At 43.4% G+C, this 130,731-nt stretch overlaps 3 protein-coding genes across 5 annotated transcripts; 1 reads left to right on the forward strand and 2 right to left on the reverse strand.

The window, feature by feature from the left end:
- Nucleotides 1-52,920: 52,920 nt before the first annotated feature.
- dhx15 (DEAH (Asp-Glu-Ala-His) box helicase 15) lies at nucleotides 52,921-77,733 on the reverse strand. Its single transcript, XM_061669194.1, has 15 exons — nucleotides 77,693-77,733; nucleotides 75,947-76,163; nucleotides 74,562-74,823; nucleotides 73,359-73,552; nucleotides 73,016-73,175; nucleotides 71,754-71,972; nucleotides 66,527-66,694; nucleotides 63,529-63,615; nucleotides 63,261-63,410; nucleotides 63,081-63,189; nucleotides 58,504-58,695; nucleotides 56,464-56,586; nucleotides 56,222-56,400; nucleotides 54,203-54,372; nucleotides 52,921-53,246 (listed from the first exon to the last, which is right to left on the reverse strand). The coding sequence occupies exons 2-15, from the start codon at nucleotides 76,069-76,071 to the stop codon at nucleotides 53,138-53,140; spliced, it is 2,247 nt and encodes a 748-aa protein (XP_061525178.1). The 5' UTR covers nucleotides 76,072-76,163; nucleotides 77,693-77,733; the 3' UTR covers nucleotides 52,921-53,137.
- Nucleotides 77,734-79,291: 1,558 nt separating this feature from the next.
- ccdc149a (coiled-coil domain containing 149a) lies at nucleotides 79,292-88,490 on the reverse strand. 3 transcript variants are annotated; one of them, XM_061668936.1, is made up of 13 exons: nucleotides 88,152-88,490; nucleotides 87,127-87,288; nucleotides 86,978-87,016; nucleotides 85,409-85,516; nucleotides 85,201-85,317; nucleotides 84,949-85,121; nucleotides 84,804-84,876; nucleotides 84,649-84,733; nucleotides 83,849-83,993; nucleotides 83,182-83,258; nucleotides 82,961-82,993; nucleotides 81,054-81,143; nucleotides 79,292-79,941 (listed from the first exon to the last, which is right to left on the reverse strand). In XM_061668936.1, the coding sequence occupies exons 1-13, from the start codon at nucleotides 88,206-88,208 to the stop codon at nucleotides 79,559-79,561; spliced, it is 1,542 nt and encodes a 513-aa protein (XP_061524920.1). In that variant the 5' UTR covers nucleotides 88,209-88,490; the 3' UTR covers nucleotides 79,292-79,558. The 3 variants fall into 3 exon arrangements, with proteins under 3 accessions (XP_061524920.1, XP_061524921.1, XP_061524922.1); XM_061668937.1 differs by lacking the exon at nucleotides 82,961-82,993; XM_061668938.1 differs by lacking the exons at nucleotides 81,054-81,143; nucleotides 82,961-82,993.
- A 235-nt stretch (nucleotides 88,491-88,725) lies between these two features.
- On the forward strand, nucleotides 88,726-110,241 carry adgra3 (adhesion G protein-coupled receptor A3). Its single transcript, XM_061668935.1, is given in 20 exon segments — nucleotides 88,726-89,535; nucleotides 91,212-91,283; nucleotides 93,905-93,976; nucleotides 96,839-96,910; nucleotides 96,996-97,067; nucleotides 97,150-97,310; nucleotides 100,605-100,818; nucleotides 101,696-101,860; nucleotides 102,099-102,300; nucleotides 102,380-102,529; nucleotides 102,742-102,900; nucleotides 103,757-103,924; nucleotides 104,152-104,362; nucleotides 104,614-104,822; nucleotides 105,590-105,714; nucleotides 105,791-105,914; nucleotides 105,991-106,136; nucleotides 106,201-106,296; nucleotides 107,901-108,089; nucleotides 108,091-110,241. Coding segments are annotated over 20 exon segments (3,942 nt in total). The 5' UTR covers nucleotides 88,726-89,320; the 3' UTR covers nucleotides 109,211-110,241.
- The last annotated feature ends 20,490 nt before the right edge of the window (nucleotides 110,242-130,731 follow it).

Consider the following 130,731-nt stretch of genomic DNA (forward strand, 5'->3'; position numbering starts at 1 on the left):
TGTAAAACTGTATCCTATAACAAGTAGAACACATTGGATAGCAAAGCCGCGACTGGTTGCTGAAGTCAGATCCCTTATCCATGTACGGCAATTGCAATCCTGAACTGGCAGCAGGTAGCAAAGTAAAAAAAAATAATAATAATTTTTTAAATCGGAATTTAAAAAAAAAAAAAAAAAAAAAACTTTAAAGCAAATACAAATATATAGACAAGATATTGTACAGTGTGATATGGTTACATATAAGGTTGGGCATCGTTTGAATTTGACCGATTATCGATTCAGATTCTTTTACTGGGCTGTTTCCAAAACGTTTGCATGGTTTACATAAAGGTTGTCCAAATTATGAACATTCATTTTCTTAGCAGCCCACACCATAGACTAAAATGAACATTCGACTCGACGTTCTTTATAACCAGTATCAATATTAAACCTATGAACTAAAAGGCAATCTGTGTGGAACTAACCCAAATGACTTAATATTCATTAATTCATGTTTCAGCTAAAAGTGAAATGTTGCATTTGTTAAAATAGTTATTTGAACCGTTTTAACTATTTTATTTTATTGTTCCACTCACCCAGTTGACTTCACTGACAGCATTGTTAAAGGTTAAAAAAAAATCCCAATGCTATATAGCTGCCCCTATATATATTCTGTTTCATCACGTCAAATGGTTTATACATGCACGTTTTAACTTGACTTCTTGTTTTAAGCTTGTAGCCTTTTATTTTAAAGGGTACGCACCGGAACTCAGCATTTTGGCACGAAAAGTAACTTCACACGGCATCGGTGAGTGTTTTTGATTTTTCTTTTTTTTTTTTTTTTTTTTTTTTTTTTAAATGGATGTAATTAAGTGCTATAAAACACTGATTTCTTTCCCTACCCACCGATGAGGCACAAGGTTAGTGTTTGTGATACTGTGAGACGTTTATGCGAATTTTGTCCCAATTCATTGTGATGTGAAGTTTTAGCCCAATGTTAAGCTTTTTTTTTTTTTTTTTTTTTTTTTTAAATTGTCATCACCGCTTACGTTGGTTTGAAGACTAAAATAAACGCTAAAAACCTTCAGTGCAAAAAGTGAAAGCACCCGTTTACCTTGTTAGCTGTCTCAATGTTGGCATAGACATATTTTATTATTTCACTCACCCGATTGACTGAGAGTTCGCTTCTTCGCAGCTTGAGGACGAGGCATCGAAACCGGGAACCGAAATGTTTTAATTTGAACGGTTCCGGGAGAATCCGAACGTTCGTCCCGGTTCCAATCGCTTCTTGATTCTCGATGCCCAACCCTAGTTACATAACCCGTTACGTCATAGCACATGGTGCAGGTTCTAAACAGCTGAAAAACAGGCGCAGCAATTAATCAGGTACAGAAACTTATTCAATTGTGTTTTTTGGAATGAATGAGGTGAGTTTTATTATTTGTCGTCGACTAAAAGTAGTGCAGACGTTGGAAATTAAGAGCTCAATAAAACTGCCGGAACGGCGACTGCGGGTGGTGGTATGCATGGTGAGCAGCAAATCCATTCTCAATTTCATGTTCGTATGGCATTAAAGGCTGAATATTACTTCAAGTATCAATGGGCAATATACCAAATTCCTGTTGTGGAAGCAAATGCTCAGAATTAAGTGTTACATATTAATTTTTTAAATTGCTATTTATGTGTCATTTTTGAATGAAAACAACAAACAAAAGTACATATTTAGACCGTCACTGGACAGCAGGCTATAAAAAAACAAAAACATAATATTTTCATTTCTCCTCCTGCTCTTTGGGACTTCCATCCTCACACTCTGCTGCCTCGTTACTCGGGCTCTTAATTAAAACCCCGACGCTTCTCCTTCAGGCGGTTACCAATACTTGATGCGCAGGATTAGCTGCATTGAAGTCGGACATAATTTGTTTTTAATAAAACATTGGAGGGATTAAGGCGATGGAGTTGACCGAGATTGGAGCTCCGAGGAGCTGCTTGTAAGGTGCAAACAAACCCACACATGTTTTGGCGTCTTCAATAGGCATTTAACTGCTCTTAATATGCAAGCAAATGATTGTAATACGAAGGATTTCTCACATACATGAAGAAAAGACGCACACTAATGAAGGACTTACCTGTATGTTTATATCCGTTCCCGCTAATTTAGGATGTTATGGCTGGGCACAATGTCATTTATGAATTTGCGGCCTTAATTAGGAGTTTTATGGTTTGCTACAGCAGAGAGTACATAAAACAACAGCATCATCGCTAACTCAACATGGCAGGTCTGTGGATCGCCATCTGCTGCCCGGGAAATCCGTTAATACAGTCACAGTTAGTTTTTCACAACGGTTTAATCGAGAATAAAATGTGTAAATTGAGTAGAGGGGGTAGAAAACTACAACACCAAAAGGCGAAGCGAGGCATTTAATTCAAGTACAGGCAAGCTAATGATAATTCCGGGTTTCATTGCTGACGATTGGAAGCAAACGCAGAGTTTCATTTGTTAATTGCGCTTCACATCCACTTACAAGCATCCGGTAATGAGGCGACACCGACAACACCAAAACAACGGCAGAAAAAGGCGGCCTGTAATTGCACAGCTGGCTATAAAAACCCGGCAGGGGGACACAATTCGCCCCGCAAGGTTGGAGCACCGAGCCTATACCCGATCGATACCGCCGCCCGTCTGCCACATTTGCGTGTCGTTTCTCATCAAGGACCTCGCCGCTTTGCCAGGCTTAAAAAGGTCAGAAGAGAGGCCTGATAATTTTGTTAATCCCCTTTTGCCTAAGACCTTGACGAGTTTAATTCGCTGCAATTGTTTGAACGATCAATACAGTCCATTTCAGCTCGGAGAACGCTTGTCCCTCATGGTGGGCTTGAAACTTGAAAACACAAAGTCCTTGCACATTTCAAAGCCGAACTTCAGAAACGCACATGCTAAATGCATTTGACCAGTGCAAGAGCATTTCATTGCTCTGCCTGTCATTATAGGTCAGTGGCATAGATAGATGAGCAAAGATATTGTTTTTGTAGTAGCTAAATGATCATTTTTGCACCCTAATGTGGTTGGGAATCATAACGTTTGTTGATTTATCAACAAGCAAACCAAGCAGATGTTGCCATCCATTCACGGTGAAGGTGCTATTTTAGGGTCACATTATCACATATAGTTGCTTTAAAACAATTCATGGAGGAAGCCAAATTTGTTTCTGGGGTGTTGCAGTCACACTTGGCATGATTTCCGATTAATAAGTCAATATTTAGCAAGCAAAATGTGCTTATTTCAAATTGTTTCCAGTGCTTGATTGTGTGTTCTTGGCCAAAAGGTTTATGTATTGATGTGAGAACAGTAGAGGCAATAAACCCAAGTCTCCTGTTTTGTGTTTTTAATGAAATGTGCCCGGCTGCCAATGCATAACCAAATTTGTAGCGAGCAAGTGCGCAAATTAAGCACGCCCGTCGCTCAGACGGCGCTACCGCCTAAGCGGTATTTGGGGAAATTACTTCATACGTTTCATTTATGGCCACGTTTTGTTCACAGAGCGGTAATTGACAGTGATGTAATGAAATTGCAAGTCCAAATACTGAATGTGTTATTAAAGTCAATAACACAAAATGGAATGCCCCACTGAGCACGAGTTAGGGAACACGATTAGGAGCAATTGGAATCCATAGGGCAGAGCGCCGTGTTCATGGAAGGGGCCAAAAAATAAAAAATAAATAAAAGTGTCTGCTAGCTGCTTTCACAACACCGTCTGATTTACAGACTTGGCTCGGGCAATGAAAAGGACTGATAGGGAATGCAGCTTGTTGCGTAAACACCAATCAAGTCAGGTTGAAAAAAATTGCATTCAATGCCTCCAGTTGACCATAGCAGCAATCTTTTTCAGCCTGTGTGAATGGACTTTTTCCCTTGCCAAAATCATGGCAAAGAGGCCGAGGTAGAGGAATTTATTACAACACTCAGATTGAAGTGCTTGTAGGAGAAAGTAGAAACCCGCTGAAAAATACTGGTTGGAACCAGTGACAGTTCTATGGGGGTCTGGTTTGCCAGGTTTGCCTTCCTAACAAAATCAACAAGGCACAACCAAATCTATAAATGAATCAACTGACAAACATCGCAAACACTCGACTGCAAATCAACGAATCACTGCCGCAGATAGCTGCATGCGCATCACAAATGTTGCACAAACTTGTTGAACAATGAGATTGCTTTCCCACACCCACTTTTGATGTAGTTTTTCACTTCTCAAAGATAGCCAACACGCACCATATTGGCGCCATATTGGCACCATATTGATCAGAACAGGACTACAAACCACAAGCCCCTAGCCCTAAACTTTAGATACAAGAAATATCCCCAATGGCAGAAGATAAGTGGATAAGCGGAGGAAAAGGGCTGGATGGATGGCAGAAGAACATATGGAAAAAGATGCTTGTGTTTGTAGCGTCCCGATGTTGAGCTGCAGGCATAATTTTCCATTTATCAGAATTTTAATCATTTCTCAAATGCGGCCCCAATCAAACGTCTCTTTGTAAAACCTCCCAAACGCAAAGTCCCCCGGTGTCGACAGTTAATTAGTGGGCCCGCAGACAGATGAGCTCACATCAAAAGCAAAAGAAGAGCGAGAAGAAGAGAAGGATCCGCTTGGGTCGTCTGTCAAATGGAATGCTAAAGACTCCAGGACACTTTCCGATGGCCTCTCAGCTGTCCTCTCCCTTCAGGATTCCTAAAGACCAGCTACCCCCTTAAGCCAGAGCAAGTCTCTCCTTAAATCCCAACTAGGGACTTTCTGTGTGGAATTTGGGATTTCTGGAGCGCTTCAAAAACCTCTCTTAGTTTGGGCCTGTTGTCTGTCTCTGTCGAACTGGTGATCTTTCCAGGGTCTACTCTGCCTCTTGCCCTTGGATCCAGGATAAGTGGGTAAAGACAATGGATGGCTGGAACACAATCCAAGGAGCATTGGACTTCGCTTGCAAATAAAACTTGAGCGCAGGATGTCATCACAGGTAAAAGTGAGCCTCTGCGGCAGGTTAAGCGCGATAAGCGAGAATGAGCATATGCCAGGGGGAGCAAGATAATGACCAAAAAATGACTTTCCGTCCCTCTGACACAAAAGTGAGACAGGTAGAGGGGGCACAGCTGCTGTGGAAGATTAATGGCGCTGCCAGATGTGGGGACTCTGGAGAGGGTGACCAGCCCTTGGTGCCGGGAAAGGACAAAGCAGGCATGCAGATTATTCGACGGTATGAGCGAAAATGGGCAAAGATGACAAGCGTCGGGTGTCGCAAAGGTGCTAATAACGATGTGGTTTGGCTGCAATGATACAGAAATCTCCTGCATATGCCTCATAATCCGGAAATAATGAAGCAGGTTGCATTGATGCAAAGAAGATTGGCCTTGACTTCATACCTCATTTTGCTGAAGCGTTCTGGTACCCAAAACAGACTTTGGAGAGAAAAAATAAAACCCAATAACAAGTCAAGATCAAAAAGGTTCCCCACCCTTGGCTTTAGAAGACAAGAGTTCGAAAGACCAAAAGAGGGTTCAGCAAAGAGTTGTGCCACCTACAGTTGGGAGTCACCTGACTCACCTTTAGGTCAGCAGCCATCACAACAAAGCATCAATACCGCAATTTGTTTCCCCATTCTGTCCCTTATCAAGGTTAAACGGAACAAATCAATCATCCGGTGGGACAAAGAGGCTTCTTGTCCGAGAATAAAAGGTTAGAAACCCTTTTTTTTTCTGGAAAAGTGAGAGCGAGCGAAACCTGAAACAAACACTGTCTGAAAGCCTTCCTGCCAAATCTGCACATTTGACTGGTTGTTCCCAGGAACAGATAGGGTTTCAATTACATGCAGTTTGCCCTTGGTTGGGCTATTTCAATATTTTATGTTGATGCATTACCACCGCAACATGCCGTCATTCATTTCCATTCAGGAGACGGCGCTTTGAGGAGAAAATAGCCTCTTTATCAGGCCCAGCTCGGTGTTCTATTATTCCGTTTGGATCGTGGCGAATGGCAAATACATAAATTAGAAATGCACAATTACTTTTCACACGGATTGCCCGCCAAGTGGCACGGAGATCGCTCACCGCACAGCTCGCGCCGTATCAACTACACATCTTGTGAATGCTGCCATGTAATTGGCTCAAAGCGGGCGTACACAGACGTGCATTCACTGCGTTGTTGTCGGCAATTTCGCAAAGACACGGGACGACTGACGGGAAGCCAGAGTGATCGTAAAGCAAATAGATAGCCCCAATTAGCCCAAATTTAGAATAGGGGATGTGGTGACCCACAAGAGGAAGACATTCACCAGGGGCGTGTATCTTCAAGGGAGGGCAAAAGGAGTTGTTGGCTTCAAAGGGAGTGGTTGGCTGTTTGATTTGAAAACACTCCGTTTGTATGCGGAGAGTAAACTGACATGACTGGTTCTCATCTACCAGTCTTGTTATTTCCCACATCTTCACAGGGTGCAATGCCAATTTGGGTCACAGTGAAAACACAAAAAGAAAATAGGCTACTCTACTTGGTAGAAACAGGACTTAAAGCGGTATGGAAAGAATCAATTGTGCCATCTGAGGCACAACTGTACCTACTGGTGGAAATGTCTTAAAAACAAAACATGTTATGTTTTATTTCCTTCATTTCATATTTTTTCTTTGGCCTATTGTTTAAGAGAGAACACAATCCACTGCTTCAACTGACTTAACGTTAGTAATATCCTTGCTCCGGGTTAAAAGGCCAGATGTGTGGGTCAATATGTGGCGCGCGCTTTGCATACAGGCAGTGGCGTCCAAGACCTGAAGCTCCTTTACAACGACATAACGCAGATTGATCGGCTGCTTTGTCACCGGCTCAGGTGCGCAAGTAGCAAGTTTTTTTTATATCAGATTTTATGGCGCAGATGCTTGTGCTGAGCTGCACACAAAACAACACTAAGATGAAGGCGCCCGTCGTCAGACTCTCCAGAAATGCAAATACTTTTTTTTTTTTTTTTTTTTAAAGTGGGGTGGGGGGGACTAAAAAAAACTCATGAAAAAAGCGTTAAAGACCAAGAAGTTACCCCGGAGGAAGTTTTAGGCGATCTAAACTTGACATGAACCCGCTGAAACTCTCAGAAGTTTGTGGCTCATTAAAGCTATTACCTCCTCCTAGCACCACCCTACGCCAACACCTTCCCCACCCAGTGCACACCCCCTCTGGAAACAGCTACACTGGAGTGGCACTCTAATCATTGTAATGCATCTCTGTTCTTTTAATTAAGGGATAATGTCCAATTTCATGACGTTTATGAGGTTGTAACATCCATTAGCCTGCAACAGATGCTGCGGCGGAATACCTAAGGAGCCTCGAGCTGAGCCGGGCCGGAAAAGCCGCATTTCCCGCCGGTTAATTGGTGAAAGACTCTCCCGACTTTTGGATACTCGTTTCCCATTCTCCTGTCTCCGCCCACAGCCCATTCTCTCTGTATTTTTTCCAATCACGATGCCTCGGAGCAGAATGAGATTTAAAGAGTATAAGCGACTGAACTTTAAAACAGCTTTCGGCCGAGGAACATAAAAGTGGCATTTAAAATTTGTGATTGCAATTAAACGAGAGTTATTCGCAAAAGGGAATGTCAAAAGCAGTTCTAATCATTTTTATTGGGCCGCTTAATTATTGCATTGCACTGGCTTGGGCACATGGATTCAACCCTTCGCTCCGCTTCTCACACGTTTGCCAACAGCCAGATGAGCAATGAGTACCTTGATTTAAGGGGAAATGAGAAGGCCGTGAACCTTTCCAACACTCCCAAGCCACCCCTCCATCTCATCCCCTGAAGGATGAGCGACCATAGTCAGAAAAAAGTATTGTCGGGTGTTTGTGATGACGGCAAGTTGAAAATCACAGCCGAGCATCCCTCACGGGCCAGATGGCATCCAGTTTCGTAACAAATTAGCTTCCCGAGCCCGCCCCTGCGCTGACTGTTGGAGGTGAACCGCCAGAACTCCCCCGAGGCGTCGCTGCCAAGCTCCGGTGATGGAGATGGACTGGAGCTGGCGTCGGCCGCGCCAAGTCTCGGGTCTCGGGTTTGGAGGGGAAGTGAGATAGACGCGGTCTCCGAGGGCAGGGTGAGGGTCTGCTGGGCAGCTGTCCTCTAATTAGTCACCCCCACTGGCATCTGTCGGAGCAGCCAGCGGTGAACGGAGCGCGTGGACCTGATCCAGCTCTCAGTCAAAGCCATTTGACTTTATTTAAAAGCACGCCCACCTGCAGTTAAACCAGCACCTGATCGACTCGTGTGACAGATGTGGCAGACACAAACAGATTATCTTTCTTCCTGTTCCAATTGAAATGACAGAGACATTTCTACCTGGTCTGGTGCACGTGTAAACTTTCACTTTTTACAACTGGTCGCGAGTAGCAAAAGAACACAGGAATAATGGAGTAAAAATGTTTAGAATTGCCCGTATTAATAGTATAAACCACAAACTCCAGTTCAAAAACACTTTATAATCATTTCAAACTTATCTTACAACAATTCCCCTAAAAAAATAAATGGCCCACACCAGGACAAAAACAGTCTTAGTCCCTCAGACAACATGTACCACTTGAACATACTTCCTTGACACCAATTACTTCTATTATCCAGGGATTTGGAGCCAATTTATGGCATCTTAGCACGTTACAGAAAGGGCACAACAAATGTGAATAGTTCAACACCCGAACAAGAAACCGTGAATAGGCCGCCCTAAACCAAGCATGAACTTTGTTTGGTTTACACTTTTATACGTATCCCACTGACAATGTGTTTATGCATTAAAGTCAAAACCAGTCTGTAAATATCCTCTAAACAAGGCAAAACAACTAATAACCCAGTGGTAAGAACGGCACGACTGCTCCCTGAAGAGATCCCCCTAGAATGGTCCTCAGCGCGTTCTTGAGCCGATCCCACTCCAAAGGTTACTCAGCAAATGTCAGTTTGTCTCCTTTGAAGAGACTTCTGGATGCAACACTGGTCCCTGGTATGCTCCACTGCAATTGTCTGCTATTTTTGTCTCCCGGCATTCCATGGCACACTTGACGGGAGACCCTAAGTGTCCTTGGGCAAAGGGGTTTCCAGAGGAGCTAATGGTTAGCGCGCTATGACTAATGGGGGGGAAGCGTGACAAAATAAGACGAATGGTTCGGACCAACTTCATTACCTAAGTGACAGCTTGAAGGCGCAGCTGTATCATAACTTATTTTTCATGTGTGAGGCGTTGGACAAAGGAAAATGACATTTGGTTCTGATGACAACAGAGCACTTCCGAAAACAGCAGGGGTTGTGGTGAAGGTTGGGATTTTAAAAAAGCCGCTTTGAAAGAGAACCACAGAATATGCGAAATTTGAGATGCATTATTTGGAAGCACTGGAGGTGTGTGGGCTTGTCAACATCAAACTAAACCGGCAGATTGCCACAGACTGTCAAAATGTTTACTCGCAAACCTCCCTTTTCTTGTATTATACATCTGTGGAGGAATGGAAGTTCGCAGGCGAGACAGAGAGCACAATGGCACACTTTTAGAATGCATCAGTGCGCGACAAAACAAGGTGAAAGCTGCAGTTAAAGCAGCAATATTTAATAAAGCTGCAGCTACAAACAGGCCAGAAAGTTTGCAACTGAAAATTCCCGCAATATTGTTGTTAGCACTCTTATCATTGTTACCAATTACATGAGTTGTTTATTATCTTGCTGTATTTTGCATCTGAACACGTCTAGCTTGCAACCAACCAGATGTTCAAAAGGACACTTCACACCTGTCGGGGTTGCCCGGGACCAACAACCCAACACAAATTGCTCCTCTTCCCGCTTTAGCTGAGCCCACCAAACAAATCCAGTGCTGAATCAATAACAACTCTATTGTCCCATCCATTTTGGTGGGGAAAAAAAACCATGCAAGTGGACGGCAAATATTCCTCAGATGTCGTTGAAGGTTTGTGCTAAATAAAGGCTCATCTGCTCAATATCAGGCTGGTTAATTTTTCATGAAAGGAAAGGTCATGTGGTCCACTGTAATCTCAAGTCTCAGTCCCTGTGTATCAGTGGTCGCCTAGCTCATGCTGTAGCATACATTATTCAACAAATACGCCAGACTTCATCGCGGTAGAGGGCAGCGGTTCGCCTTGTCGGTCTCGCCGCCAGATATTGCAAAGTTGTCCAAAATTATTTGATGTTTTATACAGCAATCAATTCAGCATCTTGTTACTTCCCTTGCAGTATGTTTCAACCAAATTCTGCTACTCTATTGCAACACGCCAGCGGGATGTCTCATTCAAATTTGCTCAATATTTCAGCCATGGATTTTGTGCTACATATGTTGAATTACATCAATCTTCAACTCTCCTTAAATTGTGGTTCCGCAGAAAAAAAAATAAAAAAATGTTTTTTTTAATTTTTTTTTTTTTTTTAAAGTGGATAGCTGAAACGCTTTTGTTTTGGTGTGGTACTATGGAACTTTTAAAAAAATTTTTCTGCCATACTCCATTTTATTTGCTTACATCTCAAAGCAATTTATTTTGATTTATTGTATTGAAATGTCTTTTTATTTGAATTATTTTATGTATTTATTAACGAAACCTAAAACAAAATTTAGAAAAATAAAAAGATTGGTGGAGCCATGAAATTCTTAATATATTTTTTCATGGGGGCAGTGAAAAACATGCAGAGAAAAAGGCAGAATCTTACAAGAAAAATGAAGGATTTATTACTCAAGGATGTAACTTTTAGAGAACAATCGAAAAAAATTTGCCGTATTATGAGAACAATCATTAACGCATTGACTGTAATGTTTGTTAACACTTGAGCGTCTTCAGCGCGTAAGTGCACCAACTTGAGTAAATGTACTTGTTAATTTCCTCCACTGCATATAAGGATTACCCCCGGAGTAAATTGCATTTCATGATTAAGGGCAAGTGTTTAATGGCGGGAAGTGAGACGAACCAGCGTCAATAATTAAAACGCCAAAGACAAAAGAGTCGAGCAGTAAGATGGCGTTATCAAGAAGCAGCTTGATATATAAATAGACTGCTGTTTTCTTGTTGTTGCTACAGAAAGGAAAATCTAATCTGGTCTTTCGGAGTCACTGCGCTGAAGTGCTTTTTAATCGCTATCCCCTCGGTGAAGTGGCCGGCCTTTTCCTACGTTCCGTCTGGGTGGAACACCGTATTCATAATTTCCGATCCAACGTTACTGTACATAGCTTAAATGTAGCTTGACACACAAAACAACACATTTCAAACCGTGGGAATACAAATTAACCTGCGATGCCATCAGCAATTAAGTCTAATTTCAATAACGCTTCATATTCATGCGTGCTTCCCCATTAGCGTAATCAAGCGACGACAAATGTTTCCCCGCGTGATAATGGCAAGCTGCCTCCTCTGTGTTTGGAGAAATTAAGAAAAACACACTCCGGTTCGATTCAATTTGGCCCGACAGGAGGAAGTAGTCGGGGCGCCCTCAAAGACGGCGACTCCCTCGACAAAATGCCTGTACACATTCCGCTCACCGCGGCGAAGCCCACTACCCATCGCTATTGTTGATGATGTTATCGTGCTGATCAAGTGACGTCGCTCAGAGTCGCGCGGCATTAATATTCAGCAGCGTATGGCTTGGGTGATTAAAACTACGCATGAATATTGAGGAGTATTAGCAATGTGGCATCCTCACGCTCTATCAAATCCCAGCCCATCACTTCCTTTTGTTTTCTATGAACTGAAGACAACATTGGTCAACATCCTCAACGCGACAGACAAAAATAGCCTCCACCGAGAACCATCAACCGCGAGGACTAATGGGGTCCAATGTGTGACAAAATAAATAAGGGTCTTCAAGAGGGGGAAAACGGTCAATGACATTCTATTACATTCAGCGTGGGCTGCATTTGTTGTTGCATTAGCAATGTCTTTTTCATGTCGCAGTGTTGCTCAATGAGGGGGGCGATGCGTTCGGAATGACTGTCATTCCGCAGCGAAAACATCTGCTTATGAGGTCACCTATCCAGTTTTGCTAAATGTGCACACAAATGAGATACTGTATGTTCCACACTGCACTGCAGACAGGAGTAGCTGGGTGAAGAAGAGGGCACAGGCAGGATGGAGCGGGTGGAGGAATAGTGTCAGGACTGATCTGTGACAGAAGAGCAGCAGTACAAGTGACAGGAAAAGTTTATAGGACGGGAGTGAGACCAGCCTTGTTGTAATCTTTGGAGTGGGTAGCAATGACCAGAAGAAAAAGCAGGAGGTGGCAGAGTTCACGATGCTGAGATTCATTTGGGGACTGACGAGGATGGACAGGATCAGGAATTAACCAATAATAGGGACGGGATAGACTGGAAGGTTTGGAGACAAAGCAAGAGAAGCCAGATTAAGATGGTTTGGATATATTGGTAGAAGTGGGAACTGTGACGTAGGAGGCAAAAGAGGAACACCAAAGAGGAGATTTCAAGATTTGTTTTAGGAAGACTTGCAGATAGGGTTAGGGTTGGGGATCTAGACAGGAAAAACAAGTGACTCTCTCTGAAAGCCGTAACTCTGCTGGAACTCGGATGGGTCCACGGATATGAAGAGCTGACTCAAGTTGTCGAGACGGGGGGGGGGGGGCAACCTCACTGAGGTCGAAAAAAAGGGGAGAGGACAGAAATGACTACAATGGCATAGTGGTGAGGGAGGTGGAGGAAATGAGGTGAAGGGGGCAGGCGGAGATCACTTCCCGGGGTCCTCGGACCAGACACTACATTTTAAAAAACACATGCCAGTCTTCCAAATCTATTGCCACAACCCAGGAAAATCAGCCAATATGGGTTTTGAGAAGCCAGTGTGAAAAGAGTCTAACAATAAGGCTGAGGCCAACAATACAGGAGAAAATGGTGTTGCCTTAACCGAGATGCATAGCAATCTGCATAATTTCTTTTTTTTTTTTTTTTTTTTTTTTTTTATGGCTCTGCTGCACAGACCCCCTGCTTGCTCACATGCCGCATTTCAAAATATTTGTGAAGGCTGGGACGCGGTGAAGCGTCCTGCACGCACGGGGGTTCCGTGCCTGTCCGTATGCACCTCAGTCAAGGGAGAAGAGAGAGGAAAGGAGGGGAGGGAAAAAAAATAAAATAAAAAATAACTTACTGTACGGTGTCTCATGAATATCACATTTCCCCGCCAGGTGAACCGCGATAAGACGGCGGCCTCGGGAAGGAGGCGACTGCGGACACGACAGGGCTCGGCGACACACACAATAATCACACACTTAACATGCGCACACTGATGCAGAGAGACCGTTGCAGCAAAACGATACAACCTACCGAGTCGTCAATAATAAACAATGATTAAACATCGTAACCCTGTGTAGTCATTTGGCCCTGAAATAACACCGTCAAAATTAGTGTGAGGTTACCTTGTTCGGCAACACTCGATCCCCTTTCTAGAGCATCAATGCTAATTATGCATTTGTTAGTGAGAGTTAAAATGACTTGCATAATACCTGGATAGGCTTAAAAATGATTATTTTTTTTGCTCGAAGGAACAGCAGCCATACACCAAAAGCAGCTTAACACAGTGGCTGTTCAAAGGCTGTCTGACTTCATCACTCTCTGATTTTATCAAACAAGAACTATTCCACAACCACAAACAGACAGTTATGAAAACAATGATTAGAGCACCTTTGTTTCTTCAGATTCTTGTTCATTTTTTTTATGCCTGGTACCACTCAAGGTACATTTGTTTGGACAAAAATAGCTCAAAAATAGTAATAGTATTTTACTGGAAGAGATGATCTCTTTCCATTTGCCATGGTTTTCTTCATAGTAACCACAAGCACGGGGAAAACAATTGGGCTCAAGCATGTCAGATTGGACAAAGTATTATGGAATTAGCTGCAATTTTGTCAATGTTCATTATATTCTTCAGGCAACATGTTTAGTGGTACCAGGCACCAATTGTAGACGCAAGGATGATCGACTCATTTTTTTCAGGGACTGTATTCCACAGTTTAATCAGTCCTTAATAACAATTAGGACAGTTTTATAAATATGTGAGAGACGATTACTAGTAATAAAAACGTCTTGAAATCAAGCTATGATCACACACACTTTGCATGTGTTTGGCGCCTGACTTGTTTCACAAACGACCGAGCCAAATGTCCTCTTTCAATCTAGTTGCTAACGATCGAAGGCTTTCCGCAGCTCCATGCTAGTTAAAAATTGAATGTCGTGTTGACACATTATTATAAATCCCATACGAGTCCTAGGCAGGACACGCCTCAATCTAGTATGATTGTTTGCTACATCCAGGTTGGTCATACTCACCTGCGTCAAGGTGGGAGTGGCCGTAACTAACTTCAGTGTGGCGGCATTATTATGAATCCCACTGAGTCCTAACCCTCACCCTAAACCCTAGCCCTTAACTCTAACAAACTTGAATGTTTTCATTTTGTACAAACGTAATACATATTTCGAATGGTCACCTCGTTTCATTTGCAAAGCATGCCCTTCCCGCCTGGATGCAGCAGCCAATCATATTGCAGGGAGGCATGTCCTGCCTAGAACACGAGTGGGATTCATAATAACGCCGTGTTGACGGCCCATCAGCAACAGACAAATGCTTGAGTAGGATCCCGCAGTGACTAATCCAGGTTTGCTGAATGCGTAATATTTCTAGTACTATTACGCCGCACGCATTACAACATTTCCACGACGGGAACGTCTTGCGGATTGCTTGATTATCATAAAAGCAGAGTGAGGCGTCGAGAGACTTCAGAGGGAAGTTTACATTTCAAAAGCATGGAGCGCTGCGAGCTACCTGTCGTGGCAGCGAGGAAGGCAGAGCAGCGGGTGTCGTGCGTGTATACAGCCACACTTTCGCTCTTATCAGCGGCAAACACATCTGTTTAAAAATGGCGGCGTGTGAAAACAGACCATTCGGAGAATTCAATCAGAGATGCTTGGCTTCCTGCGCTAGCTACAAACGGAGTCCTTTCTTCCGTGCGGCGGACGCCAGCTGCGATTTTTTTCCACAGCGAGCCCGATGCTTTGTGGCGCTAACAATTATCGGCGGCCATGTGTGACAGTAGGATGTTTGTTGAGAGCGGTGACAAGTGTGTTTGGTAATAAGCTGGCATGAAGGGGACAGAAAACAACACTGGAATACTAACCTCATAACACCATGTCGCTAACCGTAAAGTGGCATTGGACAGTGAACCCCTGCTATATCGCGGTTCATTGTTCGCGCCCCTCTATGTGGCAGAAGCAGTCGTTTTAAGCAAATGTTTTTTATGGGTCTTTACAGTGCACAGGCAAGTCGGGATTTAGAGCTGTTCGCCTTCAGTAGAGTCGAGAAAAGAAAGACATCTACTAATTACCAATCATAGTCGTTCCCACAGAGCAGAGACAATAAATACCTGGGAATTTTGTTGTGTAGTCTGTATGTGTTAAAGAAGCAGTTGTTTGAGGGTTTAAAACTACCGGGACAGCTATACGAATTCACGTTAGCCCATCTATGGCTGTTCACATTATAGGTTAGCTTTAAGCGAGCTGACATTTCTTCGATTAAATCACATGGTTTGGCTGAACGTATTGGTGTTTAGTCCCCGTTTTGTTTCGCTTCATGTGTCAGTTTTAGACTAAACCTCAACTAGTAGTAGCATTATAACGGTATGCAAGCACACGTTGCCTCGTATTTTGAGAACTGTGGGAGCCAGGGTCTTATTTCCCCCCCCCGTCAAACTGATATGTACGCCGCATTTCTTGATGGCGAGAAAGTAAGAACAGGTGCTCGGGAATACTTAAAAAAGTGGTGTTTCAATCATTTAAATGTGTTTGAAGCATGTGGGAGGAGGACGTGTTTTTTTTATATGGTCTCTCTATATGGCAGATTTTTATCTATCGCAGGTGGTTCTTGAATGTATCTCCCGTGCTACATATGGCTTCACACATTCAGATCTCGTGAGTCTCATGTAAAATCTTCACACTCTGCTGCCAGTTTGTGTTACGCCTCTGATACTATGTCGGAAGCCAACAAATTCAGGGGGAAATAATATAAAGCGATGTGGATGAAAACTTAATCAAAGTGAAGTTGCGCTACCTTGTGGTGAAGTTGGTGAATTACATTTCTGTCTTTCAACCATTTGTAAAAAAAAAAAAAATAATAATAATAATAATAATAATAATAAAATAAATAAATAAATCTTGAGTCTGTTAATCTGAAATTAACAGAGATACACAAAATGTGCGCGGAAAAGCAAATGAAAAAGTTGACTTTATCTATTAATGGCGGTGATATTCGGCGATAATGTCGCACCAGGGTCGCTGAACACAAATTTCACGCTGTGTTAATGCCCACCAATTACGTGCCACTTTCAATTAAGCTCATTTTCAGAATCTTACGATTGAGATATTGGGACAGGTTTTCGCAGCTAACCGCGCAGCCGCTTGCATTTTCCAACGGGCCCCTGCTGCTGACAGGAGAGGTTAGTGCGCACGCCGCACCTCAACGCCACGGCCATTTAAATCAAATTGGCTTGACGTGCTGACACTCGCAGATGTTTAGCGTTCAATCAATATTTAGCGGCGTGGCACAATACTGCTTTGAAAATGCAATTAGTTTGGCGGCAGCGGGTATGTAAATAGACACGATTCAGGTTGTCCAGTACAATTACGCACCGGTGGGGAAAGCCGCATGCAGAGTGGCAATTTGGCCGCGCCTTTGCCCACTGTACCATTATGATTACCTTTTGTAGTCCCCATTGATTTCTTGATGACATTACGACTTGTAATTTTGTAAACAATCTCCGAGCGGCTGAGGAAGTTTACGGTCCTGCTTGCTGTTTCGCCGCGCTCTCCCCCCGCCCCACGCGCACAAACAGATGGGCATTACGAAGAAATTAAAATCCCTTTTTTTTTGGGCTCCAGTTCAATCTCGCACACACATGCATACAAGCTTCTGGCACAGAAATGGGCCATTCGTGACAGCAAAGATGAGTGAGTACACGAGTGCAAACGTTTACCCGTGGCAATTTCCTCTAACAAGATGAGGGTTTTTCTTTTTCTCCCCCTCCCCCCGCCTCATGTTTGATGTGTTACAGGTAATGATGTTGCCGCTCAAAGCCCAGACAAGTGCGTCATAATATCCCTCCTGACTAAATACTCTTAGTATTTCCATCTCATTGGAAAAAAAAAAATAAACGTAGACGCGTTACTTCATGGTCCTGATCGAATTGCAGTTCTCCACGTCCAGAAGAAGGGGTTGGGTGAATACCTCCATCTTCTACCCGCGCTTCCCTTCTAATCAGACGCTGTCACCGTTGCAGTGTGATTTGCCTCTCGATAGACCACCATCCCTCTGGCAATTACGATTTTGACAGCTCCACTAAGACATGGCTCCTTTCTATAATTACCCGTGGCGTATTTACCAAGGATGGGTATGAAAAGTGTGTGCGTTGGACCCTCCTGGACTTGTAGTAGTGATCACTGCAAAGAGTGTTTGCACCAAGTAGAAAGTAAGCTCCCCTTTATGTTCCTTTGATTTGGGACAGCGGCGCAGCAAATGTTCCTTTGATGACTAAAATGCCCATGAAAGAGAACGCTGATTGTCGACGCTTTTCCGAGACTGCGCTGATGAGGGTCAAGCATTCGCCTTCGCCGCCGCCGCACGGGAAATAAAACTCCGCCAAAAGTTGCCCGCGGTGATTGAAATAGACGACGAGGTAAAGACGATTTCCTCTCGTTTGCGACCTCGCTTGATGAGATCCTGATTCCCATCAAGGAGATGCGTGATCGGTGAAAAGTCATTGAAGTTTTTTTTTTTTTGTTACCCAACCTTTACTGAGCCGAGGCGCATATTTTACATGAGAAAATCCTCATGCCGCACCACCGCCAACAGAATGTGTCATTCTGCTGTGTGAATGGCAACAGGTGGCTTAACACAGGTTAAATGGACCTTCTGTCAACAAGTGGAAAAGCATTTTAACTGTTCTTCCTGTCACTACACGTCACTAGCATAGATAGATGAACAAAGATACAGTAATTCCAGTAAAATGGTCATTTTTGGATGAATTAAATGAAATTCGATCATTTTCCACAGCACACATGATGATTAAAGCCGAACAAACAATCATGTAACACAATTTCTCCAGGTCTTTCTATTTCATACTCTTAAATAGTAGGCAACCCACATAACATAAATTCAGATATGAGCTGCACTGTCATATGACCGTTCAGGTATGGACTTGCTGCAAAGCGGTGGCAATTCGTATTGTTTGTTTTACGGTTGATTTAGTAAATTTTTTTTTTGTTTTTTTTTTTTTCAACCAAGTTATTGTGGGTCCATTTATTGAGGCAGGCCATCTATTCGAGTGAAGGACATGCAGTGATTATGGTTCAAATGATTTTTCCATGTTTGAGCACCGTGAACAGTGAATCTTGAATTGAAACTCGTGCTAAAAAACACTTAAGTGTTCTGGCTGGCCCACCAATGTATTGCCAAGTCCTTATTGCTGCTTTCAATTCTTGTCTTTACTGGGTTTTTGTGGCTTATAGTCTAGTTAATATGATACTTGCACTGAATTGCTTCCTTCTTACCAATGAAAATTGTACATTTAAGACAGGAGTAATACTTGCCTGATGCCATTTCATTGCAAGATTCTGCATCATTCTGAAGTGCATACACTAAAAAAGCCATACAGTTTAATTATGACAGCTGTTGCCTGTACATTAAGCTCTACAATGCAAAGGCGCCGCGGCCATTTCCCGGGGGAATTTTATCAAAAATTCGATTACTCCGGAGATCCATAATATGATTCATCCGTACAGCGCGTCAGTTTGTCACTTTGCGGCGGAATGCCTCCTGGCTTCCTTTCCCCTCGCTTCGCGGCTACGCTAATTTCGCCACATTTATAAACATGGCGGCGATAGGCTCGTTACCATCACTGGCAGCCATAAGCGCGGCATTGACAGAAAGCTGACAACTTGTATTACGGAAGGCGAGAAATAGAAGGGATTTTAACTAAGCAGTTAGCCGGAAAAGTTGCCCGCGTCGGAATGAATAATGGCAATGGAGTTTTTGGGGTTCACTTGCTGTCACGGTGGTTCTGAACACGCCGTCAGCTCCAGCCTCGTCTCATTAAAACTGGACTGAAAAGCATCCAATCGCAGCTAGCAAGTGACCTCCAATCAAATCAGTACTCTTGGTGTTTTCTAGCAGAGGGGCGCAAAAATATATATCTCTAATCCCTGCAATTTTCGTCTCTGAGCTCAAAGCAACCGAATGTCTTTAACGCAGCATTTCAGACACAATTACATTTAATAGACAGATTTAGACAGCTATTCGGTGTATGTGTTGAGCTGGGATGGAACGGCGGGAGGGACTCCACTGAGGTGTGTTAAGCAGCGTCAAAAATCCCTCCTCACCTTGTAGCGAGGTCGGGGGATAAAAATGTCTCGCATCCATACGACCTTCCTGTGTTGGTGACATTTGAAGCGAATTATGCGGCCAGCCCTTTTACACCAAAGAATGGAAAATGGTTTCTACCAAAAATGTTGTTGTTTTTTCTTTTTTTTTTGGGGGGGGGGGGGGGGGGGGGGGGGGGGGGGCGGGGGACTAACACCAAAAACAGTGGCACTTTATCCCTGTTTATTCAAGAATTTTGGGGGGGTGTGAGGGTGGTGGTATGCATGGTGAGGAGATTGCCAAGATTGGGCTCTTGCCAATGAGTGTTTTATTGATCATTGAATTTGTCTGCGCGCACGAAGAGAGCGTCACTTACTGTACACCTGAGAAAGGAAAACAGTTTCGCCCAACCCGAAACGTTGCACGGCAATCCCAGTTGAGACAAGTGCGGGTTTTGTTTCACTGTTGTTTTCTGCTATTCTAGCGAAGATAAATGATCCGTGCCCTGGTTGGTGAGAATGCATTTTAACATGCAGATGATAGTCCAGATTTGTGGCGGATCGCTAAAAGTCAACGGGACGACCACTGAAGGACATTACACCACAAATCCGCTGTGATCAAAGCGATGAATGGACAGCATCGCCATCCCGGGAGTACTCTGATACTTACATAGCCCCCATGTGATCGGATAAGCAGCTAACAAGACGCCGCTGCTGACGGAATGTGAAAGGGGAGGGATGGGTAGGGGGGACATGACGTTTTCGGCAGCGTGTGATCAAAGCGTGGCAACATTTTCAACATCAAATGGAAAATCTTAGAAGGCCCGGGTAATGAATTTTACGGTGGACGTTTTCATTAGGTAGCGTGGCGAGAGACGTGCGGGGTGAGCAAGTCGTGGATGGGAACGACACGGCGAATACGACTCACTCTCCATCTTTGCTGCTTCGCCACGAGACACAAAGAGGAGAGTTAAAACATTGAAAATGACTACCGGGGGGGGGGGGGTGGATTAATCTGTTTCACTCTTTATCCTTTCCAGTTCAAGTAATTAAAACATCACTCCGTGCGTGTGTGTTTTTCCTCCTTGCCTGCATGTGCACAAGGTCTCCAAAGCATCAGCACATTACAAACCAATTTCCCTATATCAGCTTATATTCACATTTGATTCTGTCGCGGCGCTGATGGGAGTTGGAATGCGGGAATCTAAAATAACATTATGAAGCTGGCGCAGACTTCATTTAAAATCCTATGCCTTGGCTGAATCCCATTATGAGTTTCTCCTTTTCCCTTATTTGTGTGAAATAAGGGAAAGTAAAGAATCATTTTATTTAAAAAGTCATCAATATAGAGACGTTGGCTTGAGCCTGATTTTAAGGATCCAGCATGAACAAACACAAACAACACAACACAAACACAAAACAAAGCTGCTTGGCTGTTTCTATGTTACTGACAGGTGTCCCCAACAAACACCTTGGAACATCTGGCAGATCCTTCAGCATGCAGCTGGTGACCGGACCGGGGGAGGGAAAAAAAGAAGGCGTGGCATTGTTGTTGTTTTTTTTTCTTCTAATCACTTATCAAAGCAGCCTTCGACGTCAATGCGCTAAATCCGTTTCATAAATGTGTGAGAAACAATTTGGGATTTTTCCCCAAGGGGAGGAAAATCAATTGCAATCTAAAAGTCCTCCAGCTCTTCCATATCCATTTCCCAGTGGAGCGCACTGTACATTATAAGGCGGCGTGACAATGGGATGAAATTTGATTGTATTGTGAACTAATGAGAGACCATGAGAGATGGGGGGGCTTAATTCATATATGGGAGAAGGCGTCAGATTGCTATAATCCGGACAATGGCAAATCCAGTTAAACATACATAGAGAGTGTGGATGTGTTTATTTCTGTCTCGGTGCCACGGGGGCATGACTCCTTTCATCACCGTTCTGGAGCTTGGCAGGACAAATCCCGACAAATTAGCCGGAATTGCGACGGGGGGGCCTTAAGCATCGGCGGAGGCCGCCGTCTCCAGGCTAATCTGTTTATCGCGCTCGGCATTAAAGATGAGGGCCGACGCATCTGAGCATTTGTCGATATTGAATCAGAAAAGTATTTTTTCAACTCCCCACCCCCTTCTCCCTGGTGCTAGAAAGTCAGGCATGTTTATACATGAAATGCCCACAGAATATTTGCTCTGAAGGGCTTCCTCTGTGAATCACAATAGCCTTCTTAAGGAGTAGAGGAGGAGGGAGGGAGGCAAGGATGGACAAATCTGCTTACTTTGGAGCTTATTGAGCAGAATGAGTCATGCACGGAGATGAAACGTGACTGCAAAGCAAAAGGTAAGGGATGCCTGGTGAGAGATGGGAGGCTACCGAGAGGTGAGACAGTCAGGAGGTACCTGAATATGGATGGGCAGCGTGCTAGAGAGGGAGGTAGGGGAGACTCAAAGTCCCCCATCCACTGGGGGCGCTGCATGCCACCATCGATATCACTGACCGGATCGTCCGAGGTGTCACTATTGACAGTAACACAATGCACTCAATGTACTGTAAACTGTAAAGTCAAGCAGTGGGGTTTGGCGAGAGAGGTGGAGGCTTCGAGTATAGCGCCAGCAGAGAATAATCCTGCCTTGTCAATGTCATGAGCTAACCTCAAGCGTGGATTGGATTTCCTCCCATTCAGGAACAACGAGGTTTCCAGTATATTTGAGCCTTTGAGCTTCCGTAGTCAAAACTGTACATATAACTTGATACTCAAAGGCAATCGGGTTGGATTTTTCTCCATTGTCCATAGCAGTTGTATTTTCCCTGTAATTCAATTCAACTCAAGAATCGTACAACAACTCAGGATGGAGACTTATAAATGAAGAGGTAAAATTTGTGTGTGTTTTTAAAGTACAGTTGGCAAGGATGCCGATGTCTTTGATGTCACAATGGGGAGGAAAGTGGATTTTGGTTTAAATCTAATAGAAGTTTGCTCACTCTCTTTGTTTTTCCATCTCTTATCCCCCAATAAACCTTTGCATTTTATCCTAGCCTTAAGCACAGCTCCCATTGTAGCCTTTTAAGCATGTCCAAGAGCGTTATCCCCATGACTGAACAAAAGCGGTACAGGTAGCACATGGGAACGGCCGCCACTCATGTTCCGAAGGAGATCAATCATGGGCGACATTAAGGAACATGTCACAGATGCCGCATATCAGGTTTTAGGAGGGCTAGTGTTATCATGTAAAGGGGTGTGATCACGCAAAGCGTTAATAGAAATTGGAAGGGAGGCGAGTTTCAAAGCCAGCAGTTAAGCTTGTTGACACATTTTAATCTAAGAACGCCAGACGTGTGCCTCCCAACCCATTGCTTTGTAGGGAGATGTAAAGGCTTGAAAGTGACTGAAATAGATGTCAGACACCGCCCCCGTTCCCTGCCTCCCCTTACGTCCCTTTGAGTGTGTTACGAATGCCATCAACATCACGGACCCCCATTCAACATGGCATTACTGTATCGGAATCGCCGCTCAACGTGCTGTTGAGGCTCTATCTTAAAACGTGCACCTGGCGTCGTGTGGAGAACAAGTTCGGGAGCCGTTGGAAGTTGACTCGGAACCCTGCTGGGGCTTTTCTAACTTACCTTGATGGCTAAAAGGATTTTTGGAAACAAAGCCTCTTGGGGAAAACTTGGGAGAACGCAATTGATCTTTTATTTGCATAATCCATGTGCGTCAAAGCTGCTAATTTTCACCTTGGTTTGAAATGAGAATTCAACCAAACTTTGACATGACCTATGAAGCTTATTAATTGATCTCAGAGAATCTATTCCAGGAGGCTAGTTGACCTAGGATTCGGAATACATTTTTGCAAAGAAAAATCAAGGTTTATTTTGTACGACCTCAGGGGCGTGGGACTCTCAAAGTTGTACTGTTAGACTCTGTGTCTCATCAAAGACAAAGACTGTATGCAAAAGTACGGCTAGAATAAGCGAGAGGGCGTGGGACTCTCAAAGTTGTACTGTTAGACTCTGTGTCTCATCAAAGACAAAGACTGTATGCAAAAGTGCGGCTAGAATAAGCGAGACAGAAGGGGAGTCGCCATCAAACCCTGGCATCTCTGTTGTCTTTGAATTATATGTAGTGACAAATCCCTCAAGTGAGCGCGGTGAGCCAGCCACAAATCGACAGCAACACAAGCATCCCGCCAATTAACAGGAAAGTGATCAAAGTTGATTTGAATAAAAGAAACAGGCGGACAGTTTCCGACTAATTGGTCGCTGCAGTGGCATTGACTGATCCTCAATATAAAAACAAACAGGATGGAGAAACCACTTCAGTGCGCGACGTTGTGTTTGCTAGCAGACAAAAGGTGAAGATCACCTTTGTGTAAAGACCGGTTCAGGGTCAGTCAGCACCATAATCGCTTCATAAATTGAACTGTCACACAGGAACCTCCACAAGCGCTTAAGTTCTACATAAACATTTGCTGCTATGGAACCAGATAAGCCATACAGGCATGCCAGGGGGAGATAGCTGAGGTGCCAGCCCCCCCCATGTCCATTTTCATTCTACTTCTCTAACCCCTGCTGGCCTTTATTGCTAATTATAAGATTTAGCTGTAATCCTGCAAAAATCCGAAATATCAACACGTCGGCAAATGGGACATCCCTCTCGTATACTTGGCAAATGTAGTGCCCCCCCCCCCCAATGGCGTTTGTGGCTCCTGGCTTGGAATCACAAGCGTAGCGGGAGGAAGGGCAGGGAATCACGTGTTAAACTCCCAGCAGGATGGGTTAATAGAATAATACAACGTGAAGGTCAATGATCTGTTTTGGCTTGACATACATTGCGTGGCTATGGCCTTTTGGCAACCCCACGCAAAGTAGCTTAGCCTCCCATTGATCCAGCCTGATGTTGATTACTTCAAAAATGGTTCCTCACAGGAAGTTGAAGACAATTCATCACCTTCTATTGTCTTCCAAGCAAAGGCAGGGGACCACAGCGCGGTCGCTGGCAGCCAAGGTCCTCCAGCTAATGACATACACTTGAAGGTGACAAGAGAAGAGGGTCCTGACCCCCATAAACCTTGTCGGCGGAGAGCTGTCAATCAACGCCGAGGTGCCGTCGCCTGGCAGTTATTGGTACGACAGGCCAAACGAGGGCCGGGCCCTCGCAATGAGACAGATATTGACCTGCGTACTTATCTCCGATCAAGCATCTGCTGCTGGTGCAGGCGCGATGAGCGGTCACTTGGACACTTTACTTTTGGCTCGAAGATCCGATTCCAGTCCCAGTACAGTTCGAAGTGTCTTATATTTCCATACATTTCCAGAGGAGGCAAAAGTACTCAGACTCTGTAATTCACTAGAGGTATAGATAAGTGTCTCCAAAAGACTGATCAAAGTTTTTCAACACCAGAAGCTCGTGTTTAGTTTTGCACAAGATAAAACGCATTCGCCACTAATCACTCTTGTAGCTGACAACATCAAACATATCTCTTAAATACGGCCATCAATGGGAAATATCTCGCTCCCTGGTTCACGTTCCTCCATGTCGTTGCTGTCCTCACTTTTTCCACCTTTTAAGTTCCCACCATCTCAATTAAGTCAATCAATTAAGATCTCAACCGCAGAGGATGAAAAAAGTAACAAGCCTATTTTGAGACAGTAAGGAGTAGAAAGTACAGATATCTGAAAAAACAATTTGAGTACAGTAACAAAGTGTTTGTACTTCATTTCAGGTGAATTGTCAGCGAGTGAAATGATCAAGACGCAAGAAACATCACCCTGATACAAGGCTTTTTCCGGAATAGTCTGTAGAAAAGATTTTGAAGAATGACTACTTCAAGGGAAGAACATTTCCTTGCCACGATATTCAAGACGGCCCCCAAAAAGTACCATTTCATGTGATGCCAGGTTGAGGCTACCCTGGAGAAACCATACTGCAGTAAACTGTCTCAGAAGCCAGCGCAGCGCCAGTAAAGCAAAGCCCACCCGCCCACTGACCTGCATTTCCTGCCTCCCTGTGCACCTGGAATTTGGCAAACAACTGCTCCTCAAGTTTGTTTGCTTCTGGACACTTACATGTGCAAACTCATTTAAAACAGAAGTAAGAGATGTTCATTGAATTTGGCTTAAAATCTTCCCCGATGGGTGTGTGAAGTCCTTAAGTGGTTTGGGTATGGTGGTGATCAGCATTTGGTCAGCAATTTGGACAACTGTTTGAAAACTACAACCGACACAAGACAAACTGATGTTTTCACATTATGTGAACTGAATCTGAATGAGCGACACAATAACTGTGGTAGCCCAGATGAAAAATGTAGCTTCATTCAATGCATGAAGCTTGGTACCATTCATATTTAAATACAGAACAGCGAGTCAACATAAGGACGGATGCTCTCCAAGGTTTCCTGCGCCACGTATTTTATTGTATTTTTTTTCCCTTTTTTTTTTTTTTTTGGCAGCGGATCAGAGCGCCCGTCATCCCACCTGGGCGCCACGGTGACGTTCGGCTTGGGCAATTTCCTTTCCAACGTGTAGCGTCCCGGGGAGAAGCCAAACAAGGTGCTGTCACGACAGCACAAACTATGCCGCTTTCTCCAGCAATCTGCGGCTGTGTTGAGATGCCTCGACAGTGCTATGACAACCTGTTAGTCATCAGGTAGTGTGAGGAAAGACTGACTGAGACAAAGTTGCTCGAACTGCTGTCATTTTGTAAGGGCGCTGCCAACTTTTTTTTGTTTTTTGTTTTGTCTTTAACTCCTAATCACCCTCCAGTCCTTCCTGCTCACCTCGCCTTGTCCCAAAGCTCAGCACAATACATCAACGGCTGTCCACGCCACCGCTCTGTAATAACACGCCCATCTCCAGAGACGGATGCCGTCGGAATGCATGAGATTACAGTTTCCCACCCCCCCCCCCCCCCCCCCTCTAATCAATTGAGCGACGGTAGGACAGAAACACGTCAACGCAGAATGAAGACACAAAAAGCAAAAAACAGCTAACGCACCACTGAAAACGCGAAAAATAAATGCCATCATGACATCATTAGGCACCAAGCAGTTTAAAGGACCTGTTGTAATCCCAGTTTATTGTGAATTGCCTTTTTGGGGGACTGCAGAGTGAAAACTCACCAATAGTTGTAGAATTAAACCCCCCAAGTCACTCAGTAGTTCCATCTGGAAAATAAAATAAAATTGCCTTACTCCAGTTTCACTCATCAACACAAAATTGGTGGGACATGTCAATCATAATACGATGCACGTCTCAAAAAACAAATTTATCCAAATGACTCCCAACTGAAAGCAGGTATGTGATACAGATGGGCAATGCTAAAAGGTTTTTTTTTTGGGGGGGGGGGGGGGGGGCTACGCTATGTAATGTGGACAAAGCATGGCATCAAAGTTTGACGATCACTTCGACAATTCGCCATAAAAATGGTCCTTGCAGCTTTCAGTCTAATTGTGTTCATTTTCATCACTTTCAATTATACAAAAAAAAAAAGTAGTCTTTAAAGCTGGAGCTTAAAGAACGACTTTCATTTAGCTTTACAGTTGGCTAGCCTTTATGTCCCTCTGAAAACTACCCTCAGAGCCACAGAATAGCGAGGAAAGAAGGGGACATGGGGGTGGGAGTAAAGATGGATGTGATGAGGGAAGACATCACTCCACAAGCACAATGGCTATAATTAATCATCAACTATGCTATTTCTTATCAGGAGATTATTTAGGAGTGAACCGGGACAGGGTGGGGGTATCTTAGGTTTGTTGCACTGCAAGCCTTAGACGCAGCCAGAGAGTGGTGCGTTGGATTTATTCCAGTTAAGTTGAGTTGCGTAAGAGGGAACTGACCATTCTTTGTAGACCAACAGACACAGGGGAACTGTACTATACTAGTGCGACCAGTAGCCCAGCGAGAGCAGATATTTATGGAACACTTTTAAAATGGAAATGCTGAAAAACACTGAACGGGACTCCACCGTTTGGGAGAAACGGGCCATAAACGTCCACTATATTTACTACAATGTCTTCAGAATTGGCTGGTCTTCGGTTAAACCCTCTCTTAAGAAAGGTGGATTTTTCCTCAGCAGAGAAAAAAAAATAAATCAATTCAAAGCATATCTACGAGGAGCAGAGGCACTGATGATGAGTGTCTGTCACCTTTAGCTGACCTTTCGGAAGCCTTAATTTGTTTGTGTCTATCATGAGGAGGATTTGAAACAGGATGACATGCATCAAAACAGCTAAGCGGAAGTAATGATCATGGCAGTATAATCCTGCGGCCGATCCGGCGTAAGAATTTTGCTCAAAGTGAAGGTACAGTATATAAGGAAGGCAGACTTCCTTTCACTTCCAATTGCTTAGCTTGTACAACCTTAACACAATGAACCTCAGAATCTTAAGGCTAGGTGGCGCTTGAATTTTCCCATCCATACGGAATCAAGAATCCTGGCTCGTGACTCTGAATATCAATGCTCTGCACTTGGAGACTCCAAAATGTCAACCTTTTATGGAAAAAGGCTAATACGTCAGCACGCTATAGTCCGTATACAGAAGACGCAGTTCGCAGGTGGCCTTCGTGACTCAAACCCGACAGATTGTCGTTGCGGGACAAAAAAAGGGAGGACATCCAGTACTGAAAGGAGGCCCCTCCCGCTTCTCCCAGAAATAGGAAAACTCAAATGATATAATGGCCTTGCAATAACAACAGGGTTCTGGCACTGGCTTGAGGAGCCATTTATGACCCGTGCAACGTGGCAAAGCAAAAAGCGGCAGTACACTTTCAGCGTGACCTTTTTTTTCCCCTCCCGAATCTAATAAACCTTTACCAAGGTGTTAAATATCATAGTTGGCTGCAAAGGCGACCAGACACGCTTTCTTCCTTGACAGCGCTCTTTGTTCCTCATCACACTCTATAACCCAACTGACGGCCATTTGTCACTCATCTCCCCGGCACAAAGGCTGTCCTTGCCTCGGTGCCCCCCTGGACTGACTTGCTCTAAATCTTTCAGCAACGATGGGAACGGCGTTGCAGCTTTCCTTATTCGGACAGAGTTGGACTGAGGTAGATAACCCTGCAGCGCTTTTTTGAACCAGCGGGTGTGCCTGCTCAACCCTCCACCACCCTTTACTGGTTTTGTGCAAATGGCAGCACATTAAAAAACAAATAAATAGAGGGGTGGGGGGGGGGGGGGGGGACGCTGAGGCGCAGAGAACAGCGCTGTTTATCAGCTGTGAGATCTGCAGATGAGCTGACCAACCAAACGCAAGCGAGGCTCAGGGCAAAATGAGATTCCTAATCCCAAACAACAGCCGAACATACGAGCGTAAGAACACAAGAGCGGCCTTTCTTTACACAAGCCACAATCGCAAACACAAAGAGACAGCCAGGACAAATGTCAGCCTTGTTTGGCTTCTTCACAATGCAGATTTATACAGGCAGGGCCCAACATGATCTAACTTTGAAAGAACAGATGTAGCACCAATCAATTGTTGTTCACTGGTTGCTAAAATAAACCAAATACCCACTCTCTTTAAAAACCAAACACCAAGTCCGAAACCTTAGTGTTCTGATAGATTCCGACCTGACTTTCAACAGTCACATCAACTCAATTACTAAAACTGCCTTTTACCATTTGAAGAACATATCCAGAGTGAAGACTTGCATGTGTCAAGCAGACCAGGAGAAGCTCATCCATGCTTTTTATCTCAAGTAGACTTGACTATTGGAATGGTCTTCTGACTAGACTCCTTAAAAAGAGCATTAAACAGCTGCAGCTCATTCAGAATGCTGCAGCTCGGGTTCTGACTAGAACAAAGATGTCAGAGCATATTACTCCAACTCTAAAGTCTTTACACTGGCTTCCAGTCAGCTTTAGAATAGATTTTAAAGTTCTGCTACTGTTCTATAAATCACTAAACTGTTTAAGTCCTGAATAGGTGCATGAAATGCTAATGGAATATAAACCCAGTAGGGCTCTGATATCGACAGACAGAATGATATTTCTTGCACTTTATGCTGTTTTAATTGTATTTTTATATTTATTTATTTTCCCTCTTTGTTTTAAATATTTGAGTGCTTTTAATCATGTAAAGCACATTGAGTTACTTTGTGTATTAAATGCGCTATATAAATAAATCTGCTTTGCTTTGCTAATAATTGAAACATGTGGAAACCATGCCTACAAAATGCCAAGGCATTTTCTATGTAACTAAATACTGCATCTGAAAATGGTAGAATAGGCTAGAAAACCAACAGATCCAAAACAAATCTTCAGGTGGACTGATGTGTACGCTGGACTGACTTCCAACCAATCCAGGGTGGATAGAAATGGATGATAAAAAATTTAACTGGTCCAATGTACTATTCGGAGCAAACTAATACTTTAACTGTCCATCTGGTTCTCAAGGAAACAGATTTCCAAGTTCCGATTCAGCTGACTCAACCTTAGTTGCCGGCTTTTCAATTACATGGCGGGGCGTCAGCTGGCACATTTTCTCCACGACAAGATCTTGGCAATGGGGCAATCGCACTCTCACTGGAACTGGCATCGGTCCTGCCCGCCACCTCAATTCCAACCCCCACACATAAACCTACAGAAACAGCCAGCCGTGACGCAAGGCCGCAAGGTATTTTGGGAACTAGCGTGTGGGTTTCCAGAGTGCGATCAGGGATAATTTTAAGCGCCCGATTCCACTGTATTCCAGCATTCCAGCAGAGAAGCTATTTATGGGTTTACGAGGCACAGCAGACAGAAATACCACACGGTTGGAGGAAGCAGGAGCATGACACATCTGACACTGGAAGGGGTAGGTGTTAAAATGCTTGTGTGCACTGCAAACGGCGAGCCAAGCTTATTTTGGCTAATTTGGAGTGTGCCATCAGGTCCGATCTTGGTAAAAACAAGCCATAAAAAGAACAGCAGTGTCATTTGAGGTGTTCACTATGGCAAACTGGGCCATGTTTACCATTTACACCGCATTAACCTCCAAACATAAAATGCATGTGGGTTTATTAAAACGTGTTTGGCTCCCGGCTTTGTGGAGCCAAGCAAATGCAAGGATTGTAAGGACAAATATGGGCCCGCTATTTATAATAGGAATATACAGGACAGAGAAAACAATATTAGATTTATTAATAAAAAACGGAGGTGTTGAAGAGTAAAGCATGACAGACCCCTGTCGTTTAATAGTCTGTCTGATGAGGAATGTTTGGGCGGGAGGTAAAAACGCTTGGTTAACAGAGCTTTTTTGTGTTAAGTGTGAAAGCGACGCGTGTTTGCAAGACCCGGCGCGTGGCAACTCGTTCCCCTAATCGTGCGGAAACTGTGACTACTTACAGAAGCAATGAGGGAGGTAATGAGAAAGTCATTTTTACTCATTTCAGCCAGCCCCGCTTCCTGTCTGCGGCCATCGTCCGGATCATTACCGGCAGCATCTGCAACGCCAACAAGTAGGGGCGGGCTTTGATGTGGCACCAAGACCACCATGCTCATAGCGCCTCCTGTTGTCCGGGATCCAAACTGGTCGTCAGACGACTCCCAGATTTGTATTTGACACGCAACATGCTAAGCAGCATCCTTTAATCTGCTCCCATCATTATCCTTGGAGCCAGAAGGGAATGGGGTGACGCAGAAGAGTAAACAAACTGGATTTGGGTCTTTTTATCTGTCAATGCTATGACATTTGTGTCATCTCATTTGAATTAAAGTAGGGTTGGTGGTTCATATTTGCTCAATCTGTGAGACAAAAACAGCTTTTGTTGGCGTCGACCGCATCACGTCCCCCCTCAAGATTATCTCATCGTCGACGTCCAAAGATGTTTGCTTCGTTGTCAAACTGAAACAGCCGCCTCCGTGTGTTCTCCAACCAGCAGAATGCTCATGTGAAGAAAGAATTGCGAGTCACGGCAGCCACATGAAAATTTGACGCCTCCGCCCAGGGGCACATGAAGGAACAGGTGCCCGTGAAATTAAAGTCAGGGGAGGTTTGAAGGGGGAAAATGCAGGAAGGCCACAGTGCTGCAGACAGCAGATTACCTCTATATGGCACCAGGGCCTCTGAGGAGCTGATGAAGCATCCACGGGGAATACGCGACCACAAAATTGGCAATGACATCTGGACATTTTGTTCTGGACTGTTGGGTGATCCCAAGGCTTCGTGATATTTGCTTTTTCTATCCAAAGATGTGACTTGTTGCCATTACTGTGCCCCTGCGCTTATTATAGATTCCATTAAGATGGCAGTTAAATTGGACGTCGCACCATCCCGCCCCCTCCTCATCCCCATCAGCTCCGGCGTATGCTGTTTGTTTTAAGACGCCGGTATGCTGAGTCACAGAAGTACTAAAGTCTTCCAGGAGATAACAGATAAATTAAAATGTCAAAGCCACCAAGAGGTGGCTGTTCTGTCCCAGGGAAATACAAACAATAGAAATCCAAGATAAATCTGTCTTATTGGAAAGGTTTGGTGCTTAGTTTGGGGAATAACTCATGATAACAAGCCAGGAGGGGTTGACTTAACACGGGCAGGTCTTGAGTTTGAGATGTTTCGGGGGACATTGCGACACAAAGCCTGTCTAGCACACAATACTGTGGTGAGTTCAAAGCTAGGTTCTGGTTATTCATTCTTCTTCTTTACTTGCTCTCAAACTAGATTGCCTTGGAAGTGTTGACGAGAGCCATGTTCATTTTGGTTGTAGACAAGCACTTTTCTCTGGCTATTGTTGACCTATGTCGTCAGAAATACAGTTCATATTAGTCACTCAAGATAAAATCTGTAAAGATTTACCCAACAGAGATAGTTAATGAACTCCAAGGTATGTTTCCTCGGCTGTAACTTTAAGGGTACAGCCCTTGTCCTTCATTGTGCCTCTGCAGGTCGAAACATCAAACAAACCAAGGTACCAGATCTGAAGTATGGCACACCTAACAAATATCATTGTGAAACTTCCAACCTAGAGTCCTGCCAAAGTGTCTCAGGTGGCAAAGATATGTTGAGTCCGTCTTTAATTCTTTCACACAACGCCAAACTGCAACTCCAAACAAACTTCACCAAACATTCCATCCGACAGCAAATTTGATCTTCCCACGGCAGCCACTTTTCTTTGCATGACTGAGGAAAGAGCCCACAGTAAATGAAAGATGAGGGAGATTGCGTTACATTACTGTGAGGTTTCCCTCTCAGCTTGGGCTGATTTGTGAGCACATTCCGCAATGTTTCCAGCGCACGTCTTTCATAATGGATGCACTGGGCCTTGAATTGTTCTGCAGTAGAGGCAGTTCAATTAATAGAGCGGTGCAATAAAACGACGATCGGAGTGACAAATGAGGGAATGAATAAGCATTTGTTGGAGGGAGGGAAATTTATGCTGCTAAATTGCCCGCTTTTAGGGATGCCAAGTGGTGTCACACACGTGGCCTTCTATCTCACACATCATCAACTGACACATTTGAATATTTAGAGCTGCATTTAGGCTAGGGAGGATTATCTCTGATCGTTACAGGCCATAGCCCTACCGTGTAGTCGGGGTAGGAGTAGCAGGGCTAACTCAAACATGCAGAAATGAGAGGGAAGGCCTCAAGGTGCCGGATGCTCTGTGTGCAGGGATAGACAACGCCCTCTCGCCGTCAATATGCATCTTCAGAAGACACCGACAAAGCTGCGGGGATAAATATGCATGAAGGATGAAGAGGGTGGTGAGCGAGAGTAAGAGCTGCTGGTTTTAGAGCCCACAGTGCTCACTGCATGCTGATTAAACACTCGAGTGCATGATGACTAAGTCAGGGAGTTTTTTTAATTTACACTTCGCCACATCCAGTAGGTCCCCCAGTCTTAGCAGAGGCTGCAGTTTTTAACTTCGGTGCAGTTGAGACACACCATTTGAAATCCAGTTATAGAAGAAGCCTCTAAGTCCACCGTCCCTGAGGTGAAGGCGGAACTTGGGAATTTTCAGGGATGAAAACACCTGCAAAGTCACGCAGAACGTCAGAGTTCAAACTACTGAAGACTTGCAAGACAATGAGCTGTGTCCAGAGTGCAGTTCACTCTAGTTTCAATTATAAGCCACGAAATGAATTAAGAGGTTTAAAGACATTGCAGTTCCAGTGGCGGCATTAACCCGGTGCTTCTCATTAGCCACCCCTGGCTGATAAAGAGGGGGAGGGAAGCAGCAGTGCACACTGACTCCTCTCCCTCTCCGACAACGGGTGACAGAGTAGATGACACCGCCTCATGAATAGTAATGGCCGCCAACACGTCCCGTGTGAGGAGTGACGGATTCCTGTGTCAACAGGGCCCGTGGCTAGGGAAAGGGGACTGTGACAAGTGACGGAGACATTCTGCAGGGTGGAAGAATGGGAAGGAGACAGAGGAAAGGGCGACGGGGTGTGGGGAGGGGACGCGGGTCTGGTGAGGGATCCAGCCCTGACATGAAGGCTGCATCATAAGATTGTTTGTCAGCGCTGCCTTCTTTGCCTCCCAGAGAGTGAATAAATAAACATTGTTTGCGGGGAAAGAAGGAGCGTTTGTTTTGTTCTGTTTTTAAATCAGTGGCCACTCTTAATGCACTGGCCTAAACTATCAGGAGAGAGACCAGATGATGAGTAATGTCACGCACCGGCCTCTTAGCGGATCACGGGAGGGCAGGATGACCAGGGAGGTGCACAGTCTGGAGGCCACGTCCACATGGAAATGGAGCCGATCGATTTCTTGTTCATTTTAAAAAAAGCTTCCCATAAACATGGAATCCTTTCAAGATGCTGAAACACTGGGGTATATTTGCCAGGCCCTGTCACGCTGCCACAGGAAGTCACCAGAAATAGAGAAGCAGCAGCCTGTGCAACGTAAAGACTCACAACCTATGCTCACAACGATGGCAGGAAATTTGAAGCGAACAAGAAATGTATGTGGCCTGACAATGGAGTAGAACTTCTGCTTCGGAACGATAGCCCAGATCGCCGACAAGGTAAAGAGCATCCGACACGGGTTCCACCGTTATTGTTGTTATTGCTATTGGCAGTGTTAGCGAACTGGGACTACCAAATCATCATCTCGGGAAATATGTGCATCTGTTTTTCACACATAAACGCAAGGGCCGCGTTTTCAAATGTATTAACTCTGGAAATTGGTTTTAAAAAAATTAATACATTTTTAAAAATGTGTTTTTGGGCTCCCAAAAATGCAGTTTTGGGTTCATTTCGTGTCGCATCCGAGAAAAAACAAATTTCGTTTGGACTGGGTCTGACGTGAAGACAACTGTCAGTCTGGTCATTGTCATTCACAATATGTTGATCGAACAACAACCTTGTAAAAATGGGACAGTGAAAGAAATCCCTAGTCGCATGGACTTGCAGAATACTGTTAACCTGCACTATTCGTGCGGCATATGGACCGAACCAAGTAATTGACACCCCTCCGAACAATATTCATAACTGCTTATAGAAATAGTTCAAACTCAAAATATACCAAATAAAGATATACCATAACTATGATCCCAAAACATCATACACTAGGCTAAACTTGGCTCCTCCAGGATATACAAAGACGTTGGTCTCTCAGTCACAATGTACAGTTTCAACATACTTCCTTAACACCGACTACGAGTTTCCTATTGCCCAGGGCTTTGGCACCATCTTGTGGCAGCTTAGAGCAGTCTAGAAAGCGCACAAAAATATGCTAATTGGTGAGTTTTGAATAGCTAAGGTTACATTACACAGAAAAAATGGCGGAAATAAGCGACTTAGTAAATAGCGAACCCCCAATAGGCAGCGGTTCACTGTGGCCAAGAATCAAATTCTTTGCAAGATGCAAATTAGAGCCAAGTTATGCGTCAAGCTTTTGGTTTTTCTTTTCCACTGGAGGAACCTTGGAAGCCAGGGAAGTTCACGTCCTTAAATAAATAAATAAAGAAATAATTGTGAACCTCTCTCTCCCACTTTGCAACTGCAACTGCCAAGGATGTCTCAGCCAAAGAGAACTTTTTTTTGTACAAAGCGAGCACTCGAGTTGCTAATGTTGGATCTCCCTCCCTCTAGATTTGTCTTATCACACGCACAGAATGTGCAGCGAGGATGACACGTCGCGTCACCGTTTGTCAGGCAGTCCTCGGAATGTTTGGGGTCTCCCGCACCCCCCCCCCCCCCCATCTTTCTCCCTGATGCCAAACACTTGCGCTGATCAAACTGAAATGAACTATATTTTCTCCGCCTATGCCAAACACTTGCGCTGATCAAACTGAAATGAACTATATTTTCTCCGCCTGTGTGTTGTCACAAATCTTGCAATACGCGCCTTGTACCAGCTGTCAAGGTTTATTGGCGAGCGACTGTTTTCCCACCGTTAATTAATGGTGAAACACGTCACTGCGGTCCAGTAAAATGATAAGTTCAGAGCTGTATACGTTGCATACACCGGATCCCAGAGTAGCAGATGAAACGAAAAGGTCCAGGGTAAATGTTGAGAAACAATCAAGTTGTCCTGTTTTACTCTAATTTAAAATTGTTTTTTGACCAGATTTTCTATAAATGATATCACAAAAACGTGCCCAAAAAAGGGAATTTTTTTTTGCCCCTTGCAAAAAGCTAAATTTCTCCAGAACCCATCATTCGATTTTCTAAATCCTTGGTGTGTTGTACTCAGGTTGAATTGGCACATTCCAATCAGACACAGAACTTTCAGTCTGTTATTTTGGGGAAATCTTGTCACGCTGCTATCTCTAGTGATTAGGGAGTAGGGAATGGTGAATGATTGCGAACGCAGTCACTGCGTTTGCAATCATTCAACATTCCTTACGTCCTATTCACTGCAAAGGGATGTTTAGTAGACATTTTAGGAAACTAGATGGTGACCGAAAGCCGGGCCGCTGCATTCACGCTGTGGCATTCCGGCTACGTCCAACCGGGAAAAGGCCTCGGGGGGGCAGATATGTAAATTAAATATGTTTTGTTAGATTGGCCTTTTAATAAGGAAGAATAGGGGCTCTGTGGTTGCCACGGTAACGACCGATCAGCACCCATAACAATTCACAACTGTGGGGAAGAATTTAAGACAACAGCCAAACCATTGATAACAGTGTTCCAATTAAATCCCATTTAATCAATCATTCTTGCAACCACTGTTCTTCTTGTTGTTTGTCACCCTTTTTTTTCATAGTGGGGGTGCACCGACAGGCAGCAACGGTATCATTTATTGTCTTGTTTACGGCAAACACGGGAGGTTAATGTTTTGTTTTTTGTTTTTTTTATTTCCGGCTGGCTTGTGCTTAAGGAATCAATTTGACTGGACAGCCTTACAAATTGCATAAAGAGACAAAGTTGTCCTTGAAGTGCGTTGCGATTGATTGATGGCTCGACGGACTCACGCCGTAAATCCCCGCGAGGTGCCAGGGAGACAAATCAGTCGCACTATTTGCTTATACCGCTCTTATCTGCGCCGCTTGCACACTGAACGACGTGCCAGTCCAATCCATTGCAAAACAAAAGCAAACCCTCAACCTTTTTTGCATTGGTGCACACAAACAAATGTGAATATCGGACACTTTAAATGTAAATTTGACGGGAGATTTGAATGGCAGTGCTTTATAGAATCAAAAAGCTGTGTGGCACTGGAGTAAACTTTCCCCCTTTTCTTTACAGCTCTGCCACTATTCCCCTCGTCAGGAGGTAGGGCGCTAAATGCTAGGAAAAGGCCAATCTTCCCTGGGGGAGGCCACTCCGCTGTTTGTTCCAGGAAATGAAAAAGCACTAGCAGTGTACTTTTCTTTAGGGGAGAGTGAGGTGAGATGAGCCAGGGAGAAAGTTGACTCACCCCATGTTGCGAAACAACTTTATCAAAATGATGCGCATGTGACTAAAAGGTTAGACTAAAGGTATCAAACTCAAGGCCATGTAATCATGTACGTCGACTTCATGTTTCTTGGTAAAATACCACAATTGATTGAGGACCACAAGCAATTTTTTTGCTACCAGTCCCCTTTCCTAAAATAAATTGAATAATAGTTGAACAGTTTTCATGAGAATCATCATTAGAAAACGAGTTATCAATCAATTTGTTGTGTACTTTATTTGCCTCAGTCCATTTCATGTCATCTGTGAAAGTAAAAGCCACATGGCACAAGTGGTTTGTAGTGTCTGCAGTGAACCTGGAAAACAACAAGTGGCTCAACTTACCCCACTTTCGCCTATTTTTGTAAGTTAGCTGTACCAACACATTCACCAGCACATAGTTTTTATGGTCCTAAACCCATCTCTGTATTGTTTATTCCTTTATTATCTTCCCAAATAGATGCATCACTAACATGAAGCTTAGTTCATGTTTGACCATCTATCGGTGAAGTAAATTGTAAAGTTAACATAGCCTATTTCTCTCTGTGGGTTTTGATAGTAAGTTAGTCAAAGTTGACAACAGACAACTCGAGTCCCCCCACCACCCACTTCTAGCGTTTCCACAAGCGTAACACAAATGCTAAGTTATAGCTATAGCATGAAAGGAACCCATATTCTAACAACAAACAGTGGGTTAGCCAGCGCATCCGGAAAAGGAAGCGAATGAAAGTCAGGCCGTCCTGGCTGACGATGCAACACCGCCCGTCGTTAACAAGGGAGCTATTCCCCCCCCCCCTAACAATTAAAGAGCAGGAAGAGGGAGGGCGCTTATTGATTTCCAATGGCCTTCTCTCAAGTGAGTCCTGGGGTAAGGTGACCATGTCTGCGCGCCACGTGATTATAAAAACCTTGCGAGTCATCAGGTAGGGAGGACGCCGTGACCCCCACCAGACTCGCATCCAATGACGTGGCTGGGAGAGGAAAGGCCCTTATTGATTGTGATTGGCTCCCTTCCGATCTTCATGATAGCGTCCACCAGAAAATGACAACGCAAAATGGACTCAGATCGCCACCTGAGTCCATTTTAGCCGATGAGAAGCCTCAGCAAAGACATATGCGGAACACTGCATGTGTTTTTACTAACAAATCCAAATGAATGAGGCTGTCCCTGTTTCAGCTTCGCGATACAGAAAAGCAATGGCCTACGCTGAATTTGATGAAGAGCAAATGCCAAATTGCACGCGTGTTAAGCAGCCCCTTGCCTGATGGTGATATTCAGCCAGTTTTGAGACGGGGAGGGGGTGTAGTGCATTTTTTAATTATTCTCAAGCAAGAGCGCAGCCCTTTGGCTTGTTTACCACAAACAGCTTATGATTGCTTTGTAATCATCTCGCACAAAATGTGGAATTTCCCAGCAAGCCCCACGACCGTTCTCTGCTCGTTCCTTTTTCTGTCCCTTAAAAAGAGGCCACGCATTTATCCCAGAGCCCCCGTGTTTGGCTTCTATTTCAGGGAGGTGGACATAGCGCTAATAGATGATGGGTTAATGAAGCACAAGCACAAATAGGCCTTGTTGCGGCACCGCGATCATCAGTCGAGCTTTTGGGAGTGTAACCTTCACCCAAAGAGCACACGGTTTCCCCTCTGTGAGGCTTAATGAGACATTAGCCATACTAACAAATGGCGAACCAGGACGTGAAAGTGACTTTCCAGGTAAAGGCCCTTAGCCACGCTGTAATCAGTCCCCGAGTGCAGCTAAAAGACAGAAAATGGCACAGAGTCTCCCTCTCAGCAGCTTGCCGGCGGATTTTATGGCGGTCCGCGCCGGGCCTATCCTGCGGCATGTTTCATCTTAATATGCCTCAAATAGAACACATAATCTGCTTTTGTCGTCAGCTAGTGGGCCGTGATACAGACAATAAAGCCCGTTTTAGCTTTTGCATGGAGCGCGGCGATACCAACGCTACTCCGCCCGAGCGTGACGCTTTGGATTTTACACTAGGAAAGCTGGAATAATTGGGTTTCAGGGCTCCCCCTACAGCCATAAAGTGGAATTGGTTTAGGTTTCGAATTACGTACTGTTTATCAGTGGTTTTCAAACTTTTTACACCAATTACCACCAATACAAATATTTGGCTAACATTAAAATACAGTGGAACCTCGATTTCACAGACTCATAGGAGGTAGGGGTCGTCCGTTAAATCAGATTGTCCGTTAAATTGAAGCACTTTTTTTGTGGCCTAAAAACATCACTACAGTACAAAATCATTGGTTTGCACTTTTTTTCATGGGCTAAAAGCACCCAGTACTGCATACAATTGTTGTAAATAAATATATTTAAAAAAAAAAAAAAAAAAAAGGTTTGAAAAGTTTTAAAGTTTATCCAAACTTACCTCACTGGTGCATGAAAAGGGAGGTTTTGAGTTCCAACTGGACACCATTTTCTGTCAGTAAGGTACTGGAATTAAAAGTGTACAAGCATCTTTCTCATATGTTTGATTGCATTCAATGTTGTAAATGAGAAATGAGAGGCCACGTACCACTCGTGGCACTCACTCACCTATATCATATGTTTCAAACTCACGGCACGAATAACGGAGAATCGATTCAAAAAGATATACCCAAATTCACTTACTGCATTTGCGGATGTTAGCAAACCACAAATGCGCAGGGGAACGCCGTATTATCGAAGGCTAAAATGCTGCGTCGTTCTATTGAGGAACAATTTAAGAGCAATAAAGACGTTCCAGACACAGTAGAGGCTGCATAGAAAGGATGTGACGAGCGAGGGTCTTCAGGAGCCCCCGCCGGGCCTCCCAGCTCAATTAGCTCAAGTCTTTGCCATTGTTGTTTTGTTTGCTTTTTTTTTGCTGATGGGGAGAATCATCAACACCGCACTGGCCGCGCTGTTGGCGAGCCGACGGATGAGTCAGTGCGCTCATCGCACGCTGATTTGCGCTTGACGTGGGTGGGCCGTCTATATGAGAGGAGCCCCGTGGCGGTCTTTGCGGCACCTGAACCAATTAAGCATCCTAAACTTTACTTTGGCTGGAGTCAGGAAAGAAAAGACTGCAGAGGAGAATAACATTTCAACCAGATCAGTTCGACTGACGGCACTATGAGGTTTGTTTTGGGCGGTCCTGATGGAGAACGAGCAAATACAAAATGGAAAAATCTGTGATTTTTTTTAATTATTATTATTTTACTTTAAATTTTGGAGAAAAAAAAACAGTAGATCAGAAAAGATATTTTGCTTTATTTTAATTCTATATATTATATATATAGAATTAATTAATTAATTAATTACAATTAATTAATTGTATTATACAATATTATATTAGCTCTTTTGAGGGCACTCATTGCAATAACTGTCCATTAAATAATTAAAAACGTTTTTCTTTTCATGTATAATTGCATGTAGAATTCTTATGACAGTGTCATCTATTGCAGATTATTTTCATATTAACATCACGCATATTTCAGCGTATTGCGGGACTTTGAGTGTATGATGTTTTTGGGGGGGTAGTAAAATAAACACTTCCCAGTCTAAAACATTAATACTGTAAAAAAATATATAAAAAATAAAAATCTTCAACACATACCATTTTACGAGGAAAAAAATTTGCATAGTCCACAGTCCTACAGTGCATCACTGTATGTTTAAGAATTTTAAAAGTGTTTATAAGAGTCTGGGGAGGTACATACAGCTTTAAAATATGTATTAATCAAAAAGCATGTAAACAAGAGTCAACTTAATAATCTATTTTAAACGCATATTAAAACAATAGTATTAAATAATGAGATAAAAGACTGATTGGCAAAATACAGTAGGTTACAAGAACAGAGAAGACAAATGTTCTGTCAAAAATACGGGGGGCAGAAAACAAGATTATTCGTTCTACTCGTCTTTTGAATTTTGTTTTATACGAAAAAACAATTTTTATCTAACATGTAATGAAATGGTCTTTAAAAAAAATAAAAAATAAAATAAAGTGGTTGCCACTTCGCAGATTTCACCTATTGCGGGGGTGGTCCAGAACCTAACCCCTGCGATAAACGACGGATTAGTTTATCTTTAATAATCATCTTTTCATTATGACCAGTATCGTTTTTGCTGATTGACTGGAAGAAGTCATATGGTTCTTAAATTGAGGCATGTGGCATCAATTTTGACAAAGTGACTAAATATGGTTCCTCACGCCCGAGCGTGATTTCATGCACCGTCTCCCCAGACAAATAGCTCTTTTGAAAGAAAACAAATTCCGAGCACTCTAACAGGCTTTATCCAAAATGTATGCACTTCTCAAACCTTCCAAACGGCAGTTTCGAGCATTTTAAAGAATTTTCCGACACCCGTGGGAACTTTGAGTCGAAGCCACCTTAGTGGCAAGTCAAGAGCGTTTGAGCCCAAACGGCGGCTGTAGGTGGGCCGCTCGCAAAATGGAGAGCATAAATCATTGAAACGCGTCCCCACCCCCCAGAACATGCTTTCAGGATGTCCTAAAGGAGGAAAGAGGAGGCAGAGGGGGAAGAGATGGGATGCACACGTGCCTCAAAGGCAAATGGGGGGGGGGGGGGGGGTGGAAGAGCACTCAATGAAGGCAGGGAATAGAGTGAAATTGCTTCAGCAGCAACAACTCAAGGCCAAAATATATTTAATCAAGGAATAAGGACAGCTGAGGGGAAGAAAAAAAGGGCCGCATCATAATCGCCCCCCACCCTCACGTCACCTCCATTTGTGACTTATAGACACCTCCCAGTTAACAACCAGGAAATATTTCACTAGTTAATACTATGCTGTTTACATAGTGTTATTTCATTGTATTTTCATCTCATATTTTCTTCCATTTTTCCCCTCACATTTCTGGATTTTTAAGTCAATATTTCACGTAATTTAAATATTTTTGTATTATTTTGTGATAGCTCATATTATTGTGCTGTTTTTTTCATCTAGTATTTTCTGAGTTTTTCAGCCAGTAATTAGTATAATTTTAATATTTGTTACTTTCTGATATCTTTGTATTATATATATTTTATATATTTGTTTAAACGCTTAGGCAGTCATGTGCATTACGCAGTTTGCATAGCAACATCCTTTTAATCATATTTTTATCTTATATCTTTTCAATTGTTTTTCTCTTTAGATTTTTTAGCCAATATTTTAAATATTTTTGATAATTTTCTATCATGTTATTGTAACATTTTTCATAATATTTTGTAGTATTTTCTCTCCCCAAACATTTTTTCATTTTCCATTTAATAGCATTATCTATTATTTCCTAACATTTGTGTTATTGTGAGAATATTTTTCATCAACTAGTTTTGCATTTTTTTTTGTCTCCAATATTTGTACGCTTCGTCAAATTCCTGCTCATTTTTCATGTCACTAGGTGGAATTCCTTCAGCCCCTTTGCCGTTCCCATGGCAACAATAAGGGAAAACTACTCCAATGTTTTGACGATTTAGGCATGCTACTGTTTCCTGTTCAACACATTACCAAAACGACAAGGATTCGAAAACAACACTCGAAGGAACTGAATCGCTGCTCTGTATTAGCTACGAAACGAGTATGGCGAAGCGAAACCTCTCCACCTGCTGGTCATTTTATCCCCCCTGAAGCAAAGCTGACTTCCCAAAGAAAAGCTCGTTAATGGTGCCAATGGTGATGATGGAGGCAAAATGAAGGGATGGAGGTCAGTAATGGGAGGTTTTTTTTTTTTTTTTTTTTTCTCCATGCTGGCAGGGGTCCATTTAGGTGCAGCCAGCAGGCGTCAACTGGGTGGGGGTTAAGAAAAGCAATTAATCTGCGGCAGAGGTAATCAAAAGGAAAACCGTGGCAGGGGGTGGGGCGGGAGGCGGGCGGAGGGATGCAATAGTTTCAAAAAGGGACGCCGCTGATAACACTTCATTGTGGCATTCAAAGTTTTGCCAGAGTACATTTTACCTCCCGGTGAGAAAGCGAGGATGCTTCACGGTCTGAGCGCCGCCGCCGCCGCCTTTCATCTCAAGATTCCGCCAGGGATCAACAGATTGTCGACTGCCAAGGAAGAAGGCGGCTTTTTTTTTTTTTTTTTTTTCCCCTCCCCACACATATACACAGCCAAACGGGGAGCGGATACTAGAAAGCTTTGGCATTATATTATAAAGCCCGCTTAGCTCAGTGCTAACAAACAAGACAAAACACCATTGACATGCTAATGGTTAGCAGTGATAGCTAAGGTTTCAGAAGCAATGGCTAGTTGAACAAATGGCATAGCAACACACATAGATAATATAACAAAACTCACAGGTATATATTCTTTATCCTCCACAAAGTTTGACTCTTACTACTGCAGCTTACTGAGGAGTTTTGACCATCTCCCTGTATATCCATACGTTGTATTATTCTGCCCCCAAATGGCCAAGGTGCACAGCCCAGAAGGAGCAGCACAATGTCCACTGAATTGAAGTAAACAATGTGGCATAAACTGTTTAATTTCTTAACAGTGTATTTAATTATGTCATTACTGAATGTTTTTATGAAGTAAAACATTTTAGTTTTTTTTTTTCATATTTAAAAACACAAACATTTCTGGGGTGTTTGGAGGGAGGGGCTGGAACGGATTAATGCCATTTCCAGTCATTTCAATAGAGAAATATGATTTGAGAGTATCTCAAGGCATGGCTGTGGTTGTTACTGGTGGTAGATTGTTCAAAATCAATAGGATTCTTGAGTTTCCATTGACAATTGGAACATGATTGAACCTATCCAACCTCGGCATACCAAGGGGGACTGCTCGAGCGCCATCAAGAAAACATTCATTTCTCTTTGACTATTGTTTAAGAATATATATCGTACAATTATTTTCAGACGACGGAAAATATCTTGCAGACAGACGCTGAGCAGGTCAGCGGTGACTAGGTGTTGGCACATTCACAAAGCCTTGATTAGATAATTATCCATCCATATCTTGGCAATATGGCGCTCATTAAAGCGTGTCGTGGTGTTCAGCAGGCACGCACTTGTTGATGAGGGAAAAAAGTAAGAGGGAAGAAAAATACATTCTCCTCCTTGGGGGAGGGGGGGGGGGGGGGGTGCGGGCTGGACTGAAGCCATGTCAAAGTTTGGAGATGGAGCAGTAGATAACACGGCCTTTAAACTGGACTTTCAACTGCAGTTCTTATCTGCGCTGCCAGGCGTCTTTAAGGGAGTCGACGCTGACAGACGCAGCAACTCAAAAATCAATGGTCGCTTGACTGGCTGCCAATGTGGGCCAATCAAACCACTCGGAAGGATGCAGAAAAGCGGGCCGAGCAAAACTGGGATACACTTTGCAACTTACAGTTTACCCGATAAATGGTGAAAACATTTCAGATGGTTAGTTTTACCCTTTGAATTATTGTTACTACCAAATTTAACATCTCTGAGCATATTTTGTAATATTTTGTACTATTTTTGTTTTATGGGTTAGTGTGGAAATATTTTTGCATTTTCCATCTATTACTTTTGTTTTTATATACTTCAATATTTTTTCTGCCAATATTTTTTCTGCCTAATATTTTTGAAATTATTTTAATATTTTGTTCTACTTTTTTGTATGATATTTTGCAAGTTCTAAATATTGTTGCATTTTTTAATGTAACATTTGCGGGTGGGGATAAAATCAAATTTTGCATATTTTTTAAATCTGGTATTAAGGTATTTTACAAGGACTGTTTCTATATTTTTGTCTATTATTTTTGGACTTGCCCTAATATATTAGTATTGTTTCTTCTTTTTCAGTGTATATTTTGGTTGGGATATTTTTGTGAATGTTTTTAGCATTGCTCCGGCAATGCGTACTTAAACATGTGCTACTCCGATCAGCGACATTGGGATAATATTAATAACCGTGACCACTTTGCTTACGACGACTGCAAATTTTCATACCGTTCAATGTGTAGCGTCGCCCTACATTGACGAGATCCGATAGGTAGCCCTATTTTTTGGGTGTTTGTGTAGTCATCTAAAAGCGTGAGCTATTTAGTTGTGTAACATGGTGGTGGGGGGGGGGGGGGGGGGAGAAAGTGTGGCATGAAACTTTCAGCACCATGGACAGCCGCCTTCTAGAACAAAAGTGAGACGCCCATGCTAATTAGGCATCATGCAGCTCCGCTATGCCCATAAAGTGAAGGCGTGTGCCCCAAAAAGTGCTCACAGGCCAGGCCCAGACACACACACACACACACACACACACACACACACACACACACAGTCGATCTCCGCGTCTGAGGCTGAATGCAGCAGCGCATTTTTAGCCGGCGCTCAAGCATGAGCGGCTAATGTGGCCACAAGGACACGCTCGGGCTTTACTTGCTTCCGATTTATTTATTTACCAACGATGGATTTGGGAACGGGTGAATAACACGGCAGCCCGGAATGAGATGACCTGCTTTTACAAAGAAAGCACACATTGCAGCACAGTACTTCAATTCAATTATACATTCTCCCCTCCAAATACATTTTGTTTTTTTCCATTGTAATTTAATAATACTGTAATTATGTATCGTATAAATATTAGAATTTTTTCCTATAGTTTTGTATTTTTCTCAAATATTGGTAAAGATTTTTGTGTCGTGTTTTATTTTTGGTGGGCGACTGGTTAGAGCATCTGCCTCACAGTTCTGAGGACCGGGGTTCAATCCCGCCTTTGTGGAGTTTGCGTGTTCTCCCTGTGCCTGCGTGGGTTTTCTCCAGGCACTCCGGTTTCCTCCCACATCCCAAAAACATGCATGGTAGGTTAATTGAGGACTCTAAATTGCCCGTAGGTGTGAATGTGATTGCGAATCGTTCTTTGTTTCTATGTGCCCTGCGATTGGCTGGCAACCAGTTCAGGGTGTACCCCGCCTCCTGCCCGATGATAGCTGGGATAGGCTCCGGCACTCCCGTGACCCTTGTGTGGATAAAGCGGTACAGAAAATGGATGAATGTTTTATTTTTTTAATAAATCTAATATTTAGACATTTTTGTCATTTTTTTAATTTGTTCTAATCATGTATTTACATCTAATATTTGTGTCCTAATATTTGTGGTAATTTTCTAATATTTTGGAGAGTTACTTATATTTAATTTTTTTTCTCTTTCCAATTTTCTCCCCTCTATCTTTTTTATATTGTTGTCTAATTTCTAACACTTTTGTGTATGTTAATCGAATATGTGAATGTTTCAAAGTTTTGTGCTTTTTTGCCTAATATGTTGGTATTTGTTGTAATGTTTGTGTGTTTTCATCTAATATTTAATATTTTTGCCCTTATATTTGTATATTTCCCATCTATTTGTGTATTGTTTCTGTATTTTTGTACTTTTGGCCTAATATTTGTTTCTTCATATATTTTTCTATTTCTCTAACGTGTGTAATTTTCCTAAAACTTGTGTATTTTTTTTTTTTTTAGATCATATTGTTGTATTGTTCTGTAAAAAAAAAGTATTTTTTTTCCCCCTCACATTTGCATATTTTTGTAGTTTAATTTTGGATTTTTCATATTTCTCTCATCTCTTTTATTCCAAGGTATCTCCATTTTTTTAACATATTTGCATCTAATAATATTATTTTCTTTTTAAATACCAGGTGTGTTGTCGCCATGGTAACCAACTATACGATACGAGTGGACAGGTTGATATGCCTCTTGTGTTGCATTAGCACAAATGCTAATGTAATTGTTTAGACTACTACAATACACCAAAAGACAAGTTCGGTTATTAATTACCGCAGTGGATTTCCTACTTTTTAAAGTCATTTGACGAGTATAATTTAAGCATTTTGGGGGCGATAAAATGGTATATTTGAAATAAAATAAAGAAAGATTGTGTTACACATTATACAGAACATGCTTGAAGCTGAAGAAGGAGTCCTATCAGGCCTTTCTGGACTGTGGGATTCCTGAGGCAGCTGATTGGTACCGGGTGACCAAGCGGCATGCGGCTTTGGTGGTCGCTGAGGCAAAAATCTGGGCGTGGGAGGAGTTCGCTAAGGCCATGGAGAACGACTTCCGGACGGCTTTGAGGAAATTCTGGTCCAGCATCCGGCTTCTCAGGAGGGGGACCAGTGTACCATCAACACTGTGTATAGTGGGGATGGGACGCTGCTGACCTGGACTCAAGACGTTGTGAGTCGGTGGGGAGAATACTTCGAAGACCTCCTCAATTCCACCGACACGCCTTCCCACGAGGAAGCAGAGTTTGGGGTATCTGAGGCAGGGTCCTCGAGGGTGCATGGGAGTTCGCCCAACCAGTCTACATGTGTTTTGTGGACTTGGAGAAGGCATTCGACCGTGTCCCTCCTGGAGTAGGGTGGAGGGTGCTTCGGGAGTATGGGGTACCGAACCCCCTGATACGGGCTGTTGGGTTCCTATACGACCGGTGTCAGAGTTTGGTCTGCATTGCCAGCAGTCGGACTCGTTTCCAGTGAGGGTTGGACTCCGCCAAGGCTGCCCTTTGTCACCGATTCTGGTCATAACGTTTATGGACAGCCGAGACATAGAGGTGGTCCGGTTTGGTAGCCTCAGTATTGCATCTCTGCTTTTTACAGATGATGTGTTCTGTTGGCTTCATCGAGCCGTGATCTCCAACTCTCACTGGAGCGGTTCGCAGCTGAGTGGGAAGCAGCTGGGATGAGAATCAGCACCTCTAAATCTGAGACCATGGTCCTTAGTCGGAAAAGAGTGGCGTGCCCTCTGCAGATCGGGGATGAGATCCTTCCCCAAGTGGAGGAGTTCAAATATCTTGGGGTCTTGTTCACGAGTGAGGGAAGAATGGAACGGGAGATCGACAGGCGGATCGGTGCAGCGTCTGCAGTGATGCGGACTTTGTATCGGTCTGTTGTGGTGAAGAAGGAGCTAAGCCAAAAGGCGAAGCTCTCAATTTTACCGGTCGATCTACGTTCCTACCCTCACCTATGGTCACGAGCTGTGGGTCGTGACCGAAAGAATGAGATCCCGGACACGAGCGGCCGAAATGAGTTCCCTCTGCAGGCTGTCGGTCATCCGGGAGGATCTCAGAGTAGAGTCGCTGCTCCTCCACATCGAGAGGAGCCAGATGAGTTGGCTCGGGCATCTGTTTAGGATGCCTCCCTGGTAAGGTGTTCCAGGCACGTCCCACCGGGAGGAGACCCCGGGGACGACCCAGAATACGCTGGAGAGACTCCGTCTCTCGGCTTGCCTGGGAATGCCTCGGGATCCCCTCGAAAGACGGAAGAGCTCGCGGAAGTGGCTGGGGAGAGGGAATTCTGGGAATTCCCTGCTGAGGCTGGTGCCCCCGCGACCAGACCTCAGATAAGCGGAAGAAAATGGATGGATGGATGGATAGATGCTTGAAGCTGCTTTCTGCAGACAACAACACCCCACAGCAGCAGTTCAATTAAAACAAAAAAGAAAAAGAAAAAATTCTTTGAGCGTAACAAGTAGTTCACAATTGCCCCACATTTGCATGCGTGCTTTTGTTTGCTAAATAGCTGCCACATTCAGACAGCCACTAACTGCCTCTTTAATCCGCTTTAATGTTGGGATTCACACAAAAAAAATATGTTGAAAGGATGTGGGCAAGCCTGAGGGACAAACACCACCATTGAAGTAGATGATGCTAAAACATATATAGAGAGATTTAAAGGAACATATTACAACAGCATGAGTCGTGTTTAGCACAAAGGAGAATAGTTCAATCAAAATGTGGGTTGAAAGTGAAACCTGGCGACCAACAAGTAGCACTCAGCTAACATGGCGAACGTTTACGTTGCTCAGGTTCCAGTTTTGTCCTCTTGACCAGTGAAATATTGATTAAATTGTTCGAGTGAACATTATATTTGATGTGTGTGCCTTTATACAAAAATAATAATCATTTTTTAAAAAGTAGTTGTTGGACCGGGAGAAAGTTTGGAGAGGGGAAAAAAAGGAGCATACCTGGTGTTAATTAAGAAGCTAATTAGCTCAGTTGTGTCTCACAACATGAAAACAGCATTGGCTAAAAAAATAATAATAATAATAATGAAAAAAAATACAAGCTTTTATAGTCACAATTCCATCCCAAAATGTAGCAAAAGAAGAGGAGAATTGTACCTGCTCGCTGCGGCTCTCCGAGCAGGTGGAGCTGGAGAGGCGAGCCGGGCACACCGGCTCGGCGTCGCTCCGGCAGCGGCCGTCCATGACTTGTTCAGCCGCCCCAGGGTGCGCGGTCCTCGGGCTCGAATTCCAGCCTTCACCGCTGCGAGGCGACCGATTCTCTTCCGGCGTGTCTGGCTTCTTTCCCCACGAGCGGCACCGCGCATGGAAGCGAGGATCTCCGGCTTCCTCTGTCACATGCTGTGTGTGCCCCCCCCCCCCCCAAAAAAAAAAAAAAAAAAAAAAAAACAGAAAGAAATAACTCATGATGGATAAAGATGTTTTAAAAACGTTTTTTTTGTGTTTGTTTTTTATCGTAATAGTTTTTAATTTATCTTATTTCTATGCTTAACATGTGCTTAGCTACAAAAAAAAAGTCAATTTAAATACAACTCTATTGTTACCTGCGCCTTAAAATGACGTCACAGTGTGGCCTCTCGATGCCATTTACTTTTTTTTTTAATTACTATTTTGGATTTTACTTTTATTTCGAACATGTACAAAAAAAAAAATCACAATACAGTGTTCCCTCGATGTATTGCAGTTCACCTTTTGCGAATTCAGTACATTGTTGATTGTTTTTTCATATTCATATTGCATATAATTCACCATATCACGCGCTATTTTGAGTGTATGCTGTAATATTTTTGTGGTAAATTCAACGCTTCCCCCGCCCATATTACACATAGAATGTACATAGTGTACAGTACTGTACTGTGCATTTACTGTATGTTTAAGAGTTTAAAAGGTGTTGAAGAGTATGACAAAGTGTTTATATGAGTATGTTAGAGGTTAATATGAGTGTGGTGGAAATTTATAAGTCTGGGGAGGTTCATACAGCTTTAAAATATGTATGAATAATGAAAAATATGTGATGATTTTTATCTGAGTTCCTTCATTTTGGGTTCTTTTACAAATGATGCTGCCTCCTTATGTTGTTATGTTGTTGTTATGTACACCAGAGGGATCTGTGAGCTGAAGTGCCAGGATGAGGCAACCATTTTGCATTCACACAGACAGCAAAATAAATGTCATTTGTGCGATATGGATGAATATTGTATGAATTATTGAAAGTGTCTGAACTATTCCTGAGTAGTTAGGATCAATGTATGCACTTTTTTCCCGCAGAGTTTGAAGGGCAACACATGTAAATTGAGCAAATAAATGTATTTATTTATTTTTTTGCAAGTGTCTGTAGCGTTATTGATGAAATTATGATGAGCTATGAATTCGTTCTGTGACCAAGCTCGTAACGCAATATACCAAGTTGCGGTATCACTGTATTATCATGGTTTACCATGATGGTCCTGTCGAGGCAGCAGGAAGAAAAGTAGGCATCACCTCATCTTCCGTGGTGAACCGTTATCTTTCCCTTGGCCGTATAGATTAATTTCAAGATAGCAGAGTCGGTGTCAGCCGCTATCGCACAGCGCCGGGGGAGGGCCGAGACGGCGAGTCGACGACACGGCTCGGCTCATTTGATACATGCGTCTTCTGTTTCCTCTCTCGGAGCCGTCTCGTTTTCTGCCCGGCGACGCGTGAAAGCTTCTCAGTGAATCAAATCAACAGCCGGAGACGCTTTGGTGACAATACGCAGTTGTGTTAGCGTCAGCTCAGGCTATGAGGATGCTTGTGTCATGAGGTAAACGGGGTGAAAGTTCGTTTGCGGGCTGTGTTGGGAAGAAATGAGGGCGACGAATCAATCGGGCCTCGAGGTTTGGCATTTGTGCACAGGTGTTCATCGGTGCCCGCCGCCTCGCCATCTATCAAGGCTAAGGCAAGACTTCATGCGCTCCCACGTCGTTTGGCGAGGCGGAGACGCGACTGTCATAGATGGTGTGATGGAATTGTTCCCTCGCACCCTCACCACAGGGGCTATTACTTCAAATTAGCATACAAATTCAAACCGCGACAGATGGGTTTGACACATTGCCGGCGCCGTCGTCCCCAAAAGATTGGCCGTGCGGTGCACGGCAAGATGGGAAGATAAGAAGACACAAGGAGGGATAGTGGGTGGGTGGGTGGGTGGTTGGATGGACTTCCCGGAACGCTGAGGTGTGCTGCAATAAAAGTTTCCTCCCCGCAGTCATCAAATGATGATGATGAGGTGCCGGCCAGTATTGCGGGGGTTGGCGGCAGATGGGGGCCACTGTTTCACAGTGTTCGGAAACACCGCGAAAAAAACACCGCCCGCTCGCTAGTGTGTTTGTGGAGACTTAAGAGTCACGGTGGTCACACAAACCTTAGCTACAACCGCACCTCGACAAAAAAAAAAAAAAAAAACGCCTGTCAGTCACAACAACTGTTGTGTGCCTTTAAGGGGTGGGGTCTAGTGAGTGACGTCAGGTTCTGGCCGCAGGTTGCCCGGTTAGTCTGGGTGTGAGTCGTGGCCTGCAGCAGCTCCTTGCGAGTGCATTCAGTTCGCATTTGTGTTTGACTGTTTGTCCTATTCAATAAACGGCTAAAAGGGGCATAACTCAAGCTGCGGTGTATCGCAAGCTCATTCTGCAATTCATCTCTTGCCACTAGATGGCGCAAATTGGCTTTTAATTTGGTGCGCATTCAAAAGGGTTTGGGGCATACGCTGATGAGGATTTCCTGTGTGTTGGTTGTCATCAGTTGGGGACAGGTGTACCTAATGAAGTGGCTGGTCAAGGAGTTGAAGCCGCAAACATCAACGCCAAATCTCTTTCCAATACAAGGAGAGGAAATCGGTTCTGTATGCATGTGTGTGTGTGTGTGTGTGTGTGTGTGTGTGTGTGTGAGACTCAGTTTAAAACACAACTTGGCTCCGTAACGATTTTCATTTATAATTATAGCAGCCGGAATCAATGGGAAGTATCGAGCCTGAAAAAGTGTTCTTACCTCAGGATCAATTCCATATAATTTCCAGATCAGCGCCGACTAATGGCCTTTCTATTGGCTTCACTTTGGAGAGGGATGACTCTGCCCGGCAGCCTTTTTCACTTTGTTTCCAGCAAAGCGCCACCCAATTTTTTTTTTTTACAAAAAAAAATAACATGCCAACCTCCTCGGTTACCATGCCGAAAGGCTCCTTAACATCCTTACACAGGTACCCACCGAACAACTGCACATAATAATTCATAGATTACAGTGGCTGTCAACATTTTGACACAAAGTACCACCTAACAAAAAAAAAAAAAAACTATTGAATTTTAAAGTTAAATACAACTGAACTTTGCTTGGGCTATCATTTTGGCGAGCCCACGTACACCACTATCAGAATCACGGATTATACAGTCATCCCTGCTATATTGCGGTTAGCAATATCGACAGGAACAAATGTAAGTAAAGAGCCACTCTTAGTTTGATTTTCTACAACTACAGTACTGCAGTTTAAAATATCACCGCAATGAATTCTGGGTACCAATCATGTTTTGTGCGGACTAAATTGCCAGGACCATGGGTGTGACGAGTGTTGCGATTATGGTTTACCCTGGAACTCGGCTTGTTGTTCCCGCCAATCAAGCAGGACATGAAATCAGGTGTCTTCTTCCTGTTGTTGCCACTAGCAGGCATGCTTACCTCAAGTGACATCTTCCGAGTTAAAAGGCCCGTGTTTGATTGAAATACCGACACTTGGGGCGCTTTCATGTTCAAAATTCACTTTTATTACATGTAGCAGGAGTACATTCGACAACAGCCCCGCTCTTAAAAGAACACGAAAGTCGGATGCATGACAGTCCAAACTCCCGTACGTGGGAACTATCACGGATAAAAGGAATTTGACTGGATGATCACACAAAGACGAACAATATATTGTGGCGCTTTTGAAATGGTCCAGATTCGCCTCCAAACAAACAGAGCCGCATTTCTGTTCAGAACTGCTCGGACGAGAGCTTGCCGTTGACGCGCTGCAACTGTCTCTTGGCTTCGCACTGGGGGAAGTTGCTCATCTCGTAGTAGCGCGGGGCGATTTCCAGCAGCCTTGAAAAGAGCGTCACCATTAGTCCCCAAACTTTTTGATAAGCGAGGAAGCTACTCGGTCATGACCAAATACCCTAAAACAGTGTTTCCGAACCTTTACTGAGCCAAGACGTGTAGTTAACATTAGAACAATCGCACGGTTAGTTGAATTCTGTTGTATGAATGACAACAGGTGGATACACTTTGGGTTGCAAATTCCACGGATTTTTAAAGTTGGAATGGGAATCAAGGGGAATGCGTGGGAATTAACAAGAATGAACCAGGAATTGAAGGACGACTCTTTATAGGGAACCTAAATACAGTTGAGGAAAAATATAATTCAACATAATCCTTAACCCTGAAAGGGTTTAGCAAAAATGCAGATGCTAGAAGGAAAATGCAGTTTTATTTGCATTTAGAACGGAACTTTGATTATATTTTTGGATGTGGGGGTGTAATTTTATGAAATATTCACTGGGTTTGGTCGTGCGGACGAGTAATATTTAACTTAAAATTCAGGTTTTACTTCAATGAAAGAACTGATTCTTCAACAGTACTACCAACAAATAACTCTACTGAAATGACAAGCTTTTTCATTTTGCAAGGATGTCTTATGACAAAACATGTTTACGTCATGACATGCATATTATTTCCCAAATTCAACAGCTTAACTTTCCCTGGAATATTTCCCCAAGACGTTCCACCCCTCAATCAGAATCATCTTTATTTTCAAAGTATGTCCAAAAAAACACACAAGGAATTTGTCTGTCTGTTGGTAATTGGAGCCGCTCTAGCCTATAAAGCTCGATAAACAGTTTAATAGTAAATTCTGTCACTAAACAACGCTGGCATTGATAGATGAGCAAATATATATTATTTGTAGTAAAAAAATAATAATGGTTGGACCAATTGAGGGAAATTTGATCATCTCCACAAAGGTTGGGAATCACTGCCTGAAACTCTATGCAAATACTCACCACTCAGGGTGGATGTGGGTGCACGTGCGGATGTAGTTCTTGGCGGTGAGCACATACTCGCTGTAGAGGACCCACTCGGGCTTGCGGCCCAGCGAGGTGGACGGGTGCAGCTGGACCACCTGCTTGTCCTTCACTGTCAAATAGTGGCCGCTGCGCTCCAGGTGAGCAACCTGCCCAAATTGAGACCAGAGCGACATTGGAGGAACGTCAACTGGGGAATTCCTTGCCATTATTCACCGACAATGGACAGCTGACTCACAGAACTTCATGCTGAACAGCAACTCAGCAGTTAGATGTTACTGTAAATAACATACAAACCCCAATTTCAATGAAGTTGGGATGTTGTCTAAAATGTAAATAAAAAGAGAACGCTATGATTTGCAAATCCTTTTCAACCTATGTTCAACTGAAGACACAACAAACACAAGCTATATAATGTTCAACTTGATGAACGTCAGTTCTTCTTTTCCAAATAGTCTCTCAATTAGAATTTGATGCCTGCAACATGTTCCAACAAAAACTGGGAAAGTACAGACTGCTCAAAAAACAGAGGTGGGGTCAGAGGTGAACAGGTTACCGTAATTTCTCGTGTATAATGTACATTTCTTTCCCCCCAAAATTGTCAAAAGTCAATAGTTCGCATTATACATAGGTATAGGGGGAAATGGAAAAACACTTTCACATTTTATAAATGTATGCCACCATCTAGAGGTTATGAAAAAGGTGTACACTTTCATTCCAAAATACCACCACCACCTAGTGGTTATGAGAAAGGTGTAAACTTTCATTCTAATATGGCACCGCCAACGAGAGGTTGTGGAAAAGGTGTAGCCTACACTTCCATTCCAATATGACAGGAGTACATATGACTGCATATATGTAAAGTTGTGCTCATAAGTTTACATACCATGGCAGAATTTGTGAAATATTGTTTTTGTAAATATGACTGACTGAACAACAACCATCATTAATTTCTTTATGGTGATGTTTTGTTTAATGACAATGCTTTTTCTGAAATGCTTGACCGTTTAATTTGAATCCCATTAAAATAAAATTAAATGTGTTTAGCATGGCCCTTCAAGTTTTCTTTAAAGTATTGTACCCATCTTACAAATTCTGCCTGGGTAATCAAACATATGAGCACATCTGTGTATTTTGTAATTTACTAAATAAAAGTATGGTTGTGAATTTCAAAATAAGAGCAAGTAAATAAAAAAGGATTACGTGTTCAAATAAAGTGCTTAACTTCAGAATAATTCTTTTGGGGGGGGGGGAAACGAACAAAATACAGATAATACTTCATGTTTTGATCATATGGGTGGAAGCAAAATCATGCATTGTAAAAATGCATTATACATAGGGAGAACGGTTTTCCAGAATTTTCAGGTCAACTTTCGGGGTGCAGATTATACATGGCACCCATGTATAATCTATAATCATTACACACGAGAAATTACGGTAATTGGAAACAGGTGAGCATGACGATTGGGTATAAAAGGAGCATCCCCGAAAGAATTAGTTGTTCACAAGCAAGGAATGGGTTTACCACTTTGTAAACAACTGCATGAGCAAAAAAGAAAAACAGTAACGTTCATCAGTTTGAACATTAACTATCTTGTCTTTGTAGTGTATTTAATAGTATGTAGGTTGAAAAGGTCAAAATCATTGTATTGTTTTTATTAACATTTTCCACAACGTCCCAACTGTAATTGGGCTTTGCACCCGAAAAAAAAAAACAGGTCAGCAGCACGAGATGGTCGGTTTGTGCCCGATAGTGCGCCCCAAATTACTGAAAATTGAAACCTCCCTCTTTAAGTACATTTCAGTCTGTACTCTTTTTTGTTTTGTTGTATTTTTTTTACTTTGAATCACGTAAAGGAGGAAAACGAGTACTTCTACTTTTCCCAGAGAATATTCTTTGCACAGGTATTTGTACTTCTACTGAAGTGTAGGGTGTGAGTACTTTTGCTACCTCTGCATGTGAAGCTGAAAGTGTTGTGTGGTGGCAAGGAGCCCGACCTGCATGAAGAAACCGGTGAGCAGCATCCGGCAGACGTCTGCATCGTCCCCTTCGCAACTCCGCCGGGGCAAACCGACGCGCTCCATGATCCGGCACAGCTGCCAGCGCACGCCGTCCGCCGCCATCAGTGAGGAGTAGCTGACGAAGTTGTCGTAGCACCACCGTGAGGACCGCTGGTCTGTGCGGGAAGGCGGACAGTTAGAAATGGGGATGAGGCGACGTCGCACGTGCGCTTGCTTACTTTGTTTGAAGGCGACGTAGACGTTGAGAAGAGTCAGGTGGTCTCCGTCCCGGTGGGCCAGGCGCATCTTGGCGTTGTCGGCCGCCATTTTGGCCTCACGGGGTCGGATGAAGCACTGCGGGACTAAACAAGGTTGGTATGGGCCCCCAAGGGAGATGTTAACACAGGGCTAGGCAAAGTATGGCCCGAGGGCCACGTACAGCCCATTGCGTTCTGAATACGGCCCACCGGGTATTTACGGTACATTAGCAGGAGTCCTGTCATAATAGTTGCAATCATATACCATTTGAGTTTGTTCCTAAAATTGGTTAATTAAATTGTATTTATTCATTATGCATTCATTTATCTCAACAAATACTTCATTGCAAATATTTAAATACCAAAGTAAAATAAACAATTTCACATATACTGTGCACTACTTTTAAAATGTATTTTATGAAAGAAAGTGCGACAATTAATCGATTAATCGACTCAACTATTTTGATAATAATTCATCATTTAGAGCCATTGTTTAACTTGAAAGTGCCGGAATTTCAGCCTCTCAAAAGTAAATATTCTCTTATTTCTGTAGTCCTCCATGAAAGCAGAATGATTATCTTTGTGTCGAATCAAAATAAGACATTTGAAAAAAAGCTGCTTTTACTTTGGAAAACAATGAACAACGATCACCATTTTTGATAATTTTCTGACGGATGTTACGGAACAAACCAGGAACTGAATCTTAATCAATTTGTTTGTGAAATTTCTGTATCGTCAATTGGAAATAATGGGCTGTTTTTAAAAAGTGTTTCGTCTGATTCATCGATTAATCGAAAAAAAATTGACATTATTAAAATCATCAATAGCTGCAGCCCTAATATTATTTCATGGGGACATGGTGAACGAGCGGTTAGCACATCCGCCTTACAGTTCTGAAGTTGGGGGCTCAAAATTATTGGTGTGTTTTGCATGTTAGGTGGGTTTTCTCTAGGTACTCTGGCTTCCTCCCACATACCAAAAACTCAACTTTATCTCCAGTATATAGCGCTTTCACAACAGCCGGAGCGCTGCACACCAAATATGAAATAATAACACTAATAAGTAAATAAATAAATAACCAAACTAAATCATCTTCTCTAACCAAAATATACAATAGCTTCCTTCACATTGGCCCTTGTTATGCAGGAGGTGCAGGTTTATCCCCTGTTGTTGCTGAAGCCGTGAGTAGATGAGAGAGGAGCAAGACTGAAGTCGCCTTTGAGCAGGATGAGGCTGCCAGCATGCATGATGTCACTCGCGTTTGCTACAAGCTGAGTTTGAAAGCAAACAACCTCGCGTTTGCTACAAGCTAAGTTTGAAAGTAAACAAGCAACAGCCGAAGGGTCGTACGTTGACGAGTAACACATAAATAAACATGAAATCACAGATAAAAACGAACATAAGGTTCACTGAAATTGTCCGTAGGTGTGAATGTGAGTGTGAATGGTTCTTTGTCGATATGTGCCTTGTGATTGGCTGGCGACCAATTCCTGACCCGGCCCATCGGCTCCTGATCACAAATTTTAGGAGTGTCAAAGGAACATGGGAAGCACTCTTACACATCCTTGACGGAACAAGCAAAACGCGGCGTTTATGTCGAGCACCAGCCAACTCAGCAGAAAGTGGCCATTCGGAAACAGCTGCGGCGCACACGCCACATCCAACGTTTCAATCCGTTCTGCTTCTCTCTCACACTTGCTTCAAAGGCATAAAATTCATTTGAACGAGCAGCATTCTGCTTTGGCAAGCCCAAAGTGCAATTACAGTTGGACCACACCAGCGCCGTTGCAGCGACTCCACTTTTTGGGGGGGGGGAAAAAAAAGCTCACTTTGGCTTTTACCTGTGCACATACCCAACTCACAAAAGGTTTGGGATATCAGGCTTTCGGGTGCAATTTCAGGATTCAACTTTTTATTTCCTAGGACATCCACGTGTATGCATTTCAGTGACTCTTCCAGTCACAGAGTAGTCTAACTCTTATTCAAAGCAGGCTTGAAAACACAAAGTTAGAAAGGTCCTACCTGACAACATGGCGGTGATGGAGAGCGCCTCGTCCGAGCAACCCAAATCGCAGCTAGCGACGACCATCTTGGCTAGCTGGGGATCCAGCGGGAACTCTGCCATCACTGTGCCCAAATCCGTCAGGTCGCCGTCGTCGTCCAGCGCCCCAAGGTGGTTAAGCAGTTCCAGGGCTCGCATCAGGGTCTCGGGGACTGCCGATAAATCAGCAGCGTTTTGAATCATCAAAGTGTGGCGTGCGGGATCCCTCTATTGGTAGGTGAAAGAAACCCTGCCCAAGTACAGTTCAGCTGTACAAACCCCAATTCCAATGAAGTTGGGATGTTGCGTAAAATAAGTAAATAAAAACAGAATACAATGATTTGTAAATCATTTTCAACCTGCATTCAATTGAACACACTACAAAAACAAGATTTTCAATGTTCAAACTGATGAACATTATTGCGTTTGGGCAAATATTCTTTCATTTTGCATTTGATGCCTGTAACACGTTCCAAAAAAGCTGGGACAGGGACAACAAAAGACTGGGAAAGATGAGGAATTCTCCAAAAAAAAAAAAAAAAAACACTTGTTTGGAACATTCCAGAGGGGAACACGTTAATAGGAAACAGTCATGATTGGGTATAAAAGGAGCATCCCCGAAAGGCTCAGTTGTTCACAAGCAAGGATAGGGCGAGGTTCACAACTTCGTGAATAACTGCGTGAGCAAATAGTCCAACAGTTTAAGAACGTTTCTCAAAGTACAAACATTTTGGGATTTTATCATTTTAAACCAGTGTCAGTTAAAACAGTTCATCAACACATCCACGAATGAAAGTTAAAACTCTACCATGAAAAAAAAGTCGACTTCCTGGATCAATTTGAGTTCTGTACTTCAAAACAACATCCCTATGACTTTTTATTCTTTGTCATTCGTGTCAGCTGTGGAATTTTCTCACTGTGAAACAAGTAGAGAGATTTTGTGTGTATGTACGCTCACTTGCCATAACATTAGCACTCAAAATGCCAGGAAGTTGGAACGCTTTCAAGATTTAATCCTAATTTAACGGTTACTGTAGGGATGTAGAATATATATTCAGGTCAACACTCGTGGCCTCGAATTTGCGTAAAATGGCTGCTTTAAATCAAAATGCTCAAAGGAGCATTTATCCTTAAGAGTTTTTTCAGGAGTCTTGTAATGATAGACATGCCCACCAAATTCCACGTTGATCGGTCAAACTGGTAACGTTTTCTCACTTGACGGAATGAGTTTTTTTTTAGTTTTTTTTTATGAGGACCCTTAAACTACATTCAGAGTACATATGAACTGCTAGAATGGTGAGTTTTCAGGCAACTTGAGGCCCCTAAGTAGGTGATTTGCATCAATTTGAATTTCCTCTAGATACAAGTATTGAGACTCCTCTCAGTTTCCTCTCACTAAATTGCTATTTCAAAAACAGCGGTGGGGTTTTGTATAAATGGTGAAAAAATATAATAATAATATAAAATATAATACAAACATAAATAAGAACATAATACAATGATTTACAAATCATGTTCAACCTATATTTAATTGAATACACTACAAAGACAAGATATTTAATGTTCAAACTGATCAACTTTATTGTTTTTAGCAAATAATCATTAACTTAGAATTTTATGGCTGCAACACGTTCCAAAAAAGCTGGGACAGGTGGCAAAAAAGAATGAGAAAGTTGAGGAATGCTCATCAAACACCTGTTTGGAACATCCCACAGGTGAACAGGCTAATTGGGAACAGTTGGGTGCCATGAATGTGGAAAGGATATCACCACATGGGCTCAGCAACACTTCAGAAAACCAATGTCAGTAAACACCCAGAAACGCCACCGGCTTCTCTGGGCCCGAGCTCATCTAAGATGGACCGATGCAAAGTGGAAAAGTGTTCTGTGGTCTGACGAGTCCACATTTAAAATTGTTTTGGAAATTGTGGACATAGTGTCCTCCGGGCCAAAGAGGAAAAGAACCATCCCGACTGTTATGGACGCAAAGCCAGCATCTGTGATGGTATGGGGCTGTGTTAGTGCCAATGGCATGGGTAACTTACACATCTGTGAAGGCACGATTAATGCTGAAAGCTACATACAGGTTTTGGAGAAACATATGCTGCCATCCAAGCAATGTATTTTTCATGGACACCCCATCTTATTTCTGCAAGACAATGCCAAACCACATTCTGCACGTGTTACAACAGCGTGGCTTTGTAGTGAAAGCGTGTGGGTACGAGACTGGCCTGCCTGCAGTCCAGACCTGTCTCCCATTGAAAATGTGTGGCGCATTATGAAGCGTAAAATACGACAACAGAGACCTCGGACTGTTGAACAGCTGAAGCTGCACATCAAGCAAGAATGGGAAAGAATTCCACCTACAAAGCTTCAACAAACGTTTATTGAATGTTGTTAAAAGAAAAGGTGATGTAACACAGTGGTAAACATGACCCTGTCCCAGCTTTCTTGGAACGTGTTGCAGCCATAAAATTCTAAGTTAATGATTATTTGCTAAAAACAATAAAGTTGATCAGTTTGAACATTAAATATCTTGTCTTTGTAGTGTATTAAATTAAATATAGGTTGAACATGATTTGCAAATCACTGTATTCTGTTTTTATTTATGTTTAACACAACACCCCAACTTCATTGGAATTGGGGTTGTAGTAAGAGTAGTGCGCACTTGTACACGCAGGAATCCACTATACCCACCGAGGGCCAAAGCCATAGTCTGAAAGGCTACGGGTACATTAAACCCTGTTGCGGCTGAAAGGAACTTCTTTTGAAAACGTCACGAGGCAAATGAAACCATCGCCCGATAAGCCATTGGCATTTGGGGCTAATTAGCGGGACACCACCAGCGAGTACCCCCCCCCCCCCCCAAAAAATAAAATTTAAAATAAAACAAAACAGTGGCAGGAACAGACAAACAAAACACGCTGTTAAGTCTTCATATCATAGCACTCTGCCTCTGGAGACACATGCCTGGTCATCCCATTTACTAGGAGGCAGGCGCATAAAAATCGATCGGAAGCGTCTAGATATTATAAAGAGTGTGTCCAGGACTCAAAGCGTGCGAGGGCTTCCAGGAGCTTGTTAGGTTGCAGCGTCAATGCCACCAGTGGATCAAAGGAATAAAAAGTGATCCTTCTTCCCCACTTCACCTGCTCCCGCTCTGCAGATCCGATATGTTGACGCTTCCATTTTGTGAGGAATGTGGGGGTGATGGTGGAGGTCAGTCAGCGGAGGAATATAAAGGAGGAGGCAACAGCCGAGGTGATAGCGCCGCTATTGATGTAACCAATTTCGTTCGTAAAATGGCGCTTGCCACGCTGGACGGGGGGAGAGATGGGTTTAATCTCAGCGGTGAGATGAAAACTATATTATGGTGAGGAGGTGGGGGGTGGGGGGGGGGTGCCCTCGGGAAGATGTAGTAACACACACACTCGCGGGGAATCTGTTTGGCCTAATTCCAGCGTGATTCACAGCAACCGCCACGTGCTCGCTAGTCAAACTGCTCATCAAAACTGCAACCGCTCAGAAAATCGCCAAATATGCAGCGTTTGTTATCTGCCGGGATCATTTGATCTTGCCGTCTTTCGCCGGGTCCCTAGCGGCACGGCGGACACCGATTTAACAACGCGCATCAAACGGCCGCAACGTTTCAGAGCGCCGTGCAACTGCGTTTGTATCGATTAAGACAACACTGATTCCAATCAACATGGGAGCGTTGTCTGATATTAAATCAAAACATGAGAGGACCGTGACCCCTCGATATGTCGCGGTTCAATTTTCGCACCCCGCTATTTTGCAGATCATTTCTTTCATGGGTTTTTACTGTACAGTATACAGGAAAGTCCAAATTTAGACTTTTCAGTGCAGCACCACGTTGTGCTGCAACATGTTGGGCAGCACTGAACTCGACTGCATGTAAATGCAGCATAATTATGAGAGCAGAAGAAGTAATTTGCTACTTACTATATGGATTGAAACATTTTGGTGTTTAAATATGAAAGGTTTCATTCTGTTTTGTTGTACGTGATGCTGCTCCGTGTGTGTTAAAAGTAGCAGTCGTTTGAAGGTTTAGAATTCAGGTAACATCGATGCTTATGTCTGTTCGCCTGTCTATGATGTTTCGCATTATATGTTAGCATTAAGCGAGCAGACTTGGTTTGGGTGAAGAATTTGCTGTTCAAATGTAAATGTTTAACTCCAGTTTGTTTTATGTGTCAGTTTTACAGTAAACTACAACTGGGAGTCTAAAATGGCCTCTTATCTGGAGAACTGTGTGAGTAAGAGTCTGAGGACTGAGCAATACTCCAAAAAGTATTCCTCATATCATATTATTACTAATACTACTAAGGAATACTTTAAAAGGTGCACAGTATTTTAATGAGTTTTAACATGTTAAAAGTGTGTAGAAAAGGTAAAATTATATTTTGTTTTAATATGGTCTCTCAAGAAAGCTGTTTTTCAATTATTGCGAATAGATCTGGAACTTATATACTGAGATCCACATGGGTCCACTCTGGTCGATTTGACTTGGGAAGCATGAGGAATACTGTCACGATTACCTGGTGGATCCATGAAGTCAAAATGCACCAAGTCGTCAATTCCCAACTTCTTGAGCTGCAGCACCGTGGAGCCCAGATTGGACCGGAGGATCTCTGGATAGGTGTTGTCCTGTGCGAGTTGAGGTCAGACACAATAAGCGAGCTTCGAGATGGCTTTTTCTCAGATTTACCGCTTCCCACCTGCATCTCTGTCCTGTAAGTCTTTTTCGTGTACAGGCGGAAACATTTCCCGGGACGTGTCCGTCCGGCTCGGCCCATCCTCTGCTGTGCCGACGATTTGCTGATGGCTGACACCAGAAGCGACTCCACTTTTATGCGAGGATTGTACACCTGTCAAGGCAGGAAATCATCACTACTACTGCATTGCCTACACTTCATCGCCAATGTCCTGTCTAGGCAGGTAAAACGTCTAAGGAATATAATGTAGAGTATAGTGAGCTCTGCCAACCTTTTGCTTGGCAAATCCAGGATCGATTACAAACACGACGCCGTCGATGGTGAGAGACGTCTCCGCGATGTTTGTTGACACGACGACCTGTGGGGAAATGAGACCAGTGGGTTGAAAGACGATCTGACAACACGGTCACAGCTCCTGGAATTAATGGAGAGATGCGAAGACCGAAAGTCAAATTCCTTGCGATTTAGAGTCATGCATCTGTTTAGTGTACCGGGTTCAAATTTGGTACTACTTGGACAAAATCTCAAAAGTTTCAGTGTCTTTTCAGTCATGGCTTTTCTTGAGACTTTTTGGTGGTTCTACTCATGCTTAGACTTGCATAACAAATGTTGTGTTGCTCTGTGAAACTAGCGACTGGGGCTGAACTTTCTGTCAATTTTGAGGGAGGCACTCGCAGTTTTTGAGAATGAATAGTGATTTTGTTGACCTTATACACAACAAACACATACAGGAATACAGTGGAACGCTTATAAAACTCAAATTTTGGCTCAGAACACGAAACAAAACCAAAAAATATATATATAAAAATCGACCAAGCGACTGCTCGTAACTTGAGAAACTTGGAACTCTTGTAAGTCAGGGTACCACTTTTATACCACTGTGACGAAATGAAAAGTAACATTTGCAAATAGAAGGGGAGACAGAAGCTACATCACGTTCCGGTCCCAGATCTGTTTTCATTACAATTATCCCCATAGCAAGGCTGCCTATGAGAAATGACAGTCAAATGAGTCATAGCGCCCGATGGGTCTCTCGCTGTCAGCATCCACACAAACAGAGCATCACGCGAACGCCCGCCGCTGGGTTGAGTTCTCCTTATATAACGGTGGCCCTTTTAGATTCATCACAGCACTCGGGACTGTGACGGCTGACTAATGGCCCACTCCAACTGGCAACTGCCTCTCCAGTGTCATAACTTAATGTGCGGGTGGGCGGCGGGCGAACGAAAAAGAATGCTTCTTTCTGTGTGCGTAAAGAACCCGTGTTTACTTACCGCCGCCAAGATGAGGCAACTATGAATCTAGTCATAAGTGGAGGAACCTTTGAAAAGTATTCGACTGGATACAGTATATGGGTACAAAATCGGTCTGCTTTCATGGAGGATTACAGAGACTGCGAGTTTAGTGTTTTATGGAGAGTCTTCAAACTTCGCCACCATGCTGCAGCCACACCAAATGGCGAAAACGCAAACCTTTCACAATTTTACATTGCCTGCCCAGCTGCCTAGTATGTTTAGTTCTAATTTGGTAGCAATCCTGAAAAATAATCTCGAGAACAACTGGGTGGTTGAAGGCGGAAGCGGCTAAAATGACCAGAAATGGCCGCTTCAAACCCAAATGACTTCCCAAGTCTTGGCTTCTTGAGACTTTTTTTGCATTTACTCAAGATTGACTTGCCGACCGAATTTCATGTTGCTAACTGAAACTCAATTGATTGGAGCCAGCAAACATGGAATGACTCTAAAATAGCCACTTAAAACCAAAATTGCAGGCTTCCTGTGTCTTTTCAGGCATGTGTAGCTACTCACGACAGACGCGCCTACCAAATTTCATGTTGCTACCTGAAACTGACTTTAAGGCTTCAATTTGCAAACTCAATTCACTCGCTTTGTTTTTCTCAGCAGCTTTTACTGTCCGGTGTGCTTACTGTTTTTTTGGTTTTTTTTGTCCCCTGTTCTTCCCTGTTAACTGAGGTCTTAGTTTGTGTTTGTCCAGTTCATTTCATTCTCAGGGCATTGAATCGATCACAACTGGACTTTTCCGGTTGTCTTAAAACAAAGTTGGAAACCCTACAGATGCACGCACCAAATTTCATGTTGCTAAGTGAAACTTGAATTTGGGGTCTCAATTAACGTACGCTCAACGTATTAAAGTATAGAAGACTCTCACTAGTAGTCTTTTGGTGTGGAACCAAGAGCACAAGATGGCCAAGCGCTTCACCGAGTGAAATTAAAAAGCGCCGATAGCCGTGGTTGTCTGTGGGACGGAAGCAGCTGCCGCGCATGACACCCTCTCCCATTTCACCATCATATAGTCAGCTTCATTGACTGCATTGATTCTGAAGGATTATCTCGGCCAGGGCCATTACGCCTGACGCATGCTGGCTCCTTCCAGTCTGTTGGCGCCGTGTTGGATAATCCGGGCCTTGCTTCATCAGTAATATCATTAAAGCGTCATTTCTGCGTGTTATTTCTGGTTTATTACCTGCGGAGGGGGCGAGTAGGCCAGCTAAAGCGGGCCATCGCTCACAGTTTTGCGCTCGGGACCCGTGCTTTGTTGACAAATAAAGCCCCGATGTTTAGAAGCATTGAGAAAGGGAAGGCATTTGACCGAACACTCCAGATAAACTCATTGTAGCACATTTGTCCAAGTGAGATTACAGTTTAAAAAAAAAAAAAAAAAAAAAGCAAGCCAATCAGCGGCTCTCTTGGACAAATGGCGAATAAATGACGAGCGAGTGCTTTATGTTAATTGAGGGCTGGGTAATGCAGTCGTTAGCATGCACAGCAGCGAGCGTGACAAGCCTTAATTCTTTTTCACGACTTTCTCTCGGGGAGGCTCCGATGACATCTCTGCATTTTTCACGCGACGTGAGGCCGCCCATGAGGAGCACGTGTTCCCTCCTCGTTCAATTCGTGGCCAGGATTGCTGGATCATCGAGTCGTTCCTTACTTGAGTTCCCCTTTTCATGACGATACGACGAGAAAACTGCAGGGTCAAACAGTGGGTACGATGCGCGATTTCATCCCATGTTTAGTTCAGTTTGTTGGTTTATTTTACCGGGACCAAGTGAAGAAAACATTCAGATCAATGGTAGTGATGCTCTGTACCAGATTTATTAGTAAGAAAGAAAATTAGGGAGTGGAAAAAGTGCATTCAAAGACACTTTGAGCGCCACATAAATTTACACATTTATCACACCTAACAAAGTGCAAAAATCACTTGATTTGGATTTTTGACAGCTGGGGCGGTCAAAGGTCGGCGTGTACCTTCCTTCCGATGGCGCCGTTGGGTTTGTTGGCAGGGGGCGGCTCGAAGATCCTCTGCTGCTGCAGAGGGGGCAGCGTGGAGTACAGCGGGATGACTTTAACGTCGCCGGCGTCAGGCCCCAGGTCGCTGACCTCGGCCTTGATGCGCTTGCAGGCTTCCTCAATTTCCTGTAAAAAGACATGGCAAGCGGCAATCAAACACAGCTTGAAGGGCGAGATTGCAGTTTACAAACTGCGAGGAAGATTTGAATGTAGCCTCCCTCCTCTCTCACACTCGCCCCTCTTAAAGGTACTCGTGTGTCGGGCTCGCCTGGCCACCTCACTCAGCCGCGAGCGTGCAACGTTACACAAAACGTTACCGGTTGGATGATGTTTTTTTTGGGACGTACACTCGAATGAATATATAAGAAAGGTGATCAACTGACCCACCGACCCAGTGAGAACAGTGACGTGGCGCACTGGTGGTTTTCAAAGCTCATACACCCATGTAGCTGTCCGCAAATAGGACACCACCATTATACTGTATATGTTTAGCCTTGAGTTGTCTCGAGAGCTGCCCAATTCCATCTTTTTAACTTTTGTTGCTAACCGGAGTTAAATAATCTGGCCAAGAAACTATAATTGTCACCTTTTGCGAGAAGCTGCAGTGTGTCCCTACTCTGCTGCGTGTGCAGCTGTGCGTGTGAGCACGTCAACGATTGACACACTATTCGGTCACGCCTCCTGTCTCGACAGTCTCCGATTGACAAAAAGTGTTTTTTTTTTTGTGAGTTCGCCGTGGCTCTGTCGTCAAACGCGGTAATCATGGAAACCGTGGCGTGCTAGCGAGACACAAACACGCTTCATGATTCCGCAGCGCGGCATTGTTAAGCGGAATACGGGATGATGCATGACCGGCGGCGGCACATCAGTTGAGTCAGGCTCAAGGTTCTGGAGCCAGACTGAAGGGGGGTTGCTGAGTGGCGGCAGGGGGAAGAGAACATGACAGTGGGAGCGCAACGCAACACATGCACTTATTGTCTACAGGCTGATTTCACTCACATCCACATACAAACATTGACAACTGCACATATTTTTACTTCTCTCAACGACAACTTTTAGGCCTGGTCACTTCAAGGGACTACAAGCCTTGACTGTAGCACCACCTGCAGGCCATAGAGACATACACAAAGGCCAGCCAGCCTACTAATAAGAAAAAAAAGTCAAATATAAGTGCAATGCATGGCCAGCAAAAAAAAATAATAATAATAAATAAATCTTAAAAGATAAATACTCAAACAAAACTAAAAACTAAGACCAATGCATAGTCAGAAAAAAAATATTTCATAGAAAATCAAAAATAGATGAAAATACAAGACAGACAGATAGATAGATAGATTAGATAGATAGATAGATAGACAGACAGACAGCCGCTCAGGGTGGTGAAATAAAATGCACCTTAAATTGAATAAAATGTAATTAAATTCGAATGTAACTGACTCAAATAAAATCACTGCTGTCTTATGTGCATGCTGTCTTTTTGTTTCCATTTTGTCTTTTTCCTTTTTCCCTTCATCTTTTTTCTTTTCGTCTTTTTTTTTTTTTTTTTTTAAATTATTTTGTTTCTTTTTTGTCTTTTTCTTTGTTTCCTTTCCTGTGTCCACTATTGCTACTGAAACGATGCCAAATTCCCTCATTGTGAGACTAATAAAGGTTGTTTTATCTCATCCAACCTCATCTCATCTCATCCAATCTCATGTTGCAAAATTGCGTCGCAAAACACTCCACAAATCTATCCACTGGCCACTTCGTGACGCACGCCTGCAAAATCCAGTGAAATCCATTCGACGCAGCAGGAGCAAAAAGTAATGCATTAAAAGCTGAAAGCCGCCGTACGAGGTATTCGTTTAAAGTGAAAGAGCGTGCCTCTTCCTCAACGCGGTGACAAGTGGGGAAACAGCAAATCGGAATGGATCGGTCGAATTAGCCGGCGTATTAATAGCCTATCAAGCCTTGGGACGCGCCAGCTGCCGTGAAGAGAAACCCACCCACACCCACCACCTCCCAAAAAAAAAAAAAAAAAAAAAAAAAAACAAACAAAAAAAAAAAAACACAGTTCTCTGCCAAAGCGCTGGAAGCAAGCTGGGCTGCCGGTCCCGCAGGAATATGGGCCGCGTGTTGTGTTGTGTTGTGTCCACCGGCTCTTCCGAGCCAAGCCAAGAAGACCCACACTTCCCTTGACTAGGCCACCCTCTCTGTATTCTCACCACAACCGCATGTTTTGCCGCTCGCAGCTGAGGGGGAAGCGTCAATATTAGGACTTATCTTTGCTCGACAGCTGTGATGCGAGCAGGTTCAAACTCAAAAGAGGAGGGGGAAAAAAAAATGAAATTAAAATTTTAACAACAAATTTCAAAAACACGGACACGGATTGCCTCCCGATCATTAGTCCACATCAAAGTTGGTGCCAGGTCGAAGAGGTGAAGGAGACGATACGCTGGGAGGGGGCTGGAGTGGCACCCTTTGAACATTACACTCCTTCAACCCAATTAGGAGACACACACAACCAAATTGGAGAGAGCATGACCCACAAATATCCCAGATGGTTGGCGCATGTGCAATACAAAAGACTTTTGAGATATACATATATATATGTGCTTTTAAAAAAAAGCATACCTTCTAAACAGGTTGTAAACATTTTACTTACACAAGGGCCCGACTGATTAATCGGCCGGCTGATGTAACAGGCTAATAATAGCCCTTTTTAAATCAGTAAAAATCTGCTTTTTTTTTTTTTTTTTTTAAACATTAACACATTACAACATTAGACAAATATAATTATGTTAAAAAAAAAAAAATCTGAAATATCGGGCAATTTCTGGCAATTTCCGATGTTTTTTTTTTTTTTTTTTAAACTAACATATTACAACATGAAACGAAGATAATGACATTCAAGCAAACAACAATACCAAGTTTTTGGTAAATTTCAGCATTTGCGCGACTGTGGACGAACATTTCTTGACGGGAACCTTCGTTTATGAGAAATGTAAACATCTTTCAAATGGAACTCTGTCATTTAGATTTTCGAAGCAACACCCAAGTGCTTGTTTATCAGGCTTCAGCTCGCAATCAAGAGACATTTGTTGAGCTTTTCTGTGCAAGTTTGTGTGTGCGTGTGTAACCAAATTCATCATTGCGAGAGTGCACCCTGCCCTCCATTACACATCAATGGACAACAGCGTGCAGAGGAAAGAAATGACTTCATTTGAGGGCACGACTGGTAGGACACTCCTCGTCTCCTTGGTTTGGTGGGCGTCATCATGGCAATGCACATCACCCTAAAAACACCATCCCAACAGTGAAGTTTGGAAGGTGGGAACATGATGGTGTGGGGCTGCTTTTCACCAAATGGTACTGGTAAACTTCACATTATTGAAGGAAGGACGAATGGGCAAACGTCCCGAGACGTTCTTGACAAAATTTTGCTGCCATCTACGAGGATGATGAAAATGAAATGAGGGTGGACATTTCAGCAGGATAATGACCCAAAACATACCGCCAAGGAAACTCTCAACTGGTTGCAAAGGGGAAAAAAAATAAAGCTGTTAGAATGGAATCACCTGACTTGTATCCAATGGAAAATCTATTGACAGAACTGAAACTCAAGGTCCATAAAAGAAGCCAACGGAACCTTCAAGATTTGAAGACTGCTTGTGTGGAGAAACGGGCCAAAATTACACCAGAGCAATGCATGTGACTAGTTTCTCCATACAGGAGGTGTCTTGAAGCTGTCATTGCAAACAAAGGCTTTTGTACAAAGTATTAAATAAATACCAGTTGGCGCGTTCAATACGTTTCCCCTTTGTCATTTCACATTTTACACACAATTTATTTTCTGATCTTATTTGTTGGACTTTCTTTGTCTGTATGGATTACTTGAGTTGTTCCCAACATCTGGTGAAATTTTCATGTCAATATCACCTTTGGAAATACATTTAATGAGGAAAATGGTGATGTGTTAAATACTTAATTCAGCCGCTGAATATGATGGGAGAAAGGTTTGATCCTGATAGTTAACTGAAAACAATTGAGGGATACAGAAATCCCGGTTCTTAAAATCACAACATTTTTCTAATATCCAATGATTTTTTTTTTTAATATTACAACTTTTCGTAATTTCTATTATTATTATTATTTATTATTTCCTTTTCCTTTCCTTTTGATGTATTTCTGGTAATATTAGGAGTTTCCTTTCTTGTAAAATAAAAGTTTTTCCACACTTGAAATAACATTTTCTTCTTAAAATATCGCAACTTTCCTCTCATAATATTCTTATAATGGAATATTGTGATATTATAGATAGAAAATTACAACTTTTTAAAACGATTAGAGTAGTCTCATAAAATTAGCTTTTTCTGAGGATATTGCAATTTTATTCTCACCTGTTCGAGTTTGTTTTCTGTGGAACTTATTCCAGCTGTTTGCTGGAAAAACTCACCAATTTGCAGTTTGCCACAAGATGGCGCTAAATCCATGTCTAAACAGGAATGCATTACATCGCAATAATTGTTAAAAGGAAGTATATCGAAGTTATACTTCTCGACTCGTAGACAGGCATTCTACGTTGGGCGGGGTTGTCAACAGAGAGTCATTGCCACATGCGCATGTACACGCACACTTCCGGCGCATTTTTTTTTAAACTCAAATAATCTGTAAGCCATTTTGATTCTAACGTTAATGTTGTAAAATGACTTACATATGATATTAACCCGGCGGCCGACTGGTTAGAGCATCAGCCTCACAGTTCTGAGGACCCGGGTTCCATCCCCGGTCCCACCTGTGTGGAGTTTGCATGTTCTCCCCGTGCCTGCGTGGGTTTTCTCCGGGCATTCCGGTTTCCTCCCACATCCCAAAAACAGGCATTAATTGGAGACTCTAAATTGCCCGTAGGCGTGACTGTGAGTGCGAATGGTTGTTTGTTTGTATGTGCCCTGCGATTGGCTGGCAACCAGTTCAGGGTGTACCCCGCCTCCTGCCCGATGACGGCTGGGATAGGCTCCAGCACGCCCGCGACCCTAGTGAGGAGAAGCGGCTCAGAAAATGGATGGATGGATGGATGATATTAACCCGTTTTGGGATTATTGTTTGTGGTATATTTACAGTTTAAACTATTAATATAAGCAATTATAAACATTTGTGGGGGTGGGGGGTAAATTACTCGTATTTTTTCCATTTAGTATCGTCCTACCTCTTGCCCGGTGAGGAAGAGCAAAATATCCCCTTGGTCCTCTTCACACATGTGGATCTGGAGCACGGTGCGGATGGCCGCCTCCAGGTAGTCCCGCTCGGGTTGGGCCGTGTAGAAGACCTCCACGGGGTGCGTGCGGCCGGGGATGGACAGCAGGGGGCAGCCGTCAAAGTACGCCAGGAACTTCCCGGCGTCCAGCGTGGCGCTCATGACCACAACCTGGAAGCGAGAGAAGATTGAGGGCAGGCTTGAGGACGGTGGCGCGTGGGTGACCTACACGGGGACGCCGCAGTCCTTGTTCCCCTGTGTTAGATACACATTGTTCCCTCTCGAGCAATTAAATGGAGCACATTAGGATTCTGATGGGAAGCACGTCACCCCCTTTTCAATCTCCAATATTTTCCAGGGCCAGCGTCTCCGCATTTTGGCTTTATGCTCCGCGGGGCATCGTAATTGCTCTTAATCAAGGCAAATTAAATGTCCCGGATTCGGCAGCCGACGGGGATGGAGGAGATCGGGAGGGCGTGTGGGAGGGAGGGGGATCATTCCCAATAACCTCCGATTGCACAATGACAAACAACTAAGGCGTTATCCATCTGCTATATGAGCATTATCTTTAATGCCTGAGTTAGGTTAGGCCTCTTTGTATGGAACAACAAGGACATCTCTGTTGAATGTAGGTTGGAAGTGGAACCAAATAAACTAGACCAGTGTTTCTCCACCTTTATGGACCAAAGCACATATTTTCCTGAAATATGATCTGGCGTCCCGGAGGAGATACAGAGAGGAACGAGAGACAACAAGAAAATTTGAACCAATCGTTCTTCCAATCTTCACCCACAGATTCCCCCTATTTGCTAATTTTTTTTTCCTCCCCAATGTTTTTATTTATTTTTTTTTATTTATTTATTTTTTTTGGGAGGGAACCAACCTTTAAAACACATATTAGCTTGTTGTTGTATCACTGCTTATTCAGTCATTTTTGGCTTTCAAATTCGTTTTAAACTTTCAATGCAATTATAATCGGCGTAAAAGCTTTTATTGTGTTGCATGAATGGCAACAGATTCATTGCGCATTTAATTTCTCTGCCTGTCAATATACGTAGCTAGCATAGATAGATGAGCAAAGAAACCATTTTTTTGGAGTAAGTAAATAATGATTTTCAGATTTTCAGGGGGCTACTCGCTGCAGGCTCGGTCCCTGAAAAGATTCACCATCACCCCTGATTACTGTACAGTGTGAGAAGGGGAACTGCATGTACCTTGAGGTCCGGTCTTTGGCGGAGCACCCGCTTGAGGACGCCCATGAGGATGTCCGTGGCGAGCGTGCGTTCGTGGGCCTCGTCCAGCACGACCACGGTGTAGCGCTCCAGCAGCGGGTCGGTCATGGCCTCCCGCAGCAACATGCCATCTGTCAAGTACCTGTGCGGGTAAAAATAGGTTTGTGTTACGTTTATATGGTTTACATCAATACATTTATATTCTCTACTGCAATACCATAAAATCTGTCCAAAACTGTGCAGTTTTATATAAAACTACTGTAAATCCCCCAAAACCGTACTACAGTGGAGGAGGTCTGGGTTAGGTTTTGCTGGCTGTTCTTACTTGAGCAGCGTCTTGGCAGAGGTGCAGTCCTCGAAGCGGATGGAGTAGCCCACCTCTTGGCCCAGCGTGACATCCAGCTCGTCGGCAACCCTCCGGGCGACGCTCATGGCCGCCACCCGCCTGGGCTGGGTGCAGGCCACCGCCCTATTGGGACCCGCCGTGGATCGAACCGTTTCGACGCACCACTGGGGGATCTGATCGACAAATAAAGTGAAATGAAAGGCTAAATGCTGGGTGGGTTATTCCAGAATTGGTGGACAATTTAGACTCGAACATTCTTTAAAATCCCCATTTATTCTATGATTCTTCATGTTTGTAAGAAAAACAGGTAATAAATCATAATAGAATTTGCGTCATCTAGCTCAAGCATCAATTGTACACTTTTTGGGAGATATTTTGTTTTCACATCATATTTTGACTGTCATTGCTGAAACCCTGTTAAACAGAGGTACCTGGAAAAAAATAATAACATTTCAAAAATGTTGCTGAATAAATCATTGACAATTAAATAAAGTTATTTTTTATTTAAATACTAATATGATTTTACTCGTATTTTTTTTGTTTTTGCTGTGTTTTTTAGTTTTTGCTGTGTCGAGCCGTGGTAGCTGCTATGCTAACTGGCAAGAACAAACTTTGCTAAATCGAAAAACAGAAATAATGTTATATTATGTATTTGTCTGATAATACGGCGAACAGGCTTGTGTTTGTTTGAGTGACACACTGACGGGAAAAAAAGTAAAAAAATAGAAGAGAGGACTCGCTTAAGTCTACCTGAGGTCGGAGCAATTAGCTTGATGATGTCATTTCTGTTAAGAAAGACAACTTCAGAGCATAGTTATTACAATCTAAAATATGTCTGCGATAAAACAAAATGTTTTTGGACACAGCAACAAAATCATACCAAAAAAAAAATAATAATAATAAATGTTATTGATGATATGCAAGTTGGTCATCAAGAGGGAGGGACAAGAGAGAAAAAAATAAAAACATTTTTCGGGATGCACGAGAGCAAGTTGGTATTTTGTATAATATTTAGGGATCACTGTTGCAACAAATACAATTATACTTTGTAACAGGATGACTATAATTTACACAATAAGTACATATTTCTGCATTTTTGTGCATGAAATTATTTGACATTTCATAGGTGAGGGACAGAAAAATCCTCCAATTTCGGAACGAGCCACACGCTTCTCTCTGTACCTGTGTGGTCTTTCCAGAGCCGGTCTCTCCTACAATGACAAAAGACTGGTGACGTGTCAGCATTTCTGTGACGTTCTCTCGGTATTCCCACACGGGGAGCTGCCGGCGCTTCTTAAGGTTCTGGTAGTAGCGCGGCGTGTGGGGCAGCTCTGTGAACGGGTTGATTTGATCCCGCCGCGGCGTTCGCCCCGGGTCGCTCTCCGTTTCTCGACAGCCAGCCCTTGACTGCTCATTACGATCTCCGCCCTTCTCCCAGTCACACCTGGAGGAGATACAGACATAAAACATGAAGCCTTTACAATTATTTAGCTAATTCTAAAATTCATTTTCAGACAGGCAGTTATAGCATAAAACAATTGGTAAATTTATGTTGTTTTTTTTTTTTTGTACTGCTTGTTTGAAATAAACGTTCAATCACTCAAAAAGAAAGTGGCTAATATAGTATCACAAATGTAATAACACATTTTCACGACAGATTGCCATTAATAATAGTAGATATATTAAATATATATCTATCTAAATATTTTATTTATTATTGGTTAGCTGCAGTATATCAATGTTATTAAAAAGAATAAATTCTGGGACGTATTATATTCTAAATTTGTTGGTCTTGGTTAAAAACGCACGCTTTTAGTTGTATTCAGTGTTAAAAAAAATATTACATGGCTCTCACAGAAATACATTTTAAAATATATGGCTTTCAAGGCTCTCTTAGCCAAAAATACATACATTGGTTTGGTATCCTAAAAATAAAAGCAGTAAACATTTTTAATCATCATTTTAACAATTACATATGTTGTTTTTCAAAAGATATTACTGTGCGTGTGTCATTGACTGAATTAGATGCATTAACTTTGGGCACTTTGGAGAACGTTGAATTTCTGATTGAGCTGCCCCATCCAATATGGCGGACGCACTGTCGTATTGCAACTAAGGGCCCACGCGCTCAGTGAGGAGTCCACGTATGTCTGGCTACGGCTCACTAACATACTGTCATTATATCGAACATCATTTCTTGAGAGCTGTAAATTATGAGTGTAGCATTTTATAACAGTTAATTAAAACACAACGAAATTGTTGTTTATGGCGGAACATCCGGAGTGAAAGTCACGTGACACCTGTCAGCCTATTCTATTCATGCTGAGAATAGCTAGCTGTCAACATCTGCCACACGGCGGTGTATCTTTCAGTTACTCATTTTGGAAGAACATTACGTGTTATAACATCCAAAAATAAATTGAGCGATGCTGACCTTGTGTCAAAAAAATATGCCCAGTTGACAGCAAAACCGCTGTTTGCTTGCTGGCTAACCTCACGGGCTGCCGTATGCTAGGCTAACGCTACATTCCCAATAGCAAAACGACGACTGCCGGGTTCGTGTTTACCTCAACATGTTTCTCCTTGCACACCCGTCGTGAACTTGGCACGTCGCATGTTTTGAAAGGTGTGGGTCGCTCAAGCTTGAGGAGGAAGACGAGAGCGATGCTGATGCGGTGACCGCCCCCTTCATAGCTGCATCGCCACTCCTGCAGCACAACACGGACACTGACAGGATAATGGAATATTCACTCTGGGGGGAAGAAGGGGGCGGGCACCTATAACCTGGTGAAAATCAGTTGAGAAACAATATGTAGGTCATTCAAGTATTGGAAGACATTTTCTCATCTCATCCTTGAAATTTCATTTAATCCATGTACACGATACAAAAACATAGACTTGTTAAATAATAGTCACCGTGAGACAAACTAACTGGAGTAAAAGTGATTTGTATATCGTATATAAAATACTCAATAGCTCTTGATGACCACATAAACTTCATTTTAACACCTTCACTGCCATTGACGGCTTTAGAAGTCAAATATCCATTAACTGGGAAGGCTGGCTGTGAATGAATTAATGATTCTGTGGATGTGTCTTCCTTGTATTGTCAAAACATTCTTTTATCATAGAAATATGTGAGGATAAGCGGTGCAGAAAATGGATGGATGGATATTTTAAATAGTTGGGATTATGCTCTAAAGTTGTGTCTCAAGTTCTCAATGCACACGCGCCTGTTACTAACGAGAACCTAGTAGTTAGCCATTTAGAGGAAGAGAAAAAAAGTGAACTACATGACTCAGCAGAAATGTTTATAGGACAAATGGTCCTCAAAAGTGCACACTTAGGACAACTGGTCCTCAGGTAGGATTAAAAAAAACATTGTCATTTACCTCATTAATTCATTTCATATTTTAAATTGAAATTTAGTATTTTGAAGTTAGTAGTAATGAGTAATCAGTTTTATTCTGTTTTCATTTTCAGTTATGCTACTTATTTAGCAGGAGAGTTTACCAGGCTTTTTGTTCACCTTCTGTTGCGAATGTATATAAAAAAAAATTAAAAAGATGAGTGACAAGCTCTGCCTGTTTCACTCGCTCAGGCGCCACTGCCCTATTATGGCAGGTAATAACAAGGCCTGTCAGCAGCAGAGCAGAAAGTTGCACTTGTCAAGTCTGCGCCCCAAAAGCTGCGGGGGCCTCCAGGCATCTCCCGAGACACCGGAACACTGGGGTGAGGAGCCATCACAAAAGAAGAAAAAGAATCAGCCGCTCGCTGGAGTCATTAACCCTAGCTGGGAAAACGCGGCCTCCGAAAAGCTCATCGCTCATCTTTTCAACCTTTGACCAGATGATGACGATGACGGCGGTCACACTTATCCCAGCCCGTGTGCATCGCCGTGACCCGCCGGCTGGTCTCGTCGGTGTCATGAAATTGTGAGAAAAAAACGAAGGGGGGGGAAAAAAAAAAAAAAAAAAAAAACGTGCGAGCCTAGCAGTAAAAAAATAAAACGATGGGAAACATTCGGACTGAATCATTTAAAAAATGAACTAATGAAATGAACTTCTATATACATTTAAAAAAATATTTGGACTTGGATCATATTGCTTGCATTTTTATCCACAATTGAGGTACAGTCAACATCTTCAGTTTCACAGGCGGGATCCTGGATAGTATCATCTAGGTTGCCTTCATAAAAACGAAATAAACTGGGATTAGAGAAAGCAACCGTGCTCCAAGTTCAAAGATGCATCAAATTTATCAGTATTTCATGAAAGATGATAAATGACACAAGCTAAAAAAAAACTACTTACTTTCTGAGTCCTCCACCAATCTCCGAACTTCCCTTTCTGCGATGTTTCAAAGCAAATCTTGCAAATGGGAGTTGGCCCAGTGTTGCACAATCAGCAAAGGTGCTGACGAAGTGGAATAAAGAATTTCCCTCGATATGTCAAAATCGGAACTTAACCTTGATTTAGACCAGTATTCATCTGAAAGATGCATTTTCTCTATTAATTTCTGCACAAAAAGGAGTTAGCCCATTCTAGTTTTCAGTGGTTCTAATCTCCCATTGCTAAAAATAAAAAAACATCAAAATAATTGTAATTGGCTGCATGTTAAGATATTTGGTCACAATATTTTTCAATAACATAGATGCACACGCTCAATTAATAATATAATAAAATGTAACAAATGAAATTAGTTGCATTTAAAATATACATTTGGCTACAATATTTTCAGATCAACAAGATGAAATAGTTGCACCTCCTTGATTAATATAACCAAAAAATAAAATGAGTTGCACTTAAATATGTGGTCAGTGTTTTGAAGAAATAAAATAGGATAAATAATAAATGAAATATATAAAGAAATTACTTGCATTGAAAAAATATTTATATTTTCTGACAATATTTTATATTGTATAAAAATAAATCGTTGCACCTGCTTAATTCAATAAAAAAATATAAACAATTTAGTTTGTTACATTTATCAAAACTATTTGGTCACGGTATTTTAAAAAAATGAAATGGCTTCACCAGTTTAATGAAATATATAATACAATTAGTTGCATTAAAAATATATATTTGGTCACAATAAAATGAATGAATAAATACATAGAAAACTGTGCTACTCGTTCTGAGACATTTGTTTTGGTCCATTTATTGCAACTTTTTTTTTTTTTTTTTAAGTATATTTCCCCACAACTTTTCCATTCAATTCATACTGCGAGCTCGAATGTTGTTGTCAGACATCTTAGCAGGAAACAGTGACTTGATGTATGTCACACAAGCCCACAAGAGCTCCTTACAGGATCTTGCCAAAATGCTGTTTTTTTTTTTTGTAAATCTCATTCGCTGTCTTCAAGGCATGCAAAAATTCCTGATGAGGAATCCAAAAGCGAGCTGATATCGTCTTACAACTTCATTAGTTCACCCTCCATCTGGTTTAGGAACTTGCACTCCTCGGGGAGGAAAGAGATTCTTAGCGGCGTGCCAAATCAGCTGGCTGGCGCCGGGTTCACACCGCCGCTCCAATTTATTTCGTGGCGTGGGGATTAAAAATAGGAAGTTGCGCCGCGTAAGCACTTCATGGATTCTGGTGTTTTGCGTGGAGAGGCCAGCTGTCACCTGCGTGCGGGGGACTGGAGGGTGTTGTAGGGGGGAGGGGGAGGGGACGAGGGCCTCGCCGCCGGCTCACTGTGCGAGGTGGGCGTCGGCTCGGAGACGGAACAGGTGGGATTTGGGTACGGCGCGTCTTGGTGGAAGTCAACATTAAGGCACACTGAAATGGCTCGTGAATAGACATGGACGGAAAAGATTCATTTGCGTCCCTCAAGAAGAAGATGAAAGCATTTGACAATTCACAAAGTCACCTATTTGTGTTTTTTTTTTGGGGGGGGGGGGGGGGGGGGGGGGGACTTTACTCTGTCATTTGCTGAAAAACTCTCCCATTCGGGCATTTTTTTTGTCACCTTTCTAGAACGACCTAAAATCCCACAAGATGGCGCCAAGGCACTGGATAATAACAAAGTGTCAAGACATTGAAGTGACACATCCATATTTAACATCTTTCTATGTTGGGGAGGAGCTAAGCTTAGCCCGGGTTGTTAGCGGACGTTACGCAGAGTCGTCACTGCTATTTATTTTCACAGCTAATCTCGGAGGATCTGAACTACGACATCACGCCACGTGATGACAAAATCGGATGTCCCCTTGGCACATGTTCGGCAAGTCCAATTCAAAGCGGTATCCCAGTGCATCCTTTGAGTTGCGGTCCTGCCAGGAAAGTCGCGACCGGCCGGGCGAGGCGTCCAGCGCTACTGCCGCCTCCTCGCCCTCTTCCACGGTCGCCGCCGGGTCTTCCTCTTCGGCCTCCCGTCCCGCCTCCTCCACGGGACTCTGTCCATGTTCCTCCGCCGAGGTCGCCGGGTCTCCTCCTCTGCCGTCAATCCCGTTCGTCTGCACCGCCGCCGCCGGCTGTGGCGCGCCATCTGTGCCAAGGTCGCTACTAGCCGTGTGGCACTCCCACAGTGATTCACGGAAACTTGTGTCGTGTGATAACACTGGGAGGGAGAAGAAGCAACCACTGGTCATTTTAAAACAAAATGTATCCTTTTTCAAGTTACAAGCCACCAGTCACTTGGTTCCATTTTGTGTTGCGAGCAAACTTAACTCACTTCCCATTAAGGAGAAGTTTCGCAGAAAGTTAACAATTCATCAAAAAAAGAGGCTTCGAGCTGTTCAATGCCACTCCCAGTTGAGGTTTACGCTAAAATTAAACATAAAACAAAGAGAATTACACATTGAGTGTTTAAAAACCGTAAAAGTCTTAGCCTTACGAATGCCCCGCTAGCTTCATGCTAACAAATAATGGAAAATGCCATCAACGGGCTTTTGATTAGCATTGATCATCGCAGTGTTATGAGCCTTTGCAAAACGGATATTTCAACACAAACGGGCAACACATGTAGACAGGCAACATAACAATACTGAGAGGGATATATTCTTTATCCTCTGCGAAAACGACCAATGTTATTGCAACTTCGATTAGTGGCGGACTGTGTATTACACTGCCCCCGGTGGCCAAGGCGAGAACACCAGAAGGAGCAGCACGATGAATTGAATTGCTGCATCGGCTGGTTCTGAGGGGCCACCAACCCCCTTGCCCCGAATACAAAGTGAACGCTCGCTCTTTGATAAATATAGAGCATGTTATATCGATTGTGACCGGAGCGCTTCCATGGCAACAGTCTAAATATAGCCGCAGTGACAGTGACAAGGGGACGTGTGACAGCAACAGCTTAGTTCTGCCTCTTCGCCAAAATGTGGCCGCACTTTGGGGGATTACTGACCCATATTTGTGGACACGCACGGAAAAAAAAAAAGGTTAAAGACTCTCAAAGGCCCCGCAGACACCGTTACTTTCCATCCTGTATCCATATTTATGCCCCCTCCCTCCACCTTCTGCACACATTTCACACTCGGTCGTCTTTCAAGAGAAGTTTCTGAATGTCAGCGGGCGAGAATTTGCCTCCCATTTTCAAAATGCCATGGCATTTGGGCAACTCGCGCCAATGAGGAGACAAGGCGGCAGAGGCGATGGCCGCGTGGGCTAATGGCGCTCTTGATGCCATCTCGTCAGCGGGCCGGCTTTACGGGCGATTACTCGCTTTACCTGCGGGGAGACGGGGCTGCCGAGACTCCGCCTGCATCGGATAAAGCCCCGGCGGGTGGCCCTCGTTGGATGTCGCCTCGTCCCGAGTTCCTGCGAGTACAACACGTTATTCAAACGGGGTACACGCAGTGGTGAGCCGTCTTTTCACCTTCTCTCCTGACCTACATTTACAACACCAATTTGTTCCATGCAATTGTATTTATTTATTCCCAAAATTCTGTTCCGTTCATTTGGCGGCGTGTCTCTTGGCTACACTGCTTCCTTTTAATTTTTTCTTTTTGTCCAATCAGATTTCAGCCTCTGTGTGTTGCCACGTCAAACGTTGTGATGTCAAAACGAGCGACAATTAGGAAGTGACGTGAAGGTCTGCCACAATGGAGGAAAGTTTGTAACCACAATGTTGTTACCGGGTAAGTTTCCCGTTACTTTGTCTTCTTCTCGTACTACTCTGTCTTCTTTTTTGCATTTGCCGTCAGTCTCTGATGCCCCGTGGCACCACGTTGCCTCTCACAGGTCAGTCTTAGTACTACGACAGATATGGTTAGGTGTGTCATACGCTGTTTTGGTCATCTGAAGCAGTATTTTTTTTCCCTACCATGATTGAGCCAAGTTACATATTTCACATTAGAAACATCCAAACCAAACAAGTGATCTGGCACAGTTGCTAGAGCGGGTCATCCACTGACCGAAAGGGTGGACGGTTTGAATCCCGACTTCGACTGTCCACTGTCGAGGTGTCCCAAATTACCTTGCAATGTAAATGAGAAACTGTTCTCAATTGCCTAACTGGTTAAAAAAAAGGAAATTATTATTATTATTAAAAATGTCAACAGGTACAGTATATATATATTTAGCATGAATGGCAACAGGTGGCTATACTAGTTAAGCGTACCTTCAGCCATCGAGAGGAACTGTATTTGTTCTGTGTATCACTATACGTCCCTGACATAGATCGATGAACAAAAGCAACATTATTTGTAGCGATTAAATAAATTTCGGCCAAATTAACTCATTCACTGGCAGCCTTCCCAGTTAACATGGATATTTGACTTTTAAAGCCGTCAATGGCAGTGAATGTGTTAAGTGAAATTGGATAATTTCCTGCGGCAAATCTGATGATAGCGCAATTCACACTGGTTGGGAATCACTTATATAGAGTACATTACGCACTACAAAAACACATGTGGCAATCTTTTGTCATTGGAAAAATCTTTTCTTTTTTAAGGTGTTAAAAATCTGTAAGCGCGCACCCCGGCATGAGCGTCACGACCATAAAAGTGCGGCTGCGCCCTCGTCAAAAGTGGCCTCAACTTCCCCGTCATCTGTCTTCATTAGTGATGGCTGCACGCCTCTTGGCCTGACACCATATGCTGCTTATGGCGTCACAAACACACGCAAACGGGCCAAATGTGCCCATCAACCTTTACGACAAACCATTCAAGTGTGAGGCCTGCGCCACAAAACAACACCCAAAAATGGATGTGCACAAATGCTTTTGTTTTGGGGTGATTGGCCGCTGAGGGGGGATGTCAATCATGCGCTTTTCACGCCAAACAAATAGTTTGCCTGTTCCATTCCGTCCTGTTTAATACACATCAACCCCACACTTTTCTTTGGGGCGCCTACAAATCCCCTAATAACGCCACATTCCCCCTAAATGTGTTTGTAATGTGGGCAATCATTTTCCATAATGGACGCTTGTCACTTTTATGGCTGAGAATGATTGCCTGGTGACAAGCGGGCCAGCCCCCTCTCTCCGCGGCACAACACCGCGCTCCAGTGGGGAGACGGGGAACTGCCCAAGTTGATGGTGGATGGAGTTGACGCACGGTAAACCGAGTTGACAGATGGTGAACGGAGAGATGGCATTGAAAGGCTACACGAAGCGACACCGGAGGAATACATACTCCCAATTCCCACGGAAACGCGGTAGGTCAGACCTAAGATGCAGCCAGTGCAAAAGGGAGAGAAAGACACACCAAAATTGTGTAAAAGGGAAAAATGTGCGCTTGTTGATTTTTGGGTTTTATATATATATATATATATATATATATATATATATATATATATATATATATTTATACATATATATATACATATATTTATATAGATTAAAAAAAAGACGCACCTGGAAGACTCCAAAAACCAGCAACCTCCAACGTCTTCAGCTTCCTTTCCAAGTCGGCAACTCTGTTCCCGAGGATTCTAACGGAGGCACAAGATGTGTGTAAGTAATATAAACTATGCGAGTATATTTGCGTATAGTAGTTGAGTAATGCACTTTTTTTTTTTTTTTTTAAAAGCCTCTGTTCTTCCTGTCAGCCATTTTGGAAATGTGGTCACTGTCGAATGCCCGTCAGAAGCATAGAACTGTGATGGAACCACCACTAAACACTAAACATTTTCAAAATATGTATTAGATTAGGGTGACGTCATCGGTGAGGTCATCGGTGGTGACGAGCCGAGCTTCTCTGATCAGTGCCTCGACCCTAGGACTACTCCCAGGATGCTAGAGATGGTCTGCTGCTCCTTTGCTTGGAACAGGTCCCACTTGTTCTTGGCCTTTGATCCTGCACACCCGCTTTTTGACATATGCGAGGGGCATTACAGTACCTTAAAATTCCCATTAATAACAGAACTTTTCTACTCTTACATTTATTTTTAACTGCCACATGGACTGCATATGGAAATTAGCTATAAAACCACAATCTACTCTTAAGTTGCACGTTTTCTGTACATGGTCCCGACGGATAAATTAACGAATAAATGCTCAACCAAACGGGGCGAGTGGTCACCTGTTGGTGTGCCGCTGGTGCTGGATGACGAGATTCTTCTCGTGGACGGTCTCCAGCAGCGCCGTGGCCAGCGACTTGAGGTCCGAAATGGACTGCGGCGTGGCCGGGAGGCTGCAGCCGTGCTCTTCCAGGAGCATCTCCTCCACTGCAGACCAGACGGCAAGGTTGGAATTTGAAAACGGCTCATCCATCAACTTACTCACAATTATATCGTATCAGACCTGTGAATTGGCCAAAGCTAAAGCAGGGACGAACGATTATCTTAACATACCCCTTTTTTCAGTACTAACATTGAAGTACCCGCCTCTACTGAAAACCGATACTTGATCATGCCCTTATGTGCTATGCTTATGATGAAAATGTGTTTCATTCCGATCAAATATTGTTCAAAAACAAAACGCGCGTTTTTTTCTTGAACATGCCACAAGTTCCACTCAAACACAACACTTTTTTCAGCATGAACTTGTCGTTACTGACATTTTAACTGTTGTCTTGCCATGCATTTCAGCTATGTAGTATCTCAGCCCAAACACTAGAGGGCAATGTATAAAATGAATACATATTGTAATAGATAAGAGACGACGATCGAAGAAATAAAAAGTAAATAAAAAAAAAAAAAAAACTGCTCCCCGTGAATACAACAAGTTATAAAATCAAACTGTGACACTGAAGTAACGTTTTATCACATCATCTCTTTATTCGAAATGCCGCGTTGCGGCGGCGTCGACGGATGTACAGTATCAGCGCTACCGATATGAATAACGGTATCGGTGCATCGCTAAGTTTTGAGGTTGTGTTACCTCGCTCGGCAGAGAGGACCCCCTTGATCGGAGTGCTGTGTGCCTTCTGGTAACCACTGGAGTTTTTCCTCCTCTCCAGCGCATTCTGCAAACATTCCAGCATTTATTTTATTTGTACCTTGTCTTTAGCTTGACCAGCCTAAAAACGCCGTTACCTTGTACTTCATGATGTTGGATTTCAGCAGGTTCACCTCCGCTTGCAGCTGTTTGAACCGCTCGTGCAAATAACTTCCGAGACAAAAAAAAAAAAGTGCTTTTCAAATCAAAACAAAATAGAGAACCGGCGCGCGTGTGCGTTACCGGTTTTCCATGCAGAGCGCATCCACGTCCACGATGCGCGAGTCCCGGTTTCCCAGGACGTGGTTGAGCTCCACATTGAGTCGCTCGGCCTTGTCGCGGTACACGCCGCGCTCCGCCTTCACGTCGTGCAGCTCGTCCGCCAGGGCCTTTGCGTTGTGCTCCATCTCTTCCATCTAGCGGACCGTAAACCACAACCCTAAATACAGGCCCGCAAATTGGGCTCAAAAAGACGGAGATGGGGACGAGACCAACCTGATGGGCGGCCCTCTCCAGCCGTCGGACCAGATCTTCACGTTCGTGCGCGGCGAAGTGGCGCGCGCCAACCTCGTCGTCGCCCAGCCTTTGTCGAGTGATCGTCATTCGCAGGAGCTGACCCCGCCGAGGAGGAGGAGGAGGACATTTTTCCAGTTTCAGCAACAGCGCGCGGACGAGGCCGGAAGTGCGTGCCGCCTCCACTCACCTTGTTGTCGCCCTGAGCCTCCAGAAGCCGCTGATTCAGCTCCTTGACCTCCTCGCCGAGCTGCCTCGCGCGCTCCTTAGAGTCTCGCAGCAGCTGGGCGGGGTTCACCTACAGGAACCAAGGCAAACATTCAGAGACGGCGCTTACACGCCAGGCCACAACTGAGATGACTGACATTGACCCATATCAATGACAAAGCAATGATAATGCGTTAGACCGCGGGGGCCAGATCCGCCCAGCCGCGTGATTTTATGTAGCCCGCAAAGGCAACATCATGTGTGTCAACTTCCAGGATTCTTGTTAAAAGAGGTACCAAAATTTCAAATTGTCATCCATCATAAATGATAACGTTGCGATATTGTCGGCATTTTTGTGTTACCAAACATTAACAATAGTTGAAAAACACATTACCCTTGATTTCTGATTCCAAAACTAGTTCATGCATTTCGTGTGTAAATATGATGAGGAGATTAAAGATTTGTATGGTTTCACAGTCATAACGGCCCTCTGAGGGAAACCGTAACGTCAATGTGGCCCGCGACAGAAATTTGTTTGACACCCCTGCGTTAGACCATCAGCGTCAAACATACGGACTTGTAGGCCAAAATTGGCCCACGAGGTTGGTACAATATTTCAAAATGAAAAAATATACTAGACATTGTGGTATTACAACATGAAATCGGAGTGGTACTAATTTCTAGGTCTTCACAAGTTGATTTCATTTTCAAGTACAATACTCTATCAGTTCCAAATACCTGTAACTTAAAGTTTTGTGCCTTAAAATACAAATCACTGTGATCAGTTATTATGCACACACGTACTGTAGATGACACACTGAAGCAAAATAGTCTTAAGAAAACCAGACATGGGTAGTAACGCGCTACATTTACTCCGTCACATTCACTCAAGATTTTCGATAAACTGTACTTTTTACTTTTACTTGAGTATTTATGTGAAGAAGGATCGATACTTTTACTCCGTTACAATGATCGACATGCCGTTCGCTACTTTTATTTCTCCATTCATGCGTGTGCGCGTCTATTTTTAGACTCCCTCTTCGACTTCCGCATAGGGCGCCCCGTTGCGCCAATCAAACGTGAACACTAACGTCATTTGACTCCAATTCTCCAATCGGACGACAAAAGGCAATCACATGACCACGCACATAACCTTTGCGAGCCAATCAAAATGACTCATTTTGGGGGAAAAAACTCATTATTTATAATATTAAGTACAGTATGACATTAGCAGTCTGGCTACTTTGACAACAAATTAGGCTACAATGAGTATGACACACATGCTTTCGCACAATGGTTGTCAAGTATTTATACCAAATATCATCCCAATAAATACTTAACTCTCAAAGTACCACATGGCCAACATTAAAATACAGTAGCGTAGTAGCCATGGTATAGTACAGTATGGTATGATTTATTGTCAAACATTTAAGTTGTAAGTGGGAATGTGTATCGGTTACATGAGAAAAGTAATAATACCAGCAAGGTATTTTGTTCACAGAAACACCCCTGATAACATTATCACAAAGACGAGCGCTAATCTGGGATTTACCTGATTGCGTTTCTCCGGCAGTAAAGACGGGTCGCCGTCCTAAATCATGAAAAAAAGGTCAGCGCCAAAAGTGAGAAACTTGCGGATTATTCTTTTTTTTTTTTTTTTTTTTAAAAGCCCCCCCCCCCGCCCCCCACGCACACACTCACAATGATGTCCCTGTACTTGTTCTTAAGCCCTTGATGGCGCTCTCGGAGCTGGTTGGCCATCAGCTGGTACTGGTCTCGTTCCTGCTGACACGTGTCCAGCTCCTTGGACAGAATGAGCAGGGCCTCTTTTTTGCTCTCCAGCTTGCGCTTACACACCAGGAACTAGCAGAAAACACACAAGGGAAATTGAATGTGTACTTTACTCGAGTAGTGATATTTCTGAGGCGTTTTTTTTACTTTTACTCCCGACATTTTAAAGCACATATCTGTACTTTCGACTCCTTACTTTTGCTAAAGGAGTCAAATCAGTGTTTCTACTTTTCTTATGCTTTTTGAGTCTTTTTTTTTTCTCCTCACAAGCATCAGTACTTCTCAAGTACAGAGTGCAAGTACTTTGACCACGTTTGATTAATATTATTACCAGTGGTGCGGAGTAACCAGCTACATTTACTCGGTTACAATTACTGAAAAAGTAACTTTTTGGATAAATTGTACTTGTCATCATAGTTTTAATGGAACATATTTTTTCAATCACATGACTTACTCAGTACTATTTTTTTTTTTTAACCAAATACTCATTCAAGTAATAATTTGAAGGACTACTTTTTACTTTCACTTGAGCCAAGCTATACCAAAGTAACAGGACGCATACTCAAGTACAATTTATGGCTGCTCGACACTTCTCTGATCGTTATGTGTATAAATGCACTGACGATATTGGTCACGTGACTGTGCAAATGTCAACAATGGTTACCTGATCAGCAAGTGGCAGGGCAAACAGCGCAGCACAGGAGTGCAAAGTGAAGATAAGGCACATTAAATGGCGCTCGAGCACAACAAATAACAGCTGGAGGCATATATAATAGTCGTACAGAAGCACATATATTCGAATTGTCCCCCCCCACCCCCCAAAAAAAAAGTTGAGCATCACTCCCACCTGCTGGCTCCATATGTTCAGGGGAGTCTCTCATTAGGAATACCCGCGTGTGTCTTAGCACAACAACGGGCATTCGTGGCGCACTCACCTCGCTCACCAGTCCTTGCCAGTCACTCTCACTCCTTGAAGACTGCATTCTCTTCATAGTTTCGAGAAAACGTCTGAATGTGGAAGGATTTGGGACAACTCGCCGCCGGTGACTACGTCACACAAACTGGCCCCTCGCGTGGTCAAGTAGAACCCTGGGAGGAAGGCAATCATATCCGGTTTATCTTTTAAAAATAAATCGTCTGTGCGGTTCTGAAACTTCTGTGATTATATCCCAATGACATAATTGTGTGGGTTTTAAAAAAAATATATCTCACTAATTTATGTTTCTTGGTTTAATATGTGGGCTATTTTGACATATATCGAATATCGAACGAAAACAAAACACTAAATACGGTCGTGGAAAACGGCGTACATAAGTTCCCTTTACTTCCGGGTTTGGAGAAAATTAAAAAGCATTTAAGTAAATTTTATTTTATTTATTTGAATATTTCATTCTTTATAGTTCGTGATATTTAACATAAATAATAAATAAAATAATTATTTACAACTAAAATTCATGTATTTGAGCTGGGGAAAAAATACTTCCGTCTCCTATCTTATTTTGAAACAGAGAGGCGGAAGCTGGTCGACAACTCAGATCCGGGCGGGCGGCCGAGACTTCTCAATGGACAACAACTCGCCTGGAATTTTTTACTAAAACGCGAAGGGAATTTAAGAAACGCTCCAACACGCGTTGCTAATCAGCCCCAACAAAAACATTACACGGTTTGAGCTATCGTAACTTTTGGGCTGCTGTTCCTCTCGTCGCTTTGTTTTCCTGGCTGATTTCCTGTTGGAAAAAGAAAAGAAAAAAAAGGAGAAAGGGGACTTGTGTTGGAATCCGACCACTACCCGAGCCTTTTTGTGTGTGTGTGCGCGTGTGTGTATAATTTTGGGATGATCGCAGGCGCCTGCAGTGGAAAAGAAAACACTGAAAGCCATGGGCAACAAACGCAACGCGATTTGAAATGAAGGAACAAAACAAAGAACCCTTCCGTTGCATTGAAGGCGAAGGAGAAATGGAGGATGGAGCCGTACGACGACCCAAGAAGCTACAAGCTAAAGTAACATGTTTGTCGTTAATCTGAAAAGAAAATCTACGTTTTTTTTCGGATTCATGAGATTAATCGGTTTTCGTTGCGGTTACTTTCTTGCCCCGTGGGGAAAATGAGAGCTCATTTGCTCCAGTTTGTGACTTTGCTGCTCGGCTGGGCTGCTGCTGCGGCGGCGGCGGCGGGCGCGTCCGGTTGCAAATCGTACGACGAGCACTCGAAAAGTACAGAGAAAAGCCCGGCGGCGTCCAACAGGAAGGTGGTCTGCAGCAACATGGAGCTCCGCCAGGTGCTCCCGCCGGACTCCTTCCCAAATCGGACTGCCACACTGTGAGTACAACCGACGGTCATTGCCGTTTACGACGCCATGTGAACGCACCATGGCGACCTGCCAGCTCCTCAACAGGTTTCTTCTTCTGAGTGTGCATGTTTTCATCCATAACTAAATCAACGTCATGACTCGAGTAACTGCGTCCACCTCACTAACAAAATGCTGACCTTAGTTTTCCTCTACAAATGTGTTCCCTTTTCTGTGCATTTGTAGGAATTTATATATATATATTCCTCCTGTGTGTGCTTTTGTGGTGGTATTGAGCGATTGCAGCATCATGAGAACACCAGGGAAGGGAAAAGAAATATAATAATAATAATAATAATAATAGACGCCGTGGCCTGGAAATGTAACAGGATTTGCTGCTACCTTAGGAACTGATTGGGGTTCAAAAGCTGGAATGGCTTGTTTTGTTTATTTAATTTTATTGGACAGGTGAGAATGTCCAAGCAGAGGGAGTTGAGGTCACTGCTCTGTGGTCTTCCTTGGATTGCAGGTCACAAGATGATATGGCGTCTTACTGTCAAACTAAACGCACACACAAAAAAAGAGAGAATGACACCTTAAATATTGAAAGCAACCATTCGCTTAATGCTGACACATCATGGAAAATGCCATAGATGGGGTAACGAATAGTGTTATAAGGCTGTAAGGAGCAGATATTTGAACACAAGTGGTGCAGCAATACATTTAGACAGACATAACAATACTCACTGGCATATTCTTTATCCTCAGCAAAAAAAAATACTAATATTTCAGCAGTGAAATAAGCCTCTTGTAATAGTTGTTAAAGGCTTCATGGCTGTAATTCTTTACATTCTATCTTATTACATTATTACTACATTTTTATAATGTACAATATTAAGGAGCTCTGGTTTTCTGATTTAAAAACACATTGCAAACAGTTTGGTTGTTTTATTTGGGAGTGGCCGGAACGGATTAATAGCATTTCCATTCATTTGAGTTCACTTAAGTGTTTTCAGTTACGAGTGCGATCACTGAAGGAATTCAACCCGCATCTCAAGGCACGGCTGTATTTTGCAAAACCCATTTGCTGATACTCTATGCATGACATCTCTCTATCAAAGGCAGCAATGAGCATCGGCTCGCCAACCCTCTTTCAAAACACCCCCTCTCAAAACCCCATAATGACTCCAATCTGGTCCACACTTGTGGGTAGGACTCGTGTGGTAGTCAACCCACGCATCCCGTCGCAGCTCATGGGAAACACATGCAAGTCCCCGTTCCGGGGTCATTTTTCAGCGTGGGCGTTAGAAAGACATCGTTCAGTTTTACTCCATGTATTATGTCGCGATCAGGGCTTGACGTTAACATCCGCCAACCCGTCAAATGCGGGTGAATTTCAGCAGTGGTGGGTAACACTAAAAAAAATATATATATATTTCAGTGAGAAAAAGTTCTGTTGATAGCCCTCTCCCCCATGACATGACAAATGTATTACGATGGTAAAACGAAAACCTTCAGTTAGCACCCCTGTCCCCCTCCTTGATGAATGGATTTTGATCGGGAAACAAAATTGTGACCAGTGAAAATGCTGAGTGGCCAGTAACTCTGGGAAGCTACTAGCCACTGTGGCGGGAGAGCATAAATGTTAATGGCAAGCCCTGGTTACTAAGCATTAATTTGTTTTTTGTTTTTGTTCCCCGTTTCCCAGAATTCTCAACAACAATAAAATTCAAGAACTGAAGAACGGCTCGTTTGTCGGCTTGTCTACGTTGGAGAAATTGTGAGTAACTTTTTCATCGAATCATGCTTGAGGCTGGAGAAGTTAACTGCTCAGTTAATCGTGGTAAGGTCAAATATAGGGGCCGTTGGTGTGTAGTTTTCTCTTATCTTACACGGATATATAAACTGTTAAAGATATAAAAGCAGTAGCTTTGCTTGTAATCCCGAAATCAGTGCTTATTTGAGTATAGCCCCCACCGTTGGTGGTTGTCTCCTGGAGTTCCGACAACCCGATGGGTAAGGACTTTTCTCGGCGTGTCCATGTCTGCAAGCGAGACGTCACTCAGGCCGCACAAGCTCCGCTTTTGAAATGCCCTCGCCCCGCGTTTCCGAGCTGCGGATTCTGTAGAAAAACCTGGCTGTGGGCCTCAACGCATGAGTTATCACTGGGGAATGGCTTCCTCGCAGATTGAATAACCAGACCGGTAATGGCCGTGCTTTTACCCCAGGCTACCATAACACATGACTGCATCAGTGGGGAATTAGAGCTATGTCTCCTATCGTGTTTGTAAAAAAAAAAAAAAAAAAAAGACAGACTTGGGATCTTATTGGAGCCATGTTGAGTTCTGGAAACCCTTGTAGATACCCTTAATCCTATTCTGTCTTTGGGAAATAAGCGTTAAAGGGCACATGGATAAAAGGAAATTGACTTTTTAATTGCTTGTAGCCTATTTTAGTAGTTGGGTCTCCATCAAGTGTGAAATTACACAACCAAGTAAATCTTGTGCGAGCTTCCCATTTCCCAAAACGTGTCTGCGAGTTAGCCATTGTGAATTTTGCTGGAGTGTAACGTCCTTGGGGTGTTTTGAAAGCAAGTTATTAAGACACTTAAGTTGTGGGGAAAATGTATGTTTCTCTTGACAGGTCCCTTCAAAGGTGTTGTTTATGGATTGGCTGGTTTTTAGTGCTTGCGGCCAATTTGAAGTGCTTTAATTTGCATGTCAGCAAACTTTGATCTTCACCAAGAAAGCCCCCTCCGAGGCTTTTACATGCTTTTTGTCTGCCGGCGGCTACACGAGTGGGTCGTAAAAGTTTAGCTCCAAAAGTAGCTCCCCTTTGTGCCTGTCCGCTCTCAGCCGGTGGAGTTGGACGGCTCGCCTGGTTTTGTCATTGTAATGAAGCCAAGCAAAGGTCGGACGAGTCTGCAACACAATCCCTGCAACATCCCCTCCCAATTTTCATCAGATTCCCCCCAGTAAAAATCAAATAAAGACGCCTCCTTTCCGCGGCCTCCAGTGTCTCTCTGTTTTTTTTCCCCCCCGACTCCTTTGTCCGCCAAGAAACGCTGTCTATATCCAGCCGTGAACATGGAGACGGTAACAAGCGAGGTGGAGAGAATCAGTTATGCGTGTCGGGCTGTCTGCGTGGATTTCTGGAGTAACTGTGGAGACGTTGTGGGTGTCTCCGCGACACACAATCCCCATTATTACGCCGCCCAATAGAAATTGGATCCGAGCTAGCCCAGCGTCACGTGCTAATTCCTGAGTAAATCTGCTGCTTTGGAGGAATGCTCGTTGTGGAAAGCGGATCGAAATCGCACTCTTGTTGCCCACAATAATCGGCTGTTCGGTCAGATAGTTGGTACCGCGTATCAGTGGAATACGTCTGTGCAGTTTGTCGGTCATCCAGGTCGTGGTAATCCACAAAAGGTTGGATCGCGGCAACTGGACTAGTTCAGTCCAAAAGGCTTCTTCAGGACTACATTTTTAAGTGTGGAGTCTGCCTCGGAGCCTCAGTTTTTGTGATTATTCCGTTCTGAAAAGTCTGACTAAAACTGAATCGTACGAAAACTGAATCAATATTGCCCACAGGAGAAAATGTAAATTCAAGTCATCTTTTACAGACAACCGTAAATATTGACCAAAAAATATGTTTAAAGAGAGTAATTGTAGTTTAAAATACCTGTAGGAGAAGACGTTATGGTTTGTAAGGGGATTCCGCAAATTTCCTACTTTGCAACAAGATTTTTCTTAAATTCCGTGGTTGTCGTCTTTCTCCAAGAGCCTGCGCTTGAAACTTTCTTTGGCCCCGTGGTGGCGCAATAACTAAATTCGAAAAGCTCTTTTTGGCGTTCGATAAAGCAAAATGAAATTGGAAAGAACAAATGATGCACAGTTTCCGGAAGCTTAAACAAAGCAAGGTATACATTACATTTGTAATTTTAGCCTCCCTTTGAATTTAAGACGATTGTTTTGCCTGAAAACCTAGTGTGTAGCAAGCAGAGCTGCCTGAACAACAACTTTTAAAAACACATTCACTGCCATTGACGGCTTTAGAAGTCAAATATCCATGTTAACTGGGAGGGCTGGCAGTGAATGAGTTTTAATGAGCTATGGTAGTGGTGGAACATGTTGCTAATGCAACATGCTTCACATGGTGCATTAGCACTCGAGTAGATGCTAATCTGTCTGTTTTAAAATCATGTGCTGCACTTGAACGTAATTTAATGGCTGTTCATCCTGCTTTTGTGACACATCCCTCCCCTAAGTTGTTTGTTTTTGTTGGTGCTACACCAGAAGTCTTCATGGCTCAGTGTGACCCACTGTGTGTTTAATAAGAGTAAGAAAGATTTATATAATGTATAAATATATATCTCTTGAAGTTATTTTCTTTCTTTTGCAGGGACCTGCGGAATAACCTGATCAGCCGAATAGAACCGGGTGCTTTCCTGGGATTGCCAGCTCTGAAAAGACTGTGAGTAGTGCCTTCAGCTTCTTTCTCACACTTTCGGATTTTTCCGTACACTTTGACTGCTTTTTGAGACTTGCTACCATGTTGAGAGCAGCTGTCGTGCGTATCTATGTTGCTAGTGCGCCGCATATTTGTGTTCTGCAGCTCTGCTACGTGTCCATAAGGGAGGACGGTCAGTCAAGCGCCATTTCATTTCCACTGCCTTGTTTAGTCTGGCTCCGTGCCAGAGACAGCTTGGGGCCTTAGACGCTTTCACACGCTCCCATTTTGTTATCTGTGCGTTCAGTAGACTGGGAATCCAGTGTGTCCCGTGAACGCAGCATGATTTGGAATCGAGAGGGTCCGGGTTTTGCCAAGTCAAAGTTGAGTTTGGCCGCGCCTGCGGCAAAATAAGAGCGAGACAGGAAGGCATTCACCTTGGCCGTGCTGCATATTCATGGCTCCGTCTCACACGGGGAATCATGGCTGCCGTTATATGCCCGCCCCATTGGAGAGTAAAAAAAAAAAAAAAAAAAAAATTAGCCCCTGACACCAGTTTCGCCAATCGACACCAGATTAGGTGGGCATGTTTCATCGAAACAGGGTGCACGGAAATGTCTCCAGGACGTGCAGCAAATAGAACAAAAAAGTCATCCATTTTGGTTTGAAGCAGCCATTTGAGGTGAATTCCGTGGGTGTTGAAGAGAATAAGTGGTGGCCATAAATTCCCCCAAGCTTTCCGGTGCATGCGCAGTAGGTGTACCTAATGTTGTGGCTCGTAAGTGAGCATCCACAAAATGGCTCTCGACATGTTTTACAGTGGGGAAATCTCCACAGTTGATACGAATCACTGACTGAAAATAAATCCATAGGCCCTCTCCCCCAGAACAGCTGAAGGGTCCCAGGCTATTTTTGCCTCCCCTTCCAGCCCCCTCTATGCTCTCAATAATTCCCCTCTTGATGCCGTGGAATAAATAAAAGGCGGCCCGTCGTGTAATGTCGTCTCGACGTTTTGGGGTCTCTTGACGTGCCACCATGGAATCAAGCCTGTAAATTTAGATGAAAGCCAAGCGACTCATTTCCTTGATGTGAATGTGCAGAAAGCATGGTTTTCATTTTGACCACCATTTTAACTCTCCTGTTTACGTTGGTTTCTCAGTAACAGCAACAATGTTCCTGGGTCATTTTGACCCGTGGCATGTTAAATCATCCCAACGTGTCAAAACGAAACATTGTTTATAGCTCATTGTTAACATCATTACTAACGATTCCACTGCTTTTGTTTTTAACTTTAAAATGAATCAATTTGACAAGCAACATAACAGGATGCGTGTCTGATTTTAAATTTGTTCCATACATGTAGCATTTGGTGTAATTCTTCCCGGCTGGAGTGTTTACATGGGGGACTGAGGCACCGGCAGCTCTTGACACTCGATAATCACACGTGATAAATCACTTCACTCGCTTTTTTTGAAGTGCAGACATCCACCTGGAGGCACACAAACATGCTCGGGAAATGAAAAGAAGAAGAAGAAGAAGAAGAAAAAGAAGCAGTTCTGCCTCAACACGTCTCTTAAAGGAGTCTCTCGGCATTCCCGTTTTTTTTTTTTTGCGGCAAGTGTAATTGGAGGGGATAAGAATACCTTGTGCATGTTCAAAAGGTTTTAATCGTTTCCCATTAACAAAAATATTCAGATTTTCATGGGTCAATTTCATCCACAGTTCCACAAGAGAGAAATGAAGCCAGAAGCAAAACTTGGGGTGCCAATATTTTTAGCCATGACTGTATAAAAAAAAATATGTATAATAGACAGTACAGCCATGCATGACTTTATATACATTTTTATGGGGCAATTTTACCCGCTGTATAACAGAAGGAAGAAAAGAACCAAAATAGAACCATCATAAGCAGTCTTATCCTAAAATTGTTAGAAATTTCAAACATATACTGTGTATACCGTAATTTCTCGTGTATAATGCCCAATTTCCCCCCCAAACAATTGTCCAAAGACAATAGTGCGCATTATACATAGACAAATGGGGGAAAACTCTCGCATTTTATAAATGTATGCCGCCATCTCGTGGTTATGAAAAAGCTGTACATTTTAATTCCAAAATGCAATCGCCACCGAGAGATTATGAGAAAGGTGTACACTTTCATTCTAATATGCCACCGCCACCTAGTGGTTATAAAAAGGGTGTAGCCTACACTTTCATTCCAATGTGACAAGGGTGCATATGACTGCATATATGTACAGTTGTGCTCATAATTTTACATACCCTGCAGAATTTGTGAAATATTGTTTTTGGAAATATGACTGACTAACAACAACCATCATTAATTTCTTTATGTTGATGTTTTGTTTAATGATAATGCTTTTCTGAAATGCTTGACCGTTTAATTTGAATCCCATTAAAATAAAAGTAAATTCGGTTCGCCTGGTCCTTCAGGTTTTCTTTCAAGAATTGTACCCATCTTACAAATTCTGCCTGGGTAATCAAACATAAGAGCACAACTGTGTGTTTTCTAATTTACTAAATAAAAGTAGGGCTGTGAATTTCAAAATAAGAGCAAATAAATTAAAGTATTACATGCTCAAATAAAGTGCTTAACTTCAGAATTATTACAAAAACAAAATACAGATAATACTTAATGTTTTGATCATATGCGTAGAAGCAAAATCATGCATTGTAAAAATGCGTTATACATAGAAGGGCTTTCCAGAATTTTGAGGGCAACTTTGGGGGTGCGCATTATACACAAGAAATTACAGTATATAGATTTTTAGGGGTCAATTTGACCTACAGTATAACAAGAGGGAGAAAAGAACACAAATAGGGCCAGCAGAAAATGTTCACTGTCAAATTGTGCTTTTGGTGCGGCAGGGAGTTGTCCAACAACAGCATCGGCTGCCTCAATGTCGACATCTTCAGGGGCCTCACGAGTCTCATCCGACTGTAAGTGTTTTGATTTAGTTCAGTGATGAAATTAAAGTTTAATGATGCCCCCAAGACTTATTCACGTGTTCAATCATATTTGCAGAAATCTTACTGGGAATCTCTTCTCTTCGTTGGCTCAAGGGACCTTTGACAGTCTCGTGTCGTTGAAGTCACTGTGAGTACGAGGCCGAAAAGCGGCAGGGATTGTCTATCCGAGCGTTTGGTCACCCGCCCACGCTTTGCCCGCGCATCTGCAGGGACTTCCAGACGCCGTACCTGCTGTGCGACTGCAACCTGCTGTGGCTGCTGCGCTGGCTCCGCGACAAGAACGTGGCGGCCAAGAGCACCAAGTGCTCGTACCCGCAGTCGCTGCAGGGCCAGCTCGTCACCGCTGTCAGGCCGGAGCTCCTCACGTGCGGTAGGGCGACGCCAGTCAAGCTGTCTCTTGAAATTTTAACCTTTTGCTATCAGTCGGGAAAGTTGACACGAGAGAATAGACACGTGTGTCTGTTTATACTCACTCATGTCTTATCATTTCGCCACCTATCACAACCTTAACTCATTCCATTGACGCCTGTTGAATTCCAATATGTTAACTGGCAGGGAATGAAAACTCATATAAATAGAAATCTATGGTACCATTTTACGATGAGGGTTTCCAGTACCGAATGAGCCCTGGAATGAATGGCAAAAAAACGGTTAAGAATGTTTCTAATTGCTTATATAATAATATAAAACTCTAAACAAACCACAAAGTATCATCCCAAAACACTCAAAATTGTAGTACAGTATTACTTACAGATAGTGCTGTGCAATACGGCCTAAATTTGATCAACATTTTTTTCCCCCCCTAATGTTGACATTCCATATGACTATTTATTGTATTAAAGTTTAAAAATGAATAAAACCGGACCAGACCAATATGATTTAAATTTTCAAGCAGAAGGTTTATTTCACAATTATAAACATCAGAAACAAACAAGAACAAAAAAACTTTTCCCTGCAAGTAGTTCAAAATATAATGGTCTCCAAATTAGTGATGAACCGAAATGAAAATTCTTCACCGAAACCAAAAATATGAAAATGAGAAACCCAAGGCCTAAACGGAAATGATTGTGCCAATTATTAGTAAAATTAAATTTATGGCCAAGACGGCCGAGCTGCCAGCCAATAGACTTTCACTTCCAGAATAATTTGTCTGGATTTCCATAGTTTGCAAATTATGTCAAGAACATTACCGTGGGATAGTTATTACAGTGTATTATGTAAAAGGATAAAAATAATTCTTCATACCGTTCAATTGTGCAACATAATCACTACTCTATAATTGTAACCGTTAGTAAATTATGACTTCAATATTTGTTACTCTAATGGACTGTATTTCCTAGGGGTTGGCTCTGTTGTAGGTGTTCATCACTTAACCCTTAGGTGGCAGCAACGCACTTAATCATGCCCACTCTGCCGGAAATCAAGAAGAAGAAACGTGACGTCGTGGACCAAATACAATGCCGTGATGTGTAAAGGAAGTGAATTAAAAAAAATGCTACAGAGCAAACCCAAACAGTCCCAAACAGTTAGCTCTGACACCGACAGCCTGCCCCCCTGTCAAAGTATTTGCATGATCCCGCACGCAACGATGCTAGCTAGTAGCTGCTCATGCTAACGGACACAAAACCCCGTGAATGCTTTCTGGTCCGTGATCGGCAAACTGCTATCTTATTATCTTCCTGCCCCGTTCAACAGAGCGACCACAAGCGCTTGCACCTTGTAACCATAATCGCTCCGCAGCGTTGTTTTGTTTACATTACAGAAGCGCCACGGAGTTGCGTCTCTCATGAACACGATGCACGCGTTGCACATGATAACGTTCTTAATCTTCTGCTGATTTTACACGGATATGCCCGACTTCGTCGTACAATCTTTTGTACACGTTTAGCAGGCTACGCTTGTTTCCGAATGATAAACGTGCCCTTTTTTGGCGGGGGATTATTTATGGCTCGCTAGTCGCTAGCATCTCCTCCATGTTGGCGGAAGTCTTGCGGAGTAGCAAAGTATAGAAAATGAAATCGATGACCCCCTTTTTCCACATCGGGCATTAATAAAATATCGATCGAATCGAGCTTCTCGATATATGGCACGGCCCTACTTACAGATGTACTTGTCACGAAGACTCTCCGTAAGCTCCTCCGGGACATATTCAGTCAAATGTATCACTTCAACATACTTCCTTTACACCAGTTACAGTGCATTACCTTTTTAGACAAGGCTTTGACAACATTTATGGCATCTTAGGATGTTTCAGAAAGGGCACAAAAGCGAAAAAAAAAGAAATGGTGATTTTGTAAATAGTATGCGGCGATTGCTGTATTCAGTTATTCATGACATGTTACCTATATTATAAGTAATTCATGAGAGGTCACAATAAGGCAATAGAAACATGATGCAGATACCCTATACCAGGGGTGGGCAACCCGCGGCTCGCGAGCCTCATGCGGCTCTTTAACTAGTTTCATGCGGCTCTTCAGGAGCTGTCACACGACATGCGTCAAAAATGCTTGGCTGGCGCTGTCATTCACTCCCCCTACAGCTAGATGGCACACTGACCATGTAAGCCTGTTTGAGTGACGTCAAACGAGCGACGAGAGAATCTTTGGTGTGACATCATTGTGTTGTAAACAATTTCCGTCAGGTTACCTCGTGAAATGGCAGGGGAAAAAAGCACAGCCAAACGAAAATATGAAGAAGAACACAGGACGTTTTTGCCAGAGTGGGAGAGTTTATATTTTTTTGTTAAACGTAATGGCAAGCCGATCTGCCTTATATGTCACGCAGCATTAGCGCATCTTTCTAAGAGAAAGATGTTATTGAAAATTATTCTATTATTGTTTGTGGACTTGCTTGAACTGAGAGTTTGTGTGTGTGAGACAGTGCACACAATGTTAACTGTTGAAAATGACTGATATTATCATGTTGGTGTGGTTATTTTCATTAGATCTGGCTGGGCAGAGGTCTGTGTATGCGTGCATACATGATTAAAAAATGATGTTCATGTGTACCCATGTGTATGATGTGGCTCTTTGCAGTAACACAGAAAAAAAAAGTGGCTCTTAGTCTCTGACTAGTTGGCCACCCCTGCCCTATACTGTCATTACTGTTTAAATCCATCCATCCATTTTCTGAGTCACTTATCCTCACTAGGGTCGCGGGCGTGCTGGAGCCTATCCCAGCTGTCATCGGGCAGGAGGCGGGGCACACCCTGAACTGGTTGCCAGCCAATCGCAGGGCACATACAAACAAACAACCATTCGCACTCACAGTCACACCTACGGGCAATTTAGAGTCTCCAATCAATGCATGTTTTTGGGATGTGGGAGGAAACCGGAGTGCCCGGAGAAAACCCACGCAGGCACGGGGAGAACATGCAAACTCCACACAGGCAGGGACGGGGATTGAACCCCGCACCTCAGAACTGTGAGGCTGACGCTCTAACCAGTCGTCCACCGTGCCGCCTACTGTTTAAATCATTTATTCAAATTGAATCTCAATAGCTTGCAGCAATACATACTGGTTTGTGATTTGGCGAGATAAATTACTTGAATTCGGAATAGATATCTCTATTCGGTTGGCGAATAGACACTTGCAATTATTATCCATTGGCGGTTTGTGACTTCTGAAAGCGACTACTTCAGTTTCCCAATATGTTTCCTTGCAGACGCTCCGCTGGAGCTGCCCTCCTTCCAGCTGACTCCATCCCAGCGGCAGGTGGTCTTTCAGGGGGACAGCCTGCCCTTCCAGTGTCAGGCATCCTTTGTAGCCGAGGATATGCAAGTGCTGTGGTATCAGAACGGGCGCATGGTGACACCCGACGCCGCCCAGGGCATCTACATTGAGAAACACATGGTGCAGGACTGCTCTCTGATTACGAGGTGATGAGAATTTAAAAAAAAATGACTACCGTAATTTCTCAAGTGTAATGCACATTTCTTTCCCCTCAAAATGTCAAAAGTCAATAGTGCAGATTATACTTAGGTATAGAGGAAAATGAAAAAAACTTTCACATTTTATAAATGTATGCCACCATCTAGAGGTTATGAAAAAGCTGTACACGTTCATTCCAATATGCCACCGCCACCTAGAGGTTATGAGAGGTGTAGCCTACACTTTCATTCCAATATGACAGGGGTACTTATGTCTGCATATATGTACAGTGGTGTTCATAGGTTTACATTTCCTGGCAGAATTTGTGAAATATTACTTTTTTAAAAAGTACAACTGTTGACTGAACAACAACCATCATTCATTTCTTTATGGATATGTTTTGTTTCATGATAATGCTTTTCTGAAATGCTTGACAGTTTAATTTGAATCCCATTGAAATCAAATTAAATGTGTTTCACTTGGCCCTTCGTGTTAACTTTAAAGAAATGTACCCATCTTTTGCCTGGGTAATCAAACATATGAGAACAACTGTGTGTTTTCTCATTTACTAAATAAAAGCAGGACTGTGAATTTAAAAATAAGAGCAAGTAAATAAAAAGAAAGTGTGTTCAAATAAAGTGGTTAACTTCAGAATAATTATTTGAAAAAAACAACAAAATACAAATAGTACATGTTTTGATCATATTGGTAGAAGCAAAATCATGCATTGTCAAAAAGCATTATACATGGGTCGAACGGTTTTACAGAATTTTGAGATCAGCTTTGGGAGTGCGTATTATAAATGGGTGTGCATTATACACAAGAAATATTGGTGAACGCCGCAACTCTTAGCAAGAATATAAATTGAAATATGTCTTCTGGCAGTGCGTTGACCATCTCAAACATCCAACCGGGCTTCACCGGGAACTGGGAGTGCCGTGTCAGGACAAGCCGAGGGAACACCACGAGGACGGTCCACATCGTGGTGTTGGAGAGTTCCGCCAAATACTGCGCCCCTGAACGCGTCTCCAACAACAAGGGAGACTTCCGGTTGGTTAAAAAGATTTGCTTAGTTTTATGATTCCCAGCCACTGTGCCACAGCATATCATTTTTTTACTTCACATTTTTAGTCAATAAATTGTCATAAATTAAATGTTTTCTCCCATGAATTCCAATGAAAAGTTTCCAACTTTGAAAATTCCCTGAATATTGCAACCCTGGTTTCAAGTGAGGACTCTTTGGCACAGAGTATCACAGAAATAAGACCTGTGTCCGACAACATTCCAGGTGGCCGCGCACCCTGGCCGGAATCCGAGCCTTCCTCCCCTGCAACAGATTGCAGTCGAGCGCGGGAAGCTACTCGGGCGGATCCGACGAGGAGCAGCGTGCTTGGCGAAACTGTAATCGCAACGGGCTATGGGCGGAGGAAGATTATTCCCACTGCCAGTTCCAAAAAGACGTCACCCGATTCCTCTATTTCATCAACCAGGTGAGTGTTGCTCTTCCCAGCTGTGATTTCTTCTCGTTTTGCGTCCGGTCGTGACGTTCCCCTTTGTCTGGGTTATCAGATGCCTGTGAACGAAAGCAACGTAGTGCCCATGGCCCGTCGCCTCCTCGTCTACACCATAGACGCCGCCAACTTCTCGGACAAGATGGACATCATCATCGTGGCGGAGATGATCGAGAAGTTCGCCAAGTTTGTGGACAAGTTTAAAGACGTGAGTGTTTTGTACATTACCAAACATAAACAAAAAAAGATTTTTATAGGTCAGTTTAAGCCACAGTATAAATGGAGGGAAGAGGTTTTACGGCATCGCTGGTTTGACTTTTTCAGCACGTCTGGTAACCATTCAAAAAGGCAAACAAATGCAGGGTCTCTCCAGCACCTTCACACCAGAGTCCCTTCCTGATGTCGCTCTGTTTTTTCCAGCTCGGTGAAGTGATGGTGAGCATGGCCAGCAATCTGATGCTGGCCGACGAGCGCGTGCTGTGGATTGCGCAGCGCGAGGCCACGGCGTGCTCCCGTATCATCGCCTGCCTCCAGAAGATCGCCGCCCACCGCTTGGCCTCAGCGCAGGCCTTTTCCCTGGTCGGTGGTACACACGGGAAAATATCTCCAATATTTCAAAAATGCCCCAAAAATTTTTTTCTGAATTTGTTTGTTTCTTTCTTTCTTTTTGAATTGATGTATATTAAATATATTAACCTGGCAGTGCTACAAGGGGCTAAAAGGAGGGCAGAAATGTCACATTTTTGAACGGGTAAACATGCAGCAGGTCGCATTGACCCATGAACATTTTTGTTGGGCCAAAACAATGAAACCCACAGCTAAGACTGGGGGGGGGGGGAATAACTCTGCTAAGTCGACTTGACAAAAAGGTTGCCGCAAAATGTCTGCCTCAAAGCTTCACCGGGACCCAAAAAAATTATAATAATAATAGCAAATTTCCTCCCGGAACCATGTTTGCGCCACCGGAAAACATGTTTCCCACGGATATTTTTTGGACAAGGACTCAGTGTTGGGTCAGTGATAAACTTTCCCAAAAACAAAAAGGGAGCGTCTGGAAGTGATTTTTAAGATACTGTTAGATGTGTACAGTACATATAACAAGTATGAATGAGCTAAATGGTAGTTCGCGTGTTTTGACCTAAAATGATAATCACTCGCTCACCAATGCTAATCGCGATTGCTAACCGTCTAACATTTTGCTGACACACAGTACCAACTAGTTTAAGAATGGAAGTCTTTCCCTCATAAATGATAAAATCCACATTAGCATTATAAAAAAATTTTTTTTTTTTTTTTTTTTTTTTAGTAATCGTGTGGGGCGGGTGCGTTTATTATTCGATTTTTAGATCAATAATCAATAGGAGAATAGATTGTAAAAAGATTGGATAGTGACAGCTCTACCCATAACCAAGCGCAACGGTTGTTTTGTTGACAGACGTCCCCCAATATAGCGCTGGAGGCCCACTCGGTCAAGGCCAACGAATGGAACGGCATGACCTGCATGTTGTTTCAGAGGCCCACCCCGGAACGGACCCCTGGGCAGGACCGCCAGCTCACTTTTAAATGTAACACCACCGGCTCCTTCTCCAGCGTCCTACTAAAGGTCAGTGAGTTTTTATGGGGTCTTTCCAGATTTTGACATTCATATGAATATTATACACTATTGAAAACATATACAGTATTTTCTAAACTTTTATGGTTGCAGTTTTTTTGTTTGAAAAATTTGTAGGAGGGTAAAAATATGTCTTGAACGTATCCGCCACTATAAAGGAGGTTGACTGTATTTTTTTCGGGGGTTCTATTTTCTCATATTTTCTTTCGTCCCTTCAGAGCACCACGGTCGAGGCGTCCCTGCAGCTTCCTCAGTCGCTCTTTACCCAGGCCGCGCTGCTCCCCGGGCAGGGGGAGGACACGGTCTACAAGCTCCACCTGATGGGCTTCCGCAACGGCAAGTTCTTCCCGTCTACCGGCAACTCCTCCCTACTGGCCGACGGCGGGAAGAGGAGGAACGTGGCCACTCCCGTCATCATGGCAATGATAGGCAAGTGGGATTGGATTGTTTTATAGTTGCATTTTAACATTATTTTGACAGGCATGTGGTAGAAACTGTATTTCGTATTCAGTACACAGTTATACCATACCCACCATTCCTACATGGAACATATTCCAGTACGTGAAAGTGCCAGTGCATTTAGTGCCAATCGGAAATTGCAAGTTCCAGGGTGACACCAGTTGAAAACAACAGTTCTACGTGACTTGTTCAAAGTGCGTTTGGTCTCCTCTTGGGTACAGATGGCATTTCCGTGCGTATGCTGCGGACGCCCGTCAACATCACCCTGCGACGCTTCGCACGCGGTTCCGACGCCGTGTCCGCCTGCTGGAACTTCAGCCTGGCGGGCGGCCAGGGCGGCTGGCGGACCGACGGCTGCCGCATCCTGGGCCACCACGACAACTTCACCACCATCTCCTGTAACTCGCTTGGCAACTACGGACTGCTCATGGTAGGCAACCCGCTTTTACTCCTTTCTGACCTTCTGGACTGTGTAAGAACCCTGGTGTACGCGCGGAAAACATTCAAACAACATCCATGGACGCCCCGGAGCTCACAACTGTGTGGCAGAGGTGCTAAACACTCCCACACCGTGCTTCCATTGATTTATGCCGTGTTATGATTTTTTAAACTTACTGTTCTATATTTTTCACAAATCAATACTATTGGTCAGTCCCTATGTGGATCTGTTTTTTCCACAAAGGATTAACCAATCTAAAATATTTGTAAAAGTTTTAACCTTAAGACAATGTTTATTAAGTGATACTTAAGAGAGATGCACATACTTTATTTGTCCACTTGAGGTCGCCATCCACACACGCTACATTAACCACGTTAACGGCCGTCAATGGCAGTGAATGTGTTTTAAAAGGTAGGTGGGTGTGCTCTGCTTTAGTGACATGAAACGTCAACCCACGCGTATGTGCTAAAGATGGGCGATTTCCTGGCTATATGATCACTCTGACCGTCCCGGTGGCGCTAAGCATCATGGGAAGTAGACAGATCCTACACTTTTGATAGTTATGAAAAATAAATTAAGCTAAAAACCACACAAAAGAAGGAAAAAGAGTCCAAAACACAGATAACTATCACAGATAGTGAAGTGACAGTGGCCGAATGTTGTGCAGCTCCCTGGCACCATCTAGCGGCCGAGTCTCCGAAGTTCAGCCGTAAATCACAACACAAAGCAAGAATCGGCTGTGGTCTTTGTCGTTGCAGGACCTGAGCGCCGTGGACTATTTCACTCCCAGCATCGAGCCACTGCATCCGGTCATCTACGCCACCGCCATCGTGCTCCTCTTCTGCCTGCTGACCATCATCGTCAGTTACGTCTACCACCACAAGTAAGCGCTTCGCTCACGCCCGCCTTTATAGCTTGCCCGACCGCCGTCTTGCTAAACCCGCACTGTCGCTTCCAAGGTCGGTGCGCGTCAGCCGCAAGTGTTGGCATATGCTGGTTAACCTCTGCTTCCACGTGTCGCTCACGTGCGCCGTGTTTGTGGGCGGCATCAATCAAACGCGCTACGCCAGTGTGTGCCAAGCGGTGAGACACCACTTTCTATTTTCAAAACACCGTTGTTCAGATTGGTGATGGCTGGGTATTTGCCCCTCCCTCCCAGGTGGGCATTTTGCTGCACTACTCCACGCTGGCAACCGCCCTCTGGGTGGGCGTGACGGCACGCAATATTTACAAGCAAGTGACGCGCAAAGCCAAGCGCTACGAGGAACCTGACGAGCCGCCCCCGCCGCCGCGGCCGATGCTGAGGTACGTGCGTCAAGTTATTGATGTCACTGTACAGGCCTGAACTTTCTCTTAATGCTTCCCAAAGGTTCTACTTAATCGGCGGCGGAATACCCACTATTGTTTGCGGCATCACGGCGGCGGCTAACATCAAGAACTACGGCAACCAGATCAATGCGCCATAGTAAGTAGATCCGGTAAATGAGCGATTTGACACATTCGTCTACTGTCAGAGATCACGTGATTGGTCGGGAAAAAAATATTTACTACAAACACTGTACCTTCATCTAGCTATGCCTTTGGCGTGTAGTGACGGGCAGACAATACAATGTTGTCATTCATACGACAGAATAATAGCAAAAAAAAAAAAACAGCCCCATTCATTCCCAATGAGACATTTAACATCATGGTTCCACATAATTCCCATCCACATTCAAAACATGTAGCTCAGTCATTCCCCACATTCCACATTTTTCACCCACATTAACATTCCCACATTCTGACATATTGTCCATGATTCCCTCCTGCTTCAACATTTCTTGACCGATTCAAACCTTTCCAATGACAAAATCTTTTCCTCATGACAAAAATTCCCACATATTTCCACAGTCACATACCCACATTTTTGCCACATTCAGACATTCCATCTTATTCCTTCCTCCTTCAACATTTCTTGACTGATTCAAACCATTCCAACTACAAAATCTTTTCCACATTACCAAAATGCCCACATTACACAAATTCCAGTTTACACCCATATTTCACATTTTCCCTTTTTAGAGTACCCACATCTTTCCCACAAGACAAATCCTACATTATTTCCTCCTGCTTCAACATTTCTTTACCGATTCAAACCATTCCTACTTCATAATTTTCACATGCCCCACATTCTCACATTACCCAAATTCCACATTTTTCCACATTCAAATACCCACATTTTTGTTTCCCACATTTAGACATTCTACATTATTCCTTTATCCTTCAAAATTTGACCGATTTGAACTGTTCCAAGTCCATATTTTCCACATTCCCCAAATTCCACAGTTTCACCCATAGTTCACATTTTCCCACTTTAAAATACCCACGTTTTTAAAAAAATATATATATTTTTTTTTCACATTCCCCATTTTCCCACATTACCCACATTCTACACTTTTCCACGTAAAAATACTCACATTTTTCCCACATTAAGTCAAATTCTACATTATTCCCTCCTGCTTCATTCAACATTTCTTTACCGTTTCAAACCATTCCAACGACAACATAGGTCACATTCTCACATTACCCAAATTCCACTTTTTCACCCACATTTCACCACTTTTAAAATACCCAAGTTTTTCCCACATAAGACAAATTCTATATTGCCTCCTGCTTCCACATTTCTTGACCGATTCAAACCATTCTAACAGTCAAACTGTTCAGCTCCTTTCTCTTCATTCCATATCTTTCCACATTATTCCATATCATTCAATATGATTTAATACTATTCCACCCAACACGAAAGTGGGATGAATGAAAAGAAAAAAAAGCAAGTAAAATGATCAAATGAAGTTCAAATCACAAAATAAAAGCAAGATTGTGATAATATGCGAAGAACTGATGGTTTTTGTTTTTTTGGGGGTTTTTTTTGTGTTTTTTTTGCAAACTTTGTGGTGAACAATGAGGTTTTCAGGCCAGATTTAAATGTACTGACATTCTATATATTTGTGGCTCAAATAAAATTCTTGAATCCATTCTGTGCCAGTGAGATGCTATGTTTTGTCGTCGTCCCCCCCCTCCCACTTCCAGCTGCTGGATGGCGTGGGAGCCGAGCATCGGCGCTTTCTACGGCCCGGCGGGTTTCATCGTCTTCGTGGACTGCATGTATTTCCTCAGCATCCTGCTTCAGCTGCGGCGGCATCCGGAGCGCCGCTACGAATTCAAGGAGCTGGCCGAGGAGCAGCAGCATCTGGCCGGCGAGGGGGCGGCGGACGGCGCGCGCCACCCCTCTTGCTCCTGGCATCATGCCGCGAGCCATGCCCCTGGCGGCGCTGGAGAACGAGCACACCTTTGGCGCGCAGTTGGTGGGGGCGGCGGTGGCGTTGGGGTTATACGCCGGCCTCTGGGTCTTTGGAGCCACGGCCGTGTCGCAGGACCACCCTTTTGATTTGGCGTTCACCTGCCTGTTTGGTGTGGCGGCGCTGGCCCTCGCCGCGTTCATGGTGGCGCACCACTGCGTCAACAGGCAGGACATGAGGCGCTTGTGGTCGCAGGCTTGTTGCTCCGGGAGACGCAGCTACTCGGCGCAGGACGACGCTCTGCTGCCGCGGCCCGGCGTTGCCACGGCGTCCGCGGCCGGCTCGGCCAAGACGGACGCCGAGTCGAACAAGGGCGCCCGCAGCAGCAGCAGCAGCGCCGACTCCTCCTACACTGACAAAAGCGCGCCCGCCGTGCGCAGCTCGGCGCACTGCAGCAAGCTAACCAATCTGCACGCGGAGGCCGCCCAGTGCAAGCCTTCCTCCGCCTCCGCCCCGGTGATGACCGTTTTGGACAACAGCCTGACGGAGCATTCGGTGGACAATGAAATCAAAATGCACGTTGCGCCGGTGGAGGTGCAGTTCCGCCCCGTGGAAGACAATCCCGCCGCCGGCAGGCCCCACAAGAATCGATCCCGCGCTCACCGGGCCAGCCGCCTGACGGTGCTGCGGGAGTACGCCTACGACGTGCCCACCAGCATGGACGGCAGCGTCCGGAGCGCCCCCAGCAGGCGGCACCACTATTACGACGTGGCGGCGCGCAACAGCCGGCGCGCCGCCTACATGGCCTACAGGGAGCGCCACCGCATCCAGCTGCAGCACGACAGCAGCGACAGCGCCAGCCTGCCGCGGCGCTCTCGCAAGGCGGGCGAGATGGGGGCGCCGCCCGCCGAGTCCGAAGACGCCGGTGCTGCCGAGCCGTTCGGCAGCGGCGAACTGGAAACCAAATCGTACGGGCTCAACCTTATCACGCAAAACGGCGGTGCGCTCAAAGAAAATGGACAAGCGTTTCCACTCATTAGCGCAGGTGAGAGCGCCCCCTGTATCAAAACTGGCTTGTGGAAACATGAAACTACCGTGTAGGGACACTTTCCATCCGGAATACACTTGTCACTGTGAAATGCCGTTTTGTTGGTGGTGTTTTTTTTTTTTTTTTATATTATTCACAATTTATGTAATGTTCGGAAGAAGTGGCCACGTTAGTACCACTCATCTGCTTTTTATAAATGTTCTATTTTTATAAGAGACATGATGTCGCCACTCTGTTCATAACAACATCAGCAGTAATTAAAAAAAAAATTTAAATTAAAGTGCAAAACATCAAACTGCCGTGTTGTGACACTTTCATCCATCTTGTTTTTATGGGTTTTTACAATACAGCGTTCTCTGCCTTTTATTAGACGAAACTTTCTCTTGCTGACACCATGTGACAAGATGATGATCATTTTTAAATATTTATTTTAATATTTTTTTTTTGGTTGTATTTAACTTTGAAGTTCAATACATTTGCATGGAATGTTTTGAAAAAGTAATCTAAGTACAATTATGTGCAATGGATTTTAATGAACTAATTTTAAGAATTTCCCCCCCCCCCCTATATTTAAGAGCAGTGTTAATGTTCAAGCTGTGCGTAATGAATGTTACAGTGGCTTACAATAATAGTTTGAACATTTCCTATGTATTATTAATGGCACATTAATATAGATATGAGAGATTCTCGTAAGTTTTGAATTATGCAGATGGCACAAACTTTTCAAATCAATCAGGGTCTTTCTTTCGCTTGAAGACATTGGAGGTATTTTTAGTACACCACTGAGCTTTGTTGTTAAAAACGTGCTCTCTTCAAAACAAGCTTAGAGCAGTGTTTCAAATTGTGAATTCTATATTTAGACTCCCAAGTGTCCAATAAGATATTTAAAAACTCATCTCAGTGCGATGTAACGCAGTCAACAACTTTTACAACAAACTTTCAATAAATACAATTTAATGATTCGTGCTATTCATATGACGGCTATAATTTCTAACACTAGCATTAATTACATACAGTCTCTTGGAATTGGATGTAATTGACGTGTTGCGCATGCGCACCTGCTCGACGTCATCAGGCTCGCCCCCGTCAAGGTGTGCGCGCACGCAAACGTCAAACTAGTCCACGAGCAGCTGTTTTTTTTTTTTTTTTTTTTTTGGAGTGCTTATTCAAAATGGACACAAGAAGAGTGTTGAGTATCTCTGCTCGCGTGGACGCCGCCGTCTCGTCTCCTGGTAGGACTGGCGTATGCTGGAGAGTATTTTTATTTAACAAAAATATATATATAATAATAATTGGGTCGCGTTTTGTACATGTTTTGTTTTTAGGGTGGGTGGCGCCTTGTTGGGTAGAGAAAGAGAGCAATTCAGTTTTACCCTACCGATTTGTGGGTGTTGTCAATAATGAATAACAAAAATTCACGCTAATTTGTGTGTCCTCAAGACCTTCAATTAATTCGGCATGTAGGACGTACGTGAAAACTGTCACGTTAAGTGTATATATATACTGTCGTAACTCCCTCCAAGATAGTAAACAGTTGGGGAAATGAATGTCTTTGCATGTGCTTGAGCAGCTGCAACTTTTTGCCTTCTTTTACTTTTTTTAATTTATTTTATAAACACTTCAATTGGCAATTGTATTTTGAATATGAGCATCATTTCATCCTAAACACAGTTTCTCTTTTAGTCTCTCAAAAATTGGAGCAACCATTCATGTCTCCCAGGTTGCTGGTCTGTAGTTAGAAACCTCGAAACAAACCTTTCAACCTTTATTTTGAACATGAAACCAAACCAAACAAACACTTAAGAAGTGTGAAGAAGTTCAGACTTATTATACTTTTCTGGTCATCTATTTGTATTGTACTTGCATGATTATATTACTAATGATACCATCACATGAAGACATCGAGAAAAGAAACAAACAATTAAGCCTGGTCACACTTGTACCAAATAATATAAAAATAAATAAATATACCTAAATAAATAATTCAGGTATTGTCATTAGTGAGTTGGGGGAACTTTTATATTGTTATTGTGTTGTCCCTTGAGGCTGAATCTAATATTTTGCTTAATTTGCACTAAAGCAGTGCAAGGGTTTACTTCAAGGACTCATCCCAGCGTGAGCATCTTGGAGCTTTGGCGCTTTTCATCCATCCGTTTTCCAAGCCGCTTCTCCTCACGAGGGTCGCGGGAGTGCTGGAGCCTATCCCAGCTGTCATCAGGCAGGAGGCAGGGTACACCCTGAACTGGTTGCCAGCCAATCGCAGGGCACATACAAACAAACAACCATTCGCACTCACAGTCACACCTACGGGCAATTTAGAGTCTCCAATCAATGCATGTTTTTGGGATGTGGGAGGAAACCGGAGTGCCCGGAGAAAAGCCACGCAGGCACGGGGAGAACATGCAAACTCCACACAGGCGGGGCCAGGGATTGAACCCCGGTCCTCAGAACTGTGAGGCAGATGCTTGAGCGTTTTTATTTTATTTTTTTGGTTTGTTGCCTCGGGTGAGGTCGTGGCGGGGTGGACCATCTGCCTCGGGACTCTGGCCAGCAGAAGGTGGAAAGACCATGAGGTATTCCGGATGAGGGGAAAGGTGGCACAAGATGGTGGAAGGAGGCTGTTGCTATGGCGACGGCAGAACTTCCTTCGGCTTGGAAGAGCAAACGTGGCTTAATTTCCACAACATTACAAGTGATAAAACACTAAGTGGGATAGTGAGCCGTCATCTCGGCCAAAATGTCCTCGGTGTATTATTTTCCGTTTAAAAAAAAAAAAATAGAACTCCAACAGCAATGTGCAAAAACAATTTGTAGTGGAACAACAAATAAAATACTATAATATACAATGTGTACAAAACAGTACTGTATTACGTAAAAGACAAAATGTCAAGCAAATGATGATGAAAAATGTTTAAATACAAATGGAGAGTTGAATGATCTAGATTTTAAAACTATGTGCAAAAAAAAAAACGTGCTAAAGAATTTGTTTAACTCATTCACTGCCAGCCTTCCCAGTTAACATGGATATTTTACTTCTGAAGCCGTCAATGGCAGTGAATGTGTTAAAAATAAAAAAATAACTTTGTTAGTCAGTTCTTTCTCTATATTCCAGGCAGTGTTGACTGTTAATTGCTCTTTGGTCGCGAGGCGCTAAGCAGGTGCTTAGTTGGCTAAAGGCTTTGGGAATACGCCTAGAAAAGGGAGAAAATTCCTCAGTGGAACGTTTCCATGGCGTCTAGCTCAGTGTTGGTCGGCGCGAGCCTGACACCCTGTGGCAGTACCTCAGAATGTTCCCGTTGTAAATTGATGCCCGTCTTTTGTTGGGGTTGCCCTCCCAGAGTGACCTCACAACAGATATTCATGTGGGACACGCATCCATATTTGTACCCTTATCTCCCGCTCGCAAGTCGCCGCGAATGAATAACAAAGGGAGGAAGGCGTTCCCACGCTGCCACTCGGGGAAAGGACATGTAAAGAAAGGTCTCATTTGTTCATGTAGGTGGGGTCGGGGTCTGCTGGCTTGGTTGGATGGCGTGTGGGTGTGTGTTTTAATGCCTCTGAAATCATGAAAAATAAGGCCCGCCCTCGAGCTGCAAGACAGCTGGTCCGCTGAAGGCGCTGCAGAGCGAGCCCTACACCTGTCAATCCGATAAATTAGCTGTAGTCAACAACTGGCAGATTAACGGACGTGTGTCGCCGAGGTTATGCTTAGTAAGCAATTAACATTCCTGTGTTTGTGTTAATCGGGGACTAACACACACACACAGCAACTCGCCGCAGGGGAGCGAGCTGTTTAGCTCCCGAGTTCGCTAGCTCGTGGGCTAGCGAACACGATCAACAGTTGACTTTCCCGTGTGGGTGTGTTAATTGGAGACTAACACAATGCATTATAAGTTAGTATGTGTGTGTGTGGTTGCCATTGGACTGCCATGCACATGTACAGAAAGGTTGGGGAAATATGACATGATCGTTTATTATCATTATGAGTGATGATACTGTTGCAATAACCATAGGCATGAATTTCACGCTAATGCCACGAGGTGCAGTTGCTACATATGGCTCGTCTTTTTCAGCGCTGCATTGCGGCGGGTTGAAGCCACAGGGCCACGTCCCTGGTGCCTTATTGGCTAATTTTGGCCACCGAGTCGGACGACAAGATCAGTGTGCGCGTGTGCGCGTTCGAGACTTCCGCCCTCGGGGCATCTTTGCAACTGACCTGCCAACGCTGATTCGCGAGCGGGAGAAACACGGCGCACTTGTCGTCGAACAAGTGGCCCCTTCCGATGAGAGCGACCGGGCTGCCCGGGCTTGGCAAACGAGCGCACCTCTGTGCCCTGGCTCCTTTCCTGCTCTTCTCACGATCCGCAATATTTTGCCGTTCATCTCGCTGGGAGCAATTACGGCGTCTTCCTATCAGCTTCGCCGACTACATCACTGCGCTCTAATTAACTGAGAAGGTGGTGATGCGTTCGCGGCCTTAAACTCTGTCGGCGCGTCATCGTAATTACGCTAAAAGCTGCAAATGCGTTTTTTTTTTTTAAAGGGAATAGATGCCAACTTGGATGGGGGTGCTAATCCCCTCCCCCCAGTGGTGTTTTAAACACTGCTTTTATTTGGAGCTCTCTCCCTGTCTCCATATCTTTATCGATCTCTCTATCTATCGCTCTCTATCGTTCTCTCTCTGGCTTTCTTGCTCGCTCTCTCTTTTGCTCTCTTTCTCATTATCATTAGCTCTATCTATCTATCTATCTATCTATCTATGTTTTTCCTCTCTCTAGCTTTATCTCTTGTTCTCTAGCTGTCTTTCTCTTGCGCTCTCTATTTCTCTATCTATCGATCTATCTATCTATTTATCGAGCTATCTTTCTCTCGCTCTGGCATTCGCTCTCTCTTGCTCTCTTTCTCTCTCTCTCTCTCTGTCTGTGGAAGCCCTCGCTCTCGTCTTCCTCGTCCGCTCTCACACTCTGTTGCTCTGTTGCTTGGCTCAGGAAAGGGGAAAGTGCCGGCGCGGATCACCTTGCGCGCCTTTTGTAGCCTGCAAGGTAAGCGGATCGTCCACCGGGCAATTCATGGAGTCGCCACGCGGTCCAAGAGGCGGCGGTCTCCTAATTTTTTTGTTTTACTAGTGCGTCGGCAGTTCAGGGTTGTTCGAATGGGAGCAGACGTCGGCCCGGCTTCCTCACGCCGCTGAGGTCTGCGCCATGCGTACGCCGCCCGGAGAACGCCACGAGGACCCGCCGGCCTTCCGCAAAGGCTTCTCCAAGAAAGTCCTGCTCAACTGCTGCCTGGTGCGGCGCATCCTCAACTGGGCCTCCCCGAAACCCAAAGGTAGACGCGCAACAACAAAGCTACTCACAAACGTGGAAACAGTTCTTTTGAACGACAAAATGTGAGCGAAGCGCAAAGCTCTAGTCTAAGATTTTTTTTGGGGGGGGGGATTTGAATTGGGGGGGAAAAAAAAGAATTTTTTTTTTTTCATTCAATAACATTATAATGGGCATCAATTCTTTGCAGATTTTCACTATTCACGCACGGTCCGGCCCGATCCCCGCGAATAACAGTAACTCTAAAGATTTAGTGCACTTTAAAATGGAACGAAGAACTATGCCCAATCATGGACAATCACAACAAGGGAAGTGGGGAATGCAGTAACCCAGGGATACCAAATGTACGGCCCGTGGGCCACAACCGGACCGTCAGGGGGTCTAATCCGGCCCGCGGGCACTGTTCTACCGTCACTCAAGTTTTAGTTCATTGATATGTAAAGACTCTTATTTCAAGTACAATAGAGCCGGAAGTGCTGTTAGTCGCGTGACGTGACATGCGCGAAGCTGAGAGAGAGAAAAAGCATCGGCGCAGCAATATGCAGTAAGAGAGTGAGACTTTGCGTCAAGCAATGCCGATATATATGTATCATATAAGGTATTGTTTGTACAGTAATTTCATGTGCAAATGTACACACGTGCAGTTAAAAATGAGTTTGTGAAGTTACTTATTTACTAAGCTACAAGATAATTTGATGCATGCTAAGAGTCGGAGAGGGGGTTGCTAATTGTTTGTGCAGACGAATGCTAACCTCATATACTGTAGATTCATTGTTTGTGTTTTTCATCTTTTTATAGCAAGCTATAGTGATTGGCAACAATAATCAATAAACGTGACTATTTTCTCAAATGTAGTTGTAATTATGTGCACCCCAAAAATGGTAAAATTGTCATTATTTATAGCTTATAAGGCCATGGATATACTGGTCCGGCCCACTTGAGATCAGATTGGGTGGGCTTTGGCCCGCGAACTAAAATTAGTTTGACACCTCTGCAGTAACCTTTCATATAGTTAAGAATTTTTTGGGCTCTTTCTAAAAAAATATATATTTTGTATGAATAGCACATGCTTTGACGTTTACGAAAAAGTAAACAGTTGAGAAATGAGCAAGTTATGATTTTTATGATCCATGACAATGTACATGCATTGCCTTTGATGGGCACGTTGCCTCCACCAACATGGCCGCCGCGGAGGTACAACGCTCAGCCGTGCTTCGACAACGTACTCTCCTCCATTCCTCTCTATCACCAAACACGTCACCTGTGTGCTAAGGCTAATGAAATCATCATCGTTAGCCTTAAGCTACTGTTAGCGCTTACAGCTTTGAATGACAAATGGAGTAAAAATAAAAATAAAAATATTGAGATTTGCAGCCACTTCCTCTTGTTCCCATCAATGTGCATGATGAAGTGAGAAAGTGTATTCTTGCTTATTAAGCATCATTTGACCCCTCGGCTCCAGCTTTTAGCTAAATAGCTTAACAGCTTTCTGTCTTTTGAGTGTTTTTGGCGGCTTTTTTAAGTAGCCCCAGACCTCTCGGTTCTACCTGCAGGCGAACAACAACGACAACAGCTTTTCTTGTCACGCATAATAAAAGAGGCCATATGCATATTCGCCCTTGTTTACGCGTTAAAAATAGATATCTCATGTTGTATTGATTTGTCAGGGGGCCAATGGGGCAATATTAAGAGTTTGTGTGTGCGAGTAGGGAGTTGTGTTGAGGTAGTTTTGTAATTTGACGTGTTCCTCAAATATGGCCACTTTTTTTGGGGGGGGAATAACAAGTGATCTAATGCTATTTCCGGACAAGTAAGCAGATTCAAGTTACTTATTCAGCCACCGTGCATTACTGTTATTACTACTGTTATTATTGTGGTTATTTGGTCAAGGCAAACAGAGGCTCTTTTTGGCTCGCAAAAGAAGTTTTGACGAGTGACACCAATTTAGACAGTCGGTAAGCCTGCCGGGTAATTTGCAAAATAGTGATTCTAAGCGAGAGGCCATTGTTTATCACACAACCCACAGTCAGGGTTTCATGATATAAAAAATGATGGAAGTGTGCAGCTTCACCTTGGTTACACTATTTTTGTCCTTTCCCTTATAAAAAAGTGTTCGTATGTGTGTGTGTGTGTGTTTATGTGCTGCTACACACTAGGATTGTTGACCATTAACGTCCTTTTTCTCTCCTCACTGAAAAATTGCGCAACACAAAATATACATCAGCGTGGCAGTTGTTTCGTGTAACAAGAAATCCCTTTATTTGGAATGTGAGGATTCTGGCTGCACTTCTTCATCTCGGCCCACAGAGGGCAGCAAACTACAGTTAAAGGAGTGGATTTTCATCATTGAGGCATCTGTGAGGCTAAGGCCACATTGCTCTAAATCTTGATAGAAATGTTTGGCAATGGTGTTAGTATTCAATCGTGGTTAGCATGTCTGCTTGACAGTCAAGGTTCTGGGTTTTGAATCTAGCCCGGGCACGTTGTGGGGTGCTGGCAGAGGCTTCAGCTCACCCGAGACCCTCATGAGAATATTCTAGAAAATAGATGGATGGATGGTCTTGAGTAAAGGTGGCCAATAGTTAAGTCAAACTCATTTTTGCCACCGGCCACATTGTTGATACGGTTTCCTTCAGAGCGCCGTTATGTATCAATCATAAATAAATAAATGTTTCATCGCCGTATCATATTATTCCATACAGTACAGTATACACAACTAATTTATGGATAACTAGTTTTGGAATCAGAAGTCAAGGATACTAGTTTGTTCAACTGTTGTTCAAGTTACTGTAAAATGGGGTTTGGTTAAAAAATAAAAAATAAAAATGCTTGTCATATCTCAACGTTATTATTTATTACAGACAGTATGGTGATTTGAAACTTTGGTACAAATTTTAGCAAGAATCATGGAAGTTGACGCACATGATTTGCTTTTGCGGGCCATATAAAATGAAGTGGCGGGCCAGATCTCGCCCCCGGACCGTGAGTTTGACACCTGTGGTTTCGACCAAAGAATCGAGTACCACTAGTGCAGGGGTGCCCAAACGTTTTGGCTCAGGGGCCACATTGCCGTAAAATAATTGTCATGCGGGCCAACATTAATTTTACATGCTACCGGCGAGGGGAATGCTTTTTTGTATTTTTATTTGACTTTGTTTTACTATGCTGTCTGCTGCTAGGTAGATCTTATAACTGCCTGACCTGGATAAATGAAGGTTAAAATAAAAATTCATGAAATGCAAAATAAAGTATTTTTATGAAATTTGTCCTCACGCGGTTCTTATTCATGTTCATGACTGAGAATGTCTTCTCACACAAGTATGTCGAGCCAGACAAGCTCAATATTTTCTTAGCAAATGTACGAATCTCTTGGAACCTGTCTTTATCCAGCTGCTGGTAAAAGTTGGCAAGAGGGAGTCGTCGGTACCGGCTGCGACACTCCGTGTCACGCTGCAGCTCAATGAGCTCCAACTGCAGGTGGGCTGGAACGTCACTGAGATCCACGGAAACGGTTTGGCACGTAGAACTTTTTGGTGACTAATACAATGGAGTTTTATAGCTTTACCTCCTTCTTCGCTTACTTTGTGACACACTAGGGTTGATAATCCACTGTGCTCGCCAACCATGGCAGGTGCGCCATCCGTAATAATCCCCGTGATTTTATTCCACTTTAATTTTATGTCATGTACGGCGGAACAAACGGAAGCAAATAAATATTTCCCTCTTGTTTGGTCCTTAAGGCTCTGGAGGTCAAGTAGCTCTTCACGCACGTTCATTTCACTGTCCACTCCTCTAAAATCAAATCAGTAACTGAGCGCTGTCGGATGCCTCCGTGCTTTCGTCACAGGCTCACGAATACAAATTCAAACTCCACTCCTTTTGCGTCCAACTGTCTCTTAATATCAGAAGAAACTTCTTCGATCCTTCGTGACACAGTGCTACGAGCCAGGCAAACATTGGCGAACTGTTGCTTTTTCTCAGGACAAATGTTCTCCACCATTTTCATCACACCGTCTTTAATAAATTCACCCTCTGTAAAAGGTTTGCAGTGCTTGGCAATCAGCGTTGCCACCTCATAGCTTGACTTTGTTGTATTTTCATTCGACTCACTGGCTCTTGTGAAAAAGTGTTTCTGTGCCGTTAAACCAGCTTCCAGTTGCTTCAATTTTTCCCTGCGTTCGTTCCCAGTTAGCTTGTCGTAATTAGCATGTTCCGTCTGGTAGTGCCTCTTTATATTGAACTCCTTGGACACAGCCACAGTCTCTTGGCAGATTAGGCAGACGCAGTTGTTTCTAAACTCAGTGAAAAAATATTCAGACTTCCATTTGTCCTGGAAACGTCGGCCCTCGCTATCAACTTTCCTTTTCTTACTTCCAGTTGCCATTTTAGAAATGGGCAAAAAAACAGATCATGCGCAAAACGGCCCTGCGAGAGTTCAGTCACAAGTTTACTGCCATCCTGTGGTGAAATATAAAATTGCGCGTGTATTTTGTACTGCCTGGCCACATATTATTGGTTTTATGACAGAGGCTTCGGGCCCGTGGAAATATGAACACGGGCCGGATTTGGCCCGGGGGCCGGACTTTGGGCATGTCTGCACTAGTGGAACCTGAGTTCCCTCTAGTGGTACGCAAAAGAATCCCTGCCAAAGTACAGTTCAGTTGTATTTAACTTTGAAGTTTGAAACATTTGCATTTAATCTTTAAGAACTGTTCGTTTTTAACATTTCTTGAATTGTATTTTGTATTTTTTATTTGACTTTATTTTTTTCACTTTTATGTGCAATACATTTGAATTGAATACTTAATTAGTTTAATTTAATTTATTTATTTTCCTATATTTGAGGTCAGTGTTCCTGTTCAAACTGTCCATCATAATTCAATGGTTTACAATAGAAATTAAAGTACTTTTTGGGAATAAAACTTCTACCTTATTTTTGAGCTAAGTATTTTTGAGGTGGTACTTTGTGTAAAAAGTTTGAGAACTATTGGGTGAGACCATTTATTTCAAAGATAAGGCCTGGGGGCCACATCCAGACCACCACATCCTTTTATGTGGCCCACTAAAGCAAAAACAAAAAAAACAAAAACGTAACATTTCTTGGTAAATGGATTTCTTCTTTTCATTTGGGCAGAAAATCTGTTCGAAAATTGTAATTTTTCTTGCTTATTTTCTTTTCACCATCTTGACAGAAACTGGACATTCGCTTATAAACTAAAATACTGTATTAGCTTGCAACTATTTTCTGTGACTTCAGTCTCAAATTTGACATGTTCTTAAAAATATGTTTTTACAGTCATAATCACATGTTGAGTGTATCAAACATTGACATTGAGTGGCGGTTGTTGTTCATCTTTTGAGGTGGAAATTGACCTCTGTGAAGGTCTTCTTGTTGCCGCACCGCTGGTCCCAGAGCAGCATCCACGACCTCCGAGGTCCTTGACTTGTCTCAGACATCGGGAGTCATTTTAGCACCTGCACGTTCGCACGTGTTCTGCTTTCCTAATGTCTCCCCCGGGGTGTCAAGCGCACCCTCTCCGACTCGACTCGCTGTCCGCAGACGGAACGGAATTGGGTCAACAAGGCACGTCGGGAGAAAGGAAACGAGGTCACGGAGAAGAGCTTTTCAACGACGCACGGTGTATGTGCGTTGTTACGGCTGTTGTTTTAACAGGGGCGACATGTCTGGTCCTGAAGTGGCTATTGTAATCCTCTCGACTGGATCTGGAAGTTTGCGGGAAATGGCGTCGGCGTGAAGCATTTCCTCATCCTTGGCGCAGTGTTTCCTAGCACACTCCCAGTCGTTACAGCCCTAATGATTGCTCGTGCTTTTGTGTGGCGGCGGGTTTCATTTGCGGCGTTCCGTTTTTTTTTTTTTTCCCCTTTCCTCTCTCCCCCCACTCACTGGGTTGAGTTACTTCGAGGCCTCCAGTCATTGATAAGATTGCAGTTATCCTGAAGTGCGGGTGAAGTGGCAGTAAAACAGGCCAAAATCCAGATGTCAGCAAGTGGGGCAAGGAAAAATACTAGTTGGGTATGGTATTTTATTTTTCAGTGGTACGGTAAATAAAGATTGAGAATGGTCACACTGCACTGCAAAAACAAAAATTTAACCAAGATTGACTATCTCAAATCTAGGTAAAATCTGCTTTTTATTTGTCCGCCAAGATCGTTTTTTCTTACCAGGCACTTTTGGTGTAAAAGCATTTGACTTTTCAAGCATTTTATTCCTTAAATGTTTCAGGGTATTAAAAGCTATAGGTTTTTTTTTTTTTTTTTTTTACTGGTTATGAACAAGTTTAGCTTAAAACAAGAAAAGCCATCATTCTATAGTTTTAAGATACTTATGTTTATTTGTTTCAAGGAATAAAATTGCCGAGCCCGGCGCGTTGGCTCCGACACAAACAAACCTGCAGCGCTGCGATATTTAACAGGAGCGGCATCGCGCGGTGAAATATTGACGTCTCCGAGGACGATATTGTTGGATGGAGCTTCGGGAAGTGCTCATCAGTATGCACATTTGAGCACATGGCCGCCATGTCAAGATCAGTGTCCTAGAAAAGCTCGTTTTCATCAGTTGCCAGCAGGAGAAAATGTAAATAAAGATATCCTTCACAGAAAGGGTGGCAAACATGTTTTCGTTGCCTTCCGAATCGTAGTTATAATCGCCCTCGGCGGGCCAGTTCTAACGGTGAAACCACATAAACGTATAATCACTTGTGGTATGACGGTACAGTAGGCCAAAATTCACATTGGTTTCAAGTTAACGGTTTTGCTCACATTGGGTAGTAAGGGACCAAAATGCAATTTAAAAAAAACTTTTTTGTAACAACGGTAACAATTTGAACTGCACGAAGTATGATCCTACAAAAGCACTAATAAGGGCATTTGTTATTTATGTGGCTCCATCTGAAAAGCCAGGGTAAAACTGGTATATATTTAACTAGTTTCCTACGACTAGTCAGAAGCTGAGCTGCGCTGTGTTTGTTTACAGAGTGATAGTCCATATGCAGTGATGCTGCATTTAGCAATAGAAGAACGTGTCCAGTCGAGTTAGGCTATTAATAATAAAAAGAACTCGTCGTGAACTTCATTTAAATTCAATCTACACGCCACCCCCCGTGCGGAAGACAGCGATTCATCGTGCGCGAGGTGTTTAGTGTGCCATTACGTTTAAAGAGCCGTCTGGCCGCCGCGTAAAGTAAATACGGTGGCGCTGACGCTCTCCAGGCCGTTTTGGCCGGCGGAAAGGGAAGATCATCTGCGGAGGCTGCCCTCCTCGCACTGGAGGTGTTCATTTTCTCCCGCTTCACTCCACCGTTTGTTTCCGCACACATGGTAGTGGGTGGGTGGGTGGGTTGGAGGGGGGGGACAACGAGTTAGGAAGAAAGAGTTTACATGCGTTCACGGGTAAGCATGAAGGCAATTCAACTGAGTCAGCAGTCCAGTATTGTGAAACATCAGCAAATTTGGAACAGAAAAGGAAGATCTCCCTATTTAGTCCTGACCTTTTGCAAAGCCCCTTCCCTGCTCATGACCTTACAGTACGACGAGAATAGCAGGTTAGCTCGTCCAAAAGCAGGACAATAGATATTAACGCGAGGAGGCGTCTCATATGCTTTTTAGCCGAGCCCCCAGGGGGGAGCGTTTGTGTTACCATCCGTACTCTGGATGTCATCAGCAATTCATTACTCTTGTCGCGGGGTCGAGCCGCGGGCTCTCTTATCTGCAGCGGCGTCCCGTCACCGTCGTCACGAAAACACTGAATTGGCTGAAAACGGTTTAGCTGCATCCTTTATCACTTTCGCACAGCTGGGTTGCAGATGTGTACTTTACGGCAGGTGGGAATTCCCCGCTTTTCACTTCCATTTAGGGTGTTTTCTCCACCGATTACGATGGTTGCTTGGGTTCCGGGCGTCATAAATTGTACGATGGTTGCTTGGGTTCCGGGCGTCATAAATTGTATTAGCTCGACAGGCAAATCACATTTTAACATTCCTGACGGTCACGTGAGTATAAAGCTACATACTGTAAGCCGCTGTATAGTTGCGCCAAATAAAATCAAAATAAAGTCAAACTACTTAACCTCTGAAGAAATGTTTCCGAAATTTTGTTGTTGGACTACAGAATAAAAAGTTCCCCTGCTTTATTGCGTTTCATCTTTGGTGCCTCCGATATCGCAGATTTTTTTTGAACCAATCTTTTTTTTTTTAATGGGTTTAAACCAGTGGTGTCGAAGATACGGGGCGCGGGCCAGAACCGGTCCGTCAGGGGGTCCGTGGGGATGTAGAAAACATTCACTGCTATTTTTCAATAAAATTAACTTTTGTTGCTAATTTTGTCCACTTGAGGGTGCACCGACAACACTTTAATGACATTGATGCACTTGTGAAGGCCAAACGATGCCAAGTTTCAGGAGCACACTGATATAAAATGGTGTGCCATGTTCACACTTTTGTGAAAATAAATACCTCCTGTAAAAATGTTTTAAGACATTGAATATTACAAAATTTCAATCAAAAGCTTCACTTAAAAAGAGGTTGGTTTGTTGGAACCTGTTTTCAGTCCACCATCCCGGGCCCAAAGCCTAGACCTAACTGTGCGATTTGAACTGGAACTCTTCCTCGCTTTGGATGCCAAGGAAACGTGATCAAAAGTCATAATTCTGCTTTTGAATACCTCAGCAGAATGTCCTGTTTGTTGATTATTTATTTATTTTTTTAATAAATTGCACGCTCCAGCAGTAAGCCTCGATGCAGTGAAAGTGCTAATATTTGCAGCGTGCATCGCAGCTTTTTAATCAGTGCTTGGTTGACATTCGGAGACTTCAGCTTGAGTGTTGTGAAGTAGCCTGATGCGAACAGCACCTTGAATCGGCTCAATTATCGTCCCGTGCTTGATTTTTCCGCAAAGCTTCGGAGACGAATGTCGTTGGGCTTTGGGAGCACAGTTAGCCGTATTTTATTTTTTGTGTGTCTTTAACGTGTCAATATGCTTGTTTTGTATTGACCGTCCCACTTCCCTCAAGCTTCCATATCACTTTGAGTAAACATATGTCTCTCCTCTAACTCTATCAGGACTTGGAATGTGGTGATTCGCTCCATACGTCACTCTCAAGTCCAAATGTTGCTTTGGATATTGGTGCCAAAGATGTAACGGGCTTAAAATTCGATATCGGGATTATAGTGACCAAAATGAATTCAGGAGCAACCAAAACGAACTTTAATGACGCCAAAAGAGAATATCAATAACACCCGCCTCCATCCTGTTAGCTGCCGATGCTATCGTTAATAGCATCCTGCGTCAGGAGGGCGCAGAGACGCGAAATACGGTATTAACGATAATTACAATTGTGAATGGTAATACAGTAGGGACCGAGCCCTGCCGTCAATATTAATTGGTCAAAACCTAAATATACCAAAAACTATGATCCCAAAAGTACTTCAATATCATTTTATTTTCCTTATAAAGGTTAATAGTAAATGGCTCACAGATTTAGGAAAAAAAAAAAAAAAAAAACATACAAAAAAACATACATAACATACAAAGCTGGTCTCTAAGTCGAGCTATATCAATTCAACATACTTTCTTGACAGCAGTTATTGTACTACTTTCCTATTTAGACAGGACTTTGGCATCTTAGACCTGAAAAAAAAAAAAAAATCCTAAAGATGAGTTTTTCAGCCTATTCAATATTTGAATAGGTGAATATGTGATTAGTCTCCGCTAACCATTTGAAATCGGGAAACCGTTTCATCCGCGATGCGAGGTGACGGGTGTCGCGCACATGTTGACACTAAATGAAGCGCGCCCGCACGGGCTGGTGGAGCTTGTAAATGATTCACCTACTAGCTTTCTGGCTGTGTATGTATGTTCAGAAGTCGGCTGCCTCCCTTGTCAAGTGACACGCGGAGGCCCGTTTCACTGACAGATGCGCAATATTGTCGTGGAAGTAAACATCCGTCAAATGCTTGGTCCGTTTGGTATGTATCAACTTTGACCAGATGCGACAGGTACTTAAGTTGAAGTACAGACACTTATACTCGGATAAATGATTCAACTCCTTTACTGAGGTAAAAATGAAAAAACTGGACTCTATGAAATGTACAAAATTCAAATTCATGTTTACTTTCCATTATCGAATCTTTTTAAAATCGATTCTCCTCTTGATTATTGATTGAATAATAATCACCCCCTCACTTTCACAATTTTTTTTATTTTATTTTTATTTTTTTTTTAAAACTTGTAACATGCATTTTATTCTCATTTATAAGGGATGGACTTCAAACCTTAAAGTGGACTGTATAAATGTGGTGTCTAAAATTTAAGACAGTTAAATGGGTAGCAATAGCGATCAGCACTAGCATGCTAGCGATAACCATTTTAAGTTAAAAAAAAAAAAAAAAACCCTCATAGCTATCATGTTATATGTACATTACACACCTAACAGTGACTTACAAATCACTTACAGACCACGTTTTTCTTTCCCGCAAAGTTAATCATTGGCCCAACACTGCGTCCGTCAGCAATAATCAGAATCATCTTTATTTTGCCAACTTTGTCCCAAAAAAAAAAAAAAAAAACACACACAAGGAATTTGTCTCCGGTAGTTGGAGCCGCTCTAGTACGACAACAGACAATCAATTGACAGAGAACACCTTGGAGACATAAAGACATTGAGCAAAACACTGAGCAATAAAGGGCCCTAAATTATATACAATACCAGGTTTGATCATTTGCACTATGAGAGAAAAAAAAACAACATCTGCACACAAAGTACTTTCCGTCATTTATTAAGTTGCATCGGGCTCGCACTGAGAACAAAATCAATCCCTGGAAACTGCTTGACTGCAAGTACAATTCCTGACAGGATAATCAGGAATATACTGATAGCAGGTCCTGCGTGAGCGAAACAAAACAAAACACCCCTACAGTAAATGCTGACAAGTTGAAAAACTGATAACAACCCCAAAAAACACAATAGCTGCTTAAATCGGACGGAGAATGTATTCCATTCAATTTTGACGACGTAAGGGGGAGGAGAATTTTTCCAAATGTAGGGAGTAAAAGTCAATAAATAATCAGGTAAAGTACAGATACCTGAAAAATCTACTTACTGACTTTGACTCAAACAACGTAGAACGTGCTTTGCCTACCTCTCTACCGTGTGTGCCTTCCATCTCTCCTCCTCCTCACGGGCCAATCAGGCCACACCTCCATGGCAACCGTCAGCGATGGTAAAACATCCACAGATGGTGCTGAGCGCAGCGAGAGGCGCGCTCACGACCAGATCAAGTGCGGCAGCGTGCGCTTGTGTGTTTTTTTTTTTTTTTTTTTTTCCCCACCCGTCCTCCGGAAAGTCTTTAGCGGAGACTGATAGCGCCTTGACGCTGGAGCCGCTCACGAATGACCGCCGCGCCGCCAATCAGGCGCCGCTGATGCAGCCGGACCAGAAAACGGGACCTTGCTCGAGGGAGAAACGACCCTCGGCGGTGGCCAAGATGAGCTGCAGGAAAAGGTGCAAGCTGGAGGTTTTCAAGTTTGCCCAGTACCTGTTCAGACTCATCACGGGCTCGCTGAACACCGGTAAGACTCTTGGTGGGCCACCACGGGTCGCTCAATGAAATAACTTGAGCTTTAGTCACTTGTGGCTTGCTGGTGTGTTACCTGGATTCCACATTACTACACGGGAATCTTTTTTTTTTTTGTTTTTGTTTTTTTTTTTGCTCCGGCTTTAATTGAGCATTGGTGTCAAGACGGTTGCTTCTGCTCTAGCTGCGCGAGCGAGATAGCGCTCCCCCCCCCCCCCCCCCCCCCAGAGACGTGCTTGCATGATGCTAATGAACTTGAGGGTGCTTCTGTACAGGCAGCCACTCCAAATTGCTTTTCTATTCTTCCAGACCGCACGTCCCACGGTAGCCGATATACATCGCGGCCCGCATTTCTGTGGTCTTGTTGACTGGGGCAGAGTGAAGACAGCTGTGGCTTTCAAATCCTAACCAATAAAAGCAGATTAGCAGGAGATGCCAAGATTGAAGGAATCCATCAGTTTACCCAATGGAGTTAGCCATTAGTTTCCATAGCTACCAGTGAGCCATTTAGTAGTGTTCATTAATTCATTAGTTAGTTGTATTGATGCCGATACGCTATACGCTCCAGTGTTTGTTTGAGTGTAGAATATATCATTAAAGGGACTAATGTCAGCAAATAAATTGACTTTAAATGAGGGGCTTGGAATCGGGAGAATTTTGATGCCGAGATGCGGCACCATGTAGTGACCACGCAGGCCATGCAACACAACGAAGACGTATTGTGTTAGTGTTGCTGCGTAATTCTGTATTTACTGTTACACCTTGATTTGGCTCTGGTTCGGCTTCTGAAAACGGTTCTCAAGCCCGCGTGTCTGGCCGCGTCGCTCGTGACCCGATCCCGACACGTCGTCCGTCATCCCAGTCCTGCGTCTGAGTTCTGTACTGTAGAACGCAGGATTGACATAAGGGCCTTCTTTGTTTGGCCTCTCTTTGGTTTCCTGACAGGTCAGGTCATGTTCCACTTGCCCCGTGCTGACTGTACAGTAAACACTGAATATTTGATACCTCCGCGCGCCGCGGGGCTACGTAAGGATGTCTCCGCCCTGGCTTTTGGAACTCACTGGATTTGCCATGCTGCTGCAAGATGAACCGGTCTCGGGTTGTGTCACACAAAGACGATAGCGAAAGACACAGGTGTGGGAAGTCCCTGTTTCATTAATCATCTCGTGAGAGATGAATAATTAGCAAATGATGGGGTTGTCACAGTTGAAGTGATGAAAGCCCCGCACGATGCGAGGGAAGATGTGCAGTTCTCTGATATGATATTGTCAGTTACCGACACCTTGATAGGGCCTCCATCTCATTTACTTCGAGAGCCTTTTCTACTTCCTCCAAACAAAGTGGAAAATATGATTCCACCGCAACACAAGAGACGATGTCCTTTCCACGCATGGTTAGCCGGCAATTACTGACCAGGGTTCCTATTAACAAATAGAGCATCAATGCATCCTTCAGGGGTCGGCGTGGATCCCGCTCGTTCTCGGACTGAGCGTTTTTACCTCTGCTGTCAAAATTCTGTCATTTTTCTGCAGACGGTGTCAAGCTGGCACCGAGTGACAGCTCGCAAATGGTTTTCGTGTCCCGTTTGATTGCCCTGTGGTGGGAGAAATTCTTGACGAATCAATCTTGGGGGCCCCTTCGCCTCGAAATGTCAAATGGTTTGGATCTAAGGGAGGGGTAACAGCAGGAACAACCTGTTCTCATTCGTTCCTGCTTGGCCATTGCATGATGTCTTGATGCAGTCACTACGACATGAAATATAGTGAACCCGCCTTCATTAATTGAGATACATTCCAGACCCACCCGCTAGAGGTGAAAATCCAGAATATAGAAACCAATATACATTTTTGTAGTTTTACCCCCACCCACACGCTTTAAACACATAAACACAAGCATGCAAGCATAGAAGGTATAGAAAATACTGTATGTATTGTAGTGCCTGTGTGTTAGATGTGTCCGTTTAAGGGGCGGGGCCTATTGTGACATGGTTGAGTCTGCATGTGTTTGTTAAATATACTGTAAAACCCCATGAAAGCCAATCGCTAAAAAAACGCAGATTCAAGTTCCACAAAAAAAAAAAAAAAAAAAAAGAATGTTCGACTCAGATTGCTGTTCCGTATAAGCGGGGGTACCAAATCCTTCGGTCGATATTTCACAGTCTGAGGTTGTAGCAGAGCTGCAATGATGCCCGATGTCGTCATGCACGACGACATCGCGCATGAATGTAAGTTGTGAGGAAAAAGAACCGTGTATAGCGTCGCAAAGGCACCTCTGCGTGGCAGTTACATCCTCCAAAGGTCAAGTGTAGAAAATAGACTCCCTCTGGTTTGTTTTGTGATAAAATGTCAGCGCTGCCCAAGAACACCGCACACCCCCCTGGCCCCTTTCCACGGATAGATTCATCCCACCCCTCTCGTCCCGTGTGAACTGGCCCCGCACACCTCTGTTGTAAGCGGGCGCAATCCCTCACTCGCCGCCGGCCCGTCTGCCATGGCCAACCGTGCAGAAAATCACTCGGGGTCGCGTGACATATTAGCTAAATCTGTCTCACCGGCAGGCTGCTACAAACGACGACGGGAAAGTCATTCAGCACTCATTCAAGTTAAAGTCCATGTTGTAACTTGGAAATGCCAAGAAACAAGATGATTGGGCAATATCCGAGCAAGAATTGTTTTTTTTTTTCTAGAACAAGATGGCCGTGCTGCTAACATTACGATCGCGAGTGCTGCTGATACTCTCCGCCAGTTCCCATTTCGAACCTTTTAAACGCTCAGCCATCGATCTTTGCCAGCCCTCCCAGTTAAGATGGATATTTGACTTCTAAAGTGTTTTAACACATTCACTGCCATTGACGGCTTTAGAAGTTAAACGGGGCTGGTAAAGCTCGATGGCATTCACAAAGTTTGGTTTTGAACTTGATGACTAGTCTGAACATGGTACAGTGGATCCCCCGAAAAAAAGAAACAACAAAAAGGAAAATGGAAAATAAAACCCAAAAATTGGAAAGAAATGGAAAAGAAAATGGGGAAAAAAAGAATTATTATAATTTTTTCTAAATGCGCCAATGGGTGAATATTCGAGTGCTGAACCATGTTCATGAAATAAGAATTAAACTGATGAATTCATCAGCCCAAACTTGCTAAAAAAATATTTCAATATGTCATGTCATCGACCCGTAGTTATGCTAGTTAGCGCAGCATACACGAGGAGTCCCCTTAGCTGTTTTCCAGGTTTGGTCACGTTCCCAACGCAAGCGTGAGAGACGTCGTGTCGTGGCTGTCCCCTGAGACGGATGAAAATTGATTAATTAATCTCTTTAATTCTTATCCCACAAATGCAGCATTAATCAGAATACTGTGCTTAAACTAGTGGAGGCACATATGATGTATTTTTGCAAAAATAAAAAATGGTTTAATTTGCATTGAAATACCACCCACGGCGGGGGTTTTCCAGGCTCAAATGAAGGCAGCTTTTGCACTATTCGCACAGGTGCTTAATTATTAGAATTTTTGTTGTTCTTTCATGTATAGTTTTTCTTAAATTGCCCATCATATTTGCAGGAGGAGGAAAAAAAATCCGTTGACAGTTTTAGGAGTGACTTCCACCTGTTTCTGATAGCACCTCATACTGCAACTGCAATTAAAAATAACCCAACTAGTGCAGCACTGGTCAAATGATAGCAGTTTTTTTTTTTTTTTTAATGTCAGGGCCCAAAATTAGGCATATGTGGCCGCCTCCAAACTTCACATGCAGATTAAGCGCTAGTGCGAGCGAGGCGAGGACGACTTGATTTATGTGTTGTTTAGTATCTTTCCCCCCCGTTTCCCAGCATTGTCTGTGCGCCGCCGGGCGCCCCGAGAAGTGTAATTTACATGCAAAGCGACATGGGAAGTGCTGGTTATGTGCCTCTCGCGCGGCCGCGCTCATACCCCGACGTTGTCGCCGTGGCGGGGCCGCCGTCGCCTGGGTCGCGCCGTTGCCTCCGGTATGTTACATTTGCCGATAATGAGGATGGATCTCCATTTTCTGGGTGCCCTCTTTTTGGGTTATTTTCTCCATTCCCATGCCCCCCATTATGTTGTTTTACTTTTTTTGTATTGGTTATTAAAATGTCCAAAGGACACCCTCATTCACCTCTAACGGTGACAGGAAGTGACCCGTGCAGATTGGAAATAGCCCGTGGTGATGTTTCGCCCGTCGAAAGATGTTTTCAGCCCGCCGTGGTATGTCTGCATCTCGCACAGCCGCAGGATTCCCGCCTCCTAATACAATTTCATACGGCCTACAGGATGCAAAAAAAACGAAAACCAATAACTGTAATTGGAGATTTGCTGGAGTAAATAGAGCAGAGTGGACAGAGAAGCCGCAGCAGTAAATCGAGACGCAGTCGAAACAATGTTTGTTTTGCACATTATGGTCCTCAGTGGGATGTATTGGAGTGTCCACAAGACTATTCCCAAAGGTGGTCCTTTGTGTTGGACAAGCCAATGATTTAGGCACGCCAAAAAAAAAAAAAAAAAAAAAAGATCTAAAAATAATTTTTAAAAAAAAAACATCCGGAGCGCTACTTCCCGCAGCGACATTGGTTCGTATTTTTTCCTCTATAAAAGCCGTTAATTAACTTTCTGCAAAGCAATTTATTCCGCGGAGGATTAATGC

The sequence above is a fragment of the Phycodurus eques genome, chromosome 23 (assembly GCF_024500275.1).
Source record: "Phycodurus eques isolate BA_2022a chromosome 23, UOR_Pequ_1.1, whole genome shotgun sequence".
Taxonomy (NCBI): Eukaryota; Metazoa; Chordata; class Actinopteri; order Syngnathiformes; family Syngnathidae; genus Phycodurus; species Phycodurus eques.

Bases quoted from the DNA above. Each gene is read 5' to 3' on its own strand.
- dhx15 (XM_061669194.1), bottom strand. From the start codon at position 76,071: ATGAAGGGGGCGGTCACCGCATCAGCATCGCTCTCGTCTTCCTCCTCA. The intron at 73,553-74,561 runs GTACAGAGAGAA...TTTGTCGATCAG, and splicing joins GCTCTGGAAAGACCACACAG to ATCCCCCAGTGGTGCGTCGA. The intron at 73,176-73,358 runs GTAAGAACAGCC...TTACCCGCACAG, and splicing joins TCTGCCAAGACGCTGCTCAA to GTACTTGACAGATGGCATGT.
- ccdc149a (XM_061668936.1), bottom strand. From the start codon at position 88,208: ATGAAGAGAATGCAGTCTTCAAGGAGTGAGAGTGACTGGCAAGGACTG. The intron at 83,259-83,848 runs GTGACCACTCGC...TGCCTCCGTTAG, and splicing joins CACCAGCGGCACACCAACAG to AATCCTCGGGAACAGAGTTG. The intron at 82,994-83,181 runs GTGCGTCTTTTT...GCTGCATCTTAG, and splicing joins TGGTTTTTGGAGTCTTCCAG to GTCTGACCTACCGCGTTTCC.